Below are 144,179 nucleotides of genomic sequence, written 5' to 3'. Positions count from 1 at the left end.
TATCCATGTAGGCATCTCACATCAGCCCGACAGGTGGGCCCAACCGGTCAGATCCATGTTTTCACGGCCAAATTTGAGCATCAGTGCTCCGCGTTACAGATTAGGTGCAGTTTCTGTAGTTTTTTTTTTTTTGCCCTGGCACAAATGTGGTATCAAGTTGTTACCTAGCTCCAAGTGTGATGGTTTTGGGTAAATAACTATATATTAGTCGTGCATGATTTAAGGTCGATGTAAGAACAATGGAGATACAATAATGAAAATTTCGAGAGTTACTCCCAGCTAAAAGAAAACCATGCATATGCATGCATGTACTACTTTGTGAACGTAAAAGGCACAAGAGTATTACCGACTTCCGAACACCACTATTCATGATGAATTCCTCTCACGAAGATCAAGAGAGATATTCAGCAGCAAATTTAACCAATCATGAACTGGTGAGTACTACTCATGATGAATTCCTCCGTTCAAGGCCAAGAAAGAGGCAAAAGCAGCTTAAAACTTTATAAATCTTCAACTGTTCTCCGTCGAAGACCCAGAGAGAAAATCAGCTGCAAATCTGATCAATCTAACCAATCCGTTCACGATCTTGGCACCACCTACGAACACAAAATCGAGCACAACATGTTAATTTTGTGCTTCACCATTGTTAACCAGTACATGTATACACAAACTTTGTTCTGGTAGAATAATTCAGAGGGGAGTGAAGCCAGAAAATGTAACTGTGTGTTACTAGCTATTACGTGCGTACCTCAACAGACAGCAGGGGAGTGAAGCTCGAGAGAACAGAAACTTGGATCACAGTTCCCTTCTTTTTTCAATATACAATCGTGTGCAACTAGAAGCAACGAAACCCGGTTTCTCAAAAAGAAGCAGCAAAACCAACGAGCATCACATTACGCCCTGCATGCATGCCAGAAGAAAAACTAAATAAATTCGGTCCAAGGCCCTATCCAGTGAGAATCTAGTGTGAGGGTTAATGTTTTACATATTACATGATGTTTGTATCTGGAGTAATTCCTTTTTTTCCGATAAAAACGTGGAGTAATTCATTTCAGAACGAAGCAGTTATAATAGGCATTTTTAGAAAACTAGTTAGGTGTGAGGATCCACCGCCTCTTGAGTGAAAACTGTGCCTCGCTAGTGAGAAAACCTTAAAATTATCAAGAGTGCATACCTCGTATCCAACAGAACTCATGATCTGCCCAAGACCAAGAAAGAAAAGCAGCAGCAAAGTTAAGCCATAATCAACTGACGAGGACCGGACTCATGATCAATTTCTCTGTCCAAGACCAGCCAAGAGATGAATGCAGCTGCCTCACTTAACAAATCTTCAAATGACGGGAATAACTACTCAGGAATCAGGAATCACAGGATGGGTTCCTCTGCTGAAGACCATGAGAGAGAATCAGCTGCAAGTTGGATCAATCTAACTCATCGGCACCACCTACATAAGTACAAGCACAGTAACAAGGACAATATGTTACGTTTGTGCTTAGCCATCGTCAACAAGTAATGCTACTCAACTACATATATACGCAAACTTTCTTCTGGAAGAATAATTAGTACATGCGTACCTTACAGCAGACAGCAGACAAGAAGCCCGAGATAGCAGAAACTTAGATTGGCAGTCTGATCTGCTTCCTCGATCATCAAACTGGTAATGCAGGAGTGTGACGCTTTGCCCTCAGAAGCTGCAGACAGACCAAAGCAAGTTGGCTCCTCCTTTCTTCTCTGCTTGGAACTAAAGAGTGCAAAATGCGTTGCTTGATACCTCCATATTGAGTAGCTTCATGGATGCATGGGCTTTTGCTTCCTCCATTCCTCTTTGCCAAAGCATAAATCAACGTATGTATGTTGCTGCTTTGTTTTTGCTTTTTCTTTTTTCTTTTTCTTTTCCAAAGATGATTGAGATGCAGCTGCTCTTGCAAGCTTGTTTTTTTTTTCTTTTCCAGCACTACAGATTTCCATGGTGTTTTCTGCTTTTGGAGATAGCTTTTGCACTAAAGATGATTGAGGCAGGCAACACATCGCAAGTGTCTCTGTCTCCTAACTTCCTGAGGGTAGCAGCACTCCCTCTGTCTAAAATATTCGACATGTATTCTGACTGTCCAAGTTCAATCTTTGTGCAACAATAATCTAACAACATTACATTGTAATAAAAATAGTTTTCTTATGGTTTTGATTTTGGAACCAGTCAGAAACACTGAAGAGAAATTTTATGATCAAAGCTTGAACATTCAGACCGGGTTTTGACTTTTTGAACTTCTGAATGCACTCCTGGTTAATTATTTGTAAAGTATGAAAGCAAAGGTTTTCAGTTTTCTAAGTAATCCATCAATTCCAAAGAGCATCGATGCAAAGCTCCCAGAATCCACTATTTCTGAATATTTCACATCCAGCCAATAAAAAAAAGGAAGGATGTTACTATTATCTCCTCAATAGCCATCTGGACATGCACATGTTTATCTAACTGAACGGTGAGGAATGTACATGGCTACGCACCTGGAAGCATATGGGATAGGCTTCTATTACGACAGAAGTTATGATCTCTTGAGCTCTTCAGAGACGCGTCATGACCACTGTATCGATGCATATCCTTGTGACCTGCCGCATTCAGAAATATATTCAGTTTCACAGTAGAATCAGCTTACCACTGTATCTTGCTGACACTGCTTTTATCCAGAACGCGTCACCGTGCTGCCAAGGAATCTGCCATGGTTTGGATCTCCTTAAGGCTATGTTCGGTTACGCCCTTCCCCGCGTGGTTTTGGGCCCAAACCACGGGGATCCAGGCGGATCGGCCCCACTAGGAAATAATCTCCGCGTTTTCGATTTGACGCATTCGGTTAAGCCTCGAGCGGATCTTTCCCCCGTCAAAACCTCTCAAAACCGCGAGGAAAAAATCAGCTCCAGCCCATCCGTGGAAAAAATCCGCCTCCCTCTCTCTCTCGTAATACGTAGCGGGGGCGTGGGCTTAACCGAATGGAAGAAAGAAGCCCCGATCATCTTTGTGGCAGGGAGTCAACCCCCACAAGGGTCAGGTGCTGACACCCAATACCGGCAGGGATTAGTTCCACTAGGGGAACTAATCTATTGTAACCGAACAAGGCCTAAGAAAAGCATCGTTTGGAGGATTGGTGAAGGTGATAAAGTCAGAGTGTGGAGAGATAATTGGATCCCAAGGGGAAATTTAAATATCACTGGGAAACAATCTCGTACTAGGTTAAAGTGGGTCTCTGAGATGATCGATCCAGTGACAAGGACATGGAATGAGGAACTGATTAGGAAAATATTACTGCCTCATGATGTTGACGAAGTGCTAAAATTTCGCCTCCCACAGTCTACCTCTGAGGATTTTATAGCATGGCACTTTGAACGCTCAGGTATTTTTTCGGTTCGCAGTGCGTACAGGCTAGCCGTTAATGACAAGGAGGCGAAACGAGATTTGGGACAAAGCAGTACAACGCCAACTGGAGAAAGAAAGATTTGGAGCGTGCTTTGGAAAGCAAATGTTCCTCCCAAGATTAGAAATTTTGGGTGGCGTTTGGCGACGGAGTCACTCGGAGTTCAGACAAGCAGACATAAGAGAGGGTTGGAGCTATTCCCTACATGCTCTATTTGTGGGATGGAACTAGAAGATGGATATCACGCAGTCATGAGATGCACAAAAGCTAAAGCCCTGCGTGACACCATGCGTGAGGTCTGTACCCTTCCCCGGGACACTGATCTTACATGTATGGGGCATGAGTGGGTCCTTCTAACTCCTGATAAGGCGAATGAGGAGGAGCGTACACACCTCCTCTTCATCTGGTGGCGAGCGTGGCACCTTAGAAATAACATTATATTTGGTGACGGGAAAGATACAATAAAGGCATCAACAGAATTCCTATAAAGTTATGCTAGCTTCGTTGCGGCGATCAGACCGGGACAGTCGCTTCCTGACTTTAAAGGAAAAGGAAAAGTGATGCCAGACATTTCATTCCGTGAGACTAAACAGAGAGATGCAGATTATCAATGGGTCAGACCTAACCCAGGTTGGCTCAAACTGGATGTTGATGCAAGCTTTATTCAGGAGACAAACCATGGAGCTTGGGGGGCGGTTCCACGAGATATGAACGGGGCGGTGATTGGATCTGCTTGGAACACAATCTGTAACTGCGTTAGTGCTGAGGCGGCCGAAGCTGAAGCTTGTCTTGAAGGTATCCGAGATACCATGTAGTTCATAGAACGGCCAGTAGTTATTGAGAGCAACTGTGCGAATGTCATCCAACAAATTTCTTCAAAGGACTTTAATAGATCTTCCATTGGTAGCCTGCGTGTTGTGAGTTGTGACTGGTCGATGATGATTGTAATGAACCTATGTTGATTGTTTAATATTAATATACACCTTTTTCAAAAAAAAAGCTCGGTCAGGTTCAGCTCAAGTACATCGTGAAATACATCCGTGGAGTGCGTGAAGCCAACACCGCTCATACGCCGAGTAAAACACCTCTGCAGTAAACTGGTAGAACCTGGCATTGGCATATGCTCAGACTTCAGAAAACAAACATCAGTTCAGTCTGAGACATTCTCAACAAATGGTAAAACGTGACAGCCGCCACGCATGTATAGCTGCTACCCTCTTTTTTCTAAAAAGCATAGCAAACAAATCACACATGCACCAGGTCAGCTGCATCTGTGAGACTGGTCATAATGGTAGTATCATAGCTAGTATCATGCATGCCAACTAGACTATTTTGCTGAGGTGGCATAGAATTAAATGAGGAAAGAGAGTGTTGAGTATCATATCATGATACTGTATTATATTAAATGCTATGCTATTATATGTCATGCATGGCAATAAATAAGGTTACCTATGATACTAATATATGATACTGTGCATTACGGAGGTAGTATCATAGCTTAGTATCATGTGCATGATACTAAGGTATGATACTACCCATTACAAGCAGCCTGATATTACATCACTTGCTTTATTTTCAAAAGCATAATGACAAACAAACCACACTAACTTTTATTTTATTTTTGAGGGAAAAAACATATACTGAGCAAACTATTGTGTTCTTCAGATTTGACACTGAAATTTCTTCCCGGCTGATGTTGTGTACAAACTGGTTGCTTTCTTGCAGCTACGGAAGGGGTTGACGAGACCTGTCTGTGTGAATCACCTCATGAACATGCTGAAAGGCAAGTATCCTGAGCTCTGGCGCTCTGGATACACTACAAAAAAAGACACATCCGTGACATTTTGGGCTGAACGAATTTTTTTTTGGTCATACATATGACACTTCTGTGACGATAATTGTGACAAAACCCGGTATCATCATAGATGTGGTGGGCACCTACTTCTATGACAGAAAACCATGACAGAAAATGGGCTTTTCGTCCTGGGCGGGCCGGAGACGCAGCTGCATGACATTCTTTGGGCTGTCCATGAAGGAAAAAACCGTGGTAGAAGCGAGGGGGAGGAAAATTTCGGGGAGTTCCCGGTTACGGTGAGAGGTCAGGGGCCGAGCCATGCGCGTTTCTCTCGTACACGTACGCGCGTGTATGCGAGGCGTTGGCTCTAACTGAACCCGAGCGAGGCGTTGGTCTCTAACTGAACCCGAGCGATTGCACTGCAGGCTACGCGTTACTGAACCCGAGCGATCGATCGATGGCTGTTAACTGAACCCGATCGAGCGATTCCTTCGCTACTGCTGCTAACTGAAGCCGATCGATGTTGCCTCTGGATAAACAGTGAGCGTTACGGGGGGAGGGGAGGTTTGGATGAACAGTTCCCGGTGGGGATGGATGAACAGGAACCCGTGGTGTTGCCTCTGGATGAACAGGACCCCGATCGATCAAGCCGGTTGGGGCTGGTTGAACAGGACCCCGTGGAGGGTTGGATGAACAGGACCACCCCGTGGAGGGCAGGATGAATAGTAGATGGTGGAGGGCAGGATGAACAGTAGCCCGTGGAGGGTTGGTTGAACAGGAGCCCGTGGAGATGGCTGGTTGAACAGTAGCCGATGGAGTAGCGCGCGGTGGAGGCTGGATGAACAGGAGCCCGTGGATGAACAGTCGCAAGTGGAGGCTAGAGGAGGTCGACGGTGGATGAACAGTAGCTCGTGGAGGCTGGAGGGGGTCGACGGTGGAGATGAACAGTATCCCGTGGAGTCCCGTTTTGCGGTACGCCATACCCCTCCCGATGAACAGGACCCCCGTTTCGACCGTAGCGCTCCAACACAAGTCCGTTTCGTCCATTTTGCGGTACGCCACACCCCTCCCGATCAACAGGACCCCCGTTTCGACCGTAGGAGGTCCGTTTCCTCCGTTTTGCGGTACGCCAGACCCCTTCCAATGAACAGGATCCCGTTTCGAACATGGCCGGTCGAACACAAGGTCGTTTCCTTCGTTCTACGGTACGCCAGGCCTCGTTTCCATCGCCTGTTCCGTCCAAGCCCTCCCGATGAACACGACGCATTCCATTGCCTCCCCATGAACACGACGCATTCCATTGCCTCCCCATGAACACGAAGCATTCCGTTGCCTCCCCATGAACACGACGACGACGCTGTTTCTCCGTTCCGACCCAGCCATGTACACGAGCCCTGGCCGTAAGTATGCGCGAGTAGGCGTTCGAGACCCCGCCCGTATGTACACATACGTGGACGTATTTTCTTTTTTGCACCTTGGCCGCCTCTACTATGACACGTGCGCGCCTCTACATCGACCAATACATATGTACGTACACGTTCACGACCAGAATGACAATGCTACGTACGCTTCGACCAGGTGGATCCCGACTGTCAGGCACTTCCTTGCGTGCGAAGATATAGCTGGTGGGTCCCAACAGTCAGGGGAAAACATTTTTTCGCGAAATATGGTGGCCCGTCTCATGGGTCCCCGCTCTCAGGTGGAGGAATAATTATTTTGCGCGTAACAAGAAGGCACTTCCTTGCTGCGGCCGTGGACCCAGCTGTCAGCGTCTCCACGCACAGTAATCTTCCGATGGAAGTCGGTCGTTGACCACATTGACCACGCCGCGCCGAGAGAACCTCGGCGGTGGACGACGGCGAGGCCTAGGAAGGGGACGACGCGGAGCCGGGGAAGACGCGGCAGTGGAAGCCCGCGCGGAGAGGAGTACGAGGGTTCACTGGTTCGGCTGCGGTGTGAGGCTGCCGTCGTCGCAGGGCCTGGCCAGCGGTGGGAATAGTAGGGGGCGGTGAGGCCTTCGCGGCAGCACAGCCGGCCACGGGAGGCAGGAGCATGCGGCACGACCGGTGCTGCTTTGGGCGGCTGGAGCAAGAAAACCAGAGGTTGAAGAAGCACTACGGCCGTTGGATGGACATCGTACGGTCACTGGAGCTAGAATCGTTCATATTGACTAAGTTGACAAAGCCCTTCGTCCCCGTCAACTTAGTAGGCCCACAAGTCAGCCTCCCACCAAGGTGGGTCCCAGCTAGCCGGGGAGTATTCATTTTTTGGTGCGTAATAAGGAGGCACTTCCAGTGGGTCCGAGCTAACAGCGGGGGGAACGTTTTTTTCACGAAATACGGTGGCCCGTCCGGTGGGTCCCAGCAGTCAGGGGGAAAGAATTTTTTTCGCAAAATACTGGTGGCCCGTCCGATGGGTCCCCGCTGTCAGGTGGAGGAATAATTATTTTGCGCATAATAAGGAGGCACTTCCTTGCGGCTGCCGTGGACCCAGCTGTCAGCCTCTCCACGTACAGTACTCTTCCGATGGAAGTCGGTCATTGACCACATTGACCATACCGCGCCGAGAGCACTACGGCGGTGGACGACGGCGAGGCATAGGAAGGGGACGACGCGGAGCCGGGGAAGACGTAGCAGTGGATGCCCACGCGGAGAGGAGTACGAGCGTTCACCGGTTCGGCTACGGTGTGAGGCTGCCGTCGGCGCAGAATAACAGGGGGTGTGGGTGAGTAGAGGGATGCCCTGGCCAGCGGTGGGAGTAGTAGGGGGCGCTGAGGCCTGCGCGGCAGCACAACTGGCCACGGGAGGCGGGAGTAGGCGGTCCCGCCGGCGCTGCTTTGGCGGCTAGAGCAAGAAGATCAGAGATTGAAAAAACACGACGGCCGTTGGATTGACATCCAACGGTTATGTCTGCTAGAATCGTTTGTTGACGTATATAATAACTAAAAAAATCTTGCATACGCGTCAACTAAATAGGCCCACAAGTGAGACCACTCCCTCTTTTTTAATAATTTATATATAGCTCATGACAACTTCTTATGCAATTTATTGCAGTCGTTTTTTTGGTTGGCCAGGGGCAATTTCGCATATTTCTGTGGGTTCCAAACTATTTTTAATACTGAAATGTCCAGCCAGATTTAAAGTACTTTGAAGATATATTTAAATTAGGTTAATGCCCAGTGAAATAGGAATCTAAAAATGTAATAAAATTCAGAAATTATAAAGTAATTGCCAATTTGTCATCTGTTTTTATATTTAGAACCCATTTCATATTACTTTCAAGATTTGCAGGCGTCTTGAAAGAGTTGCAGCCCATCAGGGCGTAGAAAAATAAGTAGGCCTGGATTGGGTATTCTTCAGAAAAAAATAAACTGGGCTCATTTTCACAAAGAAAAAATAGCTGGGTTGGTCACATGGTGAACATAAAATATAAACCTGGGCTAGACAGGTCACAACCCAGTTCAAACCCTGCTCCGTCTCAACAATACCAAACAAAAAAAATACTGCTCGAGTAGCTACGTCACAGGTGTCAACCAATCTTGTGCTGTTATCTTGTCTATTGACTATATACGCTCCCAATGTCGTGGGTCCCAGATGTCAGGAAAACACTAGGAGGAAGCATTTTATTTTTCCATACGCTAACGTGGTGGGCCCCTACTGTCATCCTCTCCATGTACTTCTGCTGATTCCTGTTGTTTCTTGACCATGTTGACAACGCGAGAGGGCGGCGCCGCGGTGAGTGCACCAAAGCGCGCGGAGGACGTCGGCGTTAACGATTTAGGAGACGGTGGGGCGGCGATACGTGCGCTGAGGCACAGCCAGCCGTGGGAGGCAGAAGCAGGTGGCCCCGCCGGCGCTGGTTTGGTTTTGGCGGCTGGAGGAAGATAGGACTGAAGAAACACGACAGACTATAGTACTTAACAATCTTAACTGAAACCAGCAGGGGTACTTAACACCAAAGCTGAAAGCAGTATGAGTACTTATACAGGTTCAACCGTACAAAGCACGCCTCGAACAGTGCTACTTCGCCTACAGTTAACCAAGGGTGAGGCCGCCAAGCCCCAAGACAAGGCCCAGGCGCCACCCCGCGCATCCACAACCTTATGAAAGCGGCTTCATCTCGCAACATGGTCAATAAACAGAATATTCGCTTTAGAGCCATGGAAAAGCATGAACATAATCTTCTGTCCTATTCTCCAAGATGGACGGGCCTTCATTATTTGAGACCACCCATGAATAAGTATCTTTTCACCTCCAAGGGGAATTGAGTAGGTCGACATAAACATCATGTTGTGACCAAGCGCAAGTCTGACCCGACCATGGTCATGCATCTGTATAGGAACAATAGAACTCGGCAGTTCCTGTTTCAAGAAGATCAAAGCTGTAAAACTGTGTATAAGCAATAGTTTATGAACAACATATATAACAGAAAACAGCTCGTACCATAAGTTTCTCGACACAATTGGACCTGTTCAACGAGTGCAGCAGTGGCACACATATCCCACGTGGCCTTCCACCATTGAGACACCCCACAAGGACCTCAAGACGATCAATAAAGTGTAGGAACTTGTGGATGTCGATCCAGTCAACTTTAGTGCCATTAGTAACAGCCGAGTTATTACAGAGTAACAAACGAGCAGACTGCTTTACTCTGAAAAAACCTACACGTGCCACCAATTATAAGAAAAATATTAGTTAGAAGTAGCATTTTCGTGAGAGATTCGTTGCTACTTCTAAAGTTAAATTGTGATTAGTTAGATAGAATAGCTGGATTAAGAAGTAATCGAGGCAACAAGCAAGAACCAGATACAAAACTAACATGGATGAACAATTGGAATGACGTTGGGGTGGAAGATCGCAGTGAAGATGAGACCAGGTTCTGCTATTTCCATCAACATTCGTGCGCCAACTTTCAGTCCGTAAAACTTGAGAAAGTTTATCCAAGTTCGGCCATAAAAAAAGCAGCGATCTTCTTGGTTCATGAACCCAACTCGGAACTTATATCCATGGCTTGTCTTCACTGTGACCATTAAACTAGTGTATTCAGTTATGGCAAGGCCGAGCATCTTGAGTACATGTGTTCTGGCAGAGCAAATAATACACTGCAGGAAAAATAATATGAGAACACAACATGTTCAAAAAAACACCACCCTCCCGGATAGAAAAGAGGATTCTAGGAACATACTGTGCGCGTTTCAAAATGTTGTGTTAGGATGAGAAGGAACAAGTGTGGCGTCTCGCCAAGGGCGCGGAAACCTGTAGGGTACTTGCACTTTGGGCACTGCAAATGAAACACACTAGATTCAGTAGGAAGAAAAATGCATCAACGGCGGCGGCTGCCATCCTAGGATTACCTGCGACCAAGGGACTTGGGTTTATCGGGGATGGATGAAGAATTCGTACCTGGTTCTCCATGAGAGAACCCTATGCAACCGCCGAGAGGGGGTTTTCTCTGAACAAGCAGACGAGGGAGAAAGGGATTCAAGCCCAGTGAAATATTGCCGCTTCATCCGTCCAGCTTACTGCTAAAGCTGGAAAGGGGGGTTGTGATTTGACGGCTCATTGGGCATTATTGCGGCGCTACGACCGGGGTGTGTCCACCGTGAAGTTGTGCACTCTAATTTGTGCATATGGCACGTGGACCCCATTGCCGGTTGCCCCACATATCAGCGAAAGGAAGTAGAAAGACGGGAGTAACTAGTTACACATAAATATATTTTTTGATAGAGAGATACTCCCTCTGTAAAGAAATATACAAATCTTTTATATCACAGGCTCACCTTGCCGAGAAAAATACTCCCTCTACAACGCACGGGCATTATGGGGGTTCAGCTGAGAATATAATACTCAGATGTTTTTTTGAGGGATAAAAGCTGCTTTATTGAAGATTAACAGTCATAGGTATACAAATAATTTCGAGGGTTCCTGTGAGCCAAAGATGTCATCCACAGGGCAAAGAAGTAGAAGCTTTTGTGAGCACATGTGCTTCAACATTACACTCGCGTTTTTCATGTATGATCTCCATGGTTTGGAACATATTCTTCTTCATCTTGATCTCGTCCATAATAACTTTGCTGGGCCCCAAGTATGCCTCTCCGATATGCTTGACTGTTGCTGAACAATCGGTGCTAATCTGAACTTGTTGCAGGTTTAAGTCAAGAGCCAGAGATAGCCCCTCGCAACATGCCATTGCCTCTAGGATCTCTGGATCAGTAACACTTTCGCACACCAGTGCCGATGCTCCAAGGAAGAAGCCTGTATGATCCCGGCTCACAACTGCCAGGGCTCCCCTTTCACCATTGCGAGATAACGCAGCATCAACATTCATCTTCGCCCAAGCCACAGCAGGAGGAGGACGCCACTTCTGCACTGAGCTAGTGCTTCTTGAAACCAGGTTCTGGACTTTGGGCCGCAGGCCGACCCTGCATGTTTGGGGGCCCATGTGTTCTACCTCAACGCTTTTCATATTGCAAGTGATCGGTACGGCGCTGGTTTTAGATGCTGTCGCAAGGCGAATACACAAAATTTAATAAAGCACGACAGCTGTTGGAATGAAATCGAACGACAGTTCCTAACCAGCAATCAGAGTTGCAATTCTATCAATGATATACCATGTGATAAATAATACTATCATACTACTTATACACACAGGACACTTGTTTCACCATGCCAGATTATTACATCAAAATCTCTCGGAGGATAGATCAGTTAGGCAGTTGCGTGCTGCTACTGAAGAATTTCAAAATTGATTTGGACCAGCTCTCCTTGCCGAGAAAGTTCAATTTTGACATCATCCCCTACCGCAAGATATGATTTAGATTTGAACCTTGACCATCCTTTAGCATCAATCATCATGCGACCATCCTTTGTACTTACGATATATTAAGCAGGTTCATTCACACCAAGGCTGCGAATGGTAAGAGAAACTTGGCCGCGGTCGCCCGGATTGTTGAACGACTCCCTCATTGTTCTAGGAATTCTCTGTTTGCAAACAAGAAGACATACCCAAACAGTTAGATCAACACAGTGAATCATGTGAAACAACATGGAAAGAAAAAAGAACGAAGCACTTGGGCGGCCAGTGCTTACCAAGAAGGTGGACATGTCGGTTTTTGTAAGGACTTTGGTATATGAAGTGCGAACTGCAGCCCAGTCTGTTGCCGGTACAACTGCACGGGCCGGAGCAGATGCAAGTGCAAGTGTTGGTGCAGGTGCCGAAGCCGCCGCTGCTGCCGAAGATGGTGCTCCTTGTAGAGCTGGTGCCGGTGTCGGAGCAGGTGCCGGTGTCGGAGCAGGTGCCGGTGTCGATGCCCGATCCTCCGGTAGATCAGTCTAATCCGCTGACGCGGTCGGTGCCCAATCCTCAACTGGATCAGACTGAGCTGCTGCTGCTGTCAGTGCTAGAGCAACTGTCGGTGCTCGATCTGTGCGAGATAGCGGCGATCGTGTCTGGTCTGCTATGATCAGCTTTCTAACTTGACTAGGATCCGTGACCGTGATCCAGTCTTTTTCTTCATTTCTTTTAAATGCGAGAAGGACTAATTGTGGCGTTTTTGTTAAACCAAACTGCAGTTCATCATAGGGATTCAGCTTGTACTCAGACAACAGACTAATCCAATTTTTTCCCGTAATATAAGTGATGAAAAGTGCCTTCGTTACTGACACGACATAAGAAGTGAAACCTGCAAAAATAGCCATCGTAGAGCAAACCAAACGGTTTATTCTGTGATGAATGCCACATGGCAAAACCTGCATCGTAAAATTGCAGGAAAAGAAAGAAAACATGACATTAAATCAATAAGATTTAGACAGTAAATCAATAAGATTTACTTGATGTGACACGAGTGAATCCTTACCAGGAAATCACTATGTTGAAGTACTAAACAGAAGATTGATCGTTCAACTATGCGTGGCATGCAGGGGCCCCGCCTACTCCCACAAGCAGGATAGTCCAAAGGCTGTGACAAATTGTATGGACCGAACATCCATGGGGCTGGAAATCCTAGTGGGTGCGATAAACCCTGCAATGCATACAGATATTGGAGTGTAACCATAATTGATAGACCGTCCTCACAAAAAATATGATATGGATAATTCAAAATATACAGACTGAATTGAGTGGACAGACATTAACATAGACCGTTCTCACGACTGACCACACACCAAAAGCGGCAGTACTAATAAACAATACAGGGTTCACAAACACAAATCAAGTACTGAACAATAGTACTTACTACAGACAAGCAAAGTTGCACTAACCAAACTCTGCAGACTATTTTTTGCCACCGACCTACGGGATGAACCCCGCATAACTGACTAGGCCATGGACTTCGTGTGAGATGTCTACATGCACCATCACCATCTTGTCAACCTTGGAGAACCTAACAGAGTGGTCTTTCCACTCATAAACATGATGATGAAGACATGCCGCATCAGATTTGTTGGGAAGCTTTACAAGAACCACACCCTTCATAATCGAAGGCACAGCCAGGAAATTGTTGTGGTCAAGCACAACCTCGAGAACACGCCTGACAACAATGCTACAGGAAAACACTAGTTCAAGACACGTGGCGACAAGGACACAGCAGCTGGATAGTTCAGCAGTAGAACTCATCATCAGGTCTTCCAGTTCACACGGCATGACTTTGAGAACTTCATCTCCATCGCGGACCTGGTTCTAATTCAAACAGAAACCATATTTCATTACTACCTCCGTTTAGAAATATAAGATGATTTTCGATATTATACTCCATATATGACTACATATACACACAGAAATGAGTGAACAAAGACACTAGAACATGTCTTCAAAGGCATGAGAGCAGAGGGATTACATGCAATATCCATAACACAAGTTACTGAGGCAAATATACCCTCTTAAAAGGTAGCATTAATGTTCATAAAGTACTCCCTCCGTCCCAAAATTCTTGTCTTAGATTTGTCTAGATACGGATGTATCAAGTCACATTTTAGTATTAGATACATCCGTATCTAGACAAATCTAAGACAAGAAATTTGGGACAGAGGGAGTAGTTGAAAGTAATATATAAAAAATCAGTGTCAACCTCTCGCATGTTTTGGTCAAAAGAGGAATTTAGAACCGTCATTTGGCACACAAAAATCACATGCAAGATCACCCAGAAAGTTGTACTACTAGTACTAGTACTGCGTGTTAGATGAAAAAACACGATCAAGATCGAGAAAAAGATCGTCAAGAAGAGATATTACCTGGACTTGCTTAATGAGGGATCCCGGAGAGGGGGGCTTGGACAGGGCGATGGCTTTGAGCTTGTCTGCGGTAGTCTCGGCGGGGTGCTTGCGCTTCTTTGTACCATGAGCCTCGATGGTTTTGGCCGGAGCCATAGACATCACTTCGGCCGGTGCTCCAGCGTCCATCAAGAAACTGTCAAATAGAAATAAAAGAAAAGAAACCATAATCACAAACCCAAAAGAAGAAAAGAGATGGAGTTATAGGATCAGTCTTGGGGTTGCAAGACCGGGCCTTGGCCAGAATCAACACCATTGATGCGCTCACCTTTCCTTCTTTGGGAGAGAATAACAATGGCAGAAGCAGGTCGGGGTTTTCTTGAAGAAATGAGGAAAAAGATGAGACAGAAGTGAGGGTTGGGTAGAGACGAAGCTGAGAGAAGAGTGAAATGATGGTTGCTTCGTCCGTCCAACTTACTGCTGGAAAGGAGGGGGTTTTGTGATTTGACGACTCATTGGGCATTACTGCGGCGCTTCGATCGGGGTAGTCTACCATCACTCTACTACGGAGTAATTTAGTGCATGGCTGGTGGACCCCGATGCTGGCTGTCCCACACGTCGGCAAAAGTGAGTACTTTAGTGCATGGCTGGAGGAGGATCCGCACGGTAGAGTGTGTCCACTGTTTTCAGAAGAAAAAAATGATTACAGCAAGCGTTTCCACTCTTACGACGGAGGAGTGCGAAACACGGCAGCCACTTGAACATACACAGTGCTCCTACTCCTAGGCATGTGCAGTGGTTCATACATCAGTACTACACAATCTTGTTGCTAGTGTAGTAAGATATGACGATAATAAATGATGTTGTGCGCATGCCAACTACTCCTATATGTAACATAGTACCGCTTTTTTGACTGTCCGGTCGAGAATGGACGGTGAGATCAATGTTAACAGAACTAGGACCACAGCGCACGAAGAGTACGGTGCTACAGTACTCCACGAAACATGAACCACATGAAGCACGAATAGTGTTAGGCAGGGTGTATGAAGGGTGCACGGGATGGGAGCAAAAGTTCCCTTCTCGACCCACTTTTGGGTGTTTGGCAGAGTGCATGAAGGGTGCATGAGTCCACACTAGTAGATTGACAAAAATACACGAAGATGAAACAACTATATTGAGATGAGAATGCAACCAAACACACCCACACGCTTTGTGCTACAGTGACTGATCTGCACCGTCTGAGTTTGATCCAACGGTCATGTTGCGTCGAGACATGGACATGCCCATGCAAAGGGTTTAGCCCGACGGCCGACATCGTCGCGCTGGCACGATGGTAGGCATCGCGCAGCTGCAACACGCGTGTGGCAACTTGGTTCACCAAGTGGCTGAGGCGATCCTGGACCTCGTCATGATCGGCCCGCTCGCGCTCCAGCCGGCTCCCTTGATGGCCTATCGTATCTCCCGCTTTCTGCAGCAACGCCGCCGATGCCTCGAGCATCTTTGTGGTGGACGCCTGCCGCTTTTGAAGCTCCGTGAACTCCCGCACATAACGGAGGAGCATGGCACTCCTCTCCTCCTTGAGCTCACGGAGCTCCACGTCCTTGGCCCTGAGCTCTGCATCCTTGGCATGGAGCTCCTGTGTCAGGAGCCTCACCTCGGACTCCGTGATCTGCTGCGCCGCCATGGCACCAGGTAGAAGCAATGGGGAGAGGAAGCAAAGGGGGCGAAACGGCTGAAAGGCAATGCAATCTACGGGAAGGCGGAGGGAGCGGGGAATCTTTTGGTTTTCACCACGGTAAAACACCAGTCGAGGACTTCTCACATCAAGGAGCAGTGGGTACAGGCGGAGTCATCGTGACTAATTGCTGCCGCGCCTGCTCCGGTCAATCAAAAAAATTAAAAATCCTGCCGCGTCTGCTCCCGTCAATCAAAAAATTAAAAATCTTGCCGCACCCAAACACCAGAGCAACGCCGCGGTGGATATTTAAATTTACCTGCCGGCAAGTAGATAAAAAAAGGGGTGAAAAAACAAATGTGCCGGCGGCCTAGCTAATCGGTCGAACTAGCCCAACTAGCTAGCCACCGTGCTTCACTGATGTACTCGGCGGGAAAGGTGGTATTTCATGATTTGACGAATCATTTACTTGCTTCGGCGCTACGACTGAGGAGGACCCAGAAAACGCGTGGTAGGGCGTCCCACGTCAGAAAGAATATATGCGTGCACCACCCGGGAGGACCCCAAAACCGCGCGGTAGGGTGTGCCACGTCTCGGCACGGAGGAAAAATGTGCGTGTAAAAATATAATGTATCAGACGTAGTAGAGTACCTATGGTTCGACCTCGGGACCCAGCCAGTCAGTTGAAAACACCCCACTAGCCACACAACTTCATCATGCAAACGTGGCACGGAGGATAGATGTGGTTAGCTCCATCTCGACGAGCCACAATGTCTCTTGTTCTAGGCGATTCTTCTATTTTTCATGTTTTTTTAGTTGTAATAACACCACGGCAAGCTAGCGCCGCTCTTCGTGTGTGCCCATGCAAAGGTTATACGATGGAGAGAAAAGAGATTGAGATCGCAGACCTGGGTCCCACCAGTAAGTGAGATAACGGTCATGCACATGTTCACGAGGCACTCCCTCTACTCTACTCAACGCAAGTACTGTATAAAATCAAGTTATGGGACAAAGCCAACAACCGTTCGTTTTTTCAGGCTATCGACTTACGCTTTGTAGTCCAGGTTGCCAGTTCAAATCTTGTCTTTCAGATTTTTTAGGTTTAGGTCCAAAATTGATTAATGACAAGTGGGACCCCCGTGTGTTGTTCCGATATTTAAGTGTAGGATGGTTTTTTTGAACAAACACTTTGTGCGGTTAGACAAGTAACGGCACGAGTTACACGTTTTTTGCAAGTTTATGAACAAAAATGACAGCGGCATAGAATATCACATCCACCCCGCAGCTTAGATACTATGGTGATACGAGTTTTTACACCGTTGGAAGTGAGATCCAATGTCTTGGGAGTAGTCTTTGTAAGTATGCTCAATTTCCAAACTCTCCAAAGGTTTTTTTGCAAATAAAACATTCAGGCCTCGTGTGTGCCGCTGCATCTTCGATCCAACGGCTCCCCGGTGCTCATATTAGTTGCTCCCTGTAGCTTAATTACCCGCTACGGTGATTGGATTAGTTGTGGGCTGAATGCTATAAAAATATAATCTAAACCGACCGAAATAAATGCCTACACAAATTAATCCAAGGTTGGAGTGCCCCTCGCAATGTAAATAGCTCCGTCTTTGCGAGGGATGGAGAGGTAGTAGCTTCAACGCGTGGAAGATACGGTGTGAGAAAGCGAGGTCAATCGAGAGACATATAGATAGAGAGACAAAGTGAGTGTGGTCCGACATTCGTTGAACAAATATATATGCTCTGGAGAGATATTGTCCGATTGAGCTTTTTGGCAAGGGTGAGGGCTGTAAGATAGAGCTTGAGAGATGATCCAGTCACAGACATGTAGATATATTTTGTGCGTGAGAGGAAGCAAGGTCAACCGATCACATAGGGTCGCCGTGTGATCGAAAGAGTGAGACGGGTTGGAGAGAGTGACCTAGATAGACGATGTGCGTGAGAGAGTATACAATGTGAATAGGTCGAATTGGGCTCAACATGGTGATATATCGTTTTTGTCCGAGAAAGAGCGAGGTCAATCGAGACATACGGAGAGAGAGAGAGAGAGAGAGAGATTGAGGAGCGTGGCCCACCATGAGGTCGAAAGAGTGGTGGCAGCTTGGATGGACTGACCTAGATAGACAATCTGCGTGAGAGAGTATAGAGTGTGTCGATCGAGGCCCGAACAGGGAGATATATCATTTGTGTGTGAAAGAAAACGAGGTTAAACGAGACTCAGATAAAGAGAGTGAGATTGAGCGAGTGTGGCCCGCCGTGTGGAAGAAAGAGTGAGACAGTCTCGAGAGAGTGACCTAGATATACAACGTGCGTGCGTGCGCATGAACGAGAGGTTGGGGGGCTAGATAGGCAATGCATGTATTTAGCGCGAGAGGGTGAGAGGGAGAGGGGGGGAGAGAGAGAGAGACCTCGGCATGGGGTGCAATGGCGGGTGTGTGAGGTAAATACATTTGGTAACAGAGTGGAAAAAGGGGTTGTGTAGTTGAGAGACTAAGAGATCGAAACATGGAGAGAAAGAATGAACGTGTGTTGGAAACCGATAGCTTCCTAAGGTGGTTAGGAGAGGAAGATTGACCGATACAGGAAGTATGTAGGGTTTGTGCGGGGGGGGGGGGGGGGCTAAAACAACATTTGAATGTACATAGTACGAGACTTAATATCGATGTTTCAATTCGGTGTACATTGTAAGATTTGAACCGAGGACCAGGCATACGGGTAATTATTTCGAATTCGTGCCATGCTAAGTTTCGAAAAGTTGACATTGACTCAGTTTGTTGTGCTATTTTGTAGGTCATATATTTTAATCCATCCAAAAGTTTTCTCACTACCATGGTGTTCATCATATACATACGAATTTGTATTAAAAAAGTAGCATGGATACAGTGAAATGCGAAATCCACGTTAGAATTGGAGATCGCTACGTGACACACACTCTAATTCAAATAACTAACTACGTGACACACACTCTAATTCAAATAACTAATTATGTGAGACACACTCTAATCCACGTTAGCATGGGTACCGTTTCGATTTTTTTTCAAATAACTCCTCATTAATTAATTTATAGTACTCCATCTGTTCACTTTTATAAGACCTTGAAGACATTTCAGACAATGTGCAAAACAGTTCATTTTAAGTTGTCTGAAACGATTTACAAAAGTGAACGGATGGAGTATCTCGTTTCGAATGAGTAATTATTGCAAGGAAAACACGGGCATGGTAATACATACAGATTCGTTTTCAAATGAAAGAAGATTCGTTTGCATTCTCAAATGTAGGCACACCAGGCAAACCAGGGTCGTGTCGGGGTGGACGCTGCTTCGGTGCCTTAAAGGCAACTGCCTTCGGGTCACTGACATGTCGGCCAGCCACCTGTTGGGCCCATATGTCATGGACACAAAGGCAGGTGCCTTAAGGCACCGAAGCATAGTCCTGTCGGGGTGGTCGCGTGTGTCGGAGGGACGCGTAGCACCCAGCCACCCACCCCCTCCCCCTTCAAAAAAGGACGACGACAATATAAGTTTGCGCTTCCACATTTCGGATTGAAATATGTGGCGGCCCCAATTCCAGCCCTGCAAAATCTCTGTTCTCCACCGTCCCCTTCCGCGCCCAGATTGCTCAAATCCCTAATTCGCCGCCAACCCTCGAATCGCCCATCTTCTCGTCTCTTTCCCCACCATTCCCCACCTCTGTGCCGGAGGACGACGACGAAGACGACGGTTGCGCTTCACCACCGCACCGGAGCTACCTCATCTACGCCCTCGTCCACCGCACCGGGTGGTCCACCGACAACGTCGGCTGCCGCAACCGACGTGCCTCATAGACACCGAGTTCCACCGCATTAGGTGCGCTTCACCGACGCCGTCTCCCAGCTCAACGGGGCTACTTCACCGAGCACATCATCGCACCTCCGCCCCCCGAGGCCGTTGGGGCTTCACCAACGGTCTCGTCCACCGCATCGTAGCGCTCCGCTCCCACTCAAGATTTGCATCCATGCGCGGCCAGCCAGCGCATCACCCTCAACGGCTTTGAAGTGACCCGCACTCTAGCTAGGCGAGCATGCCCAAACACCGGCCCGAACTAGGTATCCACACATCACTCCCTTGTGCACTGTTCCGACAATGTTTGGATATCCTTTCACTTCTCTCTTAGCTTACACACCTATGCAACTCTGACCTTAACTCTTATTTCTTCTGGAGATATCATCTGAAACAAGCAAATCCATATTTTAGCGAAGCAAGACGGCGCTACGGGATCTGGTACACATCCTGCACACCCGTATAACCTTGTAAGTATCTGTCCTCCGGTACAACATCAAGGTCGATTCCTCTTATTTGATCAACCATTCGCCGTGTCAAAAATGCAGAGGGGGATGCAAGGAGCACAAGGCCTGCACATCCAAGCAAGTGGTAACATGGACTTGTACATGGAACATCCCAAGCGCAAGCAGAGCTGCAGTGAGCCTGTACAACGAGCTAGCGTAAGTCCCTGCATTTCATTTAATTCGTACTGGCATTCATGTATGATTTGTGTGCAGTGGCTGATCCACGAATTCAAGTTACCAGGGGCGAACATTTAACTTAAAAAATACGAAGGCACTTGCACTCCGGAAATCAACATAACTTGAGAAATGTGAAGCTACATGCACTTTGAAAACCAGCTAATGATCCAAAGTAGTTCAGATTATAAACACTAAATGATGCAAGCGCCAAAAAACACAAAATGCAACATGGTGTACAAGGACTACAAACATGGTCTGTACCTGCTTGAATTATTCATTCTCTGGCTGAAAATATCGAAGTGTAATTGCACGTATAACCAGTGCGCAAACTGCATATCAATATATCTATCCTGCACAAGTATGCCAATAGTTTCAAACAACAGATTAGAAAAGTATTATGCTATGTTGTCATGATATGGGGACTTTCTGGTAGATGGCCTCGATGTTTCCTCAAGCTATGAAAATGCACTATAATTTGCTTGTCATCAATGCCTGCAAATCTCTGTCTTTCTCAACATAGTAGATCATCATTAGACACTAAATCCTTCAGTGAGCTTGCAAAATGCTTGCATTAGATCCCTCATTAGACACTATATGTTCATCACCAGGATCATGTAAAATGTTTGCATCAAATCCTTCATTAACAGTCTGTTCATTAGACACTTCAGGTTCAAGAACAACATGAGCTTGTATGTTTGCACCGGAAACTTGATTAGATACATCAGATTCAGTCAGTTCAGTATTGATTGGGGGAGTTATAAAATAAGTAGAAATTGGTTTCATTTTCTCATAGATTCCCTACATACAAGCAGTTTTACAACACCGTCAGGTTTAACTATTGGCCAGAAATTGAAGAGTTGAATTAGATATAATCAGGGATATGATGTACCTGCTCGTTGCGCATGCTACTCTTGCAAGCTGCGACTGTCCGTTTGCGCAAGCTCGATGCCATGCCCGTGCTGCCGCCACTGCCTCCCACGCAGGCTACACCCAGGGTTGGATCTTCATCTTCTTGTCCTTCCATTCGCTTGAAGCCCGACGACCGCCCTCCAACGAGGGCGCGAGGAAGGGCTGTGTCGGTCTATCCAGCGGCGGCTAGGTTAGGAGCGAACCAGACTGGAGGCTGGAGTGAATGAATTGGAATTTTTCCTGCTGTCGATCAATATGGGAGGCACTCGTTTGGGCCGCGAGCCTGCTATAAGGCCTGCCTTGCACTTATGTTATTGGCCCATCAAAATTGAAACATTTTTCTTTATTTTTTACATTGCCTGCTCGTGCGTTGGGACGAACAAAACTAGCGTGGGCCAACCTGGACGACTCAAACTAGGTGCACACTTTCCAGCCACCTGAGGCGGCCGCCCATACCAGCCCCTATGGTGGCGTTGCCCCTTTTTGCGTGTATGATTGGATAGTGAAAAATATTCTAGTGGCGCTTTTGATTTACCCACAGAATGGTTGAATTGCTTGTTTCTATGAACTGAGTTCGCCAATAATGTGAAGGATGTCAGTCTTTTCATCCTATTTTAGATTGCTTAGATCTCCATATGTCAAAAGTAATCGCATGAAATATACAGTAAAAGCCAGTGTGATGTGTTTGGCTACAACTAGTCCGACTACACGTCCTCATATAACATATCAAGGACGCACCATCGTACCAGATTAACCATTCGACTTACCCATGCAGTGTGGGAAGAAAGAAGTATTGGGACTGCGTATCCAAGCAATTGATGCCATGGACTCCTTCATACAACCTTGTAAGCGAAAACGAAGTTGTAGTGTGCCTGTACAAAGAACTAGCGTAAGTTCAGTTAACTGCTTCTCGGAATTTTAGTTAGCCACTTATTGCAAAATTGTTCAATTACGTTGCTTGACTTAATTTAGTTTGCTACTGATTACATAATGGCACAGCCTGTTAATCATATTGTAGACTGCGCCTATCTATGTGTTTGATACTTACTGTTAAGAATTACCTGTTTGCCTTAACTTAAATATCTACTTGTTTGTTTAACTGATTTGCTGCTGCAACAACGGGTTACAATGATGTTAATAACTACTTTTCAGCATCCAATTGAAACTCTTTAATTCCTTGTTTGTTTAACTGGTTTGCTGTTATAACTCCCAGTTGAGATGTTTTGCTAACTTCAACTTTTCTGAATCCAATCGGAACTTTAATGGCAAAACAGGTTAGCCCAAGATCAAAGAGCAAGGTCCCCATGGACGTTGCATCATCCCACAGCAGTGGCACCGGCCCAATTGTGCATTATGAATTGCCAACTGCTGATGCTCTAGAGGCTAAACTAGTGGTAGAAAAAGATTCTCCTTCTGCACTTAGAGATGAAGTTGACATGTTGAGGAAGCAAACAGCACAATCACAAGTAGTACTCAAGACAACCATTAAATATTTGGCGGATTTCAAAACGAAGCAAGTTGAGACTGACTAGATTGTTAAGGTCCTAAAGGAAAAAAGGAAATTAAATTCCTACTTGGTAAATCATAGGTGAAATGTTCTTTCCATAGTTTAATAACCTTTGTGTTGTCTGTTCATGTAATCAATCAAACCATTTGTTTTAGAGATCATGTAATAATTGTTTTTTTGTTTGTAATTTTATTTGAGCACAAGTCCGTATTAATTGATAAGACTCGGAGACATTTCACTTGGATTGTTGTGCCAGACCTATAAATATGCCAATCGGGTTGAATGTGCATTCAGCAATAGTAGTATAGATGGACCATAAGTGGCACGCATCGGAAAGGGCCAAGATGCTGGCTAAAAAAAGGATGCTGTTGTAGCCAAAAAAAGTACAGCGGCCTGGGTTATGTATGTTAGTTAATATTATTGATCCATATACTCTATAAGTGTTTATATGTCTGTTAGTCATGTACATTATTGGTTGATTGACTGGGTATTTGAATCTTGATACATCACTTGTGTACATATCCAAATGGGAGTACACATTATGCTGCGTGTGACATTTGAGTTGGACATGAAGTGTTCCAAATATTCGAATTCACCTTAAACTGGATTCTAGTTTCTGAATTTGAGTATCGGCATTTGTAAACCATATTCATATATGACAGTGGAATACATCTTTGTCGTCCTTTTGAAGATATATAAAAACACATAAAATGATTTATAAAGATTCATATAGGAATACAAAATGGATTCGAATGTAGTTGCCAGGGTAAACATGGATGCTTATTGTCCCAAAATTCGAAAGAAACAGCAAAATGTCTACTTCCACATTGGCTGCCCGAAGCCAAGTGTTTGGGAGATGGAAATTACTGTCTACCCATTACACGGACAATCCATCGGCCCAATTTCCACTGCTCTAAATAGGGGTAGGTTAGTAACTTCAATTAGACGTGACACGACTGCCCCTGAGCCCATTCCGACACGGTGGGCGTCAAACATGGGCGGCAAAACTCATTTGATTCAAGCTCGTCCGAAATACCTCTATTTCTCCCTCCATTCCCCATTCATACACGGTGGGCAGCAAAACACCCTCTCCTCGTCCGAAATAGATGTAGGCTATTATTTTAAATAGGGGCAGATGTGTAACTTCCATCGGACGTGACACAACCGCCCTACCTGTCAGCCCGGTTTATACACCATGGGCGCCAACTGTGGGCGGCAAAACACCCTCTCCTCGCCCGAAATAGTTACCGGCAAATATTTGGGAGATGCGAGATTACCGTCCTATCCCCAACCGATGAGACGTCCAAATTTGAAACGGGGGATAAGTTCGTAACTTTCCCATATTTCAGACAGGCGCGTCCCAAAAACATGGTTCCCCGTATCTCTCCCTCCATTTTCCCATTCATACACCGTCCACGCTAGAACACCCCATTCCCACACCAGCCTCCGCCCGCCACCCATCCATCGCCGCCGTCCTCACCACATCCATTGCCACCATCCTCCACCATGCCGGAGCGCCTACCAAGACCGCGTCGTCCACTGCTAGAGATGGACGTTTCTCATCCACGGCGATGGACCAATAGCCTTGCATCGCGTCCTCTCACTTCATCGGTGTCATCGTCCTGTTTGTCGGGGCCACTCACACGACCTTCTCTTCCACCGCAATGGGACTTATCCCCCGATGCACCCGTCTACCATCGCAGATCTACTTCAACACCACCGACAGCCATCGCACCCCCGATGCCTACACGGCGCCGCAAGAGAGGTGGTACTTCATATCTCCTCAACTTTTTGATCTCAACCAGAAAATAGATCTTAACTTGGTTACTCTACTTTATTTTCAGCTCTTAGAATTTAGTTCTTAGTTCGAAGCAAACAATGGATGCTAAATATCATTTCTCCGGTTTGTAGCTTCAAATCTGCCATGGCACAGCCATAATATGGTTTAATTGATCATGCTTAGGGTTTAATTCACTACACCACAACACTTAATTGGGGGCAATTAACTGCTGGGAGAAGTATGTGAATAAGGGCAAAAGATCTGCCGGAAAGCTTGTTACTGCCGGTAGAAGTACTTTAGGGCAGAAAAACTGCCGGTAGAACTTGGCGAACAAGGGCGCATAAACTGCCGGTAATCACGTCCACGTTAAAGGGCGCACTATCTACCGGGACAACCAAACCATGGCCCATTAGCTGCCGGGGACTGTAGTATTTCAGTGGGAGACCGAAATAATATTGGGCCAAGGCGCGCGCTAGCGAGGGTAGGCCCGCGAGAGGCGAAATTTTTGGCACCGAAGGAAGTATAGACTCGGCCCCAATCTCCGAGACTCTTCTTCCAAATCGCCCCCAAATCGAGTCTATTGTGCCCTCGCCGCCACCCCCAACCGCGATGTGCCCTCGCCAAAGCCCTGCAACCACCGCCACTCTGACCATTGCCGGCGTCGCCCCAGCACCCCACCGTAGCGCCGCCGAGCACCAACTAACACGGATCTAATTCCCCGCCGGCCGGCCCCGTCGCCGAGCCCTTCGCCCCTGTCAAGTATCCTCAGATCTCGTCCGCCCTTCGCTGCATTCCCAGCGCCGCCCAAATGTGGTCTATCCATCCACGCATTCTCCTCTCGCAGCACCATCTACTTGGCATCTCTCCCGAACTGTCGAGATGAGGCATGCGCCGGGCTAGGGTTTGGCGCCGCCGGCCCTCCTGGTCGTCCTACTCCGGTGCTTCCTCCTCCGCCGCTGGTCCACCTCGACGTCGTGCTCGCCCATCATCCTTTGTCCGTGCTCCCCCAGTTCGTGCTTCTACGGCCTCCCCCTCTTGTACTTCGAGCCTAAGGTATTGCCCCTAGTGCTTCCCGTTCTCTTGATTCTTTTCAGTTTTTCTATTAACGTAGCAATAATCAATAGTTGACACACTTGTGAGAAACTTATGGTTACATTTACTTATGCGTGTGCCTTGTAGAATCACAGGTCAACAGATGTTGGTGTTCAAATTACAGGTAATACCATTTAAAATTTTCAATGATTAATGACACCACATGAGCTCATATGCCAAATGTTCTTCCTCTGGTTTGAAGAAAATAGCAGAGCACTCGAATGGAAGAATATATCTGGAACTGTCAGCCTTACAAAGTGCTATTTTCAGCTGCATGTTTTACTAATAGTTGATGTGCCTGGTATCTTGTCTGACCTGGAACATATGGTCATTTTAGTAATAGCAACGTCAAAGTAGAAATTAGGTTGGGCAGGGAATTCTTATGTTTGTTTATAGTTTCTAGCCAGTAATATAGTTCTTGTTTTGTTTTGGCCGTGTTTGGGTTCATTTTGCTTTCTCTTCTGTTGGTTATCCTTTTGCATTTGCTTTGCCTCTAATGCTTGCTTTGTCTGTTGCAGGAGACATGAGACACTCGCAGTTTGGCTGTGTCCATGCTGCTGCTTTTGCCTAAGATGGATTCAATTAATTGAGGTATGCTCCAGATATAGATATGAATTTGTTTTTTCTTTTGGGCAGAAAGCTAGCTAGAAGTAAACTAAGATATTTTTAAGTGCTTCCTTGCACCTGCAGTTGTTTTCTTATTCAACTTTGCTATACATAAATACAGGTTTGTTCTTTTGGGGTACAAAGCTAGCTAGAAATAAGCAAGGGCTTCCTTCATGTGGATGTTTGGTTCTTATTCCAGTTTTGCCTTACATATATGAATTGCATATGTGAATTTTCTTTTGAGAAAAACAAGGGCAACGTCTAGGTGTCAAGTAATGTTATACATATGAGATTAGAGTATCTTCCTCAGCTTCGAGTGATACCATCTTAGGTACATGTAAAAGTATATACTTTGCTGCACATATCGGATGTTCTCACATACATGGACTGCACCTTATTTCTGTCTGTGAGAACCTCACTGCCGAGAAAAAAGTCTGTAGTTTTCCGTGTGAGCTAAGCAGCATATGAAAAGGAAAGATCTGTATATGTATGCAGTTCTGTTCATTTTTAACATCCCGCTACAGTTCTGTTCATTTTTAACATCCCGCCATACAGATAATTGTAGTTTGTAGATTGTATGCTATACTGACTTGCCTTTGGTCTGACCTAAAAGAAAGGTTTCATTGTTGTTTCATGTAGTCGTTTATGACCCCTTGAATGCACACAATTTTCTTTTCTCATCTAATAGCAATGAAAGAAGATGCATGAGAACTATGGCTTATGTAATCTTCAGAGATTCATCAAGTTGCAATTCTGTTTTTAAAATTACTTACATTACAGATTGTACTGAGGTTCTATACATACTTTCTAAGTATTTTGAGAATATTACAGTTTTTCATGATACTATAATTTTATTTAGTTAGGTGTTTGGTTATCACTAAAATCTCAGATATTAATATCAGAGTATTTACAAAACAAGAGTAGTAAAGGATGCACACTAATAGTCAGTTTAGTTTCTGTTTCTTCACAGATTGTACTGAGGTTCTTTATTTTTACTTACACTACAAAAGTGTTAAACTGCATTTACTATGTCCTTCAAATTTCATTAATCCTGCTGCAAGTTGTTTCTAAACATATGTCAAAGATTCCAGTTATGTTTGTCCCAATGTGGTTTAAAACTCCTTACTATTTTAGTGAACTGCATGCTCTTGGTTTTTCCCCATTGACCTTTGTTGCTCTGAATTTGGCGCCTGGGTAGTGTAGCAGTACTTGTTACATGCAGGTAGTGTTAGAAATCAGCACTAATTCAGATTTCCTTCCATCATTGCTGCTTAGCACTCACATTTCTTCGCTGAAGGATAGAATCATGGAGTGACAGAAGCTTTGGGAAAAAGGGCTGGAGCTCTAGGGCTTATGGTGGTTCTACCTAGAAATTGTTACAAACAATCTTGTCCCTAAAATTTAAACATCTAACTAAATCTAGGGACTTCTCACAAGCCTCTCACTGTTAATATATATTTATTGACATTGTTGTTAACCTGTATCCTGGTTCGAGTAGTACACCGAATATTGTTAGTATATATTATTACTCAATGGTTTTGAATTAAAGCTATACACTTCTTCTTTTACACTCTAGAGCAACTAATACTAAACCTGATAAAAGAGAATGCTACAACAAACACCTAAAAATTGTCATAGCTACAGAACCATGTAATATGTACTTACTGATATATTCTACCAAGGAATATAATTCAAGCTATTTGTCATTGTTTTATTTTTTCAGATGGAGGTGGATTATAATACTTTGGTGATAATAACACCAGCCTTACAGCCATATCATTTACGAATAACTCCATAAGGTAATGTAATAAGTTCCTTCTTGGAAGATGTTCTTTTGAGATCAAATGTCTGGCAGGCATTATCTGCCTTTGCATGTTGCAGATTCCAATGTATATCTTGAGAAAGAAGTTTGCTTGAAGAACAAAGTATTTTCCCATAAGATGTTTATGAATTACTTATGGCAATGAATCAGAGTTTGGAACCACATGCTTATTCATTGTTAGTATTGGCCTGAAACTTAATATATAACTACCACTCTGCTTCTGCACTTTTGAAAGCTTAGAATTGTTAATATGATTCAGTTTCTTAAATTAAAGCTAATTGTGGACATCTTTAGTGTGTTTGCCTTATTAGAAGTGTCATTTGATGATAACGTGCTAGCATTCAAGTTTTTCTGGTGGTAACACCCTCGTCATCTTGAGAAGTTCTATATTATTATTTCCTTAAGATATTTGCAAGCCTGTCAAAATTCTTCTCAAAATTCCTGCCATCTTGTAGTGACAATCCTCAAGCTGATAAGGATTCAATTTAGTTTTCCTTTTTTTCGCTGGCTAGTACAGTAACTTTGTGCATGTAACCTGCTTATACCACTTTCTCTGTACAAGATAGGTACACCTAGTGGTTACTGTTAATATTTGTACAGACTTTTCACACTATATTTGGACGAGAAGTAAGATAAGCTTGCTACTGTCAAGATGATAGAAAATGGACATGGTCTCTACTAAAGAAGAGATTACTCTAGAGATGTTACTGTTTTCTCTAGGTTTCAAAACATATGCGCTGTTGTATGTGGCCATGCGGCTGTTGTACGTGATTGTTGTAACACCTTCCTGTTAATATTTGTACAGACTTTGCACACTACATTTTGATGAGAAGTAAGATTAGCTTGCTACTTGTTAAGATGATAAGAAATGGACATTTTCTCTACTATAGTAGAAATTACTCTAGATATGTTACCATTGCTCTATATTGCAGAACATAGAACATATGCGGCTGTTGTATGTAGTGGCGAATCTAGGAGTAAATGTAGGGTAGGCTCAACTGTAATTATGCCATTGAGATGGGCTGGGAAACAGCAGTTTTGCTGCGCTGGGGTCTAATCTTTGGTACTAAAAAAGAAATTACTCTTGTTGGAGGGCAGGCTTAAGCCTATTAAAGCATGCCTAGTAGATTCGCCCCTGGTTGTATGTGATTATTGTAACATCTTCCTTAAGTTCTGAATGCAATAACATTTTCTGATCTATTGCAGATTTCCCAAAGTTCTGAATTCAATAACATCTTCTGATCTATTGCGGATTTCCCAAAGTTCTGAATGCAATAACACCTTCTAATCTAATGCAGATTTCCCAAAGGTACACAAGTTCACTAACGTTGGAAGGACCTTCAAGTTGCTGAAGATTTGGAAGACCTACAATTAAGTTGGTGGAGTGATAATGTCATTTGTCTTGTTTGTTGAACCTAGAGACTTGATATGCTCATTTTGTTGGTTATTAAGCTCATTTTGGTTGTGTGGCACACATCTAGAAACATATGTACATCTCCTTTTGTGGCACTATTTTATTTTGGTTGTGTGGCAAACATATATGTACTCCTTTTGTGGCACAACCTCCTTATATATGGATGAATGAAGTTTTAAGGTTTTCAATGAAGCCTATATGTTACTTTGATTGAATGGAAGGTATAAATTGTGTGATGTTAACTGATTGCTTAGACATATATAATGGATTGATATTACATAATATGGATGCCTAGAACATTTTGCTAGTGAAATCAACTTGTCGGCATAATATCTGCCGGCTAAACATGCTTATGCAGGTAGTCGAACTGCCGGTAATGGTATCTGCTGGGAGAATATAAAGTGCCGACAAATACATGGGTCAGGGCAAAAAAAACTGCCGGGAGAAGTTTATCTGCCGGGACAAGTAATCCCCGACAACCGTTCTCGTGGTAGTTCTATCTGCCGGGAGAACTACTGTCTCGGCAGTTTATCTGCCCTTTAAATAGCCTTCTCCCGACATTTTTTCTGTCCTTACATCAGTGTTGTGGTGTAGTGATTGATCATGTTGGTTCCGTGGTGGTTTCTTTAATAGAATTCAGAGGGGAAACCTGATGAACCACAAGTATAGGGGATCTATCGTAGTCCTTTTGATAAGTAAGAGTGTCGAACCCAAGGAGGAGTAGAAGGAAATGATAAGCGGTCTTCAGCAAGGTATTCTCTGCAAGTACTGAAATAAGTGGTAACAGATAGTTTTGTGATAGGATAAATTGTAACGAGCAACAAGTAACAAAAGTAAGTAAAGTGCAGCAAGGTGGCCCAATCCTTTTTGTAGCAAAGGACAAGCCTGAACAAACTCTTATAATAGGAAAAGCGCTCCCGAGGACACATGGGAATATCGTCAAGCTAGTTCTCATCACGTTCATATGATTCGCGTTCGATACTTTGATAATTTGATATGTGGGTGGACTGGTGCTTGGGTGTTGTTCTTACTTGAACAAGCATCCCACTTATGATTAACCTCTATTGCAAGCATCCGCAACTACAACAAAAGTATTAAGGTAAACCTAACCATAGCATGAAACATATGGATCCAAATCAGCCCCTTACGAAGCAACGCATAAACTAGGGTTTAAGTGGTATGTAGTCGACGTTCACATAACACCACTAGAGGCTAGACAACATACATCTTATCAAAATATCAAACGAATACCAAATTCACATGACTACTCATAGCAAGACTTCTCCCTTGTCTTCAAGAACGAACGTAATTACTCACAAAGCATATTCATGTTCATAATCAGAGGGGTAATAATATGCATATAGGATCTGAACATATGATCTCCCACCAATTAAACCAACTAGCATCAACTACAAGGAGTAATCAACACTACTAGCAACCTACTAGCACCAATCCCGGACTTTGAGACAAGAATTGGATACAAGAGATGAACTAGGTTTTGGAGATGAGATGGTGCTGGTGAAGATGTTGATGGAGATTGCCCTCTCCCGATGAGAAGAGCGTTGGTGATGACGATGGTGATGATTTCCCCCTCTGGGAGGGAAGTGTCCCCGGCAGAACAGCTCTGCCGGAGCTCTAGATTGGATCCGCCAAGGTTCCGCTTCGTGGCGGCGGAGTATCGTCCCGAAAAGTTCCTCCTCCTTTTTTCTCATCGAAAGACTTCATATAGGAGAAGATGGACCTCGGAGAGCCACCAGGGGCCCACGAGGTAGGGGGCACGCCCCCCCACCCTCGTGAGAAGGGTGTGGGCTCCCCGGCCTTCATCTTTTGCGAGGATTTTTCTTTATTTATTTTAAGACGTTCCATGGAGTTTCAGGACTTTTGGAGTTGCGCAGAATAGGTCTCTAATATTTGCTCCTTTTCCAGCCCAGAATTCCAGTTGCCGGCATTCTCCCTCTTTATGTAAACCTTGTAAAATAAGAGAGAATAGCCATAATTATTTTGACATAAAGTGAAATAACAGTCCATAATGCAATAAATATTGATATGAAAGCATGATGCAAAATGGACATATCAAAACCCTCTTTTGCTAAAAAATATATGCTTAGAGTTTCCCCCTTTTATGATCACTATACAATCAGAATACATGCTTCGTGTCATAATAACACTCCTCCACCCATCAAGCTAAACAAGCTTAGTTGTTCAAATACGAATCTGATATTATAAAAATAGAGTTGTTTAATTGGTCAGCTAAATGTTCCTAAATTAGTTTTGAAAATGCATGTTCGCTGCTCGGGTGTGTATCTCTGTGTGTGGTCTGGTCAGCACGGTTGGGGAGGTGAACTTTGCATATGCAGGGGTTTATAGGGAGACACTCTCCGAGTTGAAACCGCAACGCATTCCATTGATAATCTGACTACTTTTTATGTTTTCATGAATCTCAGATTCTGAACAGCATCATACTGATTATGAGCTTGCGCACATGAAAAGAATAAAGCAGAACAATGCCATGGCTGTCAAACTTGGCATTAAGGGACTGAAATCAAGTCTGGATGCAATGCAATGCAAACACTCTCCACGTACAGATTCATGCTCATAATATGATCCTAACAGCGATTCTGAGCTAGAGGGAGACTTAAGTCAATGTAGCTCCCTAGTGGAGGAGTTAGAGGAAGATGCCCTATCTTATTCACCCATCAAGGTACTTGCTCTAACTTTCCAAGGTTACATTGCTCGCACATATCGTGCAACTGATACTTTGCATTGCTTCTACTTTGTTGAACTGCCATTAGCTTAGTTTACACATCGTGTATGTGAATACGCCCTGCCTATCCATTTTCAGTACATATTCCATCTGTCATCATACCATATTTATCCATTCAAATGTTGTTCTTGTGTATCAGACGTTCAAAAGGAAGAGGGCGATTGCTGATCGTGGAGGAGCACAAGCAAAGTATTTGGAAAAGGTAGTGGCACCTGATAAATCAAATAGCCCATTAGGTGTAGTTGCAATATCACCTGACCCACAAAATACCCCAACTCTAGCAGACTCTAGCCCTACTACACTGGTCATTTATGATGCCCCAACTTAGCAGACCCCAACTGCAACAAATAGTATGATTATGCCAGTTGACATAGCACCAGCTGTATGACGCAAAACCCCCATTCTAGCAAAGAGTACACCAAATCCAGTTGCCAAATCCCTTTTTCGAACCAGAGAGAGCCCCAATTGTAGCAAATAGGACCCCTGTTCCATTTCTTCCCAGTTTAGAAGACGAAGCTTATGTTGTTGTCAGGAACTTTGTGCGCATCTTTCCTTCATGGAAAGATTATACCGCAGACACAGAACAATTTCCAGTCTTCCTCTGCAACTTACGCGTAAGTAATGTACTAATGTTATTCATGGTCATTACTGCATATGTTTCCGCTGACAGAAGACACAAGATTTCATTCTTTTAAATAGGCAAGGCGCAAACTGGATTGTGATGACGAGCAAGGGTTGGTTGCGCTTTTCAAGCACTCGTTGATGAAGTATCGTTCCTACCTGAGGCAAGCGCACTTCGATGGCAAGCCTCTGAACGAAATTTCTGTAAAGTCTCCGGTGCTACATTTATCCGACGGTGACTAGAATAATCTTGTTACACATTGGTCTCGGCCGTAGCGTAAGGTATTGTCTATGATATCACATCACAATTTGAACTACATTTCTGCATTTGCCTTAATGTCTCACATGTATGAAAACTGTTAGCAGAAGAAAATTCGTTCTCAAGGGACCACAGAGTCTCGCAACTATACTGCACACTGCATTGCTCTTTTGAGTACCTCTTGCCCTGTATGACCATACTTACTTTCATAGCTATTTGATTATGTAGCATCACTGCACATGTTAGCCTCATAATCGTCCATTTGGTGGACATTATAAGATCCGTATGGACTCTTACATAAATTTAGAATCAACCCAATGCTTTTGAAGAGGTTTAGCTCTGCAGTCCTCATGTAAGGACTGAACGTGGTCTATCACTGTACTTACATTAACAGCTACTCCCTCCGTCCCATAATATAAGAACGTTTTGTACAATACACCAGTGTTCAAAACACTCTTGTATTATGGGAAGATGGATTGGTTCCTTTTGTAGCATTCTGCATCTTATCTCCCTCGCCCACCATTTACTAAAAAAATCAGATCTATATTAAATCTTACCAACAAGTAGAATACATAGACAATGCCAGTGCAGAAGTGTAGCTCATTTCTCTTGTCAGTACATTTTGTCCTGTAAAGCTTGTACTTCCAGGGATTGGTAGTTGATTATGTAGCATCAATCTGCATCTTATCTTCATTATCCTCTATCTCTTCCAGTATTATCATATCTATAATTACTCTCTACAAAATGTAGAGTACATGCAATGCTTATGAAAAAGATTCTGTAATGAAATTCTTGAGTTATCCTTCCCTTGCCATGGAGAAGGGCATTATAAAGCCGGTGTTAACTGTTAATGTAAGTCAGTCCTTCTAAAACCTTTATCCTCAACTGCTGTTTAATTTGCTCATACTCCCTATCGTTTACTGCTGTTTAGTTTGCTGTTTCTACCAAAATGCATGTTCGTAAGAACCATAAGTTCTAAGTTTTACTTGTAAAACCAAATTCCTTATTCATACCATGGACATTACTGTAGCGACCAGACCTCAAACAGTCTGATCTCTGTGCTCCGGTGTCATCCCTGGATCAGTAATGCTGACACCACACAGTACTCGGAGGATTTATAGCAGAGTAGCAATCACACACTTATTACATCGAGTGTCTCAAAAGAGAACTTATTACAATAAATATGGCTTAAGGCCATCTAGTGACGATAACAGCGGAAGGCTTGGAAGATAAGTGAGTCCATCAACTCCAACGGCATCACTGAGTATAGGACCACGACCTAAAACTCCTTAATCGTTGTCTGAAAAGTCTGCAACATTAACGTTGCAGCTCGAAAACGGGTTAGCACATGGAATATGCTGGCAAGGTAACACATAGAGAGTAATGGAATGCAACAACTATACTATATGCATATTTGGCTGGTGGAAAGCTCTATGGTTACAGTTTTTGCGTAAAGCCAATTTTTCCCTACTTCAAAGGAATAAATTTAATTACTATCATGGTGGTTGTTAAACATTGAGAATGGTTGACAGCATTCTCAATCCCAATTAAGGTAACATCATTAAAACCCAAAAAAATTAACTTTAGAGTAACATGTTGAGATTCACATGATAATCCAAGTACTAGATACTCAAGATGTCCATAACCAGGGACACGGCTAATCATGATTAGTTTATTACACTCTGCAGAGGTTTGCGCACTTTTCCCCACAAGACTCGATCGCCTCCGTTTGTTTTCTCGCACTACCTGGTGTTTGAGAAAACGGATGACCGAGACATAGTCTTTCAGAAGCGCTACCACCTTACGATCGGGTAGACCGTACCACCTACATCCCCTACATCTGCTAATCTACCACTGTAAAAGTTCGCACAACTTAGTCAACTATGCCAGAGCCCATAATGGCTTGTGGCTGCACACGGAAGTTTCTAGTATGAATAATCTCATGATCCCTTTGAGCCTGGGTGGCGGTCCAAAAGAAAAACAGGCAAGTCCTGGAACCCAGGTGCCTCAATCCACCCAGATGTGTATTTAAGTTGCCACCTTAGATAAACCATTAATTATCAATCTCACATCTGTCATGGATTTCACTCACCCAATCCACGTCTACTAGCATAGCATGGCATAATAAGCAAACGTAGAAGTAACTCCCAAAGGTTTGATAATAAACAGGTAATAGGTACTACCTCATCTACTTCCCATCCCACAATTTAATTAGATCCTAATCATGCAATGTGTGAAGATTGATCTAATGCAATAAAACTGGGTTGTAGAAAAAGGTATGATCAAAGTGTTACTTGCCTTGCTGATGATCCGCGAAACCTAGAGATTCAACGTAACAGGCGACGCACTCCGGGTATTCTATCGCAGACAAACAAACAAGCATACAATAAGTACTCATCTAATGCACAGGTAAAACGCAAATAGAAGATCTAACCAGAAAGTTCAACTTAAGAACCCTGGTTGGCAAAAAGAATCAAATCGAACGAAGCAAAAGAAAACAAACGGCGAAACAAATAACTTCGTTCTAGTAATCTGGATCTAAGGCAAATTTTACAGTAGCAAAAACTTGTTTAAGTTGATTATTTGGAAAGAGGGTTTCGAGACGAAACTCCAAGCGCTTGAATCGCCTGATTCCGATAAACGAGCGAAAAGTTATACTAAAACGAAAATCGGATTAGAAATCGCGATCAGAAAAATAACCGCGAAAACCCGACGAAAAAGAAAAACGACGAACAGAATTTTTTTTTAAACGGCACGGAAAACAGGCGGCGGCGAACTTCGGGCGGCGCGCTGCTCCGGCGAGTCGGCGGCGGCGGCTGGCGGCGGCGGCTAGGGTTAGGGTTTCGGGGCTGGCGGCTGGGCTCTCTCTCTCGGGCCGGGGCGGCGGCTTATAAAGCCTCGGCCGGCGGTGTCCTGGCCGAGTACGGCCCAAAGTCGGTTCCGCGTTTTTTTAAATAATTCCGCTCGGAATAAAAATAAAAAGAAATACTAAACGGATTCCAAAAATCACGAAATAAATTTTCCCGCGTTCCTAAAATCAAGACCGATAAAGTGAACATTTATCTGGGCCCAAACTACAACTTTGAAAAACGCGCATTTTTCCTAAATTCAAATAAAATACCCAAAAACTCCGAAATAAATCTTATTTGATTTTTTATTAAATCATCAATATTTCTATATTTTGGGAAAGTCATTTTATTCCCTCTCTCATATTTTTGTAATAGAAATAATTAATGATAAAATAAATAAAATCAAATGATCATGTTTACAAAATTTGAGGAAAACTCAAATATGTAAATAACGAAATCCCCAACTCTCTCCGTGGGTCCTTGAGTTGCTTAGGATTTTCTAGGATCAAAACCAAAAGCAAAATAAAATATGATATGCATGATGACCTAATGTATAACATTCCAAATTGTAAATTTGGGATGTTACAAACCTACCCCCCTTAAGATGAATCTCGCCCTCGAGATTCGGGTTGGCTAGAAAATAGGTGAGGGTGGTCTTTGAGCAAATCTTCCTCTCGCTCCTAGGTGGCTTCATCCTCCGTGTGGTGGCTCTACTGAACTTTGCAAAACTTGATAACCTTGCTGCGAGTGACTCGGCTGGCAAACTCAATAATCTTGACTGGTTTCTCCTCATAGGTCAAATTGTTGTCCAACTGAATTGCTTCTAATGGTACTGTGTCTCTCAAAGGTATGTCAGCCATCTCCGCGTGACACTTCTTCAACTGAGAAACGTGAAACACATCATGAACTCCTGTCAATCCTTCTGGCAATTCCAACTTGTAGGCCACTTCTCCCATACGCTCCAAAACTCGGTATGGCCCTACAAATCGTGGCGCTAACTTCCCCTTAACTCCAAAGCGCTTAATCCCTCGAAGTGGTGATACTCGAAGATAAGCTCTGTCTCCGACTTCGTAAACTGTCTCCTTGCGTTTAGAATCTGCGTAGCTCTTCTGCCTGGACTGGGCTACCTTGAGCCTATCGTGAATCAACGTCACCTTCTGTTCAGACTCTTTAATCAGATCTGGTCCAAACAACTGGCAGTCTCCAACTTCGTCCCATGACAACGGTGTCCTGCACCTCCTTCCGTACAAAGCTTCGAAAGGGGCCATCTTCAAACTGGTCTGATAGCTATTATTGTAAGAGAACTCTGCATATGGCAAATTATCGTCCCAACTAGATCCATAATCTAGCGCACAAGCTCTCAGCATATCCTCCAAAATCTGATTGACTCTCTCGGTCTGTCCATCTGTCTGCGGATGAAAAGCTGTACTAAATTCTAGCCTAGTACCCAAAGTCTCATGCAACTGCTTCCAGAACTTTGAGGTAAACTGGGTTCCTCTATCTGATACGATACTCCTCGGAACTCCATGCAGACATACGATCCTGGTCATGTATATCTTTGCCAACTTAGCACTGGTGTAAGTGGTCTTTACTGGGATGAAATGAGCTACTTTCGTCAATCGATCGACTACAACCCAAATCGAGTCATAGCCTGAACGAGTCCTGGGCAATCCCGTGATAAAATCCATGCCTAGCTTATCCCACTTCCATTCGGGTATCGGCAATGGTTGCAACAATTCTGCTGGCTTCTGATGCTCTGCCTTTACTCTCTGACATACGTCACAAACTGCTACATACTCCGCAATATCCTTCTTCATTCCGGTCCACCAGAAAATATCCTTCAAATCCAAATACATCTTGGTATTTCCTGGGTGAATCGAATACGGTGAATCATGTGCCTCTTGCAAAATCAACTTCCTGATCTCCGGGTTGTTGGGTACATAAACACGGTCTTCAAACCACAGGGTGTCGTGCTCATCCTCTCAAAATCCCTTAGCTTTTCCGTTGCTCAGTTTCTCCTTTATAGCGGCAATCCCTTTGTCCGTTTTCTGAGCTTCCCTGATTCTGTCCATCAAAGTTGACTGAATTTCTAGTGCTGCTACATAGCCTCTCGGAACTATTTCCACACATAGTTCAAAACGAAGATTTTCTGCTAACTCCTTGGGTATTTCTCCCGTTATTAACGTATTGACATGGCTCTTGCGGCTTAATGCATCAGCTACTACATTAGCCTTCCCGAGATGATAATGCAATTTCATATCATAATCCTTGATAAGCTCCAACCATCTCCTTTGTCTGAGATTCAACTCCTTCTGTGTGAAAATGTACTTCAAACTCTTATGATCCGTGTACACCTCACAATGATTTCCAATGAGGAAATGTCTCCATGTCTTCAATGCATGCACTACGCCTGCTAACTCCAAATCATGCGTGGCATAATTCAATTCATGAGGCTTCAGTTGTCGTGAAGCATACGAAACAACTCTCCCTTCCTGCATAAGCACTGCTCCAAGTCCTTGACGTGAAGCGTCGCAATACACCTCATAACCCTTGGTTTGGTCTGGCAAAATCAACACTGGTGAGCTCACCAAACGTTTCTTCAACTCCTGGAAACTAGCCTCACACTCCTCAGTCCATTTGAACTTAGTATCCTTCTTCAGCAACTCCGTCATAGGCTTTGCAATCTTTGAGAAATTCTCAATAAATCTCCGGTAGTATCCTGCGAGTCCCAGAAAACTCTGGATCTCTCCAACTGTTGTTGGGGCTTCCCACTTGGTCACGGTTTCAACTTTAGCGGGATCTACTGCTATACCTTCTCCGGATATAACGTATCCGAGGAATCCTACTTCCTTCAACCAAAACTCACATTTGCTGAACTTGGCATATAATTGATGTTCTCTGAGCTTTCCAAGTACCAAACGCAAATGCTCCTTATGCTCCTCTTCATGCTTCGAATAAACCAGGATATCATCAATGAACACTACGACGAACTTATCCAAAAACTCCATAAACACTTTGTTCATCATGTTCATAAAATAGGCAGGCGCGTTAGTCAGGCCAAATGACATAACGGTATACTCATACAGCCCATACCTGGTGGTAAAAGCTGTCTTCGGAATATCCTGTTCTCGAATCTTCAACTGGTGGTATCCTGATCATAAATCGATCTTGGAAAACACTTTAGCTCCTTGCAATCGATCAAACAGATCGTTGATCATTGGTAGTGGGTACTTGTTCTTGATCGTTACTTCGTTCAATCCTCGATAATCAACAACCATCCTTAACGATCCATCCTTCTTCTCCACTAGAAGTACTGGCGATCCCCAAGGCGAAGAACTTGGGCGAATATATCCCTTATCCAGTAACTCCTTAATCTGCTTCTTAATTTCCACCAAGTCCTTTGCTGGCATCCTATATGGTCTCTTCGATATTGGCCCAGTGCCTGGCAAAAGCTCAATCAAAAACTCAATGTCTCTATCCGGTGGCATGCCTGGCAACTCTTCGGAAAATACATCTGGAAAATCCTTTACCATTGGTACTTCCTCCTGCACAACTCCTGTTAGGCAATTTACTTGGGTCCTCTTTGGCACATGCCGGGATACATACTTGATCCTTCTCCCTTCTGGTGTGGTAAGCAAAATTGACTTACTAGCACACTCAATATTCCCTTTATACTTTGATAACCAATCCATGCCTAATATCACATCCAATCCTTGATATTCCAATACTATTAGGTCTGAGGGAAAAACATAGTTACCAATCCTTAATGGTAACCGATCACACCATAGACTAGCCACATATTCTGCTCCGGGCGAGGTTACTAACATGGGTGACCTAAGGGCTTGGGTTGGTAGGTTATACTTATCCACAAATCCCCTTGAGATGTATGAATGCGATGCACCAGTATCAAAAAGAACGAGTGCAGTAAATGACTTAACCAAAAACTTACCTATTACTGCATCAGGCTGAGCTTCAACCTCCTCCACGCTAACGTGGTTCACCTGTCCCCTGTTGAAAGGGTTCGGCTTCTTCCCAGAACTTCCATTGCCATTTTGGCCTTCAGGACATTCATTGGCATAGTGTCCGGTCTTGGAACACTTGAAACAGGTGACTTGGCTTAGGTCCTTCTTGGCTGGGGTTGATGGGGTGTTGCGGTTCTGTCCATTACTTCCTCCATTCCCATTACCATTCTTGGTGCCATTGTGATTGTGCGAGCTACCTACTCCATGGTATGCTGAAAATGTCCTCCCGGTCTAGGGGTAAAACGTGGCTTCTGCTGAGCTCCTGAATTATACTTTCCTTGTCCATATTTCCTCTTGCGGTTCTCAATTTGCTGCTGCTTCCCTTCAATCATAAGAGCACGATCTACCAACTCCTGGTAGTTGTTGAAGGTGGCTACCATCAACTGCATACTCAACTCATCATTCAGTCCTTCCAGGAATTTCTCCTGCTTAGCTGCATCCGTAGCAACGTCATCTGGGGCATAACGTGCTAGCTTACTAAACTCCTCCACATACTGGCCAACTGAACGTCCGCCTTGGCGCGAGTTACGAAACTCCCGCTTCTTCATGGCCATTGCTCCTGCTGAAACATGGGCAGTACGAAAAGCCTGCTGAAACTGGTCCCATGTGACAGTGTCGACTGGGAAGGTGGCTGTGAAATTCTCCCACCAGGATGCTGCGGGTCGTTCTAACTGATGTGCGGCAAACTTCACCTTCTCCGCATCGGTGCATCCTGCTGTGGTTAACTCCCTAGCTATCTTGCAGAGCCAATCATCTGCTACTATCGGCTCGGTGCTACTGGAAAACACCGACGGATTCAGCCTAAGAAAACGGGCTAAATGGTCAACAGATGGTGGTGGTGGGTTGTTGTTGTTGTTCCCCTGATTCTGATTCTGAACTAGCAACTGCATCAAGGTGTTCTGCTGCTGGATCAACTGGGTGAGCTCCGGCGAAAAGGCAAATCCGGGGTCACGTCTCGGAGGCATCTGAGGGTTTAGAAAAGATGAGATATAAGAATAGAGGGGGTCTAAAGAGAAAACACTACCCATATGCTCATGAGGCAAAAGCAAACAATTCACTTCATTCAATCAAACAAAGGCATACAATCAATCTAGCTATCGCAAGAGTGCTCGGACTACTATATTTACATGGTGGACTACTACTACTACTGATGAGGTGGTCTACTAGAAATATTCTACGGTTGTAGACTCCATGATATCTGCTCCTGCTTCATCAACATAATCATCATCACTACTATCTTGTTCCGAGTCGGTGCCGTCAATGATGATGTAGTCTTCCGGGCTAATCTCCTTGGGTTCTTCGTCTTCATCTACTGGTGTCGGGCCTCCCATAAATATTCCAATCTTCTTGATCAGATCGTCATTCTTCTCCACCAATACTTCAATTTCTTCTTCATAATCTTCACGTGTAGCCTTGAGTTCTTCCTCCAGTTCCTTGATTCTAGTCTTAGCCTTCTTCAGATCTATCATGTCGGCGCACATCTGATTCTCCTATCGTCGAATGTGCTGGTTTAACTCCTGGATAAAAGCTGCAATTGATCTATCCTTTCTGGTGCTGATCATCTCCCAGTGTTCATCTCGGCGCCCACAAATCTGGTAGATAGTATCCTTGAGATCCTTGCGGTAGACTTCTCCAATGCGTCCCATGGCGATGTGAGCTGTCATACCCTTTCCTAGACTTCAAGTTGGTGCATCAAAAGAAAACTCTATGGGCTCAGTGACTGGCATGAACGTCCTTCCTGGAACTTGAACTTGTATCATCCAGCGCTCTTCTTCAGGTAAAGTGGCGTTATAGGTTCCCGTGAAGCTTGGTACTCCTATGTTCAGGTATCTAGTGACTTCCTTCAAGTGGCGTCCAAAGGGTGTATCTTCATCTGGTTGTCTGAACTTATTCCTTGCATCCGCCATCCTAAAGAGTAGAAAAGATGAGAAGTCAGAAGAGAAGAGAGTGGGTAGTGATCTAGGTCTCTTAGCTTAGTGATCGTGTCCTACAGTCAGCGTGTGCTCTGATACCATCTCTGTAGCGACCATACCTCAAACAGTCTGATCTCTGTGCTCCGGTGTCATCCCTGGATCAGTAATGCTGACACCACACAGTACTCGGAGGATTTATAGCAGAGTAGTAATCACACACTTATTACATCGAGTGTCTCAAAAGAGAACTTATTACAATAAATATGGCTTAAGGCCATCTAGTGACGATAACAGCGGAAGGCTTGGAAGATAAGTGAGTCCATCAACTCCAACGGCATCACTGAGTATAGGACCACGACCTAAAACTCCTTAATCTTCGTCTGAAAAGTCTGCAACATTAACGTTGCAGCCCGAAAATGGGTCAGCACATGGAATATGCTGGCAAGGTAACACATAGAGAGTAATGGAATGCAACAACTATACTATATGCATATTTGGCTGGTGGAAAGCTCTATGGTTACAGTTTTTGCGTAAAGCCAATTTTTCCCTACTTCAAAGGAATAAATTTAATTACTATCATGGTGGTTGTTAAACATTGAGAATGGTTGACAGCATTCTCAATCCCAATTAAGGTAACATCATTAAAACCCAACAAAATTAACTTTAGAGTTACATGTTGAGATTCACATGATAATCCAAGTACTAGATACTCAAGATGTCCATAACCGGGGACACGGCTAATCATGATTAGTTTATTACACTCTGCAGAGGTTTGCGCACTTTTCCCCACAAGACTCGATCGCCTCCGTTTGTTTTCTCGCACTACCTGGTGTTTGAGAAAACGGATGACCGAGACATAGTCTTTCAGAAGCGCTACCACCTTACGATCGGGTAGACCGTACCACCTACATCCCCTACATCTGCTAGTCTACCACTGTAAGAGTTCGCACAACTTAGTCAACTATGCCAGAGCCCATAATGGCTTGTGGCTGCACACGGAAGTTTCTAGTATGAATAATCTCATGATCCCTTTGAGCCTGGGTGGCGGTCCAAAAGAAAAACAGGCAAGTCCTGGAACCCAGGTGCATCAATCCACCCAGATGTGTATTTAAGTTGCCACCTTAGATAAACCATTAATTATCAATCTCACATCTGTCATGGATTTCACTCACCCAATCCACGTCTACTAGCATAGCATGGCATAATAAGCAAACGTAGAAGTAACTCCCAAAGGTTTGATAATAAACAGGTAATAGGTACTACCTCATCTACTTCCCATCCCACAATTTAATTAGATCCTAATCATGCAATGTGTGAGGATTGATCTAATGCAATAAAACTGGGTTGTAGAAAAAGGTATGATCAAAGTGTTACTTGCCTTGCTGATGATCCGCGAAACCTAGAGATTCAACGTAACAGGCGACGCACTCCGGGTATTCTATCGCAGACAAACAAACAAGCATACAATAAGTACTCATCTAATGCACAGGTAAAACGCAAATAGAAGATCTAACCAGAAAGTTCAACTTAAGAACCCTGGTTGGCAAAAAGAATCAAATCGAACGAAGCAAAAGAAAACAAACGGCGAAACAAACAACTTCGTTCTAGTAATCTGGATCTAAGGCAAATTTTACAGTAGCAAAAACTTGTTTAAGTTGATTATTCGGAAAGAGGGTTTCGAGACGAAACTCCAGGCGCTTGAATCGCCTGATTCCGATAAACGAGCGAAAAGTTATACTAAAACGAAAATCGGATTAGAAATCGCGATCAGAAAAATAACCGCGAAAATCCGACGAAAAAGAAAAACGACGAACAGAATTTTTTTTTAAACGGCACGGAAAACAAGGCGGCGGCGAACCTCGGGCGGCGCGCTGCTCCGGCGAGTCGGCGGCGGCGACTGGCGGCGGCGGCTAGGGTTAGGGTTTCGGGGCTGGCGGCTGGGCTCTCTCTCTCGGGCCGGGGCGGCGGCTTATAAAGCCTCGGCCGGCGGTGTCCTGGCCGAGTACGGCCCAAAGTCGGTTCCGCGTTTTTTTTAAATAATTCCGCTCGGAATAAAAATAAAAAGAAATACTAAACGGACTCCAAAAATCACGAAATAAATTTTCCCGGGTTCCTAAAATCAAGCCCGATAAAGTGAACATTTATCTGGGCCCAAACTACAACTTTGAAAAACGCGCATTTTTCCTAAATTCAAATAAAATACCCAAAAACTCCGAAATAAATCTTATTTGATTTTTTTATTAAATCCTCAATATTTCTATATTTTGGGAAAGTCATTTTATTCCCTCTCTCATATTTTTGTAATAGAAATAATTGATGATAAAATAAATAAAATCAAATGATCCTGTTTACAAAATTTGAGGAAAACTCAAATATGTAAATAACGAAATCCCCAACTCTCTCCGTGGGTCCTTGAGTTGCTTAGGATTTTCTAGGATCAAAACCAAAAGCAAAATAAAATATGATATGCATGATGACCTAATGTATAACATTCCAAATTGTAAATTTGGGATGTTACAATTACTTAATACTCCCTATATGTATGCTTGTTTTTGTGGATCTATAATCCAGTGTGTGGTGAAGCAGCCCACGTTTGCACCTTGTCATCTCCTGTTTTATCTTACTGATGTGGCTGATGATATGAACAACATGCCATGCACATTATCCAAAATAGATACAATGATTTTCTTTGCCCTTCATCTATGCTTGTTATGTTGACATGGTAATCTAGTAGTGTGGTGAAGCTCCCCGCATTATGAACAGTGCCAAATTATGCTATTGATATTTTGAACATACTCTTTATTTTCTAATTTGAAATTGGATAGAATTGACAGAACAGTTATCATCTTTGTTTATAGACGTGCAAAACCTGTCATCTCTCTGCTTTGTTTCAGGGTGATATGCCTGATGGCATGCACAAGTCTGCTGAAGGCTGTGAGACAAACCCAGCATATATTGCAGCAAAGAAGGCAAAACATCTTGAAGATAGTGAGACAACCCCAAAGTCTTGTCTTGATGCAGTGTTCAAGTTACTTGAGACTAACAGGCAGACAAGCTCACAGAATTCGTTGTCTGAATCAGTTCGACTTCTTCAGTCCCAAGTTCTAGCAGAAAGGCATTCTGCAACTCAACTTCGACTTGAAGTCCTATCTCTAAGAAAGATTGCGGAGAACACCAATGAGAACCTCATCGCTAAACAGCTACACCTGGAAGCTATGACCGATATGCTAGGCCGGTCTCACAGCCTTGCTCAGCAGCTTGCGCAGCAGTTCCCCCGCAAGGCTAACCTTTCTTGAACTGTCTTGGAAGTGGCCTCGGTTCAGTATTATTTTGTTACGCTGCAATGGTGCCCAGTTTTTGTAATATGCTTCTTCGTTGCGCTTTATGATCACTGGTGGTGAATTTTGATGCCCAGTGGATGTAATATACCTTAAATCCTTTATTGTGTAGTGTAGGTTTATTCTTAGTTACTATGCCGTAATTTCTTTATTGTATAGAGTAGGTTTGTTCTTAATTCCTACTAGTTACGCAGCAGCCCGAAATGAACCCCGGCCCATGATTGTGCGAATCAAATCACGGGCTTTTAAGAGGTCAAAATTGTCTGGGTCCTTGTTTGGCCCAATCAGATATCGGCTGCGAGCAGGCCGAATGCAAACTGGGCCGTAGTTAGGCCCAACTATATGACGGGTTTTTAACAGGCCGAAATTAATATAGGGCCGAAATGTTAAACGGACCCTTAACAGGCCAAAACTAATATGAGGCAGAATTACTAAGTGGGCCTTTAGCAAGTCGGCTCAAAAGCATAGTGTCCAGTTGATGGGCCGAATCTGATATGGGCCATAATTGAGCCCATAGCCTCTTAAAGGGCCGGACCTGATCTGGGTCGTAATTTGGCCCAGAACGTGGTAGGCTTTTAACGGGCCGGATCTCATATGAGCCACTATTAGACCCGAAGCGTGGCAGGCCATTAATGGACTGGATCAAATATGGGCCAGCATTTGGCCCAAAACATGGCAGCCAGTTAATGGGCCGGCCTACTAGGGTCCTCAAAATCTTGTGGGCCTACAGCTGGGCCGGCCCATTAATGTCGGCAAAATCTCGTGGGCTTTTAGCTAGGCCGGCCCATTATGACCCGCAGGAATCTTGTGGGCCTTTATCTGGGCCGGCCCATTATGGCACAAAAAAATCTTGTGGGCCTTTACCTGGGCCGGCCCATTATGGGCCGCAAAATCTTGTGGGCCTTTAGCTGGGCTAGCCCATTATGGTCCGCAAAATTTTGTGGGCCTTTAGCTGGGCCGGCCCATTATGGTCCGCAAAATCTTATGGGCCTCTAGTTGGGCCGACCCATTTAAACTTGTTGGGTCGTGCCACGTGTCGACGTATCATAGGCGTCTTCTGTCCAGTGAGTGGATGACATCTGTCCCGACGATGAGCCGACACGTATTTCCTCTAGCCAATGATGATTTTACACGTGGAAAATCCCCATTGATCGGGGCTATTGACGGGTTATCGGATCCAAAACCCGACTCGATAGCTTAACGACGTTCTGTTACAGTGGATGTCACGTGTCGGTCACCCTTGACGAAAACACTTCTGTGACGCGCGATTTATCGTCATGAAAGTGGACACTTCCGTGATGATAATTTTGGTAATGTCATGGAACACTTCTATGACAGCACATGTATGACTATCTTGATTCTGTCATAAATTTGTCATGAATGTATATGCATGACAAAAAAAGCGACCTACTGTGACAAACACGTATTATCACGGAAGTGTATTTGTTTTGTAGTGATAGAGGGACTACACCGGCAGGCGCGCCACCGTCATCATGGTGCCCAGACCGAGGAATGGGATCGTGCCTGCGACCGGCGCTGTGTCGCTGTATCGGGCCTTCGTGCACTCTATCTTTCTTTCTCACATTTGAACCTCTTGTACCTCTTCGTTGCCTTTGGTATTCTGTAAGGGCCTCATCTTTAAGGCCGGGCAAGCGCCCTCTGCTCTAAAAAAGTGTTGCATATTGTTAAACTAAATTGTACTGTGTTTTACTGGCAAGTTAAATTAATACAACGGCATTCAGATTATCTTAAACTTCGGCGCTTATTCCGGCGTGTCTGACGGGTCTTCGTGTTGGTCTTCTGCTGCTGGAAGTTGGAGCTGCCGTGCATTGTGTGGCATTGTGTGGCAATGATGACCTGCGTTGGGCGGTCCTGTCGTGAAGATCTTCATCGGCGTGAGTTTTTGCATATATCCTTTCAGATCTCGTCATCAGAATCGGAGCTGCCGGTCCTCTACGCGATGAGTCGACTGTTTGGTATGGGCCGACGTGAGCTTCGCGAAGCCACTACGGCGAGGCCATCTTCGGTGGTTGTTCTTTGGTGAAGTCGGAGTTGTTGGCTTGAGGAGGAGTGATGACGTTGACCGTGATGGACAACCTTGACGACGGCTCTCTCTTTGGTGGTGTGTGTGCGGCTTGTGTTGGTAGCCACGTTGGCCGTGTGTTCCCTCGAGGCTGTCGTGTTCCATGATGGCCGGCGAGGGTGTTTGTGCTGGTTTTCCGCTAGTTAACCAGGATTCTTTTCTTCTTTGTTAATTTTTGCCTCCGTTTCAAAAAAATATGAAAGATAAAGCACTTGATGGATTCAGAATCTGTTTGTGAGGTTTATAAAGAAAAGATTTAATAGTCAATGGATGCATCGGTATTTTGTAGTGACAGCCATTAGTATAGTAGTATAATAACACCCCAAACTTCTAGCTAGTAAAATAAGAGAACAACCCATTACTTCCAGGCAATACATTCAGAACACAAAAATTGTGCCATAGAGTTCACAAAGTGTCCGACCAATATAATTCACACAAAGAGCCAAGCAATTGCAACAACCAGCAAAGATAGCTGCTGCTTTTTCTAATTTTTCATAAGCATATCAAACAAAACACGCGGGCAGCTAGCAGGTCAATGCATGCACAAGCACACACACAACCTGCCGAGCTGTTTCTTGGTTCAGTTCAGATACATGGGAAACACTCTCAAACAAGTCACACACTCAGAAGCAACATAGGCAGCTGTAACCACACAGACACACACGCATAGCAAGCATTCATCAAAGCCACACACAATAATACAGTTTGGTGGATGCACGCAGGCATCCACAGTAAAAAGCCGCTCCAGTCTCAAACGACACGCACACGCACCGTCCAGGTCTGTTTAAGCAGGCACAAACCTGTCCGTCTCTTATTTGAAATCCAGAATATAATAAAAGGTGAGAGCCACCATAAGCTCATACCTAATAAGTCTAATACCAATCCAAGCAGGCACACAAAGCAAACCAAACGCATGATCCAACAGCAGAGCAGAAACGTCCATCACCTCCACATTGAGATGGAGGAACACCACAGTGCAGAGTTCACCTAGGCGATGAGAAACAAGATGGTCAGTAACTGAATGCAATCAGGAGCAATGACAGATGGACTCAGAAGTCATTTTCATATATAATTAGTACTACCTGAGGACGGAGACCCTGGGCAGCTTCTCCTTGTAGTACCGCGAGTGGACTGGCGCCTCAAAGTGGTCAGGGCGGTGACCGGCATCCCACTCTAGAGCGTCCCACACGTCCTTCTTGATCTCGACCGTCGGCTTCTTCTCGCCTTGGCCACGGGCACCCACGGATGGCAGCCGGCGCAGGCTCCAGCATCCCTTGACCTTGAGGCTCTTGAGCGCAGGGGCCACCATCTTGACCTCGCATATGTTCTGCAGCTTCGGGAGGTCATGCAGGTGGATGGTTGTCAGCTTCGGGAATAGTACACCGTGGGTAGTTATTAAGTGAGGGTATGTTTCGTCCAGTATGAAGACGTGGCTGAGGTTGCCGCAGTGAATGATGTGGAGGGTCTCCAAGCTGGGGAAGTAGGAGACCCACAGAGGGAGCACAAACTGGAGGCTGGGGCATGAACGCAGCTGAAGGTGCTGTAAATTTTCAAAGGATCCAATCACATCATATCGATTAATGCGTGAACCTTTACGCAAAATCGAGCGGGCCATCAGGAGATCTGACACCCACAAGTTCTCCAATGCAGTAAATGCGAATGAATTCTCAGGGAAGACAGTATCCACTTTTGGGCACCTCTCCAAGCAACACCACCTAAGCTTGCCCCACCAACGGCCTTGTGGCACAATAGCACGTACCGAGACATCATGCACTTGCAGGGATTCCACATAATTTGCCATCATGCCTAGTGCTCCGCCAAGTTCCCTCTCCACGTAGAAGCTCCCTTCAGCAATCTCTACATGTCGATCAGACTTTGTACTCGGAGGTTGTGGAAAGGCCTGCATTGGGGCAGCACCAACCATCCCAAGGACATCACTATACTGGTCTGTTGGAATAAGATGTGGACTCTCTTGATCACTGGTGCCAATCATATCATTGCTAGTTGCTTCAAATTGAATAACCCCATCATACACAGGTGAGGAGGTGAGGTGGATATTAAAATGAACATTTTCTATATAATTAGAAATCAGATTCCGCAAGGAGCGACCAAGCCTCGCATCCACAACAATAGCATGGATCTGCAGCCCAGAAGGTTTGTTTTTGCTGATAGATGGCCGAGGACACACAATTCCATCTCGCGTGTCTACGCACATCAACTCCAGGTCAGAAACACTCTGGTGCAAAAAGGTTATTGCACGAAGGTGCTTGCATCCTATTAGAAACAGTCGTTTGAGACTTGGTATTTGCACCACCATAGTCTTGAAGTCAAGTATCTTGATTGGTGTTCCAGAGAGGTCCAGTTCCACTAGGTTGGGTAGCCCACACAAGTACAAATTCTCCAACTGTGTGCAGCCTACTAAGGAGATCTTGGATATTCTGACATCCTTATTATCTGTTGTCCTGGATGGACGAAATTGTTCCAGAGGTAGCTCAACAGTTTGTGTCCATTGAGCAGCTGCCCCATACCCATTAAAGCTAAAGGATTCGAGGGAAGGAGGAAGCCCACCAACGCTTTCCAGTTCATCACAACCATCAAGTACAAGCATCCGGAGGCTACCTGCCTTTGATAAGCTTGTTGGAAGAATCTTCATGTCACAATTGCCAGACAAGTCAAGTATTTCCATACCTTTCTTATCCATGAAGTAGTTATCGACATCCTCTGAGGTCTTCCATTGACATGTCGGTTTGATTATTCGGAGCCTCTGGAGGTTAGGTAACCGCCCTTGTAGCTCAGCGGTGTATTGCCAGCCCCTGACTCCCTCTATATTTAACTCTCTGATATTTTTCATGAGGTTTAACATTTCCTTGGATAAGATTTCATTCCAATCGGTGTAACGCAGGTCCAACACCCACAAGCTATTCAGACATAACCAAACTGCATGATTCTCTCCTCCAATAGTTTCGTCATCTGTACAGTGGTCCAGTCCAAGGAATCTTAGGCTACGACACTTCAGGAAAGAAGGTGAAGCAAAACTAAAGGAACAACAATAGAGAACCAGCACACCGAGCTTGCTGCAATGATCAAAAAATCCATCTGGTAAAGCTGTTGGGTGTTTGGATATTTCAAATGCCAAGAAGAAAGATGATGCCGTTGCAGGTATTGTTTTCATAGCATGTACTTCTGCATCTCTTGACGTGACCGAAATCCAACGGTATGGGCCTTCTTCATAGACATCATCATCTTTGATTACTAGAAAACGAGGCTCCAATTGTTTCATAGACTTTGTAAGAACATCCTGAAGCAGAGAAGCATCACACTTCCAATTTATCTCTCGATACAATGCATTACTAATATCCCTTGCTTTGTCCCCTTGTATGATTGCATCGCATATCCAATAGTTGGAAGCATGAGATACCCAACCAAATTTACTGACATTGTGGAAATTATAGTGCAGGAATAACTCATAAAGACAACAACCTCCAATAATTGCTTGGTCAATGTCCAGAATACATGTATTGCAAGGAACTACGGTAGCAGCTTCTTGATGTAGCAGTCCAAGAAACTGAAAGCTTCTCAAGTCTTTGATAGAGCAATGACAGAAAACCTGAGTATATCTTAGCTTTTTTGCTACCTCAGAACGGTCCTGGTGCATGGTCAGACAGCTTCTGCTGAAGGTCCATAACATCACGTTGTTGCCATATCTTGTTAGAGGAATACCCATGAGACCTACATCAACCTCGTTATCACTCCCATTAAGAAAAATCATCATAAATTTGACATCCCTCAGGGTTCGATCAATCACTTGACTAACACTATATATCTCATGCCTCAGGCTTTCATCATGTCCCTGAAAATCGTCATCTTCATCTTGCTTATCTAAAATAGTCATTACAGAGCGATCAAGTTGCAATTCCTGTGCAATTGCCCTCTGCACTCCTCTTCTATTTTTCCACTTTGAGCAATCTACAAAGATTATTTTGTCAAAGCATAGTTCCGGAGTGGTTCTCCTAGATGGAAGCACTGCAGCTACTGATGTAAGAACAGCGGATGCTCCAAATCCATTCCAACCATCAAAACATATGACCCTCCAGTAATACTCGAACTGAATAACATCGAATATTTTTTCTGTGGCGACGTCAACATCATCCGCATAGAACGGCTGTAATAAAACACGTCAATAAGTTAAAACGCCTTTGGTAGCTGCAACACTAACTTAACATATACCAATAATGCTTCTCTGAACAAGCGAACTTGTTGGAATAATCTAGATTAGATGCTTAGTCGAGGTGGATTTGGACTGTGTTGTCCGCGTCCGAGTGCGACAGGCATTGTTTTCCGTGTTCCGTACGGGTGTCGTGGTCTTAGTTGAGTAGGAGTGGTTTCAGTGTGGAAGTCCTGGTCGATTAGGCACTAGTTGTACGTGTGTATGTGTGTATATATGTTGAGGAACGTTGCAGAAAACAAAAAATTTCCTACTCGTTTCACCAAGATCCATCTAGGAGTTCATATAGCAACGAGTGATTAGATGCATCTACATACCTTGTAGATCGCGAGCGGAAGCGTTCAAAGAACGGGGATGATGTAGTCGAACATGACGTGATTCAAATCACCGATGATCAAGCACCGAACGGACGGTGCCTCCGCGTTCAACACACGTACGGAACGGATGACGTCTCCTCCTTTCTTGATCCAGCAAGGGGGGAAGAGAGGTTGATGAAGATCCAGCAGCACGACGGCGTGGTGGTGGATGCAGGGCGTCACAGTAGCAGGGCTTCGCCTATACTACGAGAGAGAGACGTAACGGGGAGAGAGGAAGCACCAAAGGCTGAGGTATGAAATCCCTCCTCTCCCCCACTATATATAGGAGGGCCAAGGGGGGGTGGTGCGCAGCCTAGGAGATCCAATCTCCTAGGTGCGGCGGCCAGGGGAGGGTTTCCCTCCCCCCCAAGGCACCTCGGGGTGCCTTCCACCACTTGGACTCCTCCGTGGTGGAAACCCTAGGCGCATGGGCCTAGTAGGGCTGGTGCCCTTGGCCCATGAAGGCCAAGGCGCACCCCCTACAGCCCATGTGGCCCCCCGGGACAGGTGGCCCCACCCGGTGGGCCCCCGGGACCCCTCCGGTGGTCCCGGTACAATACCGATAACCCCGAAACTTGTCCCGATGGCCGAAACAGCACTTCCTATATATAATTCTTTACCTCCGGACTATTCCGGAACTCCTCGTGACGTCCGGGATCTCATCCGGGACTCCGAACAACATTCGGGTTACTGCATATTCATATCTTCATAACCCTAGCGTCACCGAACCTTAAGTGTGTAGACCCTACGGGTTCGGGAGACAAGCAGACATGACCGAGACGACTCTCCGGTCAATAACCAACAGCGGGATCTGGATACCCATGATGGCTCCCACATGCTCCACGATGATCTCATCGGATGAACCACGATGTCGAGGATTAATCAACCCCATATACAATTCCCTTTGTCAATCGGTATGTTACTTGCCCGAGACTCGATCGTCGGTATCCCAATACCTTGTTCAATCTCGTTACCGGCAAGTCACTTTACTCGTACCGTAATGCATGATCCCGTGATCAACCACTTGGTCACCTTGAGCTCATAATGATGATGCATTACCGAGTGGGCCCAGTGATACCTCTCCGTTATCCAGAGTGACAAATCCCAGTCTCGATCCGTGTCAACCCAACAGACACTTTCGGAGATACCTGTAATGCACCTTTATAGTCACCCAGTTACGTTGTGACGTTTGATACACCCAAAGCACTCCTACGGTATCCGGGAGTTACACGATCTCATGGTCAAAGGAAAAGATACTTGACATTGGAAAAGCTCTAGCAAACGAACTACACGATCTTTGTGCTATGCTTAGGATTGGGTCTTGTCCATCACATCATTCTCCTAATGATGTGATCCCGTTATCAATGACATTCAATGTCCATAGCCAGGAAATCATGACTATCTGTTGATCAACGAGCTAGTCAACTAGAGGCTTACTAGGGACATATTATGGTCTATGTATTCACACGTGTATTACGATTTCCGGATAATACAGTTATAGCATGAATAAAGACAATTATCATGAACAAAGAAATATAATAATAATGCTTTTATTATTGCCTCTAGGGCATATTTCCAACAGTCTCCCACTTGCACTAGAGTCAATAATCTAGTTACATTGTGATGAATCGAACACCCATGGAATTCTGGTGTTGATCATGTTTTGCCCTAGGGAGAGGTTTAGTCAACGGATCTGCTATATTCAGGTCCGTATGTACTTTACAAATCTCTATGTCTCCATCTTGAACATTTTCACGAATGGAGTTGAAGCGACGCTTGATGTGCCTTGTCTTCTTGTGAAACCTGGGCTCCTTTGCAAGTGCAATAGCTCCAGTGTTGTCACAAAAGAGTTTGATTGGCCCCGACGCATTGGGTATGACTCCTAAGTCGGTGATGAACTCCTTCACCCATATAGCTTCATGTGCTGCCTCCGAGGCTGCCATGTACTCCGCTTCACATGTAGATCCCGCCACGACGCTCTGTTTGCAGCTGCACCAGCTCACTGCTCCACCATTCAACATATACACGTATCCGGTTTGTGACTTAGAGTCATCTAGATCTGTGTCGAAGCTAGCGTCGACGTAACCCTTTACGACGAGCTCTTCGTCACCTCCATAAACGAGAAACATTTCCTTAGTCCTTTTCAGGTACTTCAGGATATTCTTGACCGCTGTCCAGTGTTCCTTGCCGGGATTACTTTGGTACCTTCCTACCAAACTTACGGCAAGGTTTACATCAGGTCTGGTACACAGCATGGCATACATAATAGAACCTATGGCTGAGGCATAGGGGATGATACTCATCTCTTCTATCTCTTCTGCCGTGGTCGGGCATTGAGCTGAGCTCAATTTCATACCTTGCAAAACAGGCAAGAACCCTTTCTTGGACTGATCCATTTTGAACTTCTTCAAAATCTTATCAAGGTATGTGCTTTGTGAAAGACCTATGAGGCGTCTTGATCTATCTCTGTAGATCTTGATGCCTAATATATAAGCAGCTTCTCCAAGGTCCTTCATTAAAAAACTTTTATTCAAGTAGGCCTTGATGCTGTCCAAGAGTTCTATATCATTTCCCATCAAAAGTATGTCATCTACATATAGTATGAGAAATGCTACAGAGCTCCCACTCACTTTCTTGTAAACGCAGGCTTCTCCATAAGTCTGCGTAAACCCAAACGCTTTGATCATCTCATCAAAGCGAATGTTCCAACTCCGAGATGCTTGCACCAGCCCATAAATCGAGCGTTGGAGCTTGCACACCTTGTTAGCATTCTTAGGATCGACAAAACCTTCCGGCTGCATCATATACAATTCTTCCTTAAGGAAACCATTAAGGAATGCCGTTTTGACGTCCATTTGCCATATTTCATAATCATAGAATGCGGCAATCGCTAACATGATTCAGACGGACTTCAGCTTCGCTACCGGTGAGAAAGTCTCATCGTAGTCAATCCCTTGAACTTGTCGATAACCCTTAGCGACAAGCCTAGCTTTATAGATGGTCACATTACCATCCGCGTCTGTCTTCTTCTTGAAGATCCATTTATTTTCTATGGCTCGCCGTTCAACGGGCAAGTCAGTCAAAGTCCATACTTTGTTTTCATGCATGGATCCTATCTCGGATTTCATGGCTTCTAGCCATTTGTCGGAATCCGGGCCTGCCATCGCTTCTTCATAGTTCGAAGGTTCACTGTTGTCTAACAACATGATTTCCAAGACAGGGTTGCCGTACCACTCTGGTGCGGAACGTGTCCTTGTGGACCTTCGAATTTCAGTAGGAGCTTGATCAGAAGTATCTTGATCATCATCAATAACTTCCTCTCTAGTCGGTGCAGGCGCCTCAGGAACATTTTCTTGGGTTGCGCCATTTACCGGTTCAAGAGGTAACACTTCATCAAGTTCTACTTTCCTCCCACTTACTTCTTTCGAGAGAAACTCTTTCTCTAGAAAGAATCCATTCCTGGCAACAAAGATCTTGCCTTCGGATCTGAGGTAGAAGGTATACCCATAAGTTTCTTTAGGGTATCCTATGAAGACGCATTTTTCCGACTTGGGTTCGAGCTTTTCAGGTTGAAGTTTCTTGACATAAGCATCGCATCCCCAAACTTTTAGAAATGACAGCTTAGGTTTCTTCCCAAACCATAATTCATACGGTGTCGTCTCAACGGATTTCGACGGAGCCCTATTTAAAGTGAATGCGGCAGTCTCTAAAGCATAGCCCCAAAAAGATAACGGTAAATCGGTAAGAGACATCATAGATCGCACCATATCTAATAGAGTGCGATTACGACGTTCGGACACACCATTACGCTGAGGTGTTCCAGGCGGCGTGAGTTGTGAAACTATTCCACATTTTCTTAGGTGTGTGCCAAACTCGTGACTCAAGTATTCTCCTCCACGATCTGATCGTAGAAACTTGATTTTCCTGTCACGTTGATTCTCAACTTCACTCTGAAATTCCTTAAACTTTTCAAAGGTTTCCGACTTGTGTTTCATTAAGTAGACATATCCATATCTACTCAAGTCATCAGTGAGGGTGAGAACATAACGATAGCCACCGCGAGCCTCAACACTCATTGGACCGCACACATCAGTATGTATGATTTCCAATAAGTTGGTTGCTCGCTCCATTGTTCCTGAGAACGGAGTCTTGGTCATTTTTCCCATGAGGCATGGTTCGCACGTGTCAAATGATTCATAATCAAGAGACTCTAAAAGTCCATCTGCATGGAGCTTCTTCATGCGTTTGACACCTATGTGACCAAGGCGGCAGTGCCACAAGTATGTGGGACTATCATTATCAACCTTACATCTTTTGGTACTCGCACTATGAACATGTGTAGTAATACGCTCGAGATTCATTAAGAATAAACCATTGACTATCGGAGCATGACCATAAAACATATCTCTCATATAAATAGAACAACCATTATTCTCGGATTTAAATGAGTAGCCATCTCGTATTAAACGAGATCCTGATAGAATGTTCATGCTCAATATAGGCACTAAATAACAATTATTGAGGTTTATCACTAATCCCGTAGGTAAACGTAGAGGTAGCGTGCCGACGGCGATCACATCAACCTTGGAACCATTCCCGACGCGCATCGTCACCTCGTCCTTTTCCAGTTTTCGTTTATTCCGCAGCTCCTGCGGTGAGTTACAAATATGAGCAACAGCACCGGTATCAAATACCCAGGAGTTACTACGAGTACTGGTAAGGTACACATCAATCACATGTATATCAAATATACCTTTGGTGTTGCCGGCCTTCTTATCCGCTAAGTATTTGGGGCAGTTCCGCTTCCAGTGACCCTTCCCTTTGCAATAAAAGCACTCTGTCTCAGGCTTGGGTCCATTCTTTGACTTCTTCCCGACAGCTTGCTTGCCGGGCGCAGCAACTTCCTTGCCGTCCTTCTTGAAGTTCTTTTTACCCTTGCCCTTCTTGAACTTAGTGGTTTTATTCATCATCAACACTTGATGTTCCTTCTTGACTTCTACCTCTGCTGATTTCAACATAGCAAATACTTCAAGAATGGTCTTTACCATCCCCTGCATATTGAAATTCATCACAAAGCTCTTGTAGCTTGGTGGAAGCGACTGGAGGATTCTGTCAATGACCGCGTCATCCGGGAGATTAACTCCCAGCTGAGTCAAGCGGTTATGTAACCCAGACATAGTGAGTATGTGCTCACTGACAGAACTATTTTCCTCCATCTTACAGCTAAAGAACTTATCGGAGACTTCATATCTCTCGATCCGGGCATGAGCTTGAAAAACCATTTTTAGCTCTTCGAACATCTCATATGCTCCATGTCTCTCAAAACGCTTTTGGAGCCCCGGTTCTAAGCTGTAAAGCATGCCGCACTGAACGAGGGAGTAATCATCAGTACGTGTCTGCCAAGCGTTCATAGCGTCTTGGTTTTGTGGGACGGGTGGATCACCTAGCGGTGCTTGTAGGACATAATCTTTCTTGGCAGCTATGAGGATGATCCTCAGGTTCCGGACCCAGTCCGTATAGTTGCTGCCATCGTCTTTCAGCTTGGTTTTCTCTAGGAACGCGTTGAAATTGAATACAACGTTGGCCATTTGATCTACAGGACATATTGTAAAGATTTTAGACTAAGTTCATGATAATTAAGTTCATCTAATCAAATTATTAATGAACTCCCACTCAGATTAGACATCCCTCTAGTCATCTAAGTGTTACACGATCCAAGTCAACTAATCCGTGTCCGATTAACACGTGAGACGGACTAGTCATCGTCGGTAAACATCTCCATGTTGATCGTATCTTCCATACGACTCGTGTTCGACCTTTCGGTCTCTGTGTTCCGAGGCCATGTCTTCACATGCTTAGGCTCGTCAAGTTAACCCTAAGTGTTTTTGCATGTGTAAAACTTCTTACACCCGTTATATGTGAACGAAAGGATCTATCACACCCGATTAACACGTGGTGCTTCGAAGCGACGAACTGTAGCAACGGTGCACAGTTAGGGGAGAACACTTCTTGAAATTGTTGTAAGGGATCATCTTATTTACTACCGTCGTTTTAAGTAAACAAGATGCAAAACATGATAAACATCACATGTAATCAAATAATAATAGTGACATGATATGGCTAATATCACATAGCTCCTTTGATCTCCATCTTGGGGCTCCATGATCGTCCTTGTAGATCGTCATACTCATCGACATGTAAGTCGTGATTCCTTGTACAAGAACATGATCAATCTCATACATCACATATATCATTCATCACATCCTTTTGGCCATATCACATCACATAGCATACCCTGCAAAAACAAGTTAGATGTCCTCTAATTGTTGTTTGCATGTTTTACGTGGCTGCTATGGGTTTCTAGCAAGAACGTTTCTTACCTACGCAATGACCACAACGTGATATGCCAATTGCTATTTACCCTTCATAAGGACCCTCTTCATCGAATCCGATCCGACTAAAGTAGGAGAGACAGACACCCGCTAGCCACCTTATGCAACTAGTGCATGTCAGTCGGTGGAACCTGTCTCACGTAAGAGTACGTGTAAGGTCGGTCCGGGCCGCTTCATCCCACGATGCCGCCGAATCAAGATAAGACTAGTAACGGCAAGCATATTGAACAAAATCAACGCCCACAACTACTTTGTGTTCTACTCGTGCAAGAGAACTACACATAGACCTAGCTCATGATGCCACTGTTGGGGAACGTTGCAGAAAACAAAAATTTTCCTACTCGTTTCACCAAGATCCATCTAGGAGTTCATCTAGCAACGAGTGATTAGATGCATCTACATACCTTGTAGATCGCGAGCGGAAGCGTTCAAAGAACGGGGATGATGTAGTCGAACATGACGTGATTCAAATCACCGATGATCAAGCACCGAACGGACGGTGCCTCCGCGTTCAACACACGTACGGAACGGATGACGTCTCCTCCTTTCTTGATCCAGCAAGGGGGGAAGAGAGGTTGATGAAGATCCAGCAGCACGACGGCGTGGTGGTGGATGCAGGGCGTCACAGTAGCAGGGCTTCGCCTATACTACGAGAGAGAGACGTAACGGGGAGAGAGGAAGCACCAAAGGCTGAGGTATGAAATCCCTCCTCTCCCCCACTATATATAGGAGGGCCAAGGGGGGGTGGTGCGCAGTCTAGGAGATCCAATCTCCTAGGTGCGGCGGCCAGGGGAGGGTTTCCCTCCCCCCCAAGGCACCTCGGGGTGCCTTCCACCACTTGGACTCCTCCGTGGTGGAAACCCTAGGCGCATGGGCCTAGTAGGGCTGGTGCCCTTGGCCCATGAAGGCCAAGGCGCACCCCCTACAGCCCATGTGGCCCCCCGGGACAGGTGGCCCCACCCGGTGGGCCCCCGGGACCCCTCCGGTGGTCCCGGTACAATACCGATAACCCCGAAACTTGTCCCGATGGCCGAAACAGCACTTCCTATATATAATTCTTTACCTCCGGACTATTCCGGAACTCCTCGTGACGTCCGGGATCTCATCCGGGACTCCGAACAACATTCGGGTTACTGCATATTCATATCTTCATAACCCTAGCGTCACCGAACCTTAAGTGTGTAGACCCTACGGGTTCGGGAGACAAGCAGACATGACCGAGACGACTCTCCGGTCAATAACCAACAGCGGGATCTGGATACCCATGATGGCTCCCACATGCTCCACGATGATCTCATCGGATGAACCACGATGTCGAGGATTAATCAACCCCATATACAATTCCCTTTGTCAATCGGTATGTTACTTGCCCGAGACTCGATCGTCGGTATCCCAATACCTTGTTCAATCTCGTTACCGGCAAGTCACTTTACTCGTACCGTAATGCATGATCCCGTGATCAACCACTTGGTCACCTTGAGCTCATAATGATGATGCATTACCGAGTGGGCCCAGTGATACGTCTCCGTTATCCAGAGTGACAAATCCCAGTCTCGATCCGTGTCAACCCAACAGACACTTTCGGAGATACCTGTAATGCACCTTTATAGTCACCCAGTTATGTTGTGACGTTTGATACACCCAAAGCACTCCTACGGTATCCGGGAGTTACACGATCTCATGGTCAAAGGAAAAGATATTTGACATTGGAAAAGCTCTAGCAAACGAACTACACGATCTTTGCGCTATGCTTAGGATTGGGTCTTGTCCATCACATCATTCTCCTAATGATGTGATCCCGTTATCAATGACATTCAATGTCCATAGCCAGGAAATCATGACTATCTGTTGATCAACGAGCTAGTCAACTAGAGGCTTATTAGGGACATATTATGGTCTATGTATTCACACGTGTATTACGATTTCCGGATAATACAGTTATAGCATGAATAAAGACAATTATCATGAACAAAGAAATATAATAATAATGCTTTTATTATTGCCTCTAGGGCATATTTTCAACAATATAAACACTTGAGTGTGGCGTTAGTTTGCAGCAGGTTGTGAGCTTTGAGGAATCTATATCTATATCTATACCAATATAAAAAGACCCAAAAGGGCAGATTCAATTAATCCCACCCATCAAATCATGTCAATCCAACGATCTGGACTGCTTCAATGTCGAGCGCTCAACGCGTTTAGCGTGCAGTTAATTTCATGCTAAATATAGTGCTAATCACATATTAACACACAAATAATATCCTACATAATATCCTCATGCACTTAACATACTTCCAAATTAACGTGCATTGCACGTTTTTTGAACACAATACAAACGCAAGCGCTCATTTAAATTAACGTGCATTGTAGGTACACATTGACTAGTAAATAGAAAGAAAAGAAAGGCACCAGACATGCCTTTGGCCTAAGATTTTCCCGGGTGCTGTGTTCCGCGTGAGCATGTGTTTATGTTCTTGGATCAAATCCAACAGAGTTGGTATTACAACACTCATTTGAGTCGCATCTAGTCTACTCCACGATTAATTGTTTACGGCATCCAGTCTACCTATTGGATATATAAGACGACATTAGCGTCTATGGTTAGCTGAGTTTTAGTTTTTTTTACGTAGTCTGTGGATCTGTCATGTTTCCTTATCTTGTTGGCATTTGCCTTTAAACAAAGTAACTTTTGTGTGATGCGCCGCATGCATGCAGGAGCTAAACTTGTAAGCTCAGATAAACAACCAAATTAACTTCACCAATTTCTTTTTTTTTCAATATACTCCCTCCGTTTTTAAATATAAGATACTTTAGCTTTTCTCTATTTTCTCAGATTCATATGCATCTAGACACACTTCAGTGTGTATATTCACTCATTTTAATCCGTATGTAGTCTATATTAATTGCAATATCTAAGACATCTTATAATTAGAAACGGAGAGATTGCCACCAGAAACAACAAAACCAACCAAGGGATATGAGATCAGTAGTCCTGCTGCATCACTCCACGAGGAAAAAAAACTAATCAAATTTGTACCAAGATCCTTTTGGCATATACGCCTCTAGGCAGATGAGTGAGATTTTGTATGACTGCTATTTAAAATTCATAGTGTAATACCAAGCGCTTCTAGCTAGCTAGCTGTATATAGTTGGGTTCACATGCCAAAGCCATCTCACAATCGAGAATGCCCCTTGCAATCAGTGAGAAAGCAACATATGTACACTTACGGTGTGCTGAGATCCAAACTCCTGCTTAATTTTTTTTATTTTGTTTTTTGGAAAAGGAGGTTAAAACCCCTGGCCTCTGCATCAATCGATGCATACTGAACATAGTTCTGACAAGAACATACATCAAGCCACCTGAAGCAACCACTCACACCTACAAATTCGATAATGTAGAGTGCTCTCACTCCCCATATCTAAAACCAGTGTCACCGCCTGTATGAAAGGTCTGTCATGCGTAGCGCCCACCGAACAGGCATGACACATCATAGCACCCGTCGGCCAGGCATGACTTGACATCTCCACCAAAGCTCCGTGCAAGGCGAAGCCACTCCACCTCCTACCTCAGTCTTCTAGTGCTGCTCCACAAACGATGCTCCCAAGGGAGAAACGACGCCGCAGTGCCGCCATCGTCTGATCTAGAAGACCAGATCCTAGGGTTTCCCCCAGAGCAGCACGAGTGGGTCGACAGTAGTTACACGACAATGCCTTCATCAAGGTAACGATGCAGAACACCGTCGTTGCTGCCGTCGGCTCGGTTTTCACCGGCAACTATGTCTCCCCGACTCGCGGCCGGGACTAGATTGTGTGTTGTCGAACCCCAATTTTTCTTCTAGTGGGCATGCCAGAGCCATTTCACAATCTACTATGCCATGCAAGTAGTGAGAAAATCGTACACGTGCTCTAGCTAGCTAGCTAAATTAGTCGTGCATGATTTGGGGTTGATGTAAGAGCAATGGTAGAGGTAACCATGAAAGTTTCAGGAGAATAATTCCCAGCTAAAAGAGAACCATGCATATGCATATACTAGTTTGTGAACGTAAAAGGCACAAGGGTATTACCCACTCCTCAAGATCACTACTCATGATGAATTCCTCCAACGAATATCAAGAGAGATATCCAGCAGCAGATTTAATCAATCATGAACTGATGAGTACTACCATGATGAATTCCTCCATTCAAGACCAAGAAAGAGACAAAAGCAGCTGCAAAACTTAATAAATCTTGGCACCACCTACAAACACAACAACAAGCACAACATGTTAGTTTTGTGCTTCACCATTGTTAACCAGTACCTGTAGTCAAGTACATATACACACACATTTTCTTCTGGTAGAATAATTCAGACGGCATGAAGAAAGAGCCAGAAATGTAACTGTGTTGCTAGCTAGTATGTACGTATCTCTACACACAGCAGGCGAGTGAAGCTCGACAGGCAGCAGACAGTTTCTCAATATCTACTCTCGTGCAAGTAGAAGCAACGAAACCCGGTTTCTCAAAAAGAAGCAGCAAAACCAACGAGCATCACTATACGCCCTGCATGCATTCCAGAAGAAAAACTAAATAAATTCTGTCCAAGACCCTACCCAGTGAGAATCTAGTATGACGGTTAATGTTTTACATATTACATGATGTTCGTAGGTGGAGTTTTTTCGGATAAAAATGTGGTGTAATTCATTTAAGAGTGAAGCGATTATATGCATGTTTAGAAAACTAGCTAGGTGTGAGGATGCATTTTCCGATTCCCCGGGATGATGATCCACCGCCTCTTGAGTGAAAACTGTGTGCGCGCGTGTGTGTACTGCTCTAGCTAGTGAGAAAACCGTAAATGCACAAGAGTGCTTACCTCGTATCCAACAGAACTCATGATGTTCACAAGACCAAGAAAGAAAAGCAGCAGCAAAGTTAATCCATAATCAACTGATGAGGACCGGACTAATGATCAATTCCTCTGTCCAAGACCAGCCAAGAGACGAATGCAGCTGTGTAACTTAACAAATCTTCAAATGACCAGAAGAAGTACTCAGGAACCAGGAATCAGAAGATGGATCCCTCCGTTGAACACCATGAGGGAGAATCAGCTGCAAGTTCGATCAATCTAACCCATCGGCACCACCTACAGAGTAGAAACCATGGTTTTCACTTTCAGTGGGATTTCGATGAAATTCACTGAATTTCATTAATTTCAGCAGACACTGAAATATTACGTTTCGGCCAAAATATTTCAACAATTTCAGTAGTACACATAATTTCAAATGTTTTCCAAAATATTTTTCAAATATTTTTTAAATTTCAATTGAATTCAAGTGAATATTTCAGCCCTTTGACTGAAATGAAAACTGAAATCACTGAAATTCACTGAATTTCGGTGATTTCGGTTGGTGCTGAAATTTTTCTGAAACTGAAATTGAAAACCATGGTAGAAACACAATAACAAGGACGAGATGTTATGGTTGTGCTTTGCCATCGTTAACAAGTAGTGCTACTCAACTACATATATACTCAAAACTTTCTTCTGGAAGAATAACTTAGAGGGCACGAAGAAAGCAAGCAGGCAAATGAAATTGTTTGTTAGTGACTAGCTAGCTAGCTACTACATGTGTACCTTAACAGCAGACAGCAGACAAGAAGCTCTGATCTGCTTCCTCGGTCGTCAAACTGCTAATGCAGGAGTTGCAGACAGACCAAAGCAAATTGCCTCCTATCTTCTCTGCTTGCAACTAAAGAGTGCAAAATACGTTGCTTGATACCTCCCCCATACTGTCATGGTAGCTTCATGAATGCATGGACATTTGCTTCCTCCCTTTCGCTTTGCCAAAGCATGAAGCAACGTATGTATGCTGCTGCTCTGTTTTTGCTTTTTCTTTTTTGTTTTTCTTTTCCAAAGATAATTGAGATGCAGCTTCTATTACAAGCTTGATTATTTTTCTTTTTTTCTTTTCCAGCACTACAATTTCCATGGTGTTTTGTGCTTCTGGAGATAGCTTTTGTACAGTAAGGTCTATTGACGCAGGCAACACATCGCAATGTCTCTGTCTCCTAACTTCCCAAGGGTAGCAGCACTCCCTCTGTCTAAAATATTAACACGTATTCTGACTGTCCAAGTTCAATCTTTGAACAATAATCAATCTAACAACATTATATTATTATTAAAAAGAATTTCCTTCTGAATTTTTTGTAATTATTCAGAAACATTGAAGAAGAAATTTATGATCAAAGCTCTGAACTTGGCCTTATAATTATATTCAGACCACGTCTTGCCTTTCAAAGTTCTGAAAGCACTCCTGATTATTTCTAAAGTATGAAAGCAAAGGTTTTTCGTTTTTTTAAGTTATTGAACAATTCCAAAGAACATCAGAGCAAGCTTCGAGAATCCACTATTTCTGGACACTTCTAATCCGGCCAAAATAAATAAATAAATGAGGGTGTTACTGTTATCTCCTCAATAACAATCTAGGCATGCATGCACATATTTATTTAACAGAACAGTGATGAATATACATGACTACACACCTGGAATATGGGATAGTCTCCCTTCTGTTATGACAGAAGGCGTGATCTCTTGAGCTCTTCAGAGACCCCTCATGAGTCATGACCACCGTACGTATGGATATCCCATTCAGAAATAAATTCAGTTTAACAGTAGAATCCGTTTACCATTGAGAAATATATAATCTCGGTCTGGTTCAGTTTGATAGCTAATCTGTTGTATGATCTAGCAAACATCTTGTTCTTTCTCTGAATAATTGGACCGGCAGCGTGCGCATGTTCACGTACGGTTCAGTAGTTTCAGTTAGCTAGTCTGTCAGTAGATTTAGTTAGTTGGTTAGCTAGTTTTGCTCACATGACCAGTTCATGGGATGGCATGATCGCTACGGTTTGTGCGGGCAGAGTAGTTGCTCGATCTCAGCTTGGCATCGTGATGGCACGACCAGTAGGCTGGCTTGAGATGTGGGCATTTTCCTGGTATTTAAGCCATTTGAGCTCGCTACAAATAATAGAAAAAGCAGAGAAAAGCTGCAGTTCTGTGCGCAGCACAAAACCTTTTGTCAGACTTCCTCCTCCTCTCGCATAGCTCGATCGTTAGTGCTAGGGAACAACACAGTTCAAATACATCCATAGAGGTCGATAAGGATTAAGGAGTGTGTGATGCCAACACCAGTCATACACCGAGTAAACTCTGCAGAAAACTGTTACAACATGTCATACGTTAAGACTTCAGAGTGGTCTTTTGCTAGCAAATTGTTACCTTATTTGTACTAAGTTGAATTTTCTTGGCACTACTATGTGATTTTTATTCTCAGTTACATCAGTAACATTGGCAGTCAGAAGCTTTTGTGAAATAGGAATTGCTGGATTCTGAGTCTGTTAGTTAGATTTAAACATGTGGTGAATGCATTGGCACTCTGTAACTACTGTCAGAAAACAAACATCACTTCAGGCTGAGACGTTCTGAATCCCTCAACCGATCTCATGAGCAGCTCAGTCGATGATTCAAGGTCAGACAGGCATAGCAAAAAAATCACACAAGCACCAAGGTTGTTGCACTCAGGCACACACAACCAGGTCAACTGCTTCTGTGATATTACAGCACTTGCTCAGATACATATGCATGGCAAACACTCAAATCATAAACCGAGCAAACTCTTGGAACCTGACATGTGTTTAGACTTCACTGTGACCTTTGCTAGGAAACTTTTGCCATATTGCTACACTAAATTGTATTTTAACGGCACTTTACATGATGTATCACTCTTGAGTTAAATTAATAGCATTGACAATCAGATTATCAGAAGCTTCTATGAAACATATATAGCACTTGCTGGGTTCAGACTTCAGAGTGTGTCTATTAGATCTTTACTGTCGGTGTGTACATTTGTAAATTGTAATCACTGTCATCATCAGTAGCATACTAACACCACAACCTGCTGTCTTAGAACAAGAGAACAAAACACTAGTAATTCCAAATATACATTCAAAATACAAAAGTTGCACCACAGACTTCACAAGTGGATCAATCAATAATCATTCACACAGAGACTGGTCAAGGGCATCAGTTGTTTCAATTAAATTTTGGAACGATAACTTTACTTCCTAAAAAAACAGAGGTTGTTCGTATCGAGTAGTTCAGGCATATCTGTCTTCTTAATGTAAGTTTCAAAATTTTCACCAAGGTCGGGAAGCACAGGCTTACGCAAATTGTGCACACTGTGGTGCACCCGTCCCAAACTGCTTTCATGCCGAACAGAAAAATCCTAGAAGGGGTTGTGGTCCTGCATGAAACTCTTCATGAAATCCACACGAAAAAACTAGACGGAGTTGTTTTCAAAGTGGACTTTGAGAAAGCGTACGATAAGGTCAAATGGCCTTTCCTTCAACAAGCTTTGCGTATGAAAGGTTTTGATCAGGCCTGGAGAAGTCAGGTAGACTCTTTCACGCAAAAAGGGAGTGTTGGGATTAAAGTGAATGATGACATAGGTCACTACTTTCAAACACACAAAGGACTGAGGCAAGGAGATCCGATGTCACCTATTCTTTAAAACATAGTGGTCGATATGTTGACAATTCTTATAGGAAGGGCTAAGGAGGCGGGCCAGGTAGGAGGCCTTGTCCCGCACTTAGTTGACGGAGATGTATCCATCCTGCAGTACGCTGATGATACTATCATCTTCACAGAGCATGACTTGGCAAAAGCGCGAAACATGAAGCTGGTGTTATGCTTATTCGAACAATTGAATGGGTTAAAGATTAACTTCCATAAGAGCGAATTGTTCTGTTTTGGAAGAGCTAATGACGACCAAGATGCGTACAATTAAACAATTGTTCGGGTGTGAGTTGAGGGCTTTACCTTTCACGTATTTAGGTATACCAATTCACCATCGTAAGCTAACCAACAGAGAATGAAAGTGTATTGAGGATCGATTTGAGAAGAAACTGAGCTGCTAAAAAGGCAAGCTAATGTCATACGAAGGCCGATTAATTCTTGTTAACTCGGTCCTCACAACTATGCCCATGTTTCTGCTTTCCTTTTTTGAGATTCCCATGGGAGTCCGGAAGAGGCTAGACTTCTATCGATCTCATTTCTTCTGGCAGAGTGATGAGCTAAAACGAAAATACAGACTTGCTAAATGGGATATAATTTGTAGGCCGAAAGACCAAGGGGGTCTAGGCATGGAAAACCTGGAGGTGAAGAACCGATGTCTTCTTAGCAAGTGGTTGTTTAACCTTTCTGTCGAGACGGAGGCCACTTGGGCTCAGATCTTACGTAACAAGTATCTCCACTCTAGAACATTGTCCCAGGTGACAGTGAGACCGACTGACTCGCCTTTTTGAAAAGGGCTGATGAGAGTTAAATCGCTCTTTTTCAATGGAACAAGATTCATAGTTGGAAATGGTACCGCTACGAGATTCTGGGAGGATACATGGCTAGGGGAGACGCCCCGAGCACTCCAATATCCATATCTGTATAGCATTGTTCAGCGTAGAGACGCTTACGTTGCAACAGTGTTGCAGTCTACTCCGCTCAACATTCATTTTAGGAGGACGCTAGTAGGCAGCCGTTGGGAAGCCTGGCTCAATCTTGTGAGAAGATTGATGGATGTCCAGTTGTCTCAACAGTCCGACAAGTTGTGCTGGAAACTAACAAAGAATGAAGAGTTTTCCGTTAAATCCATGTACCTGGATGTTATCAACTCTAGCGCGATTCCCGATCGAAACATGTTTGGAAAGTCAAAGTTCCTTTGAAAATCAAAACGCAATTGGACAGGTTCTACGAGATGTAGCTTTTGTGACCAACATGAATCAATCAAACACCTCTTTCTCGATTGCCCTCTGGCAAAAATTATGTGGCGGACGGTTAACATAGCATTTAACATTACTCCTCCGAATTCCAACGCCATGTTATTTGGGGCGTGGCTTGATGGGATAGATGTTGACACGGCGAGACACATTCGTATAGGAGTTTGTGCTTTGTTATGGGTAATCTGGAATTGCAGAAATGATTTGGTCTTTAACAGAACAACAAATATTCATTTTTTGCAGGTTATCTTCACAGCCATTGCGTTGATCCGTATGTGGTCGCTACTCACTCCGAGGGAGGCTAGGGAGCGTTTGGTTACTGGATCTACCCAATGGGAGATGGTAGCACGGGATATTTTCAACCGGTTTGGATGGCGGTTAGGATAGGCATTTAGTGTTCCTATCTTTTTTTGCCAGCTGGTTGTGGCTTTTTCTACTATTGTTTTGCTCTCCGTGAGCCTTCTTTTCATTTTTGTTCGAGACCTGGAGACTTGGAGACTTGTGTTGGACCTTTTGCTTATTAATAATTATGGCCGTATGCATTGTTCTGATGCAGAGGCTGGGGCGAACACCCTTTTCGAAAAAAAAGAGACTGGTCAAGGAAACAACCATCAAATATTTATAGCTTAGCTGCTTTTTTTTTGTTGAAATCATCACAAACAAAGTACTTAGGTAGCAAGGTTAAGTGATGCAGCAGAGTTGCAAATACACTCAAAATACTCGCAAGCAGCTAGTCAAACATAGAGCCGGGTAAGTGCAACAATCAGCACGCATGTACAACTGCTGCTTTTTTTTCTTCCAAAAGCATCACAAACAAACCACACAGTTCAGCACACCCAAGCAGCTGTTTCATTTGTTCAGACACACTCTCAAATAAGTCACACTCACAAGCAGCTATCATGTAGATGCACGCAGGCACTACGCAAAGCAATTCCAAACACATAGCAAAGCAAAAACTCATCCAAGCCACACAGAAAAATGCAGCCTGGGGGATGCACGCAGGCATCCACAACAAGCCACCACAATCGCAAACCACACGCACGCATCGGACGGGTCGGTGTACGCAGGCACAAACATGTCCGGCCGTCTCTTATTTGAAAGCCATGATATATGGCGAGAGCCACGGTAAGCTCTGACCTGTGGCATTAGCAATAATAACACACGATAGCAATCCAAACGTATGATCCACCACCAGCAGCAGCAGGAGTGTCCATCCAGCCTTCTCATAAGCGATCGAGTTTGAACTCCAGCAGCAGCATCTGTGTCGAGTTCACCTAGGCGACGTACGTGAGAGACGGAGACAGAAAATGCTTAGCAAGTGAATGTCTGAATGCAATCAAGAGCGGGAGCAGAACTAATAGTACACATATGTATTCGGAAGTATGCATATATATGATGTACCTGAGGACGGAGACCCTGTGCAGCTTCTCCTTGTAGTAGCTTGAGTGTACCGGCGTCTCAAAGTGGTCAGGGAGGTGGTCGGAGTCCCACTCCAGAGCGTCCCACACGTCCTTCTCGATCTCAACGGCCGGCTTCTTCTGGCCTTGGCCTCGGGCACCCACGGATGGCAGACGGCGCAGGCTCCAGCATCCCCTGATCTTGATGCTCTCAAGTGCAGGTGCCTCCATCTTGACGTCGCATATATTCTGCAGCTTCGGAAGGTCGTGTAGGTGGATGGTGGTCAGCTTCGGGAAGGATACTTGACAGACTTTATTTGGCCAAATCCTGTTGAAGACATGGCTGAGGTCGCCACAGTGGATGATGTGGAGGGTCTCCAAACTAGGAAAGGAGGGGCACCACCCTGAAAGCACGACCTGGAGGTTGGGGCATGAGCGTAGGCGTAGGTGGCGTAGCTTGTGGAATCCATCATTGAAAATTCCGCTTCCAGTTCCACCCCAAATGCAACGGGTCATTAGGAGATCCGACGCCCAAAAGGTCTCCAATGTATTAAAGTATCTAGAATTTAAAAAGATAGCGGTATCCAACTTGGGGCACCTCTCCATGCGGCACCACCTAAGGCTCCACTCATAGGCTGCAGGCAGAACAGCACGTACCGAGGCATCGTGCACATGCAGTGATTGCGCATACTGATATATCAGGCCGCCTAGTGCATTATCCTTCTTTTCCAATTCCCTATCCACCCAGAAGCTCCCTTGAGCAATCTCTACATGTCGATCAAACTTTGTAGTCGGAGGCTGCGGGAAGGCCTGCATCGGGGCAACGCCAACCTTGCCAATGACATCACTGTACCGTCCTGCTGGAATAGGTTGCCAGCTCCCTTCATCACCAGGGCCAACCTTGCCAATGACATCACTGTACCGGCCTGCCGGAACATGCTGCAAGGCTTCTTGATCACTAGGGCCAATAATCTTATCCTTGCTGGTTGCTTCAAATTGAACACACCCATCATCCGTATGTGAGGATGTGACATGGATATTGAAATGAACATCTCGTTTATTGCGGATCAGATCCATCAACGAGCGAGCAAGCCTCGCATCCACAACAATAGCATGCATCTGCAACCTAGAGGGTTTATTTCTATTGATGGATGGTCGAGGAGACACGATTCCAACTCGTGTGTCTATGCACATCAACTCCAGATCAAGCGTTATGTTATATCTACCATCACCCAAAAAGGTTATCGCACGAAGGTGCTTGCATCCAATTAGAAACAATCGCTTGAGCCTGGGGATTTGCACCACCATAGTCTTGAAGTCAAGTATCTTGATTGCCGTTCCAGAGAGGTCCAATTCCACCAGGTTGGGTAGCCAACACAAGAACATATTCTCCAACCGTGTGCAGCCCGCTAAGGAGATCTTGGATATTCTGACATCCTTATTATCTGTTGTGCTGGATGGACAAAGTTGTTTTGGAGGTAGCTCAACAGTTTGTGTCCATTGAGAAGCTGGCCCATATCCATTAATGCTGAAGGATTCGAGGGAGGGAGGAAGCCCACCAACGCTTTCCAGTTCATTGCAGCCATCAAGTACAAGCATCTGAAGGCTTCTAGCTTTTGATAGGCTTGTTGGAAGACTTTTCATGTCACTGTTCCCTGACAAATCAAGTATTTCTATACTTGTCTTATCTACAAACGAGTTATCAACATCCTCTGATGTATCCCATTGACATGTTGGTTTTATTAGTCGAAGCCTCTGAAGGTTAGATAGCTGCCCTTGTAGCTCAGCGGTGTACTGCCAGCCCCAGACTCCCTCCATATTTAGCTCTCTGATATTTCTCATGAGATTTAGCTTTTCCTTGGATAAGATTTCACTCCACTCTGTGTAACGCAGATCCAACACCCACAAGCTGTACAAACATAACCAGCTTGTATGATTCTCTCTATCAGTAGTTTTGTCATTTGTACAGTGGTCCAATCCGAGGAATCTTAGGCTATGACACTTCAAGAACGGAGGTGATGCAAAATTGAAGGCACAACAATAGAGAACTAGCACACCAAGCTTGCTTGAATGTTCAAACATGCCATTTGGTAAAGTTTGTGGGTGTTCGGATCTTTTAAGTGCCAAGAAGAAAGATGTTGTCATTGAAGGTATAGTTTGCATGCCATGTATTCTGCTGTTCCTTGATTTGTCTGCAATCCAACGATATGCACCTTCTTCATAGACATCATCATCTCTGGTTACCAGAAAAGGCAGTTCTGAATGCCCCATCAACCTTCCAATAACATCTCCAAGGAACAAAGCATCCCAGTTCCAATTTATCTCTCGACGCAATTTTACAATGGTATCTCTTGCTATGTCCTCTTGTATAATCCCATCACATATCCAATAGGTGGAACGGTGAGTAGCCCAATCAAGTTTAGTGGTGATGTGGAAATTATGTTTCAGAAATAATTCATAGAGGCAACAATCTGCGACCATTTTTTGGTCGAAATCTAGCATACGTGGAACACGAGAAACCATTGAAGCAGCTTCTTGATGCAGTAGTGCCCAGATCTGATATCTTTCTAATTTTTGAATCTGCAGCCAGGAATAAAATAAACCATGAGTATATCTTAGCATGCTTGCTACTCCAAGATAGTCACGACGCATGGTCATCAGTCTCCTATTGAAGGTCCATATCATCATGTTGTTGCCAAATCTTGCAAATGGAGGGATGCCAAGGAGGCCTACGTCAATATCTCCATCACTTCCATTAAGAAAAATCATCATAAATTTTATGTCCCTCAGGGTTTGATCAATCACTTTACCAACACTGTCGATCTCATTCCTTGAGCTTTCATCAACTCTATTGTAATCATCATCTTCATCATGCTCGTTCAGAATGGACATTACAGAGCGGTCAAGTTCTAGTTCCTCTGCAATTGCCCTCTGCATCGTTCTTCTATTTTTCCAGTTTGAGCAATCTAGAAAAATTACTTTGTCAAAGCATAATTCTGGAGTGTTTCTCCTATAGGGAAGCACTTCTGCTATGGATCTAAGAACAGCGGATGCTCCAAATCCAAACCAACCATCAAAATAGATGATCTTGCCCATGCCCGGAAGACATTCTAATACGCTCTCTCTAGCGGTATGAACATCTGTGCCAAAAAAAGACTGAAGAAAAACACATTAATAAGTTAGAATGCCTTTGGTATCTGCAATACTAATTTAGCATATATGTACCGACGGTGCATCTCAGAACACCTGTGGCGTTGGTATTTGAACAACCATTTGAAGCAAATCACCAGAAGATATCAAAGAAATGACTGAGTTTGCCCAGCCATATATCGCTTTTCAAATTAGTTCATAACAGAGAATTTTCAAATTAGTATGCCACTAGAAACTAAAAAACAACAATCACATATTTCTTTTCCCTTCTTCACTGTACAATCATTGAGTGCCACTAGATACAAAAAGACCAACTGTAAAATGTGAGATCAGTCCTGCTCTTGCATGAATTCCACACATACCAATTTTTTTAAGACCCTTCCAGAATTAATATATAATTCTAGGCCTGTAGCTGAGAGAGATTTTAGTACATCTGTGTGACCGCTCATGTTTATACATTACACAGTATGTCTGTATGTCGAGCAATAATTCATTTCAAAGTGGAGTGATTGTAATACCAGGCATTTTATAAAACTAGTGTGCACATGGGGGCTGCATTTTCCGACTCCACATCCTTATCAAGCACCTCTATTTCTAGTACTTTGTGAACGTAAAATGCAGAAGAACGTTTACCTTTTCTTGAATAGAACTCATGGTCTGTCCCAGACCAAGAAGGAAAAGCAGCAACAAAGTTAACCAATCATCAGACGAGTATACTCATGACGAATTCCTCCGTGCAGGACCAAGCGACAAGAGTAGCAGCAGAACTTAATCCATCTTCAAATGATGGGTACTACTAATTACTCAGAAAGTTAGAATGAATTCCTCTGTCGAAGAACAAGAGAGAAAATCAGCCACAGAGTTGATCAGTCTAACCCATCGATTCAAGATCTTGGCACCCCCTACAAACACAAGCACAGCATGTTAATTTTGTGCTTCACCATTGTTAACCAGCACTAAATATATATACGCTATCTTTCTTTTGCTCGAATAATTACTTCAGAGGGCACGAAGAAAGCAAGCCAGCAAATGCAATTGTTTGTTAGTGGCTAGCTATTACTACCTCTGTCACAAAATGTAAGACGTTTTTTAAGCATTTTGAGGCGTACCTCAACAGCAGACAGCAGACGGGAAACTCGAGATGGCAGAGAAGCTCGAGATTGGAAATTTCGAGTCACTCCGATCGATCTGCTTCCTGGATCGTCAAACTGCTACTACAGGAGTGTGCAGACAGGCCAAAGCAAATTGGCTCCTCCTCGCTTCTCTGCTTGCAACTAACGAGTGCATGATTCCTTGCTTGATACCTCTTCTGGCTTCCCCCTTTTCGCTTCCTGAAGCAACATGCGCGCGTATGCTGCTGCTTTGTTTTTCCTTTTCTTTTTCTTTTTCTTTTTCTTTTCTTCTGGACCTAACGAGTACATGAAGCAACAAATGTTTGAGATGTCCAGCTGCTCCTACAAACATTACAGATTTTTGCTTTTCTTAAAGAGGGTTCATTATCTTCCTGCAAACGCTACAGATTTTCCATGGTGTTTTGTGTGGTTAGAGATAAGTTTTGTACTGTACACCAGCAAGGTCTCTGTCTCCTCCTAATTCCTAAGTTTAGCAGCACTCCTTCAGTCTAAAATATTCAACACGGATTTTCACTCTCCATGTTGAATCTCTGAACAAAAATTAATCTAACAACATTATATTGTTATTAAAAATCTTTTTCTTATGGTTTTGTTTTAGCAACAACCATTCAGAAACACTGAAGGAGAAGAAGAAGAACTTTATAATAGAATTCAGACTTTTTTTAACATCTGAAAGCACTCCTGATTATATTGTTTTTTAAGTCATCCAACATTTCAAAAAAGCATCAATGCAAGCATCAAGATTCCCCTATTTCTGGACACTTCAAATCCAGCCAAAAAAAACGGGGATGTTACTGTTTTCTCCTCGATAACCATCTAGGCATGCACATCTTTATCTAGGGGAATAGTGATGAATATACATGACTACACACCTGATAACATATGAGATATTGTGACAAAAGTCATGATCTCTTGAGAGACCCGTCATGACCCCCTTATTCATAAATATTTTCATTCAGTTTAACAGTAGAGTCAGTTTACCATTCAGAAATATATAAGCTCGGTCAGGTTCAGTTCAAGTACGTCATGAAATACATCCGTGGAGACCACATTTAAAGTTCTCGTCCGGAATTGCCACCATATTTCTTGCACCCCTAAAAAATTCACCTCTTTCCCTGCTAATTTTCTCAATAAACACCGATGACCGGTTTAAAGTAATTAATCTGATTTCTGAAGCCCGGGCCCGCTGTAAGCGCTGACGTGGCACAGTTTGTCAACATCGTTTCCTGGCTCACTCGATCGAAATCCTGCAAAGCAGAGTACCATGGTTTCTCAAAAAAAAAAGAGTATACTATGCAAAACAAACACTAGATAGCAGAGCAAGAGAAAGAACAGAGCACTCTACTTCCTCGCCACCTGACTCTTCGCCGATGCCGAATTGGTGTGCACGGCCGGTTCACCTCCCTGGAGGCGTGCCTGCACTATCTCTTCGCGTCGAGCAACGTTGAGGACTTTCTGGTCCTTGCTGCCGCCGTGTCCGAGCTGGACGACGGCGGGGAGGTGGCTAGCCTGCTGAGGTACCTCGCCTCGCCAAGTGGGTAGGGAAGTACTGCTGGGGCTGGAGCAGTGTTAGAGCGTGAAGTCGTCTGTTGAACGCAGAGATGCGGCAGGAACTGTTGACTGCCGAGGTGATAGCAAAAGAGCTGGCTGCCGAGGCTGATTCTTCCGGTCCGATCCTTGACTTGCTGCATTGCGTGCTCTGCGGGCTGTATTGGTGAATGCTTGTCACACTGGTTTCGTTGTTTCGCAATGGAACCGGGGCTGCGTGCCCTTTTGCTCTAATAAAAAAAACTTGCTGCATTGGGTGCAGCAGGCTGTGTTGAGAGACTCAAGTGTTTGTTTACTTTTGATACTCACCAATGTGGGATTTTATTGACTCAAAATGAAGCATAAAGTGGATTTTTTTTTCTTTCGAAAAGAGGGAACTCCCCGGCCTCTGCATCAGAAAGATGCATACAGCCACCTTAAAAAATAACAATAGGTTCAACAAAGTCGTTAAGTCTTCAACAACATAAAGGCGAGCTCACCAAGAGCATCGCAGCTAAACCAAGATAAACCACAATGGCCACAACCGGCTGGTAAAAGAAAAGATAGGAGCACTAATAGCCTATCCTATTACATGACCGTCAACCAAACCGGTTGAAGATATCCCGCGCTATCATCTCCCACCGGACAGATCCAGTAACCAAACGCTCCCTGGCCTCCGCCGAAGTGAGTAAGGACCACATACGGATCAGCGCTGTAGCACGGAATAAAACCTGCAAAAATCGAATAGTAGTTATTCTGTTAAAGACCAAATCATTTCTGCAGTTCCAAACTGCCCATAACAACGCATACACTCCTACACGAATATGTCTAGCTGTTTCGGACTCTATCCCATCCAGCCACGTTCCAAATAACGACCCGACCGTACTCGAAGGAGTAATGTTAAAAGCAATTTGCACAGTGCGCCACAAAATTCTCGCCAAAGGACAATCAAGGAAGAGATGCTTAATGGTCTCGTCCTGGTCACAGAAGCTACACCTAGTAGATCCAGTCCAATTGCGCTTGACCAAGTTGTCTTTTGTTAAGATTACCTGTTTATGTACAAACCACATAAACACTTTGATTTTCAAAGGCACTTTTACTTTCCAAACATGTCTGGTACTAGGAATGACCGTGGAATTGATGACATCGGTGTACATCGACTTGACAGTAAATTGTCCGTTCGTAGTAAGCTTCCAACTTAGCTGATCGGGCTGTTGTGCTAGCTGAACTTCCATCAGTCTACGTACCAGATGGAGCCAAGCTTCCCATCTCTCACCAACAAGCACCCGCCGAAACTGAATATTAAGGGGAGTGGACTGCATAACCATTGAAACTAGCGCATCACGTCGCTGGACAATTCGATACAAGGTTGGGTACTGTATTGCTAAAGGTGTATCACCCAGCCAGGTGTCCTCCCAGAACCGTGTGCCATTTCCATCACCGACAATAAACTTTGTTCTATTAAAGAAGGTTACCTTGACTCTCATAAGCCCCTTCCAAAACGGCGAATCAGTTGGTCTCACTGTCACATGTGACAAAGTTTTGGACTGCAGATACTTGTTACGAAGAATCTGCGCCCAAGTTGCATCAGTCGGACCCGAAAGCTTATACAGCCACTTACTAAGCAGGCATCTGTTCTTGACCTCAAGATTTCCGATACCCAACCCCCCTTGGTCCTTAGGTCTACAAATAACATCCCACTTGGCGAGTCTATACTTTCTCTTAAGTTCATCACTCTGCCAAAAAAATCTTGATCGGTAGAAGTCCAGTCGTTTCCTAACCCTAACTGGAACCTCAAAGAAAGATAATAGGAACATCGGCATACTCGTGAGTACCGAATTAATAAGAATTAACCGGCCTCCATACGACATAAGTTTGCCCTTCCAGCAACTCAGTTTCTTTTCAAACCGATCCTGAACGCATTTCCACTCCCGGTTTGTAAGTTTACGATGGTGAATAGGTATACCTAAGTAAGTGAAAGGTAAAACTCCTAATTCACATCCGAACAAATGCCTATAAGCCTCCTGTTCCTCCTTGGCTCTACCAAAACAGAACAATTCGCTTTTATGAAAGTTAATCTTTAACCCGGACAGTTGTTCAAATAAGCAAAGCACCAGCTTCATATGTCTCGCTTTTGCCAGGTCATGCTCCATGAAGATGATAGTATCATCAGCGTACTGTAAGATGGACACCCCCCCATCAACTAGGTTGGGCACCAAGCCTCCCACCTGACCGGCCTCCTTTGCCCGACCAATTAGGATTGCCAACATGTCAACCACAATGTTGAACAAAACAGGGGACATTGGATCTCCTTGCTGCAGACCTTTATGTGTCTGGAAATAGTGCCCAATATCATCATTTACTTTAATTCCAACACTCCCTTTTTGTGTAAAGGATTCTACTTGGCGTCGCCAAGCCTCATCAAAACCCTTCATGCGCAAGGCCTGCTGAAGGAATGGCCATTTGACTTTGTCGTACGCTTTTTCGAAATCCACTTTGAAAACAACCCCATCCAGTTTTTTCGTGTGGATTTCATGGAGCGTTTCATGAAGGACCACCACACCCTCAAGGATATTCCTGTCCGGCATGAAAGCAGATTGGGTAGGCTGCACAACAGAATGCACAATATGTGTGAGTCTATTGGTCCCGACCTTGGTGAAAGTTTTGAAACTGACATTAAGAAGACAGATTGGCCTGAATTGCTCAATCCTCACAGCCTCTGTTTTCTTAGGAAGAAGGGTAATCGTTCCAAAATTTAGCTGAAATAGTTGAAGCTTCCCAGCAAACAAGTCATTAAACATGGGCAACAAGTCCCCTTTAATGATATGCCAGCACTTCTTATAAAACTCCGCTAGGAAACCATCAGGTCCCGGCGCCTTGTTATTCTTCATTTGCGAGATAGCCTCGAGCACCTCATTCTCCGAGAAAGGAGCCGCCAGAATATCATTCTCCACCGAAGTAAGCTGAGGAATATCCTCAACCCTTGACTCGTCCAGAGACACACAGTTCTCTTCTGGAGGGCCAAACAGCTGCTTATAGTATTCGGTTATGTACAATTTTAGGTTATCCTGTCCTACAGTCGTACCCTCATCTTGCTCAAGCTGAAAGATCCTCTTCTTTCGATGCTTAGCGTTAGCGATCATGTGAAAGAAGTGTGTGTTCGCGTCCCCTTGGACAACACGCCGGACCTTGGCCCGCAACGCCCACTTCAACTCTTCTTCTCTAAGAAGTTCTTTGAGCCGCAATTCCGCCTCTAGCTTGGCATGAAACTCCGCAACCGGCAGTATCGTGGTTTCCGCTTTTACATCCAGAGACTGTATAAGGACAAGGAGCTTTTCCTTTTCGTCCTTATAAATCCCGCTCAGATGCTTAGCCCACCCATGTAAGAAACTTCTCAAATGCCTAATCTTATTTTGCTAGCGCTGAAGCGCGGTCCTCCCTCCTGAATCCTTAGCCCACTCTCTGGCCACAAGATCCAGGAAGCCATCTCTTTCAAACCAAGCCATCTCAAAGGAGAACACATTTTTGTTCCCCAGGTGCGTGGGTTCACCAGAGTTGACAAGTAAAGGCGTATGGTCAGAGATGCCACGGGACAAGGCCTGGACAGTCACCAGGGGAAACTTCTGTTCCCAATCAACGCTAGCCAACACTCGGTCCAACTTCTCATACGTCGGATTTGGCATCGCGTTCGCCCAGGTAAACTTTCTACCCAATAGCTCAATTTCTCTTAGGTCCAGACTTTCAATGATAGTGTTAAACATGAACGACCATCGTCCATCAAAATTATCATTGTTCTTATCCTCACGCCGTCTTATAATATTGAAATCACCCCCACCAGGATGGGCAACTGCTCGGAGCCACAAATCCGAAAAAGATCAGCCAAGAACTCAGGCTTGAGCTCGGGCTGTGCAGCACCATACACCGCGACAAGAGCCCAATTAAACCCATCAACCATCAAGCGCACCCTAAACTTGACAGCAAAGTCTCCCATGACCACACCGCGAACCTCAAGCGCATCACACCTAACTCCGAGAAGGATTCCACCCGACCTCCCTCTCGGTGGCAAGCAATGCCAATCGAAATCTATACCTCCCGAAAGAGTATTTAGAAATTGAGGTGCGAAGTTATCTCTACCCGTCTCCGATAGAGCTATGAAATCTAAACAATGCTCGACAGACGCCTCTGCAAGAAACCTTCTTTTAGCCAAGTCCTTTAGACCTCTGCTATTCCAGAATATTCCTTTCATATTTCATCATGGAATTTTTTTGCCGTACGTATCCAAGCACTCCTACGCACTGCGGAAGCCGGGTAGACCTTCCGTTTCCACTTGCGCTTGGGGATCGTTTGATTCTGCAACTGGTCCTCACAACCAGTCTCAGACGGGCTAGCCAACACTATCTCGGTAGACTCAGCCTGAACATCCTCATCAGTAGTAGGTTGCATAAGATCCGCACAAAAGTTATCTAACACCCTCACCCCGAGCGCATCAACCTCAGAATCACTCATAGGTTTGACAGCCGCAATATTACGGATCATCTCTAAGGCCCGCTCAGCCTCTAGGTCTAAAAGATCATTAACAGAATTAGAAATTTCAGTGTCATTACTACCCAACGAAACACCTAATTGATTTGCATTCTTAACAATATCATCATTTGAAAAATGCAAAATGGAATTAGATATATTGACCGACATACTAGTAGTGACCTCGACGTCACGAAGCTTGGCCGCCCTCATGGCGCACCGCTGCTGAATATCGTCCATGTCAGGCTGGCTTTGGAGTCGTCCACTCATCCGGCGCCCCTCAGGCACCGGATCCTGAATCCCTCCAAAAGCGATAACCTCCTCCCGAGAGATCGCGGCCGGGGTCCGGCCTCCTACCGCTCCCCAACCAGCAGGACGATCCACCTGTACGGACTCACCCGAGATAGGCAAAGCACTCACAGTCGACGCGTGGCGTGGCCCATCTGGCGATACTCGGGGCTGGGTGGGTGGAGACCGACCAAGGGCCACCTGCCCTCGCTCCCCACCCAGCACCGGAGAAGCTACTCGCACAGGCACCGGAGAAGAAGGAGGCTCCGAGGCCACCTGCCCCGAGCCGCCTCCCGCAGGCGAAGCCGGCATCAACCGACCGGCAGACGCGACGGGGGGGAGAGATATCCGAGGCCACCTGCCCCAGACCCCCTCCCGGCGAGGAGGAAAACTCGGAAGCCACCTGCCCCAAGTCGCCTTCCTCAGCAGAAGGAGAGCAAACCGAGGCCGCCTGTCCCAGGTCACTCCCCGATAGAACAGGTACAACAAGCTGCGGTACCTCCAGATAAGGTGTCGTCTGCTGGGCATGAAGGGGAGTGGCCACCGGCCGATCCCCAGGAATCGTGTCCACTTCATCCTCCAAACCCAAAGCCAGTAACTCGCGCTCAAACGCCTCCTCGGACTCAACTCGATCACTCCAGAGCCTCGGTGGTGCAGAGTGAGGCTCAAAAGACCCAAATATCAGAGTCGTCGAAGGGACCACAGAAGGTGAGACTGCTCCATCCCCGGTCGACGCCGGCTCGGGCCCCGGCCCCTTAGACAACTGTCGTCCAGGGTCCTCGACCGGCGACTCCCGAACTCCTCCTCCGCCATCACTCTCATGCATATCCATATCAGAATCATGAGCCAGCGCACCCAGAAGGCTCTCATCCTCAAACTCAATAGCCAAATCATAGACTCTGCCTCGATAAGCCCACTTAACCACATCCGGAACATACTCAATGTTCAAAATACTAACCAAGACCCGAGCAATCCCATGAGCTCAGGTAAACTCCATGTCCACACGCTCAGGCTTCCCTACCAAAATGCCCATACTGCACACCACCCGAGCATCCTGCAGCGGCCTAGAAGGAGCCCCGGAGAAACGCAACCACGCCTGAGTAAGCGGCGTGCCCTGTGGCTCCACAAGCTTTCACTCCTGAAACTCAAGGATACCATCCGTTCCCGGCACCTTACAAATCCCAAAGCTCAACAGCCTCTGCAAATCCTCAACAGAAGGAAACTCAACCCTGAACATCCTATCAGCCATACTGACAAGGTCCCACTAGAACTCCCCAGGAGCCAACTCCCGGAGTCTCTGCACGATCTGTGTCTCAGCCACCTCTCCTCTGGTAACCTTGACTATCCCCGTGGTCATACTCGTGGACTCGTCAGCAGCCTCTCGCTCATTTGGAGATTCAAAAAAAGTTAACTCAGCACAGTATACACCATACATCATCAGCGACGGTGCCTGATCACGCAGCATCGGACACTCCCCAGACTCATGTGCCAGCTTACCACAGGTATCACATAACATAGCCACACACTCCGCGATGAAGTGACCCTTGTCACCGCACCGGTAACAAAGCATCTTTTCCTCCCTACGCGCCCACTTGGAAGCCCTCTCAGCCTCAGACCTATCAGACAACTCCTCAGAAACATCAGTTATAACCTCATTCTCAGGAACCTGCACAGAGGCAAGAGCCGTCACGACCTCCATAGCGTGGCCAGGCAAGAGAGGGCCCTCGGTAGACTCGTCAGCTGTCGTCTGGTCGACCACAACTGGAGGTGGCGGAGGACGTGGACGGTAATGGCCCCCTCTGCCTCCTCGACCACCCCGATAGCCACGGAACCCTTGTCGCTGGCGATGTCCCGGATCCAAAGGCCCCTCGACGAAGCCTCCTGAAGGACCCAAGAAAGGCCTCTCGGCAGATCCATCACTCTGCCAGTCATAGCCACGGCCACCACCCGTTGATGAAGAACCACGATGCTGGCTCGTCCCGTAAGCATCATATCCGTCATCCCCCCATTGACCTCGGGGTGCAACCGTAGACCCAGGCGGGCGAGCAACGAGACGTGGAGAAGGAGCTGGGGGCCTAGGTGGCGCAGCTCCCCAGCCCGCCGCAGGCACGGCCGTTGTACTCTGCACAGCCGGGGGCAGTATTTGCATCGGACCCGAGGGCGGAGGAGGCCTAGGAGGCACAGCCCCCCGGCCAAGAGCCACCGCCGCACCCCCAGAACAGGCGGCCGAACACCAGCTGCCGGGCCGCCCGGACCACCTCTCCCGCCAGGCAGCACTGCTGGAGCCGGCGGCCTCCCAACAGGGCCTCCGAAAGCCACCCGCGCCGTCGCGGCGGGAGGAAAAGACGCACCACCACGAGCAGTAGCAGCGGGCATCTGCAGTCCACGGCCAACGCCCGATCCCGGCGGCGCCGCGGCCCGACCAGAGCTAGTCCCTGGTGGCGGCACTCCCGCAGCCCGCCCCGCCCCAGAGGGAGGCGGCTTCTTCCCGGGAGGCGGAGCTCCGCCAGGCCCCGCCATCGACCCAAGGGGGGGAATGTGGCGCGCCCGGCCCGATCCTGTGGAACGACGATGCGGCGAACGACGAACCCTAGGACGCAGCGACGGCGAAACTGAGACAGGACGATGCATGCATGCACCCCCTCCCGTAGTAGCGCTAGTTTCCACGTCTAACCGGGCCTCATACCCAGTAGACAGTGGCCCAAACGCAGCCACAGGCCCAGCGAGGTTCGGATCATCCCCGACCCAGCGCACGCGATCATGCTCGTCGCCAGTGCTGCACGGCTCGGACGAGAGAGGAGCCACATCCAGGTTCTCGTGGGCCACTTGCCCAGTCTAGACCACTCAAGATTGCCCCTCGTCTGCTCCCCCATGTTGGGCCTCATGCCCAAGCAAAGGTCCACAGCCGGCCCACTCATCACCGCCCAATAGCAAATTCAAATGACCAACCCTAGCCGCCCGGATCCCAGCCGGCGTACGGCTCACCGGCGCCGGCGCAGGAAGGTCCGATCTCCACTTCCTCTTCTTCTTACGAATCACTCTAGTCCAAGCATCTTGCGGAATGAAATCGGACAAAGTTAAGGGCGGGAGGCATACCTTAGGCAATGGCCCCTTCCAAGGCCGAACCGCCGTCGTCGCCGTCCTCCGGTGAACGATCTGGCGAACCACCTCCACCCTATCTGCCGCACTCAGCCCGAACCTCACCAGATCATCGGCCAGCACGATCTCATCGACCAGCGCAGCGACCTCCTCCTCTGAGTAGCCGGGGTTGAAAGCCTCGTAGATCACATCGGAGGGCGACGACGAGTAGTCAGCCGGCGATCTGCCGGCGGAGCCCCCATCATCGTCGTCCTCATCCGAATCCGCCAAGGCCCAGAACCTACCCCCTACTCGCCTCGCAGAGGGATCCGCCGGCATCGGCGGCCGGCTCGCCGTGACCACCCGAGTCACCGCGGTCGCCTCACGCGATGATCCTGTGGCGTGTTCGTCGTCAGATCGACGAGCTCCACCGCCTTCTCTTGAGCAATCTGCATACAACAGTCGACAACCACATCATACGAATCAAGACGAATCCGAGAACCTACCTCGATTATATCATTGGCCGATAGGTACTCTCCGGCAAGGATGTCGTTGTCCATATCCCGCAACGCCACCCAACGAGATACTTCAGAAAACGAGAGGCGTCCTTCGATCCATCCGGAATCAAGATCCAGATCGGTGAAGCGAACGCGCCACTGCACCGCGAGTGGCCTTCCTCCCTGCGCCTACTCCTTCTCCCCAGACACCGCCGCGTCGATGGATCCTCCAAGATCCGGTTGCGCCGAACGCGACGGCGCATTTAGGCGCGGAGATGGCGCATCCGGGGACGACTCCGGCGCACACCTCCGGAGATGCGCATCAGGCGACCGGACATCACCAGTGGACGGCCGGGCATCGCCAGCAGGCGGCCCATCGGAGGCGGACGCCATCGCCTCTCCCTTCTTTTCTTTTCTCTTCAAGTCCGTCTGTAGATGCCTTAAAATTGGGGGAGAATTTCACTTCCCAGCCTCTGACCTTTTCCTCCCTTTCGCATAAAGTGGACCTTATTCTAGCAACCTGTGTGAGAGATTACAACACTGTTCGTTTTTCTACTTTTTTTGTACTGGTTCAGATGATGCTGGTGTGCTAGAATTTTGGTTGCCCTGATGAGTTGTGTGCTCTAGCAAATCATTGCCATGTTGCTAAATTGCAGTATGTAGTTCCTTCTATTGGCATTTTACATGATGAGCATCATTGTCAGTTAAAAATGAATGAATGTGTAAAAGAAATACTCCCTCTGTCCCAAAATATAAGAACGTTTTTCACACTACACTAGTGTCAAAAACGTTCTTATATTACGGAACGGAGGGAGTACTTTTCATATCCAAATCCAAAATATGCTGGGTCACAATTAGCCTAATGGGGGTATTTCACAATATTACTCTGCACACATGTGTTGTCATGCCTATTTAAATTAGTCATCTTATTATTTCCCTTTGCTGCTTGCATCCGAGGTCAAGCCTAATCGAGTGAGAAGCTTTGCTGATCTGTTTTTGAAAAACCTAGTACCACATGAGAGTTGGATTAATTGGTTCGCCGGCAGGTAACTCTGAGGTACCTTCCCTCTGATCTGATGATACAGTTCATTGTTAGAGGGCTTGCTGATTATCAACTAAAATATCATCACCCAATGTGTCGCCAACTTTGTTTACTTCTCTAGTTAACATTGTTCAATTGTTTTGTTGATGCACTGCAGTGATGAATTATGTTCGGAGTGATGTTACTAGCGAATTTTTGCCACAGTCTAAACTCTGCTGTTAGCCAAGGGACGACTTCCTTTTGTTGGCGGGTTAATTATCCTTTTGCCCTCAGTGGTGTCCATGTGCTCAGTTTTGCCCTCAGATGCGAATTGTCCTCAGTTTTGCCCTAGTCTGAGCACAACAACTATGACGAGGCCAAACGGCCATATTTGAGTCCATTCCGTCCGCCAGCGTTAGTGGTTGTGGGCCCGGAGCTTACATGTGGGACCGCGTGGACGTGGGTCCGGAGTTGACATGTAGGCCCGTGCAACTAAATCCCCAAATCATTCTAGCTCACACCCGTCCGCCCGGCCGGCTGTCCTGCGCCGCCGCCGCCACCTGCGCCGCCGCCGCCGCCACCTGCGCCGCGGCCAGCACCTACCCCGCCATCAGTTGCACGGCCTGCTCCGCCGCTACCTCCCTGCGCCTACGCTCCACGGCTACCTGTGACGCCCACCACCTTCCTGCGACGCCACGGGTGGGGCGCCCGCCACCTGCTCGATCCGCGGCGCGGCCTCCTTCCGTGCGCCCGGCCGTAGCGCTCAAAGGTGGGGGGCTGCTGGAGCTATTTGAACTAGGAGGAAGAACCCTAGGGAGAAATGGTGAGTAGCGGTGACCCCGGAGTATTTGGCGAGGCAGGCATCGGGCCGGAGATCCGCCGCGTCCACGACTGGGTTCCCGAGGGGTAAGTCTCGCCTCTTGTTTAGATTGAGCTTAGTTGTGCATTTGAACACTCGATTCGAGTAGGTTTGCCCAATTAGTGTGCTGATTGCGTCTCTGTTTTTCGCCGGTTAGGATGGAGTTGCGGTTTGCTTTCATGGTGCACATTAGAAGGGACCGGTACATGTTCGATGCAAAGGATAAGAAGAAATACCAAGGAGGTTTTGATTATCGGTTGCCAATGGCTAGTAATTGGAGTTTCAGACAATTTGGGGAGGTAATTTGTAGCCAATATCCTTGGGGTTTGCTTTATGAAGTGGTATACAAATACTATGATGGGGAAAAGAATTGGGTGACATTTAGTAATGATGAAGAGCTAGCTACCATGTTTGTTAGGCATAAAGAGAAAGATAATTTTCATGTGAGGCTGCAAATTGATGTGCTTGAGCAGGCATTTGGACCTAGGATGGCGGGTGCAACATCTCGGGGAGAACCAAGTCGTCGTAATGGCATCTCTAGCCAGAATGGTTCAGTTGGTGCACGGTGACATGGTGGCTCGACAAGTGTGGGCAACAGCAGTAGGGTCCCCCTTGAAGTGGAGCCTGATGGCTACAATTCTGGGGTTGATGAAGAGAAGCTATATTCTGATGTTATTCGGAATTTACGATGGGCACCTCGGACTGAAAACCAAGATGAGGCTCACAATGCAGTCCGTGTGGATGATGACGCGATGGGTGAGGACGAAGACCTTGCAGCTGTTGAATGGGACCCTTTGAACCCTCAAATGGAAGAAGGTACAATTTTTGCATCCATGAATGAGTGTAGAAATGCACTTGTGACATACTGCATCAAGGTAGAACGTACTTTCAAAGTTGACAAGAGAGATCAAGTACGTTACAGAGTGCACTGTCCGACTGAGGGTTGTCCATGGAGGCTGCTTGCATCTAAAATGCAGAATAGCACTAATGTTCAGGTCAAAGTGAACCCTTTTAAGCACACATGCTAGGAATCAACCCTTAGGAAGGATACAATCAGTAGAGCCAAGTCAAGATGGGTGGCAGAAGAAGTAAAGAAGTGGGTGAAAGAAAAACCAGCAAGTGGGTCCGAAGGAATTGCAGAAGAACATCAAAGATAAGTTCAAGATAGATTTACCATACATGAGGTTGTTCAATGGTAAACAACATGCTATGGATTCTATTTATGGTAACTGGCAGGAAAGTTTTCAATTGTTGTATTCATTCAAAGGTGAAGTGGAGAGGACAAGCCCAGGTAGTATTATAGATATTGATCACCACACCTTGGAGTACACATTCAGGGGAGTGACAAAGACCAAGGAATGCTTTAGAAGGGTTTTTGTCTACTTTGAGGCTTGTCGCCGGGGTTTTTTGGCAGGCTGTAGGCCTTATTTGGCTATTGATGCCACTTTTCTCACAGGGAGGTTTAAAGGACAGTTAGTAGCAGCTTGTGCAGTTGATGCACATAGTTTTGTATTTCCAGTTGCCTATGGTGTGCTGGAGACAGAGTCTGAGGAGAGCTGGACTTGGTTTTTGCATAATCTCCGTCGGGATATTGCACATCCCAATGGGTTGGTCATTCATACAGATGCCTGCAAAGGTTTAGAAGTGGCCGTGGACAATGTGTTCCCTGGAGTAGAGCATAGGGAATGCAAGCATCACCTTGCTGCAAATTTCATGAAGAAATTCAAAGGAAAGGTGTATACCGATAATTTATGGCCAGCATCTTTGACATGCAGTGTGAAGAAGCACAACTACCACTTGAGGCAGTTATACATGAATCCCAAAGTGAAAGAATACTTGGAAACACACCACTCCAAGTTATGGGCCAGAAGACAATTCAGTGAAGTGAGCAAAGTTGACTATGTGCACAATAATCTAGCAGAGTCTTTCAACTCAACGATCCGGAAACTAAAGGGTCATTATGTGGTGGATTTGCTTGAGAGGATAAGGATAGAATACATGCAGAAATTTCATTATCGTGCAGGAATAGCCGAGGCAAAATTCATGGGCCACATTATCATCCCTGCCGTGATGAATGAACTGAAGCAGAAGACAACAGGCTTGGAAATGAACATGACGCTTTGCTCGGGTACCACAGCAGAGATATCATATTTGGATAAAGAGAAGAGGGAATGGAGATATCCAGTGGATTTAGAAGTTAGAACTTGCAGTTGTAGGCAATGGCAGATAACTGGATTGCCATGCATTCATGCCTTGTTTTTCATCACTTCTCTCCCAGGTCCAGCAGGGAACATACAGCAGTATGTGCATGATTACTACTCTGTTGCAAGGTTCAAAGCCACATATGCTTATGCCTTGCCTGCTATGGAGGGAAAACAACAATGGGACATGGTGGACCCTGGATTCAAGCTTTGCGCTCCAGTTCTGAAGAGAGCAGCAGGTAGACCAAGGAAGAGTCGAATCAGACCTCGCAGCGAAGGAGCTGGACTTGGAGCGAGGAAGCGTAGGTGCACAAGGTGTGGTGGGTCTGGTCATTTTGGTAAGTATTGTGATAACACAGTAGATCCAGCGTTCGGAGAGAGTTTCGATGAAGGCTTCGATGAAAATGTTGGTCAGCAGCCGGTTGCCTCAACAGATGATGAAAATGATGGTCAACAGCCGGTTGCATCACATGAGGATTTTGACGAGGTTCCAAGTGATGATGGTCAACAGCCGCATGATTTTGACGATGATCCAAAATATCCTCCAAATAATTATTCAAGTGAGGCTCCAAATGCTGATCCAAGTGTGGCTCTAAATGTTGATCATGGTGATCCAAGTGAGGCTCCAAGTGATGATCCAAGTGAGGCTCCAAATGATGATCCAAGTGAGGCTCCAAATGGTGACCAACCTTCTGTTGTTGTGAGTTCTTCTAGGTATGTAAATCTTGCAAGGGTCAAATACTACTGTACATCTATCACTTGACACGATCTCATTACCGTTTATGTTTTGCACAGCTCTATGGTAGGTTTGAAGAAGACGCGCAAGGTACCGACAACCAAGAGAAGAAGAGAAGAAACAATAAGCACAAGGTGCACGAGGAGCAAAGTGATGGCAAGAAGCTCAAGGAACAGACAGAAGCCCCAACGCTATCTATGAGCAATTATGAAACATTATGAATAAGGAATGATGTTGTATTATGAAACATTTATCACTTGACATGTTATATTTCTGTTGGATGATGTTGGACCTATGTTAGAAGTATGTTTGACATGATGTTTAAATATCTGTTGGATGATGTTTGAATGAGCACATGATTTTTCCTTTTTTTGATTTTTTTGAATTTTGTTTTGCTCATTTAAATTCTGGTCAAACCTAACTTTGACCAAGATTTAAACAAGTCTAAAACATCAAAATGAAAAACTAAGCCTGGATACTTCTTAGTCAATCCAAAATGAAGTTGTGGTGAGGTTTTTGAAATTTTCATGAAAAATGTGCTAAAAAGATGGGTCCAAAGGTAGGGTAAACGTCCTTATTTCTAAGCAAGGTTTTTTTCGACCTTGTCTAAATCAGCCAAATAACTTTCCTACACATATATTCTATATGTACAGACTATGTGCGCTGGTTTTTCCATTTTTTTAATTTGTTTTGCTGATTTGAATTCTGGTCAAACTTAACTTTGACCAAGAATTAAACAAGTGTAAAACATCAAAATGAAAAACTAAGCCTGGATCCTTCTTAGTCACTCCAAAATGAAGTTGTGGTGAGTTTTTTGAAATTTTGATGTTCATTTCCCCAAAACACTTCTCTTCACTTCATACAAGAGAGTTTGAGATACTCGAGATATCATACAATACACATGAACTTATCATTTAAATGTATGTAAAGCTTGTTTATCAACTTAAATCGTTAGTATATGACATAAGAAGACTATGTGCGCAGGTTTTTCATTTTTCTGATTTTTATTTAATTTATTATACTCATTTGAAATCTGGTCAAACATAGCTTTGACTGCTCCAAACCCCTCCCAAACCCCACTAACCCTAGCGCTGAACAAGGACCGTTCATCTAACCCTAGCGGCGATCAAGGGCCGTTGATCTAACCCTTCTAGAAGGAATCTGCGGGGAGGAGGGGGGCGATCCGCGAGATGCAATCTGATTGGCTGGGATATTGTTTTTTTAACAAATATCGGGCGCGCTGGATGGACCGTTGGGCCATCTCGTTGTCTGGGCCTGAGACCGCAGTAAATAGCCCGTCTCAGCCTTTCCAGGCCTTGCATGCATGGAGGCGGCTACGTGGGTTTGCATGCGCGGGAGGCGGCGACGTGCATGCATGCGAGCGAGGCGCGCTAGGCGAGCTAGGCTAGCGAGGCGAGCTAGGTGGTTTAGGGCAGTGGTTCAGGGCAGCGATTCACATGCACCACCCGGTCAAAGATGCATCGTTTTCGTGCAAAAATTTAAGTGTGCAAAACATAACGGATACACACACGCGTCCGGATTCACACACGCACCGTTCTCATCCTTTCTCTCTTCCTCTCCCACCCACAGGCCTATAAATGGGGTGCCTCTCTTCCTCTCCCACCGACAAGCCAGATCCGATCCTCTCCAATTTCAAACACCCAAGCGACCGAGCCCTCCCCAAGCGAGACCAAGTGAAGAAGATGCAGTTCAACGGGCCGACCTTCAACCATCCGCCTGTGGTGCCGGAGCTGCGCTACCCATCGGGCGTGCTCGTGGAGAGGGAGCTCCGTGTGTGGGCTATTTCAAGGTGGAGGGGTTCCGTCGAACTCACCCGCGCCTTCTTCAGAGTCGACTATGCCCACCTCCCACAGGGCTCGCCGAGGATGTTCACCCTCAATGAGGTTCGTGACCGCGGCGGCATCCTCCTACTGCTCACGGTCACCTTCACCAACCCATTTGACGCGCGTGAGCTCCTCGGCCAAGTCTTTTGGTGCGGCTGCGAGGCCATCTTCTTCACCATCTACAACATCTACACCAACTACGAGCGCATCTTCCCCGCTCCAGGCCAGATGCACTCCCTTCCCTATGACGACGAGGAGGAGGTGTGAAGATGAAGACGGTGTTGAAGGGGCGCACGCGGCCAAGGTGGAAGAAGGAGGTCAAGATGAAGATGTTCAAGCCCGGAGTCAAGCTCGTCATGTTTGGTTTTTTATTTTGTTGCTTTTCTATGTCGTGTCGTGTCGTGTCATGTTTCGTCATGTGTCCGTGAACTCTCCGTGATCTTATCTAAGTTATTGTAATGGTACGTTGTGTTCCATCTTATTATGTGTGTTAAAAATGTCCGTGCCCAAACATATCATTTCTTCCCTAAACAAGTCATCAAGTTCGAGAACTTGTGGTTTTCATTAATGAAAATCGGAGGGGGTGAGAGGCCCTCTGTTTCATTCAAACAAAAAGTCATGAACTAACATGCAAATTTATTCCCTTTAAATCCTAAACCAAGTGCCACTCTAACCCTAAACCAAGTGCCACTCTGACCAAAATCATGTGGTAGTGCAACATACATTTTCAACCTTCCAACCCTCCAAAATTTAAGTGCAAAACAAAGGAAAACCACTCTCACGCGTGTGCAAACATTCACGGTCTCACTATTTTAAAAAAAAATCACAGTCTCACTATGTATACCTTCCTTCCCTACCCATGTCAAAGTCTTGCCATCTGTCCTAGCAGTTACCAGCGCAGCCCTAAACACCACAAACCCATGCGGTCCTGGGTTTGAGTCCCCAGCCGCACCAATTTTTTGTGCATTTTCCACCCTTCATTTTTTAGACATATTATGTTTTTCTCAATGTAATGCCCTTCAAAAATGTTCATTTATTTTAGCACCTGACGTAAACCTCTACCAGAGCTGAGGCACATTTTCCATGATATTTTGGTCTTTGATTTAAATCACGGTGTATTTGAATTGGATTAATTAACAGCTCCAAAAAATTTCTAACCTTAATTGTTTGGCTTCAGAATAATTCAATTAGCTTCCACAAAAAGTTTCAGCATTATGATTTACTGCCTAAATTAAATCAGAATAGAAAACAAAAAAATACGCAAGAAAACCCCCGAATGGGCCTAATTGGATGCAGATGGCCCATTAGTCTAGCCTGCACTTGGCTCTACGCTCTGAATTTGGCCCAAGAGCAACCTTTTTTTTGGACAGAAAGGCAGAGCAGAGATCTGCATTTCATTGATCAAAAGTTTCTGAATTCCTAATTTCTTCTCTTTTTTCCAACATATTTAAATGTTGGTCACTTCTTCTCTTTTTGTTTCAACATTTAAACAACTTTAACCAACATTTAAACTAGGTGAATTTCTCAAACAATTTCAAGATTACAAATTCCTCCATAATTCATGCCTTTCCATACATTTTCAACATTACAACCAGTGCGATTACCATACCTACAAATGCCCAAAAGTATTTGGAAATGGGTATTGGTAGTGCTTGATCTTCAAGCTTCCTAACCTTCTTCTTCAACATCCTAAGCTCAATAGCTAGCTCTCTGTCAGTGCGTGCTTCGCCATCCATCTCTTCTTCCGGAGCTCGTGGTGTGGCCACTGCCGTTCGTGGCAGCATGCGCAACCATTCTTCATGCTCTTCTTGCAGTTCATTCATCAGAGTCTTGGCCAGAGCATCGACCCAAAGAAAGAAGCATGTCACCTGCATGAACACCAAACAGATCAACCCATTGCTCAAAGATCCCGACCACGAAAATGGTGCAATTGCCCCGATTCTTACCCCATTCTCGCTGCACACCTAGAACGGACGATTCTGGTCCCTCGGTGTCTGAGAAACCCTTCGATCAACGCCCGCCCGGCACCACGGACAGACGAAGACAGGCATGTCCACACGCGCCCGGCTCTGCATCCGCGACGTGGCGCGGGAGCTTGAGGAAGACATGGAGCTCGGAGCCGAAGGGGATCTCAACGCCGTCGCGCCCTCCACTGCTAGCTTCCCACCGCCGCGCCCTCCACAGCTAGCTTCCTGCCGCCGTGCTCTCTCTCTCGCCGTGGTCACCGCCGTGCTCTCTGTCGCCGTGGTCACCGCCGCTGTCGCCCACTTATATAGCACACCCGCCAACGGCTCTCTGCTCAACGGCTCTCTGCTGGGTCCCACAAGTCACGCGTGCAACGGTCTGAATAAAATTGGCCGTTTCTGCCGCCTGGTCCCACCTGTAAGGGCCGAGTCAAAAGGTTGACCTGACGGAGACGACAGAGTTCACGGAACGAGTCGGTGCGCACGGACTAGGGGCAAAACTGAGGACAATTCGCATCTGAGGGCAAAACTGAGTACATGGATACCACTGAGGGCAAAAGGATAATTAACCCTTTATTGGCAGGTAAGTTCGATGCTGAATTGTTATCAGTTATACACTTGGACTTGGTAGTAGGCATTCATAATCAGAATCTTGTGTTAAATAGCAGCTGTTGAATTCTTTGTCAGTAAGATCAAAACATGTGATCGCTGCAATCTGTTCTTAATCACCAGCTAGTGTCAATGTAAAATAATATACTTGCACAAATTTCTCAGCTGGGCTGATGATTTGCACGCACACAGAGGCAGACTATTGCCACAACCAGCAGATAGCTGCTGCTTTTTCTCATTTTTCAAAATCATACCAAACAATACACACGGGCAGCTAGCATGTCAATGCTAGCTGGACTGTTTCTTGGTTCAGTTCAAATACATGGCAAACACTCTCAAACAAGTCACACTCAGAAGCAGCTAGCCTTGTAGATGCACACATAGGCAGCTGTTACAATTCCACACACACACACACGCATAGCAAGCATTCATCAAAGCCACACGCACAAATGCAGATGCAGACTGGTGGATGCACGCAGGCATCCACAGCAAAGCACCGTACGTCCAGGTCTGTGTAGGCACTAGGCAGGCACAACCATGTCCGTCTCTTATTTGAAATCCCATAATATAATAAACGGTAAGACCCACCATATAGCTCGCACCTACAGCCAATACCAATCCAAGGAGGCACACAAGCAAACCAAACGCATGATCCATCAGCAGCAGCAGCGTCCATCACTTTCATGTAGCGACGGAGGGAACACCATGGTGCAAGTTCACCTAGGTAACGTGAGAGAAACAAGATGGTCAGTAACTGAATGCAATCAGGAGCAGTGGCAAATGGGACTCAGAAGTCATTTGCATGTATAATTAGTACCTGAGGACGGAGACCCTGGGCAGCTTCTCCTTGTAGTAGCACGAGTGGACCGGCGCCTCGAAGTGGGCAGGGCGGTGGCGGGCGTCCCACTCCAAGGCGTCCCACACGTCCTTCTCGATCTCAATGGCCGGCTTCTTCTTGCCATTGCCACGTGCGCCCACGGATGGCAGCCGGCGCAGGCTCCAGCATCCCCTGATCTTGATGCTCTTGAGCGCAGGGGCAACCATCTTGACCTCGCATATTTGCTGCAGATTTGGGAGGTCGTGCAGTTGGATGGTGGTAAGCTTTGGGAATTGTACACCGCGGGTAGTTATTTCTTCAGGGTATTCTTCGTCCAGTATGAAGATGTGGCTGAGGTTGCCGCAGTGGATGATGTGGAGGGTCTCCAAGCTGGGGAAGGAGGAGACCCACAGAGGGAGCACAAACTGGAGGCTGGGGCATGAACGCAGCTGAAGGTGCTGTAAATTTTGAAAGGATTCGGTATCGCCACATGGATAAAAGCGTGAACCTTTACTCAAAATCGAGCGGGCCATCAGGAGATCTGACACCCACAAGGTCTCCAATGCAGTAAATGTGAATGAATCCCCAGGGAAAACGGTATCCACTTTTGGGCACCTCTCCACGCAACACCACCTAAGCTTGCCCCACCGAAGGCCTTGTGGTGCAATAGTACATACCGAGACATCATGCACATGCAGGGATTCCACATAATGTTCCATTAGGTGGCCTAGACCTAGTGCTCCGTCAAGTTCCCTCTCCACGTAGAAGCTCCCTTCAGCAATCTCTACATGTCGATCAGACTTTGTACTCGGAGGTTGTGGAAAGGCCTGCATTGGGGCAGCGCCAACCATCCCAAGGACTTCACTGTACCGGCCTGCTGGAATAAGCTGCAAGCTCTCTTGATCACTGGGGCCAATTATATCCTTGCTGGTTGCTTCAAATTGAATAATCCCATCATACACAGGTGAGGAGGTAACGTGGATATTGAAGTGAACATCATCTTGTCTATAATTAGAGATCAGAATCCGCAAGGAGCGAATAAGTCTTGCATCTACAACAACAGCATGCAGCTGCAACCTGGTGGCTTTGATGGATGGTCGAGGACACACGATTCCAGGTCGCGTGTCTACGCACATTAACTCCAGGTCAGAAACACCCTCGTACAAAAATTTTATTGCACGAAGGAGCTTGCATCCTATTAGAAACAGTCGCTTGAGCTTTGGGGTTTGCACAACCATGGTCTTGAAGTCAAGTATCTTGATTGATGTTCCAGAGAGGTCCAATTCCACTAGGTTGGGTAGCCAACACAAGAACAAATTCTCCAATTGTGTGCAGCCTGCTAAGGAGATCTTGGATATTATGACATCATTCTTCTTTGTTGAGCTGGATGGACGAAATTGTTCCGGAGGTACCTCAACACTCTGTGTCCATTGAGAAGCTGGCCCATATCCATTAAAGCTAAAGGATTCGAGGGAGGGAGGAAGCCCACCAACGCTTTCCAGTCCATCACAACCATCAAGTACAAGCAACCGGAGGCTACTTGCCTTCGATAGACTTCTTGGTAGAATGTTCATGCCACAATTGCCAGACAAGTCCAGTATTTCCATACTTGTCTTTTCTATAAAGAAGTTGTCGACGTCATCTGATGTCTCCCATTGACATGTTGTTTTGATTATCCGGAGCCTCTGGAGGTTAGGTAACCGGCGTTGTAGGTGAGCTATGCACTGCCAGCCCATGACTCCCTCTATATTTAGCTCTCTGATTTTGGTCATGAGATCCATCTTTTCTTTAGATAAGATTTCATTCCAGTTTGTGTATCGTAGATCCAGGACCCACAAGCTATACAAAAATAACCAGTCTGTATTATGTTCTCCTTCAACTGTTTTGTCATCTGTACAGTGGTCTAGTCCAAGGAATCTTAGACCATGACACTTCAGGAAAGAAGGTGAAGCAAAATTGAACGCACAACAATAGAGCGTTAGAACGCCAAGCTTGCTGCAATAATCAAAAAATCCACCTGGTAAAGCTCTTGGGGGATTGGATATTTCAAATGCCAAGAAGAAAGATGACGCCTCTGCAGGTATTGCTTTCATCCCATGTACTTCTGCATCTCTCGACGTGACCGAAATCCAACGGTATGGGCCTTCTTCATAGAGATCGTCATCTTTAATTGCCAGAAAAGGAGACTCTGAATGTTCCATGAACATTTTAAGAACATGATTTAGCAGAGAAGCGTCACACTTCCAATTTATCTCTAGATGCAGTGCATTACTAATATCCCTTGCTCTTTCCCATTGTATGATCCCATCGCATATCCAATAGTTAGAAGCATGAGAAACCCAATCAAATTTAGTGACGGTGTGGAAATTATAGTGTAGGAATAACTCGTAGAGACAACAATCTGCAATAATTGTTTGGTCAATGTCCAGCCTACATGGGCTGCGAGCAACTATGCTACCAGCTTGTTGATGTAGCAATCCACGAAACTGTGAGCTTGTCAAATTTTCAATGGAGCAATACCAAATCAACTGAGTAGATCTTAGCTTGCTTGCCACCTTGGATTGGTTATGATGCATGGACATGCAGCTTCCGCTGAAGGTCCATATCACCCTGTTGTTGCCGTATCTTGCTAGAGGAATACCCATTGGACCTACGTCAACCTCGTCATCACTCCCATTAAGAAAAATTATCGTAAGTTTGATATCCCTCAGGGTCCTATCAATCACTTGACTAACACTATCTATCTCAAGCCTTGAGCTTTCATCCTTTCCCCAAAAATCATCATCTACATCTCGCTCATTTAGAATAGCCATTACAGAGCGATCAAGTTCCAGTTCCTCTGCAATTGCCCTCTGCACTCCTCTTCTATTTTTCCACTTTGAGCAATCTATAAGAATTTTTTTGTGGAAGACCTGTTCCGGAGGTGTTCTCCCAGATGGAAGCATTGCAGCTATGGATTTAAGAACAGCGGATGCTCCAAATCCATTCCAACCATCAAAATATATGACCTTCCAGTTACCCAGAATACCATATAATATTCTCTCTGTGGCGCTGTTAACATCTTTGGCACCAAGCCGCTGAAGTAAAACACGTTAATAAGTGAGTACGCCTTTGGTAGTTGTAACACTAATAATAATTTAACATATACCAATAACGCATCTATGAATAAGCTAATTTGTTGGAATAATCTTTGGTTAGATGCTTAGTCGAGTTGGAGTTTGACAGTGTTGTCCTTGTCCGAGTGTGATAGGAAGTCCTAATCGATTAGGTGTACCTATGTGTTATTCAAGCACATGAGTGTGGCGCAGTGCTTTGGATCTGCTAAAGCCTTTGTTGCGGGGAAGAGGCAAAGCAATGGACTGGAATTGAAGATTTGCATATTCTATTTCTTCAAAATACATTAAGTGCTTTGGAATTATGGGGGATGTTCGGAGTTGTCCTAATTATCGTGGAATTAAGCTGATGAGCCATACAATGAAGCTATGGGAAAGAGTCATTGAGTACCTCTTAAGAAGAATTACAAGCGTGACCAAAAATCAGTTTGGTTTCATGCCTGGAAGGTCGACCATGGAAGCCATTTTCTTGGTACGACAACTAATGGAGAGATACAGGGAGCAAAAGAAGGACTTGCATATGGTGTTCATTGACTTGGAGAATGACTATGATAAGACACCACGGAATGCCATGTGGTGGGCCTTGGAGAGACACAAAGTCCCAGCAAAGTACATTACCCTCATCAAGGACATGTCCGATAATGTTGTGACAAGTGTTTGAATAAGTGATGCCGACACTGATGACTTCCCGGTTAAGATAGGTCTGCATAAGGGATCAGCTTTGAGCCCTTATCTTTTTTTCCTTGGTGATGGATGAGGTCACAAGGGATATACAAGGAGATATCCCATGATGTATGCTCTTTGTCGATGATGTGGTGCTAGTTGACGATAGTCGGACGGGGGTTAATAGGAAGTTAGAGTTATGAAGAAAAACCTTGGAATCGAAAGGGTTTAGAATTAGTAGAACTAAAACCGAGTACATGATGTGCGGTTTCGGTACTACTAGGCACGAGGGGAGGAGGTTAGCCTTGATGGGCATGTGGTACCTCAGAAGGACACCTTTCGATATTTGGGGTCAATACTGCAGAAGGATGGGGGTGTTGATGAAAATGTGAACCATCGAATCAAAGTCGGATGGATGAAGTGGCGCCAAGCTTCTGGCATTCTCTGTGACAAGTGAGTGCCAAAAAAGCTAAAAGGCATGTTCTACAGGATGGCGGTTCGACCCGCAATTTTATATGGTGCTAAGTGTTGGCCGCGACATGCTCAACAGTTAGGTGTGGTGGAGATGCGTATGTTGAGATGGATGTGTGGCCACATGAGGAAGGATCGAGTCTGGAATGATGATATACGAGATAGAGTTGGGGTAGCACCAATTGAATAGAAGCTTGTTCAACATCGTCTGAGATGGTTTGGGCATATTCAGCGCAGGCCTCCAGAAGCTCCAGTGCATAGCGGATGGCTAAAGTGTGTGGAGAATGTCAAGAGAGGTCGGGGTATACCGAATTTGACATGGGAGGAGTCCGTAAAGAGAGGTCTGAAGGATTGGAGTATCACCAAAGAACTAGCTATGGCAGGGATGCGTGGAAGCTTGTTATTCATATGCCCGAACCATGAGTTGGTCGCGAGATTTTATGGGTTTCACGTCTAGCCTACCCCAACTTGTTGTTGGAAATATTCCCTAGAGGCAATACTAAAGTGATTATTATATTTCCTTGTTCATGATAATTGTCTATTATTCATGCTATAATTGTATTGTCCGGAAATCGTAATACATGTGTGAATACATAGACCATAATGTGTCCCTAGTGAGCCTCTAGTTGACTAGCTCGTTGATCAACAGATAGTCATGGTTTCCTGGCTATGGACATGGGGATGTCATTGATAACGGGATCACATCATTAGGAGAATGATGTGATGGACAAGACCCAAACCTAAGCATAGCACAAAGATCGTGTAGTTCGTTTGCTGTAGCTTTTCTGGATGTCAAGTATCATTTCCTTAGACCATGAGATTGTGCAACTCCCGGATACTGTAGGAGTGCCTTGGGTGTGCCAAACGTCACAACGTAACTGGGTGACTATAAAGGTACATTACAGGTATCTCCGAAAGTGTCTGTTGGGTTGGCACGAATCGAGACTGGGATTTGTCACTCCGTATGACGGAGAGGTATCTTTGGGCCCACTCGGTAATGCATCATCATAATGAGCTCAATGTGATCAAGTGGTTGATCACGGGATCATGCATTACGGTACGAGTAAAGTGACTTGCCGGTAACGAGACTGAACAAGGTATTGGGATACCGACGATCGAGTCTCGGGCAAGTAACGTACCGATTGACAAAGGGAATTGAGTACGGGATTGATTAGGTCCTCGACATCGTGGTTCATCCGATGAGATCATCGAGGAGCATGTGGGAGCCAACATGGGTATCCAGATCCCGCTGTTGGTTATTGACCAGAGAGTCGTCTCGGTCATGTCTGCTTGTCTCCCGAACCCGTAGGGTCTACACACTTAAGGTTCGATAACGCTAGGGTTGTATAGATATGAGTATGTAGTGATCCGAAAGTTGTTCGAAGTCCCGGATGAGATCCTGGACGTCACGGGGAGTTCCGGAATAACCCGGAGGTACAGAATTATATATGGGAAGTTGTCATACGGTCACCGGAAAGGTTCGGGGGCATATCGGTATTGTACCGGGGCCACCGGAGGGGTTCCGGGGGTCCACCTCTCCCGAAGGGCCTTATGGGCTGTATGAGGAAGGGATCCAGCCCAAAGTGGGCTGGGGCACCACTCCCCCTAGGGCCCATGCGCCTAGGGTTGGGAGAAACCCTAAGGGGGGGCGCCCCCTTGCTTGGGGGGCAAGCCCCCCTCCCCTTGGCCGCCGCCCCCCTCTAGATCTCATCTAGAGGGGCCCGGCCCCCTTCCCCCTTCCCCTATAAATAGAGGGGTGAGGGGAGGGCTGCAAAGGACATCCAAGGCGCAGCCCCTCCCCTCCCCAACACATCTCCTCCTCCGTCACGAGCTTGGCGAAGCCCTGCCGGAGTACTGCTGCTCCACCACCACCACGCCGTCGTGCTGCTGCTGGAGCCATCTTCCTCAACCTCTCCTTCCCCCTTGCTGGATCAAGAAGGAGGAGACGTCACGCTGACCGTACGTGTGTTGAACGCGGAGGTGCCATCCGTTCGGCGCTAGGATCTCCGGTGATTTGGATCACGTCGAGTATGACTTCCTCATCCCCGTTCTTTGAACGCTTCCGCGCATGATCTACAAAGGTATGTAGATGCAATCCGATCACTCGTTGCTAGATGAACTCATAGATGGATCTTGGTGAAACCGTAGGAAAATTTTTGTTTTCTGCAACGTTCCCCAACAGTGGCATCATGAGCTAGGTCTATGCGTAGTTCTCTTTGCACGAGTAGAACACAATTTGTTGTGGGCATAGATGTTGTCAACATTCTTGCCGCTACTAGTCTTATTTTGCTTCAGCGGTATTGTGGGATGAAGCGGCCCGGACCAACCTTACACGTACGCTTACGTGAGACCGGTTCCACCGACTGACATGCACTAGTTGCATAAGGTGGCTGGCGGGTGTCTGTCTCTCCCACTTTAGTTGGAGCGGATTCGACGAAAAGGGTCCTTATGAAGGGTAAATAGAAGTTGACAAATCACGTTGTGGCTTTAACGTAGGTAAGAAAACGTTCTTGCTAGAACCCTCTTGCAGCCACGTAAAACTTGCAACAACAAGTAGAGGACGTCTAACTTGTTTTTGCAGCAAGTGTTTTGTGATGTGATATGGCCAAAGTTGTGATGAATGATGAATGATATATGTGATGTATGAGATCATGTTGTTGTAATAGGAATCACGACTTGCATGTCGATGAGTATGACAACCGGCAGGAGCCATAGGAGTTGTCTTTATTTTTTTGTATGACCTGCGTGTCATTGAGAGACACCATGTAAATTACTTTACTTTATTGCTAAACGTGTTAGCCATAGTAGTAGAAGTAATAGTTGGCGAGCAACTTCATGGAGACACGATGATGGAGATCATGGTGTCATGCCGGTGACAAGATGATCATGGAGCCCCAAGATGGAGATCACAGATATTGGCCATATCATGTCACTATTATTTGATTGCATGAGATGTTTATCATGTTTTTGCATCTTGTTTACTTAGAACGACGGTAGTAAATAAGATGATCCCTCATAATAATTTCAAGAGAGTGTTCCCCCTAACTGTGCGCCGTTGCGACAGTTCGTTGTTTCGAAGCACCACGTGATGATCGGGTGTGATAGATTCCAACGTTCACGTACAACGGGTGTAAGACAGATTTACACACGCAATACACTTAGGTTGACTTGACGAGCCTAGCATGTACAGACATGGCCTCGGAACACAGAAGACCGAAAGGTCGAGCATGAGTCGTCTAGAAGATACGATCAACATGAAGATGTTCACCGATGTTGACTAGTCCGTCTCACGTGATGATCGGACACGGCCTAGTCAACTCGGATCATGTTATACTTAGATGACTGGAGGGATGTCTATCTAAGTGGGAGTTCATTGAATAATTTGATTAGATGAACTTAATTATCATGAACTTAGTCTAAAATCTTTACAATATGTCTTGTAGATCAAATGGCCAACGTTGGCCTCAACTTCCACGCGTTCCTAGAGAAAACCAAGCTGAAAGACGATGGCAGCAACTATACGGACTGGGTCTGGAACCTGAGGATCATCCTCATAGCTGCCAAGAAAGATTATGTCCTAGAAGCACCGCTAGGTGACGCACCCGTCCCACAGAACCAAGACGTTATGAACGCTTGGCAGACACGTGCTGATGATTACTCCCTCGTTCAGTGCTGCATGCTTTACAACTTAGAACCGGGGCTCCAAAAGCGTTTTGAGCGACACAGAGCATATGAGATGTTCGAAGAGCTGAAAATGGTTTTCCAAGGTCATGCCCGGGTCGAGAGATATGAAGTCTCCGACAAGTTCTTCAGCTGTAAGATGGAGGAAAATAGTTCTGGCAGTGAGCACATACTCAAAATGTCTGGGTTGCATAACCGCTTGACTCAGCTGGGAGTTAATCTCCCGGATGACGCGGTCATTGACAGAATCCTTCAGTCGCTTCCACCAAGCTACAAGAGCTTTGTGATGAACTTCAATATGTAGGGGATGGAAAAGACCATTCCCGAAGTATTTGCAATGCTGAAATCAGCAGAGGTAGAAGTCAAAAAGGAACATCAAGTGTTGATGGTGAATAAAACCACTAAGTTCAAGAAAGGCATGGGTAAGAAGAACTTCAAGAAGGACGGCAAGGGAGTTGCTGCACCCGGTAAGCAAGCTGCCGGGAAGAAGCCAAAGAATGGACCCAAGCCCGAGACTGAGTGCTTTTATTGCAAGGGAAATGGTCACTGGAAGCGGAACTGCCCCAAATACTTAGCGGACAAGAAGGCCGGCATCACAAAAGGTATATGTGATATACATGTAATTGATGTGTACCTTACCAGTACTCATAGTAGCTCCTGGGTATTTGATACCGGTGCGGTTGCTCACATTTGTAACTCAAAGCAGGAGCTGCGGAATAAGCGGAGACTGGCGAAGGACGAGGTGACGATGCGCGTCGGGAATGGTTCCAAGGTCGATGTGATCGCCATCGGCACGCTACCTCTACATTTACCTACGGGATTAGTTTTAAACCTCAATAATTGTTATTTAGTGCCAGCTTTGAGCATGAACATTGTATCAGGATCTCGTTTAATACGAGATGGCTACTCATTTAAATCCGAGAATAATGGTTGTTCTATTTATATGAGAGATATGTTTTATGGTCATGCTCCGATGGTGAATGGTTTATTCTTAATGAATCTCGAGCGTAATGCTACACATATTCATAGTATGAATACCAAAAGATGTAAGGTTGATAATGATAGTCCCACATACTTGTGGCACTGCCGCGTTGGTCACATAGGTGTCAAACGCATGAAGAAGCTCCATGCAGATGGACTTTTAGAGTCTCTTGATTACGAATCATTTGACACGTGCGAACCATGCCTCATGGGTAAAATGACCAAGACTCCATTCTCAGGCACAATGGAGCGAGCAACAAATTTATTGGAAATCATACATACCGATGTGTGCGGTCCAATGAGTGTTGAGGCTCGCGGTGGCTATCGTTATGTTCTAACCCTCACTGATGACTTGAGTAGATATGGGTATGTCTACTTAATGAAACACAAGTCTGAGACCTTTGAAAAGATCAAGGAATTTCAGAGTGAGGTTGAGAATCAACGTGACAGGAAAATCAAGTTCTTGTGATCAGATCGTGGGGGAGAATACTTGATTCATGAATTTGGCACACACTTAAGAAAATGTGGAATAGTTTCACAACTCACGCCGCCTGGAACACCTCAGCGTAATGGTGTGTCCGAACGTCGTAATCGCACTCTATTAGATATGGTGCGATCTATGATGTCTCTTACCGATTTACCGCTATCATTTTGGGGCTATGCTTTAGAGACTGCCGCATTCACTTTAAATAGGGCTCCGTCAAAATCCGTTGAGACGACACCGTATGAATTATGGTTTGGGAAGAAACCTAAGCTGTCGTTTCTAAAAGTTTGGGGATGCGATGCTTATGTTAAGAAACTTCAACCTAAAAAGCTCGAACCCAAGTCGGAAAAATGCGTCTTCATAGGATACCCTAAAGAAACTGTTGGGTATACCTTCTACCTCAGATCCGAAGGAAAGATCTTTGTTGCCAAGAATGGGTCCTTTCTAGAGAAAGAGTTTCTCTCGAAAGAAATAAGTGGGAGGAAGGTAGAACTTGATGAAGTATTACCTCTTGAACCGGTAAGTGGCGCAGCTCAAGAAAATGTTCCTGAGGTGCCTGCACCGACTAGAGAGGAAGTTGTTGATGATGATCATGAAACTTCAGATCAAGTTGCTACTGAACTTCGTAGGTCCACAAGGACACGTTCCGCACCAGAGTGGTACGGCAACCCTGTCTTGGAAATCATGTTGTTAGACAACGATGAACCTTCGAACTGTGAAGAAGCGATGGCGCGCCCGGATTCCGAAAAATGGCTGGAAGCCATGAAATCCGAGATAGGATCCATGTATGAAAACGAAGTATGGACTTTGACTGACTTACCCGTTGATCGGCGAGCCATAGAAAATAAATGGATCTTTAAGAAGAAGACAGACGCGGATGGTAATGTGACCATCTATAAAGCACGGCTTGTCGCTAAGGGTTATCGACAAGTTCAAGGGGTTGACTACAATGAGACTTTCTCACCCGTAGCGAAGCTGAAGTCCGTCCGAATCATGTTAGAAATTGCCACATTCTATGATTATGAAATATGGCAAATGGACGTCAAAACGGCATTCCTTAATGGTTTCCTTAAGGAAGAATTGTATATGATGCAACCGGAAGGTTTTGTCGATCCTAAGAATGCTGACAAGGTGTGCAAGCTCCAACGCTCGATTTATGGGCTGGTGCAAGCATCTCGGAGTTCGAACATCGCTTTGATGAGATGATCAAAGCATTTGGGTTTATGCAAACTTATGGAGAAGCCTGCATTTACAAGAAAGTGAGTGGGAGCTCTGTAGCATTTCTCATATTGTATGTGGATGACATACTGTTGATGGGAAATGATATAGAATTCTTGGAAAGCATAAAGGCCTATTTGAACAAGTGTTTTTCAATGAAGGACCTTGGAGAAGCTGCTTATATATTAGGCATCAAGATATATAGAGATAGATCGAGATGCCTCATTGGTCTTTCACAGAGTACATACCTTGACAAGATATTGAAGAAGTTCAAAATGGATCAGTCAAAGAAGGGGTTCTTGCCTGTATTGCAAGGTACGAGATTGAGCTTGGCTCAATGCCCGACCACGACAGAAGATAGAGAAAAGATGAGTGTCGTCCCCTATGCCTCGACCATAGGGTCTATCATGTATGCTATGCTGTGTACCAGACCTGATGTAAACCTTGCCGTGAGTTTGGTAGGAAGGTACCAAAGTAATCCCGGCATGGAACACTGGACAGCGGTCAAAAATATCTCGAAGTACCTGAAAAGGACTAAGGAAATGTTTCTCGTTTATGGAGGTGACGAAGAGCTTGTCGTAAAGGGTTACGTCGATGCTAGCTTCGACACAGATCTGGATGACTCTAAGTCACAAATCGGATACGTGTATATTTTGAATGGTGGGGCAGTAAGCTGGTGCAGTTGCAAGCAAAGCGTTGTGGCGGGATCTACATGTGAAGCGGAGTACATGGCAGCCTTGGAGGCAGCACACGAAGCAGTCTGGGTGAAGGAGTTCATTACCGACCTAGGAGTCATACCCAATGCGTCGGGCCCGATGACTCTCTTCTGTGACAATACTGGAGCTATTGCCCTTGCCAAGGAGCCCAGGTTTCACAGGAAGACCAGGCATATCAAGCGTCGCTTCAACTCCATTCGTGAAAGTGTTCAAAATGACATAGAGATTTGTAAAGTACATACGGACCTGAATGTAGCAGATCCGTTGACTAAACCTCTCCCTAGAGCAAAACATGATCAACACCAGAATTCCATGGGTGTTCGATTCATCACAATGTAACTAGATGATTGACTCTAGTGCAAGTGGGAGACTGTTGGAAATATGCCCTAGAGGCAATAATAAAATGATTATTATATTTCCTGGTTCATGATAATTGTCTATTATTCATGCTATAATTGTATTGTCCGGAAATCGTAATACATGTGTGAATACATAGACCATAATGTGTCCCTAGTGAGCCTCTAGTTGACTAGCTCGTTGATCAACAGATAGTCATGATTTCTTGGCTATGGACATGGGGATGTCATTGATAACGGGATCACATCATTAGGAGAATGATGTGATGGACAAGACCCAAACCTAAGCATAGCACAAAGATCGTGTAGTTCATTTGCTGTAGCTTTTCTGGATGTCAAGTATCATTTCCTTAGACCATGAGATTGTGCAACTCCCGGATACCGTAGGAGTGCCTTGGGTGTGCCAAACGTCACAACGTAACTGGGTGACTATAAAGGTACATTACAGGTATCTCCGAAAGTGTCTGTTGGGTTGGCACGAATCGAGACTGGGATTTGTCACTCCGTATGACGGAGAGGTATCTTTGGGCCCACTCGGTAATGCATCATCATAATGAGCTCAATGTGATCAAGTGGTTGATCACGGGATCATGCATTACGGTACGAGTAAAGTGACTTGCCGGTAACGAGACTGAACAAGGTATTGGGATACCGACGATCGAGTCTCGGGCAAGTAACGTACCGATTGACAAAGGGAATTGAGTACGGGATTGATTAGGTCCTCGACATCGTGGTTCATCCGATGAGATCATCGAGGAGCATGTGGGAGCCAACATGGGTATCCAGATCCCGCTGTTGGTTATTGACCAGAGAGTCGTCTCGGTCATGTCTGCTTGTCTCCCGAACCCGTAGGGTCTACACACTTAAGGTTCGGTAATGCTAGGGTTGTATCGATATGAGTATGCAGTAATCCGAAAGTTGTTTGGAGTCCCGGATGAGATCCTGGATGTCGCGAGGAGTTCCGGAATAATCCGGAGGTAAAGAATTATATATGGGAAGTTGTCATACGGTCACCGGAAAGGTTCGGGGGCATACCGGTATTGTACCGGGGCCACCGGAGGGGTTCCGGGGGTCCACCGGGAGGGGCCACCTCTCCCGGAGGGCCTTATGGGCTGTATGAGGAAGGGATCCAGCCCAAAGTGGGCTGGGGCGCCACTCCCCCTAGGGCCCATGCGCCTAGGGTTGGGGGAAACCCTAAGGGGGGGCGCCCCCTTGCTTGGGGGGCAAGCCCCCCTCCCCTTGGCCGCCGCCCCCCCTCTAGATCTCATCTAGAGGGGGCCGGCCCCCTTCCCCCTTCCCCTATAAATAGAGGGGTGAGGGGAGGGCTGCAAAGGACATCCAAGGCGCAGCCCCTCCCCTCCCCAACACATTTCCTCCTCCGTCACGAGCTTGGCGAAGCCCTGCCGGAGTACTGCTGCTCCACCACCACCACGCCGTCGTGCTGCTGCTGGAGCCATCTTCCTCCACCTCTCCTTCCCCCTTGCTGGATCAAGAAGGAGGAGACGTCACGCTGACCGTACGTGTGTTGAACGCGGAGGTGCCGTCCGTTCGGCGCTAGGATCTCCGGTGATTTGGATCACGTCGAGTACGACTTCCTCATCCCCGTTCTTTGAATGCTTCCACGCGTGATCTACAAAGGTATGTAGATGCAATCCGATCACTCGTTGCTAGATGAACTCATAGATGGATCTTGGTGAAACTATAGGAAATTTTTTGTTTTCTGCAACGTTCCCCAACACTTGTTTGGGACTAAACACGACGTTCTTGTTGTTCATTAAGTGCTTTGGATCCTTTATAGTGAACTTAGACCATTTCTTGCTAATTTATATAGTTCATAATCTATCTTGCAAATTCTATTTTATTTAAGGTTTAATATAGTGTATGCATGAATCACGGCGGATTTCAGGTTTGCATGGTGGATCTGTCCTACGGCAATGCTGAACGGAAGGGGCTTCTAATGAGGTAGGACGACTACCTCCTAACCCCGTGCAATTTCCCAACGAATACTCTACTTCTCATGATTTAGAAGAACCAGCAGTAGCTCAACATTCAATACGCTTGATTAAATGAAGCTTCTATCTTCCGGAGCTTTTTGGTGCACTATTAGATACTCCCATTTGTGCACTTTGAGCTTTCTATTTATCATTTGTGTTCTGTTTGTGGCTAAGCCAGTAGTTGAGCTGAATCACTTTCTACCATGAGTGAGAAGACTCCAGTTCGCAAGAAACTAAGAAGCAATGGTTGGTGCATCTACACACAAGATACTATCAAGAAATGGTGCTTTTACATTCCAGAAATATTTGGTAGTTGCAGGATAGTTGCAACGTAGGGCAGTTAAGTAACACAAGCTCAGAGATTAACTCTCTTTGGTTCAATGATTGAATTTAGTTAACTTGTGATCTATTTAACCAGACCTTCATTTTATGTTGAGTTGCTTAATAGGAAGCTTTGCTTCTATTTATGACTTAATTTTGTCAGCTTTATTTCTTGCACCTTCTGGTTGTATATCTTCTTGAGCAGCATACATGGAGTTAGAACTTACTTTTGTCAGCTTTGCTTCCATTTATGACACTAATTGTTGGCGGGGTACGTTGGTCCTTGGTGGTCGGTTATAACGCTCTAGTACCTCCAATCAGGAAGAAAACAACATATAACACTCTAATAGCTCTATATCATGCACGATTCAGGATTATGTAAAAAAATGCCACACACAACCATGACAGGCTCAACAGAATTATTCCTAGCTGTTTAACTTGTGAACATAATATGCACAAATAGTATTACCGATTGGTGACGAATTCCTCTGCTGATTATGTAAAAAAATGCCACACACAACCATTCATGACGAATTCCTCTGCTGATGACCAATGGAGAAAATCAGTTAGAAATTTAATCAATCAGTGTCAACCGATGAGGACTCGATCAAATTCAACCAGTCTAACCCATTGGTCGGAAGATGTCTCGCCTACCCCCCTGCATCCACAATAACAATCACAACATATTACAGCCATTTGTGCTTCGCCGCTGTTGACTAACCCAGCAGTGCTGCTTAGTTACATGCGAATTTTTGGCAGAAATATAGTTAGAGGGTACGAAAGAAAACAAGGCAACAGATGCTAGCTAGAAAGTGCGTACCGTGACGGCAGATAACAGCAGCTTGCCAAAACACAAGTATGTATATTGAAAATTCCGAAGTACTCTGATCTTGTTCTTCAACTATGACCGCTAGCTGCTAGCTAGGCCACCCCTAAACCGGACCAGAAATGCAGGAGTACGAGACTTTGAACTGAGAAGCTTCAGACAGCGGCAACAAGGTAACCCCTCCTCTTCCTCTTCTCTAACTAACTAAAGAGCGCACAATCCAATCTTCATCTGATTGGGACACATGATGAATTCCTCGTTTAAGAACTACTCAGGATGAATTCCTCCTTGAAAGACCAAGAGAGAAAATCTGCTCTTCAAATTCCATCAGTCTAATTAACCCATAGGTTCAGGATCTTAGCACCACCTACAAAGACAAGAACAAGCACAACATGTTAAAAAAAATGTTAAAATTTGTGCATCAGCACTGTTAACCAGTACCAGAACGGCAGTACTCAACTACTAGCTCTGATCCATAATACAAGACGTGTTTGCAGTTCAAATTGAACTGGAAAAATGTCTTATCATACGGAGGGAGTACATATATATAGGCGTAAGTTTGGCGAGCACCCGCACGGATACGGTGGCACACTTTGGTGAAGGCTGGGGAAAGCATGCTAGCCATGGTGCCAGGACAGGTCCAACATCACTACCAGAAATTATCTAGTTGCCGACGGCCTCATCTATGCCGACGGCGCCCGTCGGCATAAATGGACATATGCCGACGGCCAAGGGCAGGCCGTAGGCGTAGAATAGCCGTCGGCATATGTGTATCTATGCCGACGGGGGCCGTCGGCATATTACGGCCGTCGGGACAGCTCGCGGTACGCCTACGGGGACCGTCGGCATAGAAGAGGCCGTCGGCATAGAAAGGGCCCACCTACCCGATTAGCGGCGACCGTTTGACGGCGTCAAAACTACGCCGACGGGGGATAACGGCGGCCGTCGGCATAACTATGCCGACGGCTAGCCGTCGGCATAGAATTGCTAACATCACCGATCCGCGCCGTTGACACGTCATCGATCCGAGGGAGTGAGGGCCTGTGGTGTGGCAGAGATATGCCGACGGCTATGCCGTCGGCATAGTCCTAGCCCATGCTATCTGCCACGTCATCAATCCGCGTGCAATGCCATGTCATCGATCCGTGGGATCGTAGCCGTCGGCATACCTTTATTTTTTTATTTTTAGTTTATATATTTATTATTTTGTATTTTTTCACAGCTTAAATGTGCCTTATCTAAACAAAAAACATGCCCCGATGGTATATCGATTGCCCCCCTCACGGACGTCACTGTCGCCGTGTCACGGAGGGGGGAAACGATCGACATGGAGGGAATCTGCTTAGAGGGGGGATTCGGGGTGGCCTTCGGGGTATAGCTATGCCACCGAAACATCGCACGGGTCCCGATGCATGTGTGAAAGTGTTCTGGCATGCGTAGACGCCCGTCTTGGGGCTCCGTGGTGTGCCCCCCCTCCACGGAAGGCAGAGCAGCCGTCACTTAGAGGGGGGATGGTGCGGGTGCGGTGGAACCGGAGGGAATCTAGTGTTGGGTTGGGTCCAGACCGTGTTCAGGAATGTTCCTATGGGCTGACTTATCGCAACCAGGTGGAAGAGTCCACAGGTCAAAGCCCGTCCGGCGAAAGTCAAAGGGCTAGATCTACTGGTCAACTGGGATTCGCGGTGGCCTTCGGGGTGTAGCTATGCCACCAAAACATCGCACGGGTCCCGATGCATGTGTGAAAGTGTTCTGGCATGCGTAGACGCCCGTCTTGGGGCTCCATGGTGTGGCCCCCTCCACGTAAGGCAGAGCCGCCGTCACTTGGAGGGGGGATGGTGCGGGTGCGGTGGAACCGGAGGGAATCTAGTGTTGGGTTGGGTCCAAACCATGTTCGGGGATGTTGCTATGGGCTGACCTATCGCAACCAGGTGGAAGAGTCCACCGGTCAAAGCCCGTCTGGCGAAAGTCAAAGGGCTAGATCTACTGGTCAACTGGGATTCGGGGTGGCCTTCGGGGTGTAGCTATGCCACCGAAACATCGCATGGGTCGCGATGCATGTGTGAAAGTGTTCTGGCATGCGTAGACACCCGTCTTGGGGCTCCGTGGTGTGGCCCCCCTCCACGGAAGGTAGAGCAGCCGTCAGTTAGAGGGGGGATGGTGCGGGTGCGGTGGAACCGGAGGGAATCTAGTGTTGGGTTAGGTCCAGACTGTGTTCGGGGATGTTCCTATGGGCTGACCTATTGCAACCAGGTGGAAGAGTCCACCGGTCAAAGCCCGTCCGACGAAAGTCAAAGGGCTAGATCTACTGGTCAACTGGGATTCGGGGTGGCCTTCGGGGTATAGCTATGCCACCGAAACATCGCACGGGTCCCGATGCATGTGTGAAAGTGTTCTGGCATGCGTAGACGCCCGTCTTGGGCCTCCGTGGTGTGGCCCCCCTCCACGGAAGGCAGAGCAGCCGTCACTTAGAGGGGGGATGGTGCGGGTGCGGTGGAACCGGAGGGAATCTAGTGTTGGGTTGGGTCCAGACCGTGTTCAGGAATGTTCCTATGGGCTGACTTATCGCAACCAGGTGGAAGAGTCCACAGGTCAAAGCCCGTCCGGCGAAAGTCAAAGGGCTAGATCTACTGGTCAACTGGGATTCGCGGTGGCCTTCGGGGTGTAGCTATGCCACCGAAACATCGCACAGGTCCCGATGCATGTGTGAAAGTGTTCTGGCATGCGTAGACGCCCGTCTTGGGGCTCCATGGTGTGGCCCCCCTCCACGGAAGGCAGCGCATCCGTCACTTAGAGGGGGGGAGAGTGCGGGTGCGATGGAACCGGAGGGAATCTAGTGTTAGGTTGGGTCCAAACCGTGTTCGGGGATGTTGCTATGGGCTGGCCTATCACAACCAGGTGGAAGAGTCCACCGGTCAAAGCCCGTCCGGCGAAAGTCAAAGGGCTAGATCTACTGGTCAATTGGAATTCGGGGTGGCCTTCGGGGTGTAGCTATGCCACCGAAACATCGCATGGGTCGCGATGCATGTGTGAAAGTGTTCTGGCATGCGTAGACACCCGTCTTGGGGCTCCGTGGTGTGGCCCCCCTCCACGGAAGGTAGAGCAGCCGTCAGTTAGAGGGGGGGATGGTGCGGGTGCGGTGGAATCGGAGGGAATCTAGTGTTGGGTTGGGTCCAGACTGTGTTCGGGGATGTTCCTATGGGCTGACCTATCGCAACCAGGTGGAAGAGTCCACCGGTCAAAGCCCGTCCGACAAAAGTCAATGGGCTAGATCTACTGGTCAACTGGGATTCGGGGTGGCCTTCGGGAATAGCTATGCCACCGAAACATCGCACGTGTGCCAATGCATGTGTGAAAGTGTTCTGGCATGTGTAGACGCCCGTCTTGGGGCTCCGTGGTGTGGCCCCCCTCCACGGAAGGCAGAGCAGCCGTCACTTAGAGGGGGGATGGTGCGGGTGCGGTGGAACCGGAGGGAATCTAGTGTTGGGTTGGGTCCAGACCATGTTCGGGAATGTTCCTATGGGCTGACTTATCGCAACCAGGTGGAAGAGTCCACCGGTCAAAGCCCGTCCGGCGAATGTCAAAGGGCTAGATCTACTGGTCAACTGGGATTCACGGTGGCCTTCGGGGTGTAGCTATGCCACCGAAACATCGCACGGGTTCCGATGCATGTGTGAAAGTGTTCTGGCATGCGTAGACGCCCGTCTTGGGGCTCCGTGGTGTGGCCCCCTCCACGGAAGGGAGAGCAGCCGTCACTTAGAGGGGGGGATGGTGCGGGTGCGATGGAACCGGAGGGAATCTAGTGTTGGGTTGGGACCAAACCGTGTTCGGGGATGTTGCTATGGGCTGGCCTATCACAACTAGGTGGAAGAGTCCACCGGTCAAAGCCCGTCCGGCGAAAGTCAAAGGGCTAGATCTACTGGTCAACTGGGATTCGGGGTGGCCTTCGGGGTGTAGCTATGCCACCGAAACATCGCATGGGTCGCGATGCATGTGTGAAAGTGTTCTGGCATGCGTAGACACCCGTCTTGGGGCTCCGTGGTGTGGCCCCCCTGCACGGAAGGTAGAGCAGCCGTCAGTTAGAGGGGGGGATGGTGCGGGTGCGGTGGAACCGGAGGGAATCTAGTGTTGGGTTGGGTCCAGACTGTGTTCGGGGATGTTCCTATGGGCTGACCTATCGCAACCAGGTGGAAGAGTCCACCAGTCAAAGCCCGTCCAACGAAAGTCAAAGGGCTAGATCTACTAGTCAACTGGGATTCGGGATGGCCTTCGGGGTATAGCTATGCCACCGAAACATCGCACGGGTCCCGATGCATGTGTGAAAGTGTTCTGGCATGCGTAGACGCCCGTCTTGGGGCTCCGTGGTGTGGCCCCCCCTCCACGGAAGGTAGAGCAGCCGTCACTTAGAGGGGGGATGGTGCGGGTGCGGTGGAACCGGAGGGAATCTAGTGTTGGATTGGGTCCAGACCGTGTTCGGGAATGTTCCTATGGGCTGACTTATCGCAACCAGGTGGAAGAGTCCACCGGTCAAAGCCCGTCCGGCGAAAGTCAAAGGGCTAGATCTACTGGTCAACTGGGATTCGCGGTGGCCTTCGGGGTGTAGCTATGCCACCGAAACATCGCACGGGTCCCGATGCATGTGTGAAAGTGTTCTGGCATGCGTAGACGCCCGTCTTGGGGCTCCGTGGTGTGGCCCCCCTCCACGGAAGGCAGAGCAGCCGTCACTTAGAGGGGGGGATGGTGCGGGTGCGATGGAACCGGAGGGAATCTAGTGTTGGGTTGGGTCCAAACCGTGTTCGGGGATGTTGCTATGGGCTGGCCTATCACAACCAGGTGGAAGAGTCCACCGGTCAAAGCCCGTCCGGCGAAAGTCAAAGGGCTAGATCTACTCGTCAACTAGGATTCGGGGTGGCCTTCGGGGTGTAGCTATGCCTCCGTCTTGGGGCTCCGTGGTGTGGCCCCCCCTCCACGGAAGGCAGAGCAGCTGTCACTTAGAGGGGGGATGGTGCGGGTGCGGTGGAACCGGAGGGAATCTAGTGTTGGGTTGGGTCGGGGTGTAGCTATTGGTGGGGCTATGGGTGGAACTTATAACGTATGGATTAGTGAGCTATTTAAACATGTCAAATTGCTTGTCCTTGGGCGAGGTGGGACTATTTTTTCGAAAAAAAGTGGTTGCCATCTATGCCTACGGCCTTGCTGTCGGCACCTGGAGGGGGAAACGGACGCGTGGGGTCTACACGGAGGGGATGTTGCTGTGGGTCTGGCCCGGATGTTGCTCCAAAGTGTTCCTATGGGCTGACCTAACACAACCGGGTGGGGAGGTCCACTGGTCAAAGCCCGTCCGTGCAAAGTCAAAGGGCTAGATCCCGTGGTCAAACGCTACAGGGTTAGGCGGGACGGGCGCACTGGGGCGGTAGCAATGCCACCGGAGCGTCGCACCGGGCCCTCATACATGCGGGGTGGTGTGGTGGCATGTCCGAAGAGGCGGGACGCGTCTCCGGGGCGTGGCCCCCCCCTCACGGACGACGATGACACGGTAGTAGACGTTCTGCGGTAACGATGCGGCGTCAACATTACTAAATACTCGAGGCGCGATAAAATCATAAGTCTGTCGATGACCCCCTCCCCCTTCACTCACCTGACGAACTAAGCTACCCCCGCCCCCACCCCCACCCTCACCGTCGACGACCCCCTCCCCCTTCACTCACCTGACGAACTAAGCTCCAGATCGAGCACGTGATCGAGGGCGGCCATGGCGCTCCCATACCCGCGACCAGGCCACGGCCTTGGCGGACGAAGCTGCTCAAATTCGGCGCCTCCCCTCCCCTCTGTGTGGTTCCGGGAGAGGAGAGGGCTGAGCGGTTTAAAAAAATAAAAAAATCTATATGAAATAATAATACATAAAAAAGGAAAATTATAACTATAAAAAAATTTAAAAATCTATATAAAATAAAAAAGAATAAATATATAACTATAAGAAAACATTAAAAAATTTATATAAAATAAAAAAACTATGCCTACGGCTAAGCAGTCGGCATAGGTGCCACGTGGCATCCCTACATATGCCGACGGCTTAGCCGTCGGCATAGTTGCCTTATCCATATCCAGTCAACCCCCTCCACGCGTTCGTCCCCGGCCAGATCCCGTGCGCCCCCGAGCCCGACCCGCGCCGCCGCCGCTGCCCGCCGCTGCTCCCCGCCGCCCGCGACGCTCCCGCCGCCCGCCCGCCGCCGCTCCACCCGCGCCACTCTCCCCTTCCCTCGCCCGTCCCCCCTCCCCGCCGTCCTCGCCGTCTGCACCCCTGCCTCCCCCGTCGCCGTCTGAGGCCGCCGTCGCCCCGGCCTCCCCCTACCGCGCTGCGCCGCCCCGGCCTCTCCCGACCCCAACGCCGCACCAGCCTCCCCCCAACCGTGAGCTGGCCGCAGCTCCTGCCGGCCCGCGCGCCCGGCCCTCCCGTCCCCAGCCGCCCCTGCCTCGGCCCTCCACCGCCGCCCCTGCTCGCCCGCTGCCCTGGCCGCCCCTGCCTCGGCCCTCCACCGCCGCCCCCTGCTCGCCCGCTGCCCCGGCCGCCCTGCCTCGCCGTCCCGGTTGGCCCGGTGAGCTTTTTTTTCATTTTTTTGCATTTTTTACTGCTTGTTATGTGATAGATGCATGTTGTATGGATGAGTGGATGGATTGATGTATATTGGTTAGTTATTTTATCATGATGATCTTGCTAAAAAAATGTTGTCAAATGTTGTCAAATGTATGTGATAGATGCATGTTGTCAAATGTTGTCAAATTTGAAGAACAAAATTGGTATATTTGAGATGTTGTCAAATAGCTATAGTTTCATTTTGTGATGTTGACAAAATTGGTATCTGATGAGTAGTTATTTTATCATGATGATCTTGCTAAAATAAATTGAAGAACAAAATTTGACACTTGATGAAAACTAGGATTTGAAGTATCATGATGATCTAAAACCTTGACTAGATGTCATTAGCAATATGATTTTTTTCATAGTTTGAAGTGTCAATGCTTTATGTGATGTGGTGCCGTCAAATTTTTTGACTAAGTAAAATTTACAGGCTTTGTGGTATTTCATCTCCCTGGAGCCTTCGTCGTCTGGGTTTGGTCCGTGATCCTGCCGCTGCTCGACTACTTCCTCTACAGCGGAGGGTGAGCTATGAATCCACCTTCACCTCCTAGCCTCTTTTAACTAGATTAAATTTTCACATCAAGTCGCGTAACCTAGGTCTCCCGTCCGAAAGGGTTGCATCGATAAATATGCATTCAATTGCATATTTATCACCGCAGCTCTTTCGGATTGTCCAGCGCTTTCCACGAACAGCCCGAGGATGTGTAGATTGGGTACGTTGTTCATGCTCTACCCTGTTCCGAGACAAGATTTCGGCGGTGCCTCCCTGTTGTTCTCCGGATGCACATTCTCTCGGCATTTTGCCAAGACGTGTATTTGGAGAACAGCGGGGAGGTGCTGCCGAAATTTTGTCTCGGAACGGGGTAGAATGGAGAACGTACTCAATCTACACATCCTCGGGTGGGATTAGGACCCATCTTTACCTATTAGAGATGTAGGTGGATTCAACGCGGTAGAAACTGAAAATTTGATGTGATTAATTTAAGTGAATCCTTAATTATGTTGTGTGGCTTGCAAAAAAGCAGAGGGTGGCAGATAATCAGTGGATGTACAGTGGTTTTATCCGTCGGAATCGAGTAACATCGGAGTGGATCGCGAAAACCGATGTGTATTTGAAGGAGATATTCCGCCGTCCAATGAGAATTATCCCACCATGCCCCTGTGCGAGATGTGCCAGACGTCACCGTAGAAATCAGACGGACATGAGTGAGCACCTTCGCACACACGGATATATGCCAAACTTTGACATGCCGCCGATAAACATAGCCGAGCAGGACCGTGGTAGAGAGGAGGTGATGCGACAACGCATCGATGGATATGAGGACGACGGGGTCAGGGACATGCTAGATGATGTCATTGTTGCAGAAACGGCAAATGCGACACCTTCAGAGAATGAACCGGAGGAGCCGGAGGCAACCGCAAAGGCCTTCTTGGAGGTCTTGGCCTCGTCGAAGAAACCTCTTTATGCGGGTGCGAAAATATCTCAGCTGGATGCCATCTCGCAACTGATTGCAGTCAAGGCTGAGTACGGCTGTAGCCAGCAATGCTTCGAAGCATTCCTGGGAGTATGGGCTAACAGCCTCCCTGAGGGTCATGAACTGCCGAAAAGCATGTATGATACAAAGAAAATCATGAAGGCACTCTCTATGGATTATGAGAAAATAGATGTTTGCCCAAAGAATTGCCTTTTGTTTAGGCACGAGTATGCGGATGACAAGTACTGTAGGAAGTGTGGTTCGTCTCGGTACATTGAGGTGGTCGGTGAGGATGGTGAGAAAAAGCAGCTAACCATCCCCGTTAAGGTTCTTCGGTATCTTGATTTTATAAAAAGATTGGAGTGCCTTTTCATCACGAAGGAGTCTGCCAAAATGATGAAGTGGCACAAGGAAGGTATAAGGTACAATCCAAAAAAAATCATACACCCATCGGGAGGGGAAGCATGGAAGTCATTCGATGAAGAATACCCCGAGGAAGCAGCCGAGGCTGGGAATGTCAGAATAGCCATATCAGGTGATGGGTTGAATCCATATGGTATGTCGTCCAATCCATACAGCTGCTGGCCTGTGTTTGTAATTCCGCTCAATCTTCCTCCCGGTGCCCTAATGCAATGGAAGACCATGTTCTTGTCGCTCATCATTCCGGGGCCTGACTACCCGGGGAAGCAATTGGGTGTGTTTATGCAGCCACTTGTGGATGCTTTGCACCTTTTTCTTGGTACTTTCCGAGGTTGACATACGACCGGGATCTGCAGAGAAATTTCTTGATGAATGTTTGGTTGCACTATTGCATGCATGACTTTCCCGGCTATGCTCTATTCTGCGGATGGTGTACAAGTGGTAAGATGCCATGCCCAGTGTGCATGCAGGCTCTACGAATGATTTGGCTGAGTAAGGGTGGCAAGTATGTAGCCTTTGACCTGCATCGACAGTTCCTCCCTCCAGACCATCCAGACAGGGAAGACAAGAAGAACTTCACGAAAGGCCGGGTTGTTCATGAAGTAACCGAGATTCCAACATTTTCGGGGGCAGATGTTCTTGCTCAGCTAAAAGCTCTCAAGCCTAAAGTCAAAGGCAAAGGCAAAGCCAAAGCCAAAGGCTTCGAGGGATATGGTGAGACGCACAACTGGACGCACATTACCCCCTTCTCGCAGCTTCCCTATTTCAAGGACCTGAAACTTCCTTACAATATTGATGTGATGCACACCGAAAAGAATGTGGCAGAGTCCCTTTTCCACACGATCCTCAACATTCCTGATAAGACGAAGGATAACGTAAAAGCTAGAGCCGATCAACAGAGAATTTGTGATAGACCACGCCTGAACATGAAGCCTCCCACAGGCGGTCGAAAAAACTAGTTCAAGCCAGAAGCTGACTTTGTCCTTAAACCGCCGGAAAAAAAGAAGTACTTGTCTGGCTGAAACAAATTTTGAAGTTCACCGATGGTTATGCATCGAATATAAGTAAGGGAGTCAATATTTCAACGGGCAAAGTGACCGGCCTAAAGAGTCATGACTACCATGTATGGATTGAGTGGATAATGCCGGTGATGGTTCGAGGCTATGTCCCCGACCATGTCTGGCGAGTGCTTGTCGAGCTTAGCCATTTCTTCCGCACGCTCTGTGCTAAAGAAGTAAGTAAAGAGGTGATTGAAAAATTGCATAAGAAGGCACCGGAGTTGATAGTCAAGCTAGAGAAGATCTTTCCGCCAGGCTTCTTTACTCCGATGACACATCTCATTCTGCACCTCGCGAACGAGGTATTGTTGGGGGGCCCTGTGCAAAATCTCTGGCAGTACGGCCCTGAGAGGCAGAACAAGCATCTCCGACGGAAATGTGGAAACAAAGCTAAGATTGAAGCTTCCATAGCTGAGGCAGTTATCCTAGAGGAGGTGTCAGACCTCAGGACATCATACTATCCAGACCACATTCCCCATCTGCATAACAAGGTGCCTCGATACAATATAGAAGAGCCCAAGTATCAACCCAGGCTCGATCTATTCAACGCGCAAGGTGGGAGGGCTGGGGCCTCGAAATCTTATAACATGCCACGACAAGAGTGGGAGGACCTCATGTTCTATATCTTGCACAACATCAAGGAAGTTGAGGAAGTGTGAATGAGGTAATACCACTACACCATTCCTTTATGTCTTCCACATCATCATGTTTCATGTTCACTTAGTCCCGGTCTAACACCGCTTATCTTTTTTTAGTGATTTCGTTCAAGAGGAATGGACGGGAGTGAATCCTCCTACTGAGGCGGAGGCACTTACTCTTCTCCGTCATGGAAACCCTGGACGTAAAAATTTTGTTGCTTGGTTCATGGAGAAAGTAATTTTCCACACTCCCCTATTAAATACCTACTTCAACATTTATTAGTTAACCGAACTAATGCACGCAACAATTTCCATTATACTTGTAGGGAAAAGATCCGAACATATCTATGGATGATGAATTGAGATGGGTTTCCATGGGTTTTGACCCTGCCGTCATGACATGTAAAAAGTATGATGTGAATGGGTATCGCTTCCATACAGAGGAGCACCAAAACAGCCGCCCCGATCCCAAAACTATAAATACTGGAGTGTACACCCCCGGTCAAAATTCAGTAGACTACTACGGAAGGGTACAAAATATATATGAGGTTAAATTCCGCTAGGGGCGTGAGACCCTAAGTCTGCCTGTGTTCAAATGCCGATGGTTCGATCCGCGGGAGGGGGTAAAACATACGCCTTCCATTGGTTTGGTCGAAGTTAAACCATCAACCGTCTATGCCGGAGCCGATCTCTTCATTGCGGTTACCCAAGCTACACAAGTATATTATCTGCCTTACCCATGCCAGAAAGTGTATCTAAAGGGTCGGGACGTTGTGTTCAAGGTGTCGCCACATGGTAAGCTACCAGACCCGAATGAAGACGATTACTACAACATTAACCCCATGACATACGAGGGAGTGTTCTATCAAGAGCAACCTGATGATGATGATGATGATGTGGTTAGAAACGATGACGCTAGACCATTGGGTGATGATGATGTGGACCCAAACGTCGACGATGCACGGAATGATGGTGAGACCATTGTCAATGAAAATGACATACTTATGCTAGAAAAGTTAAACGAAGACGCTGACGACGAGGAAGAGCCTCCACCTCCGTCGGACAACGAAGATGATATGATTGATAGTGATGATGAGACGGACCGAGAAAGAGGTTACAACAGTGATGATTCATATGGGTTCTAGCAGATGTACGTTTCAAATATTTTTTTCTATAATTTAGGAATATGCCTTTTTATGCATTTTTATTAATGTGTTTATTATCATGCCTTTTCCTTCATTTCATTAATTTACTAATTGCTTTTTCTCTTTTCAATGCAGGTTCGTGGAACATGGGCAAGGGGAAGGCCGACGGCGTGGGTTTCCTACGCAAGGTCGTCGGCCTGCCTAGTCGGAGTGGTCGAGCACGTAATCCTCCCCCTCGGCTACTTGATGATGACTCCTCACAGGGAGGTCGAGGGAGAGGTGCCCCTAGAGGAGGAGGGGGCGGGGGGAGAGCCTCTAGAGGACGAGGTGCTGGGGGGAGAGCCACTACAGGGGGTCGCGGCCAGAAAGAGCGCACGCTCACCGACTTAGGGGTGTTGTCTTCGAGGCCCTCCTCTAGTGAGATACCCTCCTCTAGTGAGGTACACTCTAGGGAGGAGGAGGAGGAGGAGGAGGAGGAGGTGGTGGTGGTGGAGGAGGAGGAGGAGGTGGAGGAGGAGGCAGGCGAGGAGGAGGAGGAGGAGGAGGAGGTTGGGAAGGAGGTTGGGGAGGGGGAGGCAGGCGAGGAGGAGGGTGGTGGCGGGGATGATGGTGGTGACGGGAAGGGGGTCGATAAGAAGGGGTGGCTGCGTGGCAACGCAAAGCTACCAAAGCAGATTCCTGCTACTGAGGAGCAGAAGTGGCTCATTGAGCCCACGGGAAAAGAGTAAGTGGTTCATTATTTTGCTTGTCACATGCTTATTCCGGTTGTTATTTATTTTGCTTGTCACATGCTAATAGTTCATTCTTTTGCAGCAACTGGATATATTCTAAAGGGGTCCGTATTCCCAACGGCCTCATCACCGTCTTGCTGAAGTTATATTGGCCGGGGTTGTACTGTCCTGATCCAGTCAGGCAGCCGGACCATCGGGTTTTGGCCACGAGCTGGGACCACTGGGAAGCGGCCCGCCACGCGGACCATGAGACCCATGCCAAGGCCGTGATAACTACTTTCTGGGTGAGTTCTCTTCAGAAGCACAAGTCCATTCTAGTTTCATGAATGATTTAACTCATGGCTTCTTCCATTCTTGTTTCATGCATGATTGTAGACATTCTATCGAGTTCTTCCGGAGCACAGGGCTAGAGCGGACCAGGTCGTGTTGCGCCAATGCAAGAAGAAGGCCCGCCAGATGCAGTACGAGGTGCGCTATGTGGCCATCTCCACATACTACCACGACTATCTTGGTGTGAAGATGACCAAGGAAGAAGCGCGGAGGATGGGCATTACCTTGGAGTTGCCCGAGTTCTTGGCGGTAAGTATAAAAGATTTTTCATTATGCTTTCATATATTATGCTTTCATTATGCTTTCATTACCTTGTGGTACATTATGCTTTATGCTTTATGCTGCCATAACACCAATTTGGACACACCTACATGCCATTATGCTTTTATTATGTAGGTGTGTCCAAATTGGTGTTATGGAAAAGACGAGTCCTGGGCGGCATTGGTGGATCTTTGGTGTGATGAGGCTGGAGCCTGGGCGGCTATGAGAACCAAAAATAAGGCTAATCGAGGGACGGAGGGAGTACATGCTCAGGGAAACCGAAACCACTATCTCCACAAGGCAGTTAATGTATGACTAACCCCATTAAACATTCTTCTTCTTCTATTTACCATCACTTTCTTATGTATGACTAACCTCTGTTTGGTGGTGCAGCAGGAGAAACTGAAGCGGCCGCTCTCAGACATGCAGGCGTGGGAGATCGCCCATACGCGGAAGGACTCCAAGCCTGGCGAGCCCCAGTACTACGGCAAGAAGACCGCGGGGAGGAAGCAGGCCTACTCCGAAGCGTATCTGAAGTTGCATCCTGACACACCTGACCCCATTGCGGCGCCTCTGGACGACAAGGCGGTGGTGAGCATGGGGCCCAAGGAGCACGGTCAGGAGGCGGTTCTCGATGCTGTGATCACTCCTAGTATCTCCTACACACAGCTTCGTCGGATCGACCCGAGCCTGATCCAGCGCACAAGCCAGCCAGTGACCAGTACACAGTCCCTCTTTCAGGAGCAACAATCTGTAAGTATTTTCCCTCTTATCTTCATTGCTCACTTCATTTTCCGCATTTAGTAGTTTTATGAGTTCCATCATGTCATACCGTAGGCCTACATGGAGTACACACGCCAGGAGACCATGGCGTGGCATCAGAGGCTTTATGAACACCAAGTGCAGAGGGATAGCCAGATGCACCAGGCTTTTCAGATATGGCGGCCGGCAGGTGTCCTTAGTTCCCTCCAGCACAATGCCCTCCAGCACAACCAGTGCTGATGAGCTTTGAGGAGTTTGTGGCACAAAACGCTGGCCCCTCGCCGGTTAGTTCATCCCCAATCTATTCACCCAAAGCATGTCATGCCTTTCAACACAGTCATATATCCCGTGCATATGTCTTTTCAACATCCAGGGAACATGTGGATCTACCGTTGGCGGTGGTCTTCGCAGCACTCCGGAGACAAGGAGCACGACCACTCCGATCCACGGAGGCGGAGGCGGAGGCGGTCTTGGCGGTAGCGCTGCCGCTACCAGTGACGACCTGGGCTTTGGCCGTCTTGGCGGTGACGACCTCCGCGGTGCTCGATGATCCTTGTGTGGTGATGATGCTTGAGATGACTTGTGTGTGGTGATGATCATTTAGATGACTTGTGTGCTTCTCTATATGCTTATGTTGGTTGTGATGATGTTCATTTAGAGACTTGTGTGTGATGATGCTTATGCATATATTGTTGTGATGCTGCCGGATGATATCCCGTTGTATTTTATATGTCTATCTCATCATATATATCTGCTGATATGTGCTGCTATTTGAATTGAATTGATCTGAAAACAAACAGAAAAAAGAAAAAAAAGCAAAAGCAAACTATGCCGACGGCTAGGCCGTCGGCATAGGGCTAGCGTGAGATCCCAGTAGCTGACACGTGGCACCTATGCCGACGGCCTAGCCGTCGGCTTAGTTTAAAAACTGTGCCGACGGCTAGGCCGTCGGCATAGGTGCCACGTGTCAGCTACTGGGAGCTCTGTATGAAGGACTATGCCGACGGCCTGGCCGTCGGCTTAGTTTCAAACTATGCCGACGGCCCGGCCGTCGGCATAGACCTGGTCCACGAGCAGCGGCTGGTCGCCACGTGGCACCCCTATGCCGACGGTCTAGCCATCGGCATAGGTTTTGACTAAGCCGACGGCTAGGCCGTCGGCATAGGGGTGCCACGTGGCGATCAGGCATTGGGCAGACTTGACGGTGGCCGCCGTTAGGCGTGATAGTTGCCGACGGCCGGGACCGTCGGCATAGATGTACGGCCCCCGTCGGCGTATCATATATGCCGACGGCTTTTCTAAGCCGACGGCCTCCCTGGCTGTGCCGACGCATATGTTGCCGACGGCCCTATGCCGACGGGGGCCGTCGGCATAGGTCTACCCCGACGGGACTCAGGCCTATGCCGACGGCCTTGGCCGTCGGCATAGGGGGCGATTCCAGTAGTGCATCATGACACATGACATCGTGCTATAGTTCATCCCGTCCCACCTGCAGCTGCGGCGACGACGAATTGAGACAAGGACGGGAGAGGAATAACTGGGCCGCACAATTTCGAAACCTAGTGCCGGATACTATATGGTGTTTTTTTTCTTGCAAGAGAACGGGACACGTGAGCACGCCACCCAGCCATCTGGTCCAACGTGGGTTGCTTGTGAGCTCGGGTGATCATTTCACCAAGTTCTAAGTCAGCAAGCACTTTTTAACAGTCGTGACCAACGTGCACATTCGTGCCAATTTGTGTGACTGCCAGTGTAATTACTTTTAAAATTAGTTCAGGGGCCTAAATTCGTAGGCTTGCAAAAAAGGCAAATTTTGCCTATAACTAAAAGTCATTGCACGAATCTGAAAGCAATGACAGACGTTGGATGCGTACATAGTACTCCCTTCATTTCTTTTTAGTCTGCAGATAAGATTTGGTAGCAGATACATTATGTATGCATTTTTTGGGTTCGATGAAAGAACAATTAATGGTAGACACAACCATGATGAAATGTTCAAGAGAATTACTAGCTCCCAGCTAAACTAAAACCACACGTGAATGCAATACTTTTTGAACGTAAAATGCACAAGGGTGTTTACCGTCATACCGTGGATCGAATAGAACTCATGATCTGTGAACGACCAAGAAAGAAAAGTAGCAGCGAACTTAACCAATCATCAACTGATGAGTAGTACTCATGATGAATTCCTCCGCCCAAGACCAAGAGAGAAAAGCAGCAGCGGAACTTAATAAATCTTCAAATGACGAGAACCTCTCAAGATGAATTCCTCTCTCCAAGAACAGCTGCAAATCCGATCAATCTAACCCATCGGTTCATAGATCTTGGCACCACCTGCAAACACAAGCACAACAATTAACAAGCACCACATGTTAAGTTTGGGCTTCACACTGTTAACAAGTACCAGTAGTCCAGTACTCAACTACATATATATACGCAATCTTTCTTTTGGTTGAATAATTAGTTTAGAGGGCATGAAGAAAGCAGGGCAGCAAATGCAAATGTTTGTTAGTGGCTAGCCAGTACATGCATACCTCAACAGCAGACAGCAGATGAGCAGCCTGAGATAGCAAAAACTTGGATTGAAAATTTTGAGCTACTCCTATCTGCTTCCTGAATTGTTAAACAGCTAATGCATGAGTGCGAAGCTTTGCCCTCAGAAGCTGCAGAGCAATGAAATTGGCTCCTCCTCTCTGCTTGCGAATAAAGAGTGCATGATTCCTTGCTTGATACCTCCTCCATATTGATGCAGCTGCTGCTTTGTGTCTGGCTTCCCCCCTTTCCTCTTTGCCAAAGCATAAAGCAACGTATGTATGCTGCTGCTTTGTTTTTGCCTTTTCTTTTTCTTTTCCAAAAATGACTGAGATGCAGCTGCTCTTACAGGTTTCATTTTTTGCTTTTCCTAAATAGGATTATTTCCTGCAAACACTACAGATTTCCATGGCGTTTTGTGCTGCTAGAGATAACTTTTGTTCAGCAAGGTCTCTGTCACCTAAAAGTTTGGCCGAACACCCTCAGTCTAAAATATTCAATACATATTTTACCTGCCCCGGTTCAATGTTTGAACAATCAATCTAACAACATTATATTATTATTGAAAAAATCATTCAGATTTCGATGTTCTAACTGTGCGATAGGCGGAACGCGTCTTGCCTCGTTGGAGGGACGCGTTGCATGTTTATATGGCAGGGGCGCACCTCCCTGGATAACAGCGCATACAAGAGTTTGTTAAGATTACATTGCTTGGAGAAGAAGGGATAAGAGAGAGGAAGGATTCGGTTATATCCACCGAAACCATTTAAACATCTATCCCTAGTCTATCTCTACAATGCTACGTTTAACACCCTCCCGTAATCACAACTTCATCAAGTTGAGATTATGCTTGAAATCTTCAAAACTCCGTGTGGGCAAAGCCTTGGTGAATCCATCGGCAACTTGATCTCTAGAGTGAACAAACCGAATGTCAAGTTGCTTGTTAGCAACCTTTTCTCTGACAAAATGGAAATCTATCTCTATATGTTTTGTTCTGGCATGAAACACAGGATTGGCAGACAGATAGGTAGCACCAAGGTTATCACACCACAAACATGGAGCTTTGGTATTTTTCACACCAAGTTCCTTAAGAATAGATTGAACCCATATAATTTATGCTGTTGCATTTGCCAATGCTTTATATTCTGCCTCTGTACTAGATCTAGACACAGTTGCCTGTTTCCTTGCACTCCATGAGATCAAGTTGGGACCAAAAAACACTGCAAATCCATCAGTGGAACGCCTATCATCCAGGCTGCCTGCCCAGTCAGAATCAGAGAAGGCACTAACCAAGGTAGATGGTGACTTGCTGAAATTAAGACTAATGCTCAAAGTATTTTTGACATATCGAACTATACGCTTAGCAGCAGTCCAGTGAACAGTGGTGGGTGCATGAAGAAACTGGCATACTTTGTTGATAGCAAAAGAGATATCAGGTCGTGTCAAAGTTAAGTACTGTAATGCACCAACTAAGCTCCTGTATTTAGTGCTGTCCTCTTTGCTGAGAGGTGTACCTTCTGTAAGAGACAGTTTTTCAGAACTTGACAAAGGAGTGGGTGAGGGTTTACAACCTTGCAAGCCAGCCTTTTTTACCAAATCAGTGGCACATTTTTCCTGAGAGAGGTGAAGTCCATCATCATGTTTCTTCACTTCAATCCCTAGGAAATAATGAAGATCTCCAATATCCTTAAGAGCAAAATCTGTACTCAAATCCTTCAACAATGCAGTTATTGCTTCATCAGATGAACTTGTAACAATAATGTCATCAACATAAATGAGAACAAATATGGACGTGTTCAGTTTATTGTAAATGAACAGTGAAGTGTCAGACTTGGAAAGAACAAAGCCAAGTGTCTACATCTTATGACAGAGGCGTGAGTACCATGCCCTTGGTGCTTGCTTTAACCCATAAAGTGCTTTGTCAAGTTTGCATACAAATGAGGGTGATTTTTCATCTTCAAACGCAGGAGGTTGTTTCATATAGACCTCCTCTTCCAGAACGCCATGCAGAAACGCATTCTGAACGTCTAGCTGCCTGAGACTCTAGCCCCTAGAAACAGCAATGGACAAAACAAGGCGTATGGTTGCAGCTTTAACAACGGGACTAAAGGTGTCCTCATAGTCTATTCCATACCGTTGTTTCAAACCTTTGGCAACAAGTCTTGCCTTGTACCGGTCAATGGTTCCATCAGATTTCCTTTTTATTCTGAAGACCCATTTACAAACAATAAGGTTTTTACCTTGCTATGGAGGGACTAGATGCCACGTGTTATTTTTCTCAAGTGCCAAATATTCTTCCTTCATTGCCTTTTTCCACTTTTCATCATCAAGTGCTTGCTCAACTGTACAAACTAGGCCATATTTTGTTATATGCTTATAATCAACATGTTTGATCACACCTTGTCGTAGTCGTGTTTGTCGTTGTGACGGTGCAGCAGAATCGGCAGCCACAGATAATCCCGAACCAGGAACAGGAGTTCCGGACACTGCAGGAGATCTGGGCACTGCAGACTCCGAGGCAGATTCGCCTCGTGCTCGCCCCGGATCTTCTGTGGCTTCGGCCCGTGAACCAGGTGCTGTATGCGCCGCAGAAGATCTCGGCCTCCCGACCGGCTCGTCAGGCACACGCGATTGCGCGGGCCCGCGCGAATCTGCACCAGATTCAGCGCCCGTCAGCCGCGCCTCAACGCGCCGCTTGTAGCAGCGCGATTCGTCCAGAAAACGCGCGCCGCTTCGACCACCCGGATGCTGCCAGTTGTCGGGTGCTGAGTGGTGCGGGGCGGGTGCGGGGTCAGCTCCAGCTGCGGACGGGCGCGTGGCACGCGTGGAGTCGCTGCCGGTCGCACGGGCGGGCAGACCCGTTGTCGGTTCTGGCGCGTCAGCGCGCGCGGACCCTAGCAAAGATTGCCTGTGCTGCTGCTCCTGCGACGATCCCGAGGCGGATCCAGCGCACTCTGAGGCAGATTTGCTCCCCCCATCGTGACACATGAAATATGGCACTTGGGGAGTAATTTGTGCATCATTTTCTTCTTTGTTTTCACTTCCGTTTTCTCCTGCAACATCACAAAGCTCACGCGCATGGTTAAGAGGGTTAGTCATCATTGAATCATCACAATTATTTTCTCCCCTGTGAGCAAGGCCGGATAGATGAGCGCGCCGGCCGTTCCCTCTCCACCAACTCCAAGGGACGCGACGGTGGTGGCGGCCGCGGCTCCAACAGAGCGCGCCTAGATGCACCGCGCTGCCAGATCTGCGGCAAGCTCGGGCACAGTGCTCGGGACTACTGGTACCGCTACAACGACGATGAGGACTCCGACCAGGACGAGGACAAAGTGGATGCCGCTCCTGATGGCTCATACGACATCGATACCAATTGGTATGTCGACAGCGGGGCGATCGAACACATCACCAGCGAGCTCGAGAAGGTGACCATGCGGGAGAAGTACCGCGGCAAGGACCAAATCCACACTGCCAGTGGAGCAGGTATGATGATTCGTCACGTTGGTCATACAGTTATTAAAACTCCCCATCGCAAACTTCATCTTAGAAATTTTTTGCATGTCCCTAGTGCTAGTATGAATCTTCTCTCCGTTCATAGAATTGACATTGATAATCATGTCTTTCTAGAGTTTCATCCTTTTTTCTTTTTGATCAAGGATCAGGCAACGAAGAAAGTACTCTATCGAGGTAGATGCGTTCGAGGGCTCTACCCATTGATTCCGGAGTGTCGAAGATTCAATAAACAAGCCTGCGGTGTTGCCAAGCTTTCGTCAACCCAGTGGCACGATCGATTAGGCCATGCTTCTTTTTCTTTAGTTGAAAGATTGCTTAGGAAAAATAAGCTCCCGTTTGTTGGTGAGCGCAATATTGAAACAGTTTGTGATTCATGTCAACATGCTAAGAGTCATCAATTACCCTATCCTATATCAACTTGTGTGTCTACAAAACCATTGCAATTAATTTTTTCTGATGTTTGGGGTCCTACCCCTAACTCCGTTGGTAGACACACTTATTACGTGAGTTTTATTGACGACTACAGCAAGTACTCCTGGATCTATCTTCTTAAGAAAAGATCAGGTGTCTTTCAAGTTTTTCAAAATTTTCAAGCTCTTGTTGAGCGCAAGTTTGACAGCAAGATTATTGCTGTCCAATCATACTGGGGGGGGGGGGAGAGTACGAAAATTTGAACTCTTTCTTCCAAAATCTTGGTATTTCTCACCATGTGTCATGTCCTCACGCTCACAAACAAAACGGGTCTACCGAACGCAAACATAGACACATCGTTGAGGTAGGACTAGCTCTCTTAGCTGGTGCCTCCATGCCCCTCAAGTTTTGGGATGAGGCTTTCCTCACCGCTGTCCACATCATAAACATGCTTCCTAGCCGTGTTATCAACAATGAAACTCCAGTAGAGAGGCTCCTTCACGTTAAACCTGACTACAAGTCACTTCGTGTGTTTGGTTGTGTGTGTTGGCCCAATCTTCGTCCCTACAATAATCGCAAGCTCATGTTCCGCTCAAAGCAATTCGCTTTTCTTGGCTATAGCTCGCTTCATAAAGGTGTAAAGTGCCTTGACATCTCCACTGGTCGTGTCTATATTTCTCACGATGTGATCTTCGATGAAACCAAGTTTCCTTTTGCTAATCTTCATCCTAATGCCGGCGCTAGACTTCATCAAGAAATACTTCTTTTGCCACCAGATCGGGCGTTGCCACGAGGAGGGCCACCATGGCGGCCACCGCGGCCACGAGAGGCGGCGTTCGCGGAGGACTTGAAACCGCCCGACCCTTGGTAGAGTGCCATGCACTGATCGAAGTTGCTGAGCATGGTGAACAACTCATCCAGGGTGACGGGGGAGGTGCGAGCGTCGAGGGCCGACACCAGAGGCTGGTACTCCATGTCCAGCGTGTGGATGATGTAGGAGACGATCTCATCGTCTTGGAGCGGTTTGCCGGCCGCGGCGAGCTCATCGGCGAGGCCGCGCATGTGGGCAAACAAGGTGGCGACCGGCTGGGTTCCCTTCTGCGCATGAAGCAGAGCCGTGCGGATGTTGTTGATGCGGCTAAGCGACTGCGAGGAGAACATGGCCGCCAGGGTTGTCCAGAGCGCGTGCGTCATGGTGATCGCGGTCACCTGCACCAACACCTCTTTGGAGAGATTGTTGAGCAGGTACCCGAGCACTTGTTGATCCTCCCGGACCCAAATTGGGTGGAGAGGGTTGGGCTCGATGGAGTCCTTGCCGTCCTTGTCCTTCCCAGGAAGGAAGCGGGCTGGCTCCGGCGTGCTGCCGTCGGCATAGCCGAAGACGACAGCTCCCCTTAGCAGTGGCGTGATCTGGACGCGCCACAGTATGTAGTTCATACGGGTGAGCTTCTCCGTGACCTGGTTGTTGAGGCTGATCTGGGAGGAGCCGGAGGAAGACATGCTAGGCACTAATGGAGATTGGAAAGCTAGATGTATTGGAAGAGGGATGCTCTGATTACCATGTGCGATAGGTGGAAAGCGTCTTACCTCGTTGGAGGGACGCGTTGCATGTTTATATGGCAGGGGCGCACCTCCCTCGATAACAGTGCATACAAGAGTTTGTTAAGATTACATTGCTTGGAGAAGACACTACTAGGAAAAGGCCTACTAATGGCGCACTAGTGTTGCCTACTAATGGCGCATCACTGGTGCGCCATTAGTAGAACGCCACTAGTAATTTTTACTAATGGCGCACCACTAGTGCGCCATTAGTATCTGGTATACTAATGGCACACCACTGGTGCGCCATTAGTATCTGGTATACTAATGGCGCACCACCCAGTGCGCCATTAGTATATAACACCATGCGCCATTAGTGTGCCTCCCAGGGGCCATATTTAACCATGTGCTTTGGCACACTAATGGCGCACTGCGGATAGATGCGCCATTAGTATACTTGGCATACTAATGGCGCACTCTGTCTTGATGCGCCATTAGTATCCTTTGGCATACTAATGGCGCACCTTGTTGTGATGCGCCATTAGTATGAATATTTGGTTTTTTTTACTTTTCTGATTTTTGCATAGGTTACAAAATATATTATTTGATAGAATATAGACAGTAGCACACAGCAACAGCAGATTCATCGAATACAATAGAAGATTAGTCTCCGAATACAATTCATCATATTAGTCTCCGAATTCAAAAGACCGAACAAAGATAAAACATTACAAGTCTCAAGACCGCGAGTATCGAGTTTGTCTTCACATTACAAGTCGATATCAATCATCTAAACTACCATCACAGAGAAGAGAGCTATGGTCATCACGATGAGCATCATCGCGATCAAACTGGTCTTCATCCGGTGCCTCCAACGCTCCCTCCTCTCTCTCGGTAGATAGCGGGCGCATCTTGATTCGGCCTCCGCCCTAGTGGTGTACCCTTTGTAACTGTTACCGCTGAAACGGTGAACCTCTCTCCGACACTCCTCCCAGTCGTCGTAGACTCCGGGAACCTTACCCTTGTACACGACATACGACGGCATCTCTATGCACAAGCCAAACAACAGACAATACATACATAAGCAATATATAAGTATGCAACAAAAGGATCGGAAGAGAAAAGCAAGACATTAGTAGCACGATTCATGGTCCTACTAATAAATAGCATCGATTACATCTAAGTTGAACGACTGTCCAAACCAAAGAGACATACAATTCATTAAAGTTTAATTACAACATGAGCCAATCAATGTTTCAGAACTACACATCACTACTTTCGACTCGACTCATGGACAAGAGCGTGGATGAAGCCGCTGTCTGTCATGATGGCCATGAAATCGCGGGCGTTGTCAGCCTGCATTTGTAGCATTCCGTCTATCTCAATGTTGGACGGTTGATATCTGAGGAAGAACTGCCCCGAGGTATGAAGGACATCTTGATGGATGATGTCCGCAAACTCCGACTGGATGCGAAAGAATTCTTGTCTGATGTTCGCGTCCTGGATTGCCGACAAGCTCGCGGCCCAATCTTTGAGATTATTTGGTAGCAGAAGGTGATGATGGTCCCTTACGATCGCCCGCATGTGATGGAGGGCGTAGTAGGCATCCTTCTGACCGCCAGGCGGCTGCTTGACGCAGCAGAACGTCGTATTGTGGGCGAACACATGCTTGCCGTACTTACGAACTGCCCTGATGAAGGTGCCTCCAGATTTGGCGTAGCCAGGGAGAACATCATCAAGAACTTTCTTGATATTTGTGTAGTCTATCTTGGAGTTACGGTTCGGGTCGAAATACGTGGCCATGGAATATTTCAGGCTTAAGAGGATGACTGTGCAATGTGTGTCACTGCACAGAACACGGAATGTTAGAAAAAAAAAGAACGATCGAAATCTAAGAAATCATATGTTACGGGGCGGTTAAGGGATGACTTACTTGGGAAAGTAAGCCACAAGGAAGTTATCCTTATCTGGGTTTGCCAGAATGACGTCTTTAAGGTGTGAACTCGCGACTTGGCGGTCCCCAGCGCTGCTCAAGAGCCTGGCACACATGTAGAAGGGGTCGACAATCACGATGTCCGGGGTCTTGTCTCTACTGATCCGCATCTCCATACTCAGCGAAAACAGCCGAACGAAGGTGTAGTGCAGCGGGATGAAGGTTGAACATAGCAAAGATGTCATCAAACCGCAGGATGATCATACCCCCGATGGCGCCATCCACAAAGCCCTTGCCCTCTGGCACCTTGGCCATGAAAACCGGGTATGCCACATCATTCTCTCTGAGACGCCGCTTCTCCAAAGAAAAAACACTGTCGTGCAGACTCCGCATAGCACCGGTTGCAGCACTGAGCATATTTGTCGGTAGCATCGCCCTACCCGCCACATGCACCCTCCTCGAGATATCCTTAGGTGAAGGTGGCCCATCCTGAGCACGGATCGTATTCGGTGCCGGTTGGCTCGCAGCGGCGGCCTTTTTAGTCGGCCGTTTCCGGCCCTTCTTCTTGATCTGCTGTAGTGGGACCGAGTTCTGCTCACAGACCGCCTTCTTGAGCGTGTTGGGGCTGATAATATTTGGCACCTCCGCTATCTGAGGCTCGGTGAAGGCGGCAGCTGGAGGCGTCTCCTAAGAACTGAACGCCAGACGACGCCTGTTGCAATTGGGTTTCTCCGCCGTACCAGCTAGATCGCGGTCATCTTGTTTGGGTTCTTGAGAAGGAGGCCCGCAGAACTCGTCACCGTACTCATGTTCGGCAAAGTACTTATCGACGTTGGTAAATGTACCATCGTCATTGTCGTCGTCGTCCGGATCCTGTGCCATATGCATGTCCGGATCCTGTGCCATAGGGATGTCCGGCATGTCCGGTAGCGTTGCGGCGTTCTTGCCCTGGCTTGGCGCTGGCACGACTGGCGGTCTTGTCTGTGGGGTGGTGTCCCCCGCCCCCAAACGAATCTGGCTCTTCGGCCAAAGCAGGGGCCAGCTTACGCAGGCGCTGAGGGTCATCTCATCTTCTTCGTCGGCCCCAGCGGGTCGAATCGGACGTAACAGCTTGTCGCAGCCAGGCAGCACCCGAACCACTTCAACCCTATACATTGTGGGTGGCATCGGATTACCGTGGAACACGGGGTTGCCCGGTTGAACGATTCTGCCCTTGGCGACATCGACCAACTCGCCGCCCACGAAGTGCATGAGAGTGCAAGGAACGTCGGCGGCGCCTTGCAAAAACATGTAGGGCGTCAGGGATGCCCAGTCAAAGGCAAGGAGATGAAGTCCTCGGCCGAGAGGCTTAGTTACCGTGATGCCGTCGAGCTCGGCTAATGTCGAGGCACCGCCAACGGCGGGCGTGCAACTGACGGAGGGGCCGCTTGCTGGCGAGGTGCCGGCCGACGTACACCCAGGTGCATTAAGCTCCAATGCCGGCGTCGGAGACACCAATACCGCCGCCGCCGGAGACACCAATGGCGCCGCCGCCGTAGACACCAATACCGCCGCCGCCGGAGACACCAATGGCACCGCCTGCGCGTTGTGTGAGTTGCTGGCCGTGAAGCTGGGAATCGGGGGCGGTCCCTATTGGCCACCCGCAATCCACATTGTTATCCCATGAATCAAGGTAGGCATAATGCCGGTAAGCGTTGATCGCAGTTGTTGTTGCACTTGCTCTTGCACCATCTCTGGAATCCGCGCCACTTGCGCCTTGAGTGCTTCAACCTCGCACGACTGGCTTTCCGAGCTGGTCTTTTTCTCCTTTCGCCCACCAGCGCCATAGTATGACGACCATTTTGTGGACAAGCCTTTGCCGGCCACACGACCAGCTGACGTCGGCTTATTGAGCTTATCCCTGTTTTTCATTACGTTCAATGCCCTATTCAAAGGGGTGTCAAAAGGGGAGCTCTGAGACGACCCCGCGCTACTACTTTCTTTGTCCTGCGGAAGGAACGTGAACCATTTAGAAATATTGGGGATTAATTAGAATGCAACCATATGGAGCTAATTACGCGGGGGTGTATTCCTTACCAGAACAAGCTCAAGCTCCTTGGTCTTCGGATCCGTGGTAAGCTCCTTTGTTACCGGGTCCTCCTTGTACCGGGCCCTGAGAAAGTTCCTGGTCTGCTTGTCACTGTATTTCTCGAAGCAGGCCTTGCTCGGCACGCTCCGCGTCCTCCCTGTCCCATACAGGCTTCGCCACTCTGTAACCGCCGGGACCGAGTCGGTGGACCCCTATGTTCAACTGCCGCATTTCTTTCCCCCACTGACTTGATTCGAAGGTTGCGGGGCTCTCGCACTTGATCTTGAACTCCTTGTAGTCATCTTCGCTCATCAAAGGATATTTCGCCTTGATCTTCTCATAACTATCACCTTTGTCAATCATTGCCTTCACCGTGCTTTTCCAAGTAGACAGGGCCGTGCTCATCGTCGTGAGGGCGGCACCGTTCACTTTATTACCCGAGAGGCGTGTGTTTGCGAACTCAGCGGGGAATTTGTATCGTTTGTGCAGCTTCGTGAAGAGGAGGTTGCACAAATTCCCTCGGTCCTTATGCCTTAGGTTCTCGGTGTTGATCGAGGCAGTGCCCCGGAGAATGCACCCGAGCTGAATCGAGTACCCCTTGACTACGTGTTTGGGCGCCGTCGGATGCCCGTCGGAGTTCACTTCAGTAAATTCCTCCCTGACAGTGCCGAGCATGTTCGTGCGCCGGTCCTTCCGTTGCCTCTTCAGTTGGCTGCCATCTGTGCGTGCGCCGCCATCATCAGTGGTGGCATCCGCGGCGCCATCATCAATGGTGTCATCTGTTGGGTAACGTAGTAATTTCAAAATTTTCCTACGCACACGCAAGATCATGGTGATGCATAGCAATGAGAGGGGAGAGTATGATCTACGTACCCTTGTAGATCGACAACGGAAGCGTTTGGTTGATGTAGTCGTACGTCTCCACGGCCCGAGCGATCAAGCACCGAAACTACGGCACCTCCGAGTTCTAGCACACGTTCAGCTCGATGACGATCTCCGGACTCCGATCCAGCAAAGTGTCGAGGAAGAGTTCCGTCAGCACGACGGCGTGGTGACGATCTTGATGCACTACTGTCGCAGGGCTTCGCCTAAGCACCGCTACAATATTATCGAGGACTATGGTGGAAGGGGGCGCCGCACACGGCTAAGAATATGATCACGTGGATCAACTTGTGTTCCTCTGGGGTGCCCCTGCCTCCGTATATAAAGGCTCAAGGGGGGGGTGCGGCCGGCCAGGAGAGGCGCGCCAGGAGGAGTCCTACTCCCTCCGGGAGTCAAATTGACAAACTATCGTTGTGGTTTTGATGCGTAGGTGAGATTGGTTCTTACTTAAGCCCGTAGCAGCCACGTAAAACTTGCAACAACAAAGTAGAGGACGTCTAACTTGTTTTTGCAGGGCATGTTGTGATGTGATATGGTCAAGACATGATGCTGAATTTTATTGTATGAGATGATCATGTTTTGTAACCGAGTTATCGGCAACCGGCAGGAGCCATATGGTTGTCGCTTTATTGTATGCAATGCAATCGCGATGTAATGCTTTACTTTATCACTAAACGGTAGCGATAGTCGTAGAAGCACAAGCTTGGCGAGACGACAACGATGCTACGATGGAGATCAAGGTGTCACGCCGGTGACGATGGTGATCACGACGGTGCTTCAGAGATGGAGATCACAAGCACAAGATGATGATGGCCATATCATATCACTTATATTGATTGCATGTGATGTTTATCTTTTATGCATCTTATCTTGCTTTGATTGACGGTAGCATTATAAGATGATCTCTCACTAAATTATCAAGAAGTGTTCTCCCTGAGTATGCACCGTTGCGAAAGTTCTTCGTGCTGAGACACCACGTGATGATCGGGTGTGATAGGTTCTACGTTCAAATACAACGGGTGCAAAATAGTTGCACACGCGGAATACTCAGGTTATACTTGACGAGCCAAGCATATACAGATATGGCCTCGGAACACGGAGACCGAAAGGTCGAGCGTGAATCATATAGTAGATATGATCAACATAATGATGTTCACCAATGAAACTACTCCATATCACGTGATGATCGGACATGGTTTAGTTGATTTGGATCACGTAATCACTTAGAGGATTAGAGGGATGTCTATCTAAGTGGGAGTTCTTTAAGTGAATTAACTGAACTTAAATTTATCATGAAACTTAGTACCTGATTAGTATCTTGCTTGTTTATGTTTGATTGTAGATAGATGGCTCGTGTTGTTGTTCCGTTGAATTTAATTGCGTTCCTTGAGAAAGCAAAGTTGAAAGATGATGGTAGCAATTACACGGACTGGGTCCGTAACTTGAGGATTATCCTCATTGCTGCACAGAACAATTACGTCCTGGAAGCACCGCTGGGTGCCAGGCCTACTGCAGGAGCAACGCCGGATGTTATGAACGTCTGGCAGAGCAAAGCTGATGACTACTCGATAGTTCAGTGTGCCATGCTTTACGGCTTAGAATCGGGACTTCAACGACGTTTTGAACGTCATGGAGCATATGAGATGTTCCAGGAGTTGAAGGTAATATTTCAAGCAAATGCCCGGATTAAGACATATGAAGTCTCCAATACGTTCTATAGCTGCAAGATGGAAGAGAACAGTTCTGTTAGTGAGCATATACTCAAAATGTCTGGGTATAATAATCACTTGATTCAATTGGGAGTTAATCTTTCAGATGATTGCGTCATTGACAGAATTCTCCAATCACTGCCACCAAGCTACAAGAGCTTCGTGATGAACTATAATATGCAAGGGATGAATAAGACTATTCCCGAGCTCTTCACGATGCTGAAAGCTGCGGAGGTAGAAATCAAGAAGGAGCATCAAGTGTTGATGGTCAACAAGACCACTAGTTTCAAGAAAAAGGGCAAAGGGAAGAAGAAGGGGAACTTCAAAAAGAACAGCAAGCAAGTTGCTGCTCAAGAGAAGAAACCCAAGTCTGGACCTAAGCCTGAAACTGAGTGCTTCTACTGCAAGCAGACTGGTCACTGGAAACGGAACTGCCCCAAGTATTTGGCGGATAAGAAGGATGGCAAGGTGAACAAAGTTATATGTGATATACATGTTATTGATGTGTACCTTACTAATGCTCGCAGTAGCACCTGGGTATTTGATACTGGTTCTGTTGCTAATATTTGCAACTCGAAACAGGGACTACGGATTAAGCGAAGATTGGCTAAGGACAAGGTGACGGTGCGCGTGGGAAACGGTTCCAAAGTCGATGTGATCGCAGTCGGCACGCTACCTCTACATCTACCTTCGGGATTAGTATTAGACCTAAATAATTGTTATTTGGTGCCAGCGTTGAGCATGAACATTATATCTGGGTCTTGTTTAATGCGAGACGGTTATTCATTTAAATCAGAGAATAATGGTTGTTCTATTTATATGAGTAATATCTTTTATGGTCATGCACCCTTGAAGAGTGGTCTATTCTTATTGAATCTCGATAGTAGTGATACACATATTCATAATGTTGAAGCCAAAAGATGTAGAGTTGATAATGATGGTGCAACTTATTTGTGGCACTGCCGTTTAGGTCATATCGGTGTAAAGCGCATGAAGAAACTCCATACTGATGGACTTTTGGAACCACTTGATTATGAATCACTTGGTACTTGCGAACCGTGCCTCATGGGCAGGATGACTAAAACACCGTTCTCCGGTACTATGGAGAGAGCAACAGATTTGTTGGAAATCATACATACAGATGTATGTGGTCCAATGAATATTGAGGCTCGTGGCGGATATCGTTATTTTCTCACCTTCACAGATGACTTAAGTAGATATGGGTATATCTACTCAATGAAACATAAGTCTGAAACATTTGAAAAGTTCAAAGAATTTCAGAGTGAAGTTGAAAATCATCGTAACAAGAAAATAAAGTTTCTATGATCTGATCGTGGAGGAGAATATTTGAGTTACGAGTTTGGTGTACATTTGAGGCAATGCGGAATAGTTTCGCAACTCACACCACCTGGAACACCACAGCATAATGGTGTGTCCGAACATTGTAATCGTACTTTACTAGATATGGTGCGATCTATGATGTCTCTTACGGATTTACCGCTATCATTTTGGGGTTATGCTTTAGAGACGGCCGCATTCACGTTGAATAGGGCACCATCGAAATCCGTTGAGACGACGCCTTATGAACTATGTGTTGGGTTTCGTAGTAATTTCAAAAAATTTCCTACGCACACGCAAGATCATGTGATGCATAGCAACGAGGGGGAGAGTGTTGTCTACGTACCCAACGCAGACCGACTGCGGAAGCGATCACACAACGTAGAGGAAGTAGTCGTACGTCTTCACGATCCAACCGATCAAGCACCGAAACTACGGCACCTCCGAGTTCGAGCACATGTTCAGCTCGATGAAGATCCCCGGACTCCGATCCAGCAAAGTGTCGGGGAAGAGTTCCGTCAGCACGACGGCATGGTGACAATCTTGATGAACTACAGCAGCAGGGCTTCGCCTAAACTCCGCTACAGTATTATCGAGGTATATGGTGGCAGGGGGCACCGCACACGGCTAAGGAATAGATCACGTGGATCAACTTGTGTGTCTTTGGGGTGCCTCTACCTCAGTATATAAAGGAGCCAAGGGGGGAGGGGGCGCCGGCCAGGAGAGAGAGGCGCAGGAGGAGTCCTACTCCTTCCGGGAGTAGGACTCCCCTCCAATCCTATTCCAATTAGGATTCCCCGGAGGGGGAAAAGAGGAGGAGGGGGCCGGCCACCTCTCCTAGTCCTAATAGGACTAGGGTAAGGGGGAGGCGCGCAGCCCATCTAGGGCAGCCCCTTCTCTTTTCCACTAAGGCCCACTATGGCCCATATAGCTCCCGGGGGGTTCCGGTAACCCTCCCGGTAACCCGGTAAAATCCCGATTTCACCCGGAACACTTCCGATATCAAATATAGGCTTCCAATATATCAATCTTTACGTCTCGACCATTTCGAGACTCCTCGTCATGTCCGTGATCACATCCGGGACTCCGAACAACCTTCGGTACATCAAAATGCATAAACTCATAATATAACTGTCGTCGTAACCTTAAGCGTGCGGACCCTACGGGTTCGAGAACAATGTAGACATGACCGAGACACGTCTCCGGTCAATAACCAATAGCGGGACCTGGATGCCCATATTGGCTCCTACATATTATACGAAGATCTTTATCGGTCAGACCGCATAACAACATACGTTGTTCCCCTTGTCATCGGTATGTTACGTGCCCGAGATTCGATCGTCGGTATCCAATACCTAGCTCAATCTCGTTACCGGCAAGTCTCTTTACTCGTTCTGTAATACATCATCTCACAACTAACATATTAGTTGCAGTGCTTGCAAGGCTTATGTGATGTGCATTACCGAGAGGGCCCAGAGATACCTCTCCGACAATCGGAGTGACAAAACCTAATCTCGAAATACGCCAACCCAACATGTACCATTGGAGACACCTGTAATACTCCTTTATAATCACCCAGTTACGTTGTGACGTTTGGTAGTACCCAAAGTGTTCCTCCGGCAAACGGGAGTTGCATAATCTCATAGTTATAGGAACATGTATAAGTCATGAAGAAAAGCAATAGCAACATACTAAACGATCGGGTGCTAAGCTAATGGAATGGGTCATGTCAATCAGATCATTCAACTAATGATGTGACCTCGTTAATCAAATAACAACTCATTGTTCATGGTTAGGAAACATAAGCATCTTTGATTAACGAGCTAGTCAAGTAGAGGCATACTAGTGACACTTTGTTTGTCTATGTATTCACACATGTATTATGTTTCCGGTTAATACAATTCTAGCATGAATAATAAACATTTATCATGATTATAAGGAAATAAATAATAACTTTATTATTGCCTCTAGGGCATATTTCCTTCACTATGGTTTGGCAAGAAACCAAAGTTGTCATTTCTGAAAGTTTGGGGCTGCGATGCTTATGTGAAAAAGCTTCAACCTGATAAGCTCGAACCCAAATCGGAGAAATGTGTCTTCATAGGATATCCAAAGGAAACTATTGGATACACCTTCTATCACAGATCCGAAGGCAAGACTTTTGTTGCTAAATTCAGAAACTTTCTGGAGAAGGAGTTTCTCTCGAAAGATGTGAGTGGGAGGAAAGTAGAACTTGATGAGGTAACTGTACCTGCTCCCTTATTGGAAAGTAGTGCATCACAGAAAACTGTTTCTGCGACACCTACACCAATTAGTGAGGAAGCTAATGATAATGATCATGAAACTTCAGGACAAGAAACTATTGAACCTCGTAGATCAACCAGACTGAGAACCGCGCCAGAATGGTACGGTAATCCTGTTCTGGAAATCATGCTGCTAGATCATGATGAACCTACGAACTATGAAGAAGCAATGGTGAGCCCAGATTCCGCAAAATGGCTTGAAGCCATGAAATCTGAGATGGGATCCATGTATGAGAACAAAGTATGGACTTTGGTTGACTTGCCCGATGATCGGCAAGCAATTGAGAATAAATGGATCTTCAAGAAGAAGACTGACGCTGACGGTAATATTACTGTCTACAAAGCTCGACTTGTTGCAAAAGGTTTTCGACAAGTTCAAGGGGTTGACTACGATGAGACCTTCTCACCCGTAGCGATGCTTAAGTCTGTCCGAATCATGTTAGCAATTGCCGCATTTTATGATTATGAAATTTGGCAGATGGATGTCAAAACTGCATTCCTGAATGGATTTCTGGAAGAAGAGTTGTGTATGATGCAACCGGAAGGTTTTGTCGATCCAAAGGGAGCTAACAAAGTGTGCAAGCTCCAGCGATCCATTTATGGACTGGTGCAAGCCTCTCGGAGTTGGAATAAACGCTTTGATAGTGTGATCACAGCATTTGGTTTTATCCAGACTTTCGGAGAAGCCTGTATTTACATGTGAGTGGGAGCTCTGTAGCATTTCTGATATTATATGTGGATGACATATTACTGATTGGAAATGATATAGAATTTCTGGATAGCATAAAGGGATATTTGAATAAGAGTTTTTCAATGAAAGACCTCGGTGAAGCTGCTTACATATTAGGCATAAAGATCTATAGAGATAGATCAAGATGCTTAATTGGACTTTCACAAAGCACATACCTTGACAAGATTTTGAAGAAGTTCAAAATGGATCAAGCAAAGAAAGGGTTCTTGCATGTGTTACAAGGTGTGAAGTTGAGTCAGACTCAATGCCCGACCACTGTAGAAGATAGAGCGAAAATGAAAGATGTTCCCTATGCTTCAGCCATAGGCTCTATCATGTATGCAATGCTGTGTACCAGACCTGATGTGTGCCTTGCTATAAGTTTAGCAGGGAGGTACCAAAGTAATCCAGGAGTGGATCACTGGACAGCGGTCAAGAACATCCTGAAATACCTAAAAATGACTAAGGATATGTTTCTCGTATATGGAGGTGACAAAGAGCTCATTGTAAACGGTTACGTTGATGCAAGCTTTGACACTGATCCAGACGATTCTAAATCGCAAACCGGATACGTGTTTACATTAAACGGTGGAGCTGTCAGTTGGTGCAGTTCTAAACAAAGCGTCGTGGCGGGATCTACATGTGAAGCAGAGTACATAGCTGCTTCGGAAGCAGCAAATGAAGGAGTCTGGATGAAGGAGTTCATATCCGATCTAGGTGTCATATCTAGTGCATCGGGTCCAATGAAAATCTTTTGTGACAATACTGGTGCAATTGCCCTGGCAAAGGAATCCAGATTTCACAAGAGAACCAAGCACATCAAGAGACGCTTCAATTCCATCCGGGATCTAGTCCAGGTGGGAGACATAGAGATTTGCAAGATACATACGGAGCTGAATGTAGCAGACCCGTTGACTAAGCCTCTTCCACGAGCAAAACATGATCAGCACCAAAGCTCCATGGGTGTTAGAATCATTTCTGTGTAATCTAGATTATTGACTCTAGTGCAAGTGGGAGACTGAAGGAAATATGCCCTAGAGGCAATAATAAAGTTATTATTTATTTCCTTATATCATGATAAAAGTTTATTATTCATGCTAGAATTGTATTAACCGCAAACATAATACATGTGTGAATACATAGACAAACAGAGTGTCACTAGTATGCCTCTACTTGACTAGCTCGTTACTCAAAGATGGTTATGTTTCCTAAGCATTGACAAAGAGTTGTCATTTGATTAACGGGATCACATCATTAGTTGAATGATCTGATTGACATGACCCATTCCATTAGCTTAGCATCCGATCGTTTAGTATGTTGCTATTGCTTTCTTCATGACTTATACATGTTCCTATGACTATGAGATTATGTAACTCCCGTGTGCCGGAGGAACACTTTATGTGCTACCAAACGTCACAACGTAACTAGGTGATTATAAAGGTGCTCTACAGGTGTCTCCAAAGGTACATGTTGGGTTGACATATTTCGAGATTAGGATTTGTCACTCCGATTGTCGGAGAGGTATCTCTGGGCCCTCGGTAATGCACATCACTTAAGCCTTGCAAGCAATGCAACTAATGAGTCAGTTGCGAGACGATGTATTACAGAACGAGTAAAGAGACTTGCCGGTAACGAGATTGAACTAGGTATTGGATACCGACGATCGAATCTCGGGCAAGTAACATACCGATGACAAAGGGAACAACGTATGTTGTTATGCGGTCTGACCGATAAAGATCTTTGTAGAATATGTAGGAGCCAATATGGGCATCCAGGTCCCGCTATTGGTTATTGACCGGAGACATGTCTCGGTCATGTCTACATCGTTCTCGAACCCGTAGGGTCCGCACGCTTAAGGTTTCGATGACAGTTATATTATGAGTTTATACGTTTTGATGTACCGAAGGTTGTTCGGAGTCCCGGATGTGATCACGGACATGACGAGGAGTCTCGAAATGGTCGAGACATAAAGATTAATATATTGGACGGCTATATTCGGACACCGAAAGTGTTCCGGGTGATTTCGGAGAAAACCGGAAAGCCGGAGGGTTACCGGAACCCCCCGGGAGAAGTAATGGGCCGTATGGGCCTTAGTGGAGAGAGAGGGGCAGCCAAAGGTGGGCCGCGCGCCTCCTCCCCCCTGGTCCGAATTGGACTAGGAGAGGGGGGCGGCGCCCCCCTTTCCCTCTCCCTCCCCACTTCTTTCCCCCTCCTAGTAGGAGTCCTACTCCTACTAGGAGGAGGACTCCTGCTTGGCGCACCATAGGGGCCGGCCGGCCTCCTCCTCTCTTGAACCTTTATATACGGAGGCAGGGGCACCCCAGAAACGCAGAAGTTGATCCACATGATCATATTCTTAGCCGTGTGCGGCGCCCCCTGCCACCATAGTCCTCGATAATATTGTAGCGGTGCTTACGCGAAGCCCTGCGACAGTAGTACATCAAGATCGTCACCACGCCGTCGTGCTGACGGAACTCTTCCCTGACACTTTGCTGGATCGGAGTCCGGGGATCGTCATCGAGTGAACGTGTGCTAAAACTCGGAGGTGCCGTAGTTTCGGTGCTTGATCGGTCGGGCCGTGAAGACGTACGACTACAACAACCGCGTTGTCATAACGCTTCCGCTATCGATCTACAAGGGTACGTAGATCATACTCTCCCCTCTCGTTGCTATGCATCACCATGATCTTGCGTGTGCGTAAGAAAATTTTGAAATTACTACGTTCCCCAACACCCGGTATTCTAGTAAAATCCCGATTTCACCCGGAACACTTCCGATATCCAAACATAGGCTTCCAATATATCAATCTTTATGTCTCGACCATTTCGAGACTCCTCGTCACGTCCGTGATCTCATCCGGGACTCCGAACATCCTTCGGTACATCAAAACGTATAAACTCATAATATAACTGTCATCGAAACCTTAAGCGTGCGGACCCTACGGGTTCGAGAACAATG

The 144,179-nt window shown here is 46.3% G+C and overlaps 3 protein-coding genes, 1 long non-coding RNA gene and 1 pseudogene across 5 annotated transcripts in view; all 5 read right to left on the bottom strand.

Annotated features, from left to right (window-relative positions):
• Nucleotides 1–1,806, bottom strand: part of LOC125542242 (uncharacterized) — a 9,261-nt gene extending 7,455 nt beyond the window's left edge. The window contains exons 1-4 of the long non-coding RNA XR_007297827.2: nucleotides 1,575–1,806; nucleotides 1,175–1,444; nucleotides 749–900; nucleotides 347–596 (exon numbers count right to left, since the gene is read on the bottom strand). This is a non-coding gene — a long non-coding RNA (uncharacterized LOC125542242). The remainder of the gene's footprint in view (nucleotides 1–346; nucleotides 597–748; nucleotides 901–1,174; nucleotides 1,445–1,574) is intronic.
• Nucleotides 1,807–48,644: 46,838 nt separating this feature from the next.
• Nucleotides 48,645–51,353, bottom strand: LOC125542207 (uncharacterized). The gene has a single exon (XM_087516395.1). The coding sequence runs from the start codon at nucleotides 51,336–51,338 to the stop codon at nucleotides 48,645–48,647; it is 2,694 nt and encodes an 897-aa protein (XP_087372521.1). The 5' UTR covers nucleotides 51,339–51,353.
• Nucleotides 51,354–69,614: 18,261 nt separating this feature from the next.
• On the bottom strand, nucleotides 69,615–72,689 carry LOC125542243 (uncharacterized). Its single transcript, XM_087514483.1, has 3 exons — nucleotides 70,638–72,689; nucleotides 69,742–70,568; nucleotides 69,615–69,666 (listed from the first exon to the last, which is right to left on the bottom strand). Exons 1-3 carry the CDS (start codon nucleotides 72,672–72,674, stop codon nucleotides 69,615–69,617), a joined length of 2,916 nt encoding a protein of 971 aa, XP_087370609.1. The 5' UTR covers nucleotides 72,675–72,689.
• A 7,100-nt stretch (nucleotides 72,690–79,789) lies between these two features.
• Nucleotides 79,790–82,055, bottom strand: LOC147977585 (uncharacterized; annotated as a pseudogene).
• Nucleotides 82,056–93,479: 11,424 nt separating this feature from the next.
• On the bottom strand, nucleotides 93,480–108,633 carry LOC147977584 (uncharacterized). Of its 2 annotated transcripts, XM_087516394.1 has the most exons (3): nucleotides 108,450–108,633; nucleotides 93,983–97,059; nucleotides 93,480–93,885 (listed from the first exon to the last, which is right to left on the bottom strand). In XM_087516394.1, exons 2-3 carry the CDS (start codon nucleotides 96,925–96,927, stop codon nucleotides 93,882–93,884), a joined length of 2,949 nt encoding a protein of 982 aa, XP_087372520.1. In that variant the 5' UTR covers nucleotides 96,928–97,059; nucleotides 108,450–108,633; the 3' UTR covers nucleotides 93,480–93,881. The 2 variants fall into 2 exon arrangements, with proteins under 2 accessions (XP_087372520.1, XP_087372519.1); XM_087516393.1 differs by lacking the exon at nucleotides 93,480–93,885 and having other exon boundaries at nucleotides 93,976–97,059.
• Between the last annotated feature and the right edge of the window lie 35,546 nt (nucleotides 108,634–144,179).

Source organism: Triticum urartu, chromosome 3A, assembly GCF_056163025.1.
Source record: "Triticum urartu cultivar PI428250 chromosome 3A, HENAU_Tu73, whole genome shotgun sequence".
In the NCBI taxonomy this organism is placed as follows: domain Eukaryota; kingdom Viridiplantae; phylum Streptophyta; class Magnoliopsida; order Poales; family Poaceae; genus Triticum; species Triticum urartu.
Note: the sequence above shows the minus strand (reverse complement) of the source record. Positions and strands in the feature narration are given on the sequence as shown.

What these genes read in the sequence shown, in the direction of transcription:
- LOC125542207 (XM_087516395.1), bottom strand. Translation starts at nt 51,338, where the DNA reads ATGATGATTTTTCTTAATGGGAGTGATAACGAGGTTGATGTAGGTCTC.
- LOC125542243 (XM_087514483.1), bottom strand. Translation starts at nt 72,674, where the DNA reads ATGCAGAGGGCAATTGCAGAGGAACTAGAACTTGACCGCTCTGTAATG. An exon ending in ACAGTGATGTCATTGGCAAG is followed by an intron (nt 70,569 to 70,637) that starts GTTGGCCCTGGT and finishes GTCATTGGCAAG; the next exon opens with GTTGGCGTTGCCCCGATGCA. An exon ending in CACAGGGTCTCCGTCCTCAG is followed by an intron (nt 69,667 to 69,741) that starts GTACATCATATA and finishes GATTGCATTCAG; the next exon opens with ACATTCACTTGCTAAGCATT.
- LOC147977584 (XM_087516393.1), bottom strand. Translation starts at nt 96,927, where the DNA reads ATGCTTCCATCTGGGAGAACACCTCCGGAACAGGTCTTCCACAAAAAA.